Source organism: Atractosteus spatula, chromosome 14 (assembly GCF_055471065.1).
Source record: "Atractosteus spatula isolate fAtrSpa1 chromosome 14, fAtrSpa1.hap1, whole genome shotgun sequence".
In the NCBI taxonomy this organism is placed as follows: domain Eukaryota; kingdom Metazoa; phylum Chordata; class Actinopteri; order Semionotiformes; family Lepisosteidae; genus Atractosteus; species Atractosteus spatula.
The window spans coordinates 42,287,594-42,428,524 of record NC_142719.1 but is presented as its reverse complement, the minus strand read 5'-3'; the positions used below and the strand labels follow the sequence as shown (position 1 = coordinate 42,428,524).

The 140,931-nt window shown below is 44.9% G+C and overlaps 5 protein-coding genes across 8 annotated transcripts; 2 read left to right on the top strand and 3 right to left on the bottom strand.

The window, feature by feature from the left end:
- Positions 1-2,410: 2,410 nt before the first annotated feature.
- On the bottom strand, positions 2,411-18,972 carry rars1 (arginyl-tRNA synthetase 1). 2 transcript variants are annotated; one of them, XM_088931701.1, is made up of 15 exons: positions 18,831-18,972; positions 16,096-16,230; positions 15,246-15,434; positions 13,609-13,717; positions 13,394-13,494; positions 13,174-13,295; positions 12,592-12,712; positions 11,194-11,323; positions 10,386-10,490; positions 9,576-9,754; positions 7,840-7,949; positions 6,887-6,992; positions 5,049-5,221; positions 3,758-4,005; positions 2,411-2,617 (listed from the first exon to the last, which is right to left on the bottom strand). In XM_088931701.1, exons 1-15 carry the CDS (start codon positions 18,873-18,875, stop codon positions 2,508-2,510), a joined length of 1,983 nt encoding a protein of 660 aa, XP_088787827.1. In that variant the 5' UTR covers positions 18,876-18,972; the 3' UTR covers positions 2,411-2,507. The 2 variants fall into 2 exon arrangements, with proteins under 2 accessions (XP_088787827.1, XP_088787828.1); XM_088931702.1 differs by lacking the exon at positions 18,831-18,972 and adding an exon at positions 16,377-16,507.
- A 2,629-nt stretch (positions 18,973-21,601) lies between these two features.
- Positions 21,602-60,730, bottom strand: wwc1 (WW and C2 domain containing 1). 3 transcript variants are annotated; one of them, XM_088932503.1, is made up of 22 exons: positions 59,593-60,730; positions 49,842-49,951; positions 48,284-48,487; positions 47,793-47,869; positions 47,066-47,145; positions 46,296-46,425; positions 44,512-44,658; positions 43,423-43,496; positions 42,419-42,661; positions 40,869-40,958; positions 37,364-37,950; positions 36,399-36,516; positions 35,518-35,685; positions 34,988-35,180; positions 33,893-34,033; positions 33,120-33,199; positions 32,518-32,743; positions 31,683-31,847; positions 30,887-30,979; positions 28,670-28,900; positions 28,330-28,448; positions 21,602-27,512 (listed from the first exon to the last, which is right to left on the bottom strand). In XM_088932503.1, the coding sequence occupies exons 1-22, from the start codon at positions 59,709-59,711 to the stop codon at positions 27,446-27,448; spliced, it is 3,462 nt and encodes a 1,153-aa protein (XP_088788629.1). In that variant the 5' UTR covers positions 59,712-60,730; the 3' UTR covers positions 21,602-27,445. The 3 variants fall into 3 exon arrangements, with proteins under 3 accessions (XP_088788629.1, XP_088788630.1, XP_088788631.1); XM_088932504.1 differs by having other exon boundaries at positions 32,518-32,713; XM_088932505.1 differs by having other exon boundaries at positions 32,518-32,680.
- A 3,103-nt stretch (positions 60,731-63,833) lies between these two features.
- arl10 (ARF like GTPase 10) lies at positions 63,834-71,782 on the top strand. Its single transcript, XM_088931699.1, has 4 exons — positions 63,834-64,132; positions 67,838-68,012; positions 68,463-68,638; positions 69,202-71,782. Exons 1-4 carry the CDS (start codon positions 63,995-63,997, stop codon positions 69,376-69,378), a joined length of 666 nt encoding a protein of 221 aa, XP_088787825.1. The 5' UTR covers positions 63,834-63,994; the 3' UTR covers positions 69,379-71,782.
- nop16 (NOP16 nucleolar protein homolog (yeast)) lies at positions 71,599-74,637 on the bottom strand. Its single transcript, XM_088931700.1, has 5 exons — positions 74,420-74,637; positions 74,104-74,212; positions 73,663-73,732; positions 72,658-72,764; positions 71,599-72,098 (listed from the first exon to the last, which is right to left on the bottom strand). Exons 1-5 carry the CDS (start codon positions 74,524-74,526, stop codon positions 71,967-71,969), a joined length of 525 nt encoding a protein of 174 aa, XP_088787826.1. The 5' UTR covers positions 74,527-74,637; the 3' UTR covers positions 71,599-71,966.
- A 16,753-nt stretch (positions 74,638-91,390) lies between these two features.
- grk6 (G protein-coupled receptor kinase 6) lies at positions 91,391-127,953 on the top strand. The gene is made up of 16 exons (XM_088932244.1): positions 91,391-91,553; positions 96,726-96,821; positions 108,267-108,379; positions 110,562-110,639; positions 111,219-111,319; positions 112,158-112,250; positions 113,263-113,326; positions 114,122-114,262; positions 115,011-115,201; positions 115,291-115,328; positions 116,449-116,538; positions 118,098-118,306; positions 118,477-118,614; positions 120,476-120,613; positions 122,456-122,590; positions 123,800-127,953. The coding sequence occupies exons 1-16, from the start codon at positions 91,502-91,504 to the stop codon at positions 123,848-123,850; spliced, it is 1,728 nt and encodes a 575-aa protein (XP_088788370.1). The 5' UTR covers positions 91,391-91,501; the 3' UTR covers positions 123,851-127,953.
- The last annotated feature ends 12,978 nt before the right edge of the window (positions 127,954-140,931 follow it).

Genomic DNA, 140,931 nt, shown 5'->3' with positions numbered 1-140,931 from the left:
GGGTTTTAACAATATTCAGTAAAGATTAGTAAAAAAAAGGGCCATATTATTTTGCATGTGACATTAAACAGAACAAATTCTAAAATGCTAAAACAGAAGATTGAAATTGAATCTAATTAGTTTCCAAAGACTCATGCATATATTCAACTGGCACATATATTGCGTAAAATGAAATACAAACACTACAGCACATAAAGTCATTACATGTCTCCCGGTATTTACAAACCCAATTTATCAACGTCTCGCTTACCTGTCTGTCAACCAGGTAAGGAATTAAATCCTGCCTCTCAAAGATTAATATCATTAATGGGCACTTTGCAGCCCATGAAGTTTCAGCTTTAATCCCTCAACAGACAATGAAAATTATCTTTCTCTTCAACACAAAATAACTAACAGCATTTTCCAACAGGTGCAATTGTGATACCATCACAAGAATAATTACTCTGTCCATGATGCTGAGGAATTGTTGGGATGGACTAATTATTCCTTCTCTTGTATTGATTAGAAATCCCTCAAGGGTAAAAAAAAAGCCATGAATTACACTATCAGTTTAATTAATAGAACAGCCATCTTATTTCAACAAGAGGAGAAACTCATTTGCAGAACACTCTCGGTCCAGCATGTAGATTAAAGGAATTATGGAAAAGTGGAGACATCTTGGACAAAACCAAAATCTTCAGAGTTTGCAAATGAGCAAGGAAGAGTTCTGTTTATCATTGCAATCTTATTCACTTTTATAGTGCATGCAAGGACTACGCGAGTACAGATTTCAACACTGACTAGTGGAGAGATCTGCAAGTTGGGAGATGTGTTTTGACTGCAAGTGTACAAGCCCAGTGTATCTGTGCTCTTTGTCCACTGAAATTCCTTCCTCCTTACCCTCTACATACACTGAAAGGCTAATAACACTAACAATACAAATCCTCTATCACATATCTATCGTTCAGTTTCTTCCTTACATGACAGGCTCAAGTTTTTTTTATTAAGAAGTGTTTATCTCTACAAAAGCCTCATTAGACATGCAAAAACTGTGCCTTTTTTAGACATATCTCCAAGGCAAACTCGATGTCAAATTAGACGTAGTAAGAGTCAAATTAGGATACATCCGGGAATCGCAAACTATTTTAACAGCTTTAGACTACTGAGAATTTCACCTTTCATATTAATACGCAAGAAAATGATGTCCCTGGAGAAAAGCTCAAGATTTGTTGCATTTGTGTCTCATTTGCTTGTGGCAAAACACTCCATCTTCTCAGGAGTCTTACACTAGAGGAAGTCTGTTGCTTTCTTGTTTCTCCAAAACACAGCAGGTTCGGATCACTAACTTTTCTCAGCAGAACTTTAAATGCAGGAATATTTCCCAAAGTAATTTCAGAAGGCAGGTAAGAGTGGGGAGCAGATTTCATAAGATCAGAGTGCATTAAGGACATACCAAAGAAAAACCCTAAATGCCATATTCTAGGACAATGTCCTGTTGGAATCCCAATCTGTTGGAAAATGCACAACAGGGATACTAATCCAAATTTAAACTACTGTCAACCAATCCTGCGCAAACATAATCAAATCACTCACTTACAAAATGCGGGGTGGGACTACTAATATGTGAATATTTTTTCACTTAAAAAGCAAAGGCTTACCTTCCCCGGACATCTCATTGCTGAGGCTCACTCAGGGTTAGACAAGCGGGCAGCACCAGCTCCCCGGGCTGGCGAGACGATGCCTCTAGTGCCGCAACCAAAGGCTGTTTCTGTCCCTGCATTTCCATGGAGATTAGATTCCCTCGCAGTGTCTCTCGGCGTGCACAAACTTGAAAAAGGAAGCTCTGTGCAGCTCAGAACACGGACCTGCTTGGGCTGTACCCTCACGTCACCTTCATCCCGGTCTCCCCAAAAGCGATCCGCGCCGGCATGAAGGTACAGCAGGGACAGCACTTCAGGGCCACTCTCGCCGGGTCTTTGCCACACGCAGATGCTCCATTCGTGCACTCAGACGCGTCAGTGAAACTGTTTACACATCGATATACCTGTTACCAGCTCTTCACGCCAGTGCAGATTGGGCACATCCAAGCTGATCAGTTTCAGCTTGTGCATCACGGGTTTGACATCTCCTTTGAGCTGCCAGCAGGTCTGTGTCAGGTTTGGGCCCAGAAACGAAGCCAAGCTCTGCACAGCGGCTCCCGCCCGTCCGCGGGAGCTGAGCCAGACACCCAGTTAACCCCGGGTCTCTCTCTGCACAACGGCAGGCGTGCTGTGTGAACGAGGGGTCAGCCACACACGTCAGCTTCTAATCAACCCTGATGCGCACGGCACTGGACAGCTGCCGGCCGAGTCAGCGTTATTGCAGTTTTGGCAGGTTTTCCTGCAGCTCCTCCATCTCTCGTTAGGAATGTGACATTTACACACAGAGCCAGTACAGTGCCAAGCCGTTCCTTTATTTAAGACACAATAAAATAGAAAGTGACAGTGATGGCCGAGGCCTCGATCTGGTGCGCTGGCTCGTCGGCGTCGCTACATCCTCTGGACCGGCTTCAGGCCCAGGATGTCGAACCCCTTGGCCATGACGGCGGCCGTCGCCTCGCACAGCAGCATCCGCCACATGTTCACCTTCACCACCTCACCTGGGGGAGAACAGGAGGCAGCTCAGGGCTCACCCTGCCAAAGGCGCCGCCGCCGCCGCCACAGCCCCTTCCCGAAAGCCTGGACTGCACAGCCAGGGCCCTCAAACGAGCCCTACTGCAGTCACGTCCGGGAGGCACCCGCGTGACTGTCCTACTGTTAGGATTCATCGTACACCGTAATCCCGCGCTACACACAAATTCGCCTCACGTGGTTCTGAGTGTCCACGCCACATTGCGTAAACCACCGTGCCTTACACAACCTCACATTTTCAGTATCCAGGAGTTCAAGAAGAATCTGTGAACTGTGCTGTGGGCTGGCTCATTACATGTCCACAACTTCTCTCGCATTCTTCAAGTGCTCTGTGCATATCGGTGCACAATATTGCATCGAGCTTTGCTGGTTATGAATATTTGACTTTGCAAAGAACTGTGAGTGAGAGTCATTGCCTAAATAAAAGTACCTGTGCAATGTTACTTCCAAAATATATTGTTTTTCTTTACTCTGATGTTCCCATTTTACGTTATTATAGGTGAAAAAACAGATTTTAACAGGTTGAATTGTGACTTGAATTCCCCGAACCCAAACTTTTTATCAAGTGCAAAGGTTCTCCGGGAGGTTAACCCTCAGGGCTGACAAGGGATTACTGTATTTTATTATACATTTCATACTGAACGGTATAGTGTAGGGTAATGTACAGCTCCTATACATTTGTTAAAAGATAATTCTAATTTACTGAACTGCATATTTTTTTAAGTGCATGCTATAGTTGGTATTTAATCTAATCATGTTTTTTTCCCCATTCGTTGATATTTCATGTCTCTCCCGCTCTATGAATGAGAGAAGTCTCCTCTCTAGATCACCGACTGCGAGCTGCTGCGACACTCTCCCTCTCTCGCTCTCCGCCCCCCTCGGTGATCAGCACACACGCACATGCACACGGCGAGGGCAAGCCCAGGGGGGCTCGCTGCATCATCGCGAGCGGCGATTCTCTATCTGAGCTCGTGCGTCTGGAGCCGAACACTCACAGAACCCGGGCAGCGGATGCGCCTGCAGCCTCCATCCAACCAGACTGCGACCCGAGCTGGGCCGGGCCGGGCCTGTGCAGGAGGGGGCGGCAGGCAGGGCTGTGTGGAACGCACCTGTCTTCCTGTCCTTCTCCACGCAGTAGCAGTTGTCGTAGAACTCGGTGAAGGTGGTGGCCAGCTCATACAGGTAGTCGCACAGCGTGTGCAGCAGCAGGTCCTCCAGGATCTTCTGCAGGATCTCGGGGAACCGCAGGATGCACTTGCCCAGCTTCCACTCCTTCTCGTGGTCCAGGACCACCTCCGCGGTCTCCGCGGCCCTGCGCAGCGCGGCCTCGTCGATGTTGGCCAGGCGCGCGATGGATCTTCAGAGGCAACAAAAAGAGGCACGCCGGAGTTACGCGACACACAGCCACAAGCAAAACACAAGTCCGATCCCGTCAAATTCAAGACTGGGCCTGGTCAGCACCCGGGCGGGAGGAAAATCAGACTGCCGCCAGATGGGGTGCTGGTGAACCAGCAGGTGGCGCCACTGCCCCTGGATACCGAATTCCAGGGCATGGGATCCTGCTTTTCAGGGAGTGAAGGTTGAGCTAAAGAGCAAAGAGGGAGAGGTCTGTGGCTTTCAAGCAGCCTGGGTGCAGCACCACCCCACCACCAGAATTAACGGGTACTTTAATGTATTTTTGCATGAGAAAATGAATGGTTAACATTATTTTTGTGTCCACCGGTGAGAGTGGGCGGGTTACCGTTGTCGTCCCTGAGCCATACTGTAGACAACCCGAGGTCTTGGACTGCATTTCATCATTAAAGAAGCTATAAATCGTGAGACATGTATTATTTATCACTCGCAGCTTCTGGAAATGGCTGAATACGAAACAGCCAAATGATACAATCCCTACAGTCAAATCCTGGTTACTGGTACTGATCAGCGTGGACATCTGGGACGAAACAGTGAAGGAGAGAAGAAGTAAAATGTCCCCAGGACTCGAACGTGCAGCCACCCACACAGCCTGGAGCCCCAGTCTGCTTCTGCTTCTGAGAGCCTGATATGGCCACCGGCCAGCATGGCAGCAGGAATGATACCCTTGGGAGGAAGGAGGACAGCAGCAGCCTTCTCGATGAAGGGGATGTCGCCCGATGAGCCGGCTCCGCACCGAGCTTGTCGCAGTCACTCGAAAGGAGCCGCGGATCTTACTCGCAGCAGCCTGTCCGCACCGCACTGCGTGACGAACAGCCGCCCCCCATCCCCCCCCACCACAGTCTTCACACACTGGATCTACTGGGAACGAGATCTGGGGAGGGCCAGAGCAGCCCCACCCTTCACTCGGCCACTGATCTGGGGGCGCAGGGCCAGACGGAGAAGCCCGTGAGCAGCCTGGTCTCCCCCCCCCGGGCCAATGCTCACCTGATCCTGGTGAAGGCGTACAGCAGGTAGGCGGCCGTGTTCCCTCTGTCGTCCAGCATCTTGTCGAAGGAGAAGACGTAGTCGTTGATGCGGTTGTGCGACAGGTCTGCGTACTTAATGCAACCAAAAGCAACGGCCTCCTGGGCTGCTACCAGCTCCTCCGGGGTCAGCACCTGGGTGGAAGACAAAGACCAGGAGATCTGGGTGCCTCGCGTGACGCACAGAACCGCACCTCCCAGCGCTGCAGAACGATCAGGGCATCCCACCGCACTCCCGACACGCAGACGCAGGAAAAGGCCAAGGTGACCTCTGGACATGAATGACTGCATGTTCAGACAGTTCAGGTACACCTCCAAAATCAAACTTGAAAATAAGACCTAATAAGAAAATAAGATGTCTCAGTTTTGAGATCCAGTGGCAGTGATAAGATAGAGCTGTGTTTCCGAGTTGCTTTTTAAGTGTTGTGCAAAAGTGTGACGTGAAGGTCCATGAAGAGCTCAAAAACCTGTTTTTGGTCTCTGGTATACTCTGATAAATCAAAGTTCATCTCCAGTTACACCGGTCTTGCACACTTGACCAAGAAATCCTATTTCCAGATTTCCTAGTGAGCTGAGGGAGGTATCAGGGCACTAGCTCCTATTAAATAGAAAAAAAATGCTAGAAAGTTTGTTTTTTTTTAAATGAGAATTTGAGAACAGGTGGCAGCTTGGGAATCTGGCCAGCCCTTACAGAACCAGCCTCTGAAAAGGTTTAAATAAAGTGTCTAAGGATGCCATAACAAAACAGAAATCCTAGATCAAAACTGGCTTCCTCCCCTCGTGCTGGGTAAAGTGATTACACCCCTGGGAAAGTGGCGATTATACGCCTGCTAACTTTTCTGCATAATTTAAAGCAGCACATGTAACTTTCAATATCCTTGACAATTACAGGCTTGGCTAAATATATTACCAACGTTTCTTCAAAGGACTTTTGCTTGCTTGGAAGGCGCAAATCACTGATGAAGTATAAAAATAACACACGAGTCCCCCTTGCTATTGTTGCCAAGCATGAACTGCCTGCCGGCGCTTTCACAAACTCACCGGGGGTTCGAGAAACAAAAGCAGCGCGGCACTTCACTGCTTCGCTCTTCAGACACAGTCCCTGGGTGTGCTTCACCTTCACGTCACATTCCAGCCAATTACACACTCGCATTCGCTGTTGCCGAATGCTTCCCTTCTAAAACACTTAAAATATTTTTTTTAAATCCCAGACTAGCAGAGACGTCAGAAACGCCCAGCTAAATGGAATGACTCTCTGCGTCAGGCAATGCGTGTGCTGCTTCAGGAACACGGGACAGATTTCCATTGCCTTCCCCGGCTAGAACTATTCCCACATCTCCATCCCAAAGAGTCTGCAGGATAGGCAGATCAATTCCCCTGCAGGATAAGATTTACCCTCAATACCACCTCCAGGAAGAGGACGGGATTAGTATACCAATCATATACTGTATGGATCATGCTCCTGCTGCCCAAACAGGCCCAATGTGCTGCTCAGTGGGTGGTTCCTAACTTTCTGACCAGCCAACGTCTGTTATACTGTATACAGAAACTGAAGTTTTTAAACTTAAAACATGAGTTTTTAAATGCGGATGCAACATTAAAGCAGACCTTCAACGCTGGTGAGAAAATGTGGTCCTTTACAACCGCAGTGCCCTCCTTGAGTATCTAGGATATGCCTTCAACAGAGCTCCCTCAACCGCCATAGCGCAGAAGACATTTAACCTGTTCTCCTCACATTCACCTGACAGGGGAGGTTTCATTCTTCCGCCCTGTCTGCCTCACTCATCTTGCTGTGCTTACCTTGTCCCTCTCCTTTTCCTTCAGCTTATCCATGGATCTCTTCAGCCCTTCTTCCAGAAGATCCATCAGCCTGACTGTGTCCCCTGACCGCGTCTTAAACTTCTTCCTGGTATAATGGGAGAAACGGAAGGGTTATTGCAGACAGGTTAGAATATCCATTTCCACCTGCACGCCAAATGGTTTAACTCTTCTGCTTCGGGTTTGAAAAAGACCTCTAAAATGGTCTTTGGCCAGGCTCGGATGAAAACACTGACCAGTTCCTCAATTCTGGGATACAAACCTAGTAGACAACAGGGGGTATAGCAATGAATAGAGGGAAGATGTGTCTTGCAATCAAAATGCAATCATTATGCGTTAGGTTTGCAGTGTGCAATAAGCAGATATATAAAAGTTATACATTTGGGCCTTAGACTTCAGAAGAGCTGCTATGATTTCAACAAACACCCCCGTGTGTCTTTACTCTAAAGCAGGGGTTTCCAATCCTGGTCCTGCACATCTAGCCCGAACAGTCTGCCGGTTTTTTGTTCTAGTTTAACTCAGAATGACTGAAGCGGATCACTGCTTATTTGCCTTTCAATGCTGCCTGTGAAAGTGAAACTGGCAGGACTAGGGCGCTCCGGGACCAGGGCTGCAGGCCCCTCGCTCTGGAGCAGCGATAGTCCGTCTTGCTCTTGGAGAGGCTGAACCACAACCGTGTAAAGAACCGAAAGCTGAACGGTGGCCAGGAGCTGGGGCAGAATGAACCCCAGACCACAGTGTGGCTCTGCACCATGTGAAGCACCAACAGGAAACTCCAGTTCCTGAGGGGCTTAGAGGTGCTTTTCAATTCGCACTTGAACAAGACCTAAAAAAAACGCAGGTGTCTTGACTTGTGTTCCAGATAGCTCAATTAAGCAATTAAGAGCCGAGGTGGATTGAAAACCATGAGAAACCGGCTCAGGAGCGTGTCTCACTTGTCTTCTCCCAGGACCACTCCGAACCCCGCGTGCTCCACTCGGGTGACTCTGGGGTCGTACCAGCCGATCATCTGAGCGGCTGCGAAGACCACCTGGAAGTGCGTCGCCTGGAGAACAGGGGATGAGACAGATTACAAGGTGCTCTAACGACCGGCGACATCCGGCCACGGTCCTGCCGAGCGATCAGCGGAGCTGGTCGCTGGATCCATCCTTCCACCAGGCTGTGATCAACAGTCATGAAGGAAAGAGCACCTTGATGTCTGCTGCTGCACTCTGGAACACACAGATTTTTCACTCTGTATCACCGGGTGACAAGGGTCGGCCGTGTCCACGTGGCGAACAGGCCCAGAGGAGGGCAGAACTGGGGTACAGAGCAGGTCGAGAGGGGGGTACTGACACAGCTTCCACAAGTTCCACAGGGTCCTCGTGATTTTATTCCACCTCTGCTCTTAATTGCTTAATTGAGCTATTTGGAAAACCCTGTCTTGCCCCACCCTGACCCCTACTCTGAACCCCTACTTGTCCCACTCTGTAGCCCCCGCTCCCCCCCCATACCCCCTTTCTCCCTGTTCTGTACCCCAGTTCAGCACTGCACATGAACACCACTGCCCTCTTTCAGTGAACTGTCCCTCGGCACACTAATTTCAGCCTCATTAAACTAATGCGATTCATAACCTTTTCTCGTGTTTTTTTTTCTAAGAAACAGTATTGGCTCAGAAGCCGTTATCACACGCTTAATTACAGCAAATTATTTTCACACCTGACTCCGTTTCGGATGTAATTAAAAATCCAATACACAGGCTTCTAAAAATAGAAGAACTTCAGATTCCGATAAGAGTCAGGTAGACCTGCTACCACCAGCAGCCAGAGCTGAGAGGACTGCTGCGGTTCTGCATGAGCTCCTCAGCTCCACGCGGACTTACGCCTTACAGAACAAATTTGTTATACCCGACACCCAAGAGACACGTGCCCATGCTCTCCTGGCTGTCAGTAATACACACCAGATAGCAACAATTCTACATTCTATGGGCATGTCAATCATTTATCCATCCATCCGTTTTCTCCCTGCTTCTTCCAATTTGGCTGGCAGGGCAGCTGGAGCCTATCCCAGCAAGCACTGGGTGCGAGGCAGGGTACACCCTGGACAGGACGCCAGTCCAGCGCAGGGCAGGCACACAGACGCACACACTCACACCCGGGCCAGTTTTCCCAGAATATTCCATTAAATAGAATTCTACAAAAAATAATAACACTATAATGCAAACCCCCGTTAGAGGCAGAGGTAACCAAACATCAAATAAACTGATATACGAGATCAAAGTATACAGACCAAGACCACCAGGTTTCATAACAGCTTCATCCCCCAGGCAGTAAGACTGCTCAACAGCCAACCACAGCAGACGCCTGCAGTTACCCAAACGGCCGCTGGCGAATAGGCGACCTCCTTGAACTGACAGATGCACCGGCGCCCTCCTGTCACTTGCACTCTCAGGACACACAAGAAGAGCGCTAAATACCTCCTATCCCTGTAAACTTTATTGTAAATTGCAATTGTGTAATTTATTGTATCATAATGTTAATCTAATCCCTAGAAATTCCTGTCCTTCTACTCTTCTGTCCCTCTTAACAAGCTTGAGGACAAAGCCTTTCATTGCCGACAACACCGGTGTATGCTGTACTGTTCGTGCATTGATCAATACACCTTGATTGATTGATTGATATTAAATTCTCACCTGTCCGCTGTCTGTCACATAAATGATGATATCAGCCTTTTCTTCAGACAGCCTCTGCTTAAGGGCTGCCAGGTCTGAAGTGTCATAGGTGTAGCCTCCGTCAGATTTGACAACAGTCAGGGGGATAGACTGACCGGGAGCAAACACAATCTTTCGGCCGTCATCCAGCTGAACGAAACCTGCGAGAAGGAACCGGGATGAGATTTCTTTGATAATACTGCCCCCTGGTGGCAGTAGGAAAAGAACAACAACGCAAGAAATAAACTGAATAGAACAAGGGAGAAAATACACTCTTCCCACACACCACCACCTGCAACAAACAGTGAGTCCGGAAAACAGAAGCTGATCTTCCCTGTGTGAGTTCACGTCTTCCTAAAACAACTGACTGAATTACCTGCCAGTGTCAACAATGATTAATCAAAGAGTCAAACATGGCAAATTCAAAAACACACCAAAGGGAAAGATGGTCACATCTTTACTTTCATATCTCTAGGGACACCGAACACCACACCTTACAGAACATGACGGTAACGATGAGAAAGTGAAAAACAGGGCACTGTGCCTGTCTATTGCTGATGTTATCCAGATGAGATAAGAGGTTCTTATATTTTTGTTTTTACACAAGTTCGAAGCATCTGAAGCTTTAACGATGCAAGACAAGGGCACTGTATTTAACTTTAGCTAATACTTCTTTCAGGAAGAATCATCCCAATAATGGAGAAAAGGAGTCTATGCTGAGATATTTCTACCTTCAGTCTTACCAACCCATAAGAATGTCTCACCCTAAAAACAATCTTGCACGCATTTTACCTTTTTCTTCAAACTCCTTCACCACATCTGTCATCATATCCTGGTAGTAGGATTCCCCCCTTTCGATCAGCTTGATACCCAAACAGTCATACACCTTCTGAAACTCTTTAATACAGAAGAAGGATTAGCCAGATCCGTTTTCAGACTTCAAAAAACTGTACAGAGAAACCACAATCCAATACAGTGACCACACTCATAGATCATATTATATACGTGTGTGTATATGACTGCAAGAATGTATATGCAGTGTAGGCACATGATGATTGGAAGCATTTTACCTAATCAAAAAGCAGTGCGTATGCAAGCTGTCTTAATGATACTTCTCCTTGTTCCAGAAGCTGGGAAAGGAGGAAGACTCGTTTAGTGTGGGCCGGAAGACTCAATCTGAAGAGTCTCGTTGTGGTCGGGCTTTTAGCCCTCGTTAGGACACAATGCCCTGCCCTTGCCCCAGAGAGCCCCGATCCAGTTCATCGTACAGGTCTCCCCTTTATAACGACTGGCAGAATCTGTGAGTGAAGCAAATAATCTCAATTAATCTCTTGGACCATGAGAGCTGTCTGACTTTGGTTCCTTAATCTGCCTTATTGGCCAAAACAAAATTTTCCCATGTTTTTAGAAACTAAATGGCAACTGACACTCTCCTGTATATGGGCTCCCTAGGACCAGGCATAGAGACCCCTGGCTTAAAAGTGTAATTTTTTGTGCATGAGAACTAAATTGTATTTTTTCAAATTGTCAAACTGCTACAGCACAGTTATGTTTGAAAGAAATTAGGTCACTGTGCAGGGACAGCTGGCCAGTAACACACCTTGTCTGGAGACATTGCAGATCAAATTCCAGGCTTTAATGAAGTCTGGCTCCTTGCTCTGTAGCTTAACTACACACTGGTAGGCCCTCTTCTTAAAGTCCTCCTCACTGTCAAAACGTTTTTTGGATTCCTAAAAAAACATATATATGTAAGAACTTCTCATTTTGCCTCACAGTTTTAAAGTAATCCTCACAATATTACACATTTCCAACAGGTGTTAACCTTGTAGCTCAAATTTTTCACCTACAGTAGATTTCCCTAAATAAAAGTTAAATTAAACAATATTTTCTGCTTCAGAGAACAGAATGCATTGAACACTTCTGATAGCAGTCATTTCATTTTAATTTTTCAATGGTCACTTTACTCATTTTAAATAAAAGTCAAAGAATTCAAACACTCCGGATTCTCAGTAGCATTATGATACCAGCTTTTTTTTATGATTTCAACCTCTTCCTCAGCTGCACAGACTCTGGTTGACAGTAATGCTCTGATTAGACATAGTTCTGCATTTTAGATCTGCAGTTGCCAAGACTGTCTGGATGCATTCCTGGCTCCTAGAGAACCACAAGAGATAAAACTATAAACTGTAGTCTTGCAGCGACATCCCAACGTTTTTTAGTCACTCTATTGTAGAGCGGTGGTAGCCATCTTAGTAAATCCGTTAACGGAGTTTTGCGTATCCCAAAATCATCTTACGCTTGGGTTATATTCATCATTTCCAGCAGAGACGCCTCCACACAAACACTCATCATGAACCGTCTTGCAAGCAATCCACTGGAAATGTTGGAATTACGGGTTCAATTACCAATAAAGCGTCAAGCTAAGACTGCAGTGAAAGACATCCCCACTGAACACAGTCGAGACCAGGGCTTCTCAGTGTCAGCTGGCCCTCACTTCGTTGAACCAGGACCAGGAACCAGTAATTCGGTTAATTAGATGTCTCTGAGTATTCTCAGCTGCTAAACGTTGCAGCTTTAGGTTATGTATTAATCAGAATTGTAATCCTAAAATGTAGGGCTTGCAGAGCATGAAATAACTGATAAATTGATACTCCTTATTGCTAAAATCATTGGCTCAATAATGGGCCAAATTAAGTAATTAAGAGAGCAGCTGCACACACTGCCAAGAGAGCCTGGATGCATACATGGGGACAACACCAAGGACTACAGGCCCTTGCTGGGACACTGCTGTTCAGGAAAGAGCGAGAGACCGAGCTGGTTTGATCCCAGGAGTCTCTCTGAGGAGCCCTGGTGAAGGGAGCATTGTGCTTAGCACATCAGTATAAAGCGTAAAAAAATAAGACAGATCACTGGAGTTCCATCAATCCACCTAAGGCATTTAGCCGTTTCAAAGCAGGCTGAAAGCACTTTTTCATTGCCGAGACGCAGCGTCACACACTTTGTAAAAGGCCTGGAGGTCTCCTATGGGTGGAGACGCGGTGAGGTAGTCGGGGAATTGGTCCTGAAGGTGAGCAATCAGCATCCCAAACTGGGTACCCCAGTCACCCACATGGTTCAGCCTGAAACACAAACAACACGCGCACATTCACGGCTTAGCCACAGGGTTAGGAACTCACGCACAGGACGAGTCAGGCAAGGCAGGGAAGCCGTAAATAAGCACACAGAAGATCTAAATGAGCATAAACCAGCGGGTGTTCTGTTAAAATTGTACACCTCACTAGAAAAACCTCATCTAGAGAACAGTATACAGAATACAGGCCACCATGTTTTAGAAAAGGTACTGCTGCTCTGGAATCAGGTACACTGCTTGCTTTAAAGGAATGTCCTACACTGCAGGCTGAAATAACAAAAGAGAAGGCCTTGAGGGAACCAGATTCAAGTATCCAAAATCTTCAAAGGCCATGAAAAAGTCCATCTAGGCTTTAATTCCTAAGGCATGTGCAGTTCTTCCACTGCCATTACCTCAACGGCCACCAGGAAGCTGCGCAGGACCAAGAGCGAGCTGCAGGAAGCTACTGACCTCAGGACATCGTGCCCCAGGAACTCGAAGAGCCGACACATGCTGTCCCCAATGATGGTGGAGCGAAGGTGGCCCACGTGCATCTCTTTGGCAATGTTAGGAGAGGAGAAGTCCACCACCACCTACGAACGAGACCCAGTGCCGAAGGAGCTGAACTGGAGTGTCCAATGCAGGTTTAAAATAAATCAGCGCACAGCGCTCGTTAAACATGAATTGTTACCTTTTTCCTGGCCTCTATAGAAGGTGGCTGCACACCATTAACCAGCAGGTCTGAGAGCAGCTTGGACACAAAGTTCTTCTTGAGGTGAACGTTGATGAAACCTGCGATGGAACAAAATCATTTTAACAGGTGAGACTCCTCAGACGATCTACACAGACTGCGTTTCAGGACCTCCACGTCTCGAAGCTTGAAACTCCAAACACCTCCTCTCTCACCTGGTCCAGCAATTTCCAGCTTCTGCGTCATGTCATTCTCGGGGATGTTCCTCATGATCTGCTCGGCGATCTCCCGCGGGCTGACCTTCTGACCCTTTGCTTTCATCATCTGGAATATGGATGAGAAGAAACACATTCGAGTGGGCTCTCAAACACAGCAATAACTGTGTTTCCCACTTAATGTATTGAACTCATCACTTAGTTCACTTTGAGAAGTCTCAATGGTGATACATCTGTCATCTGTCAATGTCAAAAGAGCTACAGTTAACACTATAACAATTATTTGGCATAGTATTTCAAAGTTAACACTTAGGTTGCAGATTTTACAAGTATTGCCAATATTTTCTGATGGTTTAGTTTCACCATTAACTGGAATGGGTGACACGTGTATTGCTTTTGAAACACAATCAAGAACAACAGGTTTTGCCAGGGAGGCTTTCATGGAACCCTACAGAGTTCTGATTTACCAACACTCACCTGGCAGTGACTGTTTCAAAGGGATGATAGCTGGTTTGTTGCTGTATAATCGGATTTTTTATGTCAAATCATTAGTGGCAATACTACAAATGTTAAATGTCACTGTAACCATTAATGGCATGACACAGAGTATTGTTTAATTTAACACAACAAATGGCGCTGGGGAAAATATTTTTTTAGCTTCTGTACATTTCACAAATCTCAGAGGCACAAGCATTCAGGTTGCTTAAACATTCTACATTTCTAATGTAATTCTCAACCTAATTTTAATTAGGCTTTGGAAAAAATTACATGTTCCTCTCTCAGGCCAAAGAGACAGCTCACCCAACACAAACCAAGCACAGCTCTTCATATCTGTGAGTCCAATGACAAAAGAACTTCACCTGAAAAAGCTCTTATTCTTTATTTTTAATTATAAAACGGATAGTTCCGGTCCTCAAATCCGATTGGCTGACACGCTAACAACGCCTTTTAACCGTGACTATATTCACGATTCAGCATGGCCTCTCGTGCCTTATTGCTTAAATGAAGAAATTAATTCTAACGTTTGGCTGCTGAATCTTCAGTGTAGATACTGCTGCCCGGTGGGAGCTTTAAATAAGTTTTCTACTTTATAACAGCGTAACGCGTTCGGGATGACAGAGTTCGTGCAGAACCGAGATGTTCAAAAATAAAAAATGACAAAATTAAATCAAATTCCACCACTTCAGAGCCAAAATACAAAGAAGGCTTTTAACACACACAACCTCCATAACAACCCTTCAGCTGTGCGATTACCACACATTAATCCTAATATCCAAACCACAATCAGTTACCAAGTTATTTTCCTGTAAAACGCAGTCGTGAACTTCTTGTATTTCGCTTTATAGGCTACAAATAAGGCAGTAATTGCAGCAAATGTTTACCGCATCACGACAAATGCAAAAAAACGTTAATGTTAACTGATCCGTTTCCAGTAAAACTGCAGAAGAAATATTCCATTTCACCGTCCTTCTGGAAATCACATGTCAAGTGAAAATACTCCCCCGAGCGTCAGCCAGCTAATGAAATCCCTGGGCCCGTCCAGCTCAAGACCGAGGACCCCAGAACCCCAGACCTTCGGACCCCCCAGGACCCCAGAACTGCAGAACCCCGGACTCCCAGAACCCCAGGACCCTCACCTGAGCCATTCCCATTGCGCTGTTGCACTGGTAGTCCCCGAACTTGGGCTGCTGGCTGGGCGTCACTGCCAGGGGGGGGTTCTCCAGGTCGGGGTAGGCTGCGCGAATGGCGCCCCCGAAGAGCTCCTGCAGCTGCTGGTTGATGTTGATCATGTTCCTGCCGCCCGTCCTCTGCTCCTCCTGGAGGCTCTGTGAGCCGTAACGGTCGCAGGTTAACCCCGAGCCCTCGAAGGGGCGGCACCGTGCAGAGGGCGGGGGGGATCTGGCCTTGTGGGTGCAGATGCCCTAGTGTGGACCCTGCTGACCCTGCTGGGCCTCCCTGGAGGACGAGCCGGTCAAGCTGCTCGCCCAAGCACAGACTGAGCCCAACAGTCACGGGCTCAAGCCTGGGTCACTGTTCTAGGTTTACATGGCTAAACATCTTTACATCACTGTACAGACTGAGCCCGGCCACATAGTAACAGCACTACCGAAACCCCAGGTCTCAGCAGAGAGAGCTGACATGGTCCACGCACTCATGATCACACAGTTTAACTCCAGAAACACCGAGGCCATGGCAGTGGAATTCAAGTGTGGATAAGCTATACTTTTTGGAGCTTGCGAAGTGCCATGACATGAGCAAAGAACCTGGGCAGAAAGGCTTAGCCTCTCCATAAACCCCCCGCTCAGACCCCATATTTCAGCAGGTCAGAACATGTGCTCCATCTTTATAGCAAAAAGAGACATAAACGAAAGGCAGCTCGGATTTTATGATCCAGCAGGTGAAACGCGATACACTAGCAAGCGTTTAAAATCTCATGTCATACGTCATTAGAAAAATATTTGCCCAAAACAGCCTGACTTTACTCACCCTCTTAAGGATATTGAGACGGTATTTAAGTTTTGCGTTTTCTTCTCTTAACTCTTCTAGATGAGGTGAGACAGCCAGTGACTCTGGATTCTGTAGCTGTTCAATTTCAGCAGAAAGGGATCTGATATGCTTTTCCTGAAAAAAGAAAAAAAACTGCTATACCATAGTTCAACAGCCAGATCTCCACAGATCATCTTGCTTGATTTACCAGAACACCCGTCGAGGGCAGATGGATCCTCAGGTGAGGTGTCACCTCAGACTGACATTATTGCAATACTTACCAGGACAAAATCAGATGGGACTGATGTGGATGACAAATGGTAATTATTTGGAAGTAGTGACAGTTTCTTTGTTCTCTTTGCAAAGCCTAGGACTGGCACTAAACACCAACGACACTTTCACTTTCTACACTGAGAAAAACACATACTAATAATGAAACTCATGCCTGACACATAATGGGAAGGTCTTACTGGTCATCACGTGTAAATGCCCTGAAAAGAAATATTCTCCTTGCCCTCCTGGCCCAGTATCACTGCAGGTTTAGAAAGACATGCAGTCTCATGACACAAAAACACGAAAACTGCTGGCACCAACAAGTGTCACCAAAACTAAAAGCATTTTCCCACTGAATTCAGGAAAACAGAATAATAATCTTCATGAAACACCATCTCCATGTATGAAGCTGCATTCTAGTAAAACCGCAGAGGCCTGTGACCCTCAGCTCTCAGTCCTGTCCTTCTGTCTCTTACACCTCTTGTGCCACTGATCTTCCCTCTCAGCCCGGCACAGAGCTGCGTAGCTCTCATTCCCTGCCAGCGTGGCCCACGTCCTCGTCTCTCCCCTGCGTCCACCCGCTCTGAAGGCAGGATCAATTCTTTTTATCTGCTTTGCCAGGTCCTGCACTTGGGATCCTCCTGCATCTTACTGCATGTTGCTCTTATTGTCATTTCATTCATTTATCTTGTTGTACTTGTGTGGTTGTTGCTTGTATTTCATATACATAGGTGACAGGTTGTAAATCACCCTGGATAAAGCAAATAAATAATCTTTACTAATAACCATTTCTCCCAATGGCAAACACACTTCCATTTTTTATTGATTTGGTGTGGAACACAAGGAAATATCTCTACTTTGAAGCCTAATATTTTTTTTTGCTTGCAGAAAATTATTCTCATCAAATACGCAGATATGCAATATTCAAAAAGAGAGCACAGAAGTACATATCGTAACCACCAGAGTGGAAACATTGAAAAATAATTGCTCTGCTACAATTTCACCAGTTATTATACAGTTAATAATAATTTACAGTTATTATGTTTCATTTGTACATAAATATGTGACAGTGAGAGACTGCAGAACAATAAGGAAACCGCATCCAAAACGCTGGATTTTAAAGGAATAATTTTTTCTTTGAGAAACATTGAGAAGCGGTAATCACCAGCACCCTAATAAGGAAAGAGAGTGATATTTTCTATGCCTGCACACTCTGTGTTTTTCGATTCCCTTAAAAAACAAGACATTGCCTCCAGTGAAAGAACTGCACTGTAGGGTAGAACTGACTGTCAGGATTGACAGGCTAATTTCTTCTTCAATCCCCTACAATCATTAACAGGTCTGAGCACACTCTGCTCCTGATCACCCTTGCTGTGGATCCCCTATCTCACCTGCTCTGCCCTTGGTCCTCCTGATCCATCTTACTCCCACACCTGAAGGAGGCTCAACAGCCAAAACAAGCTTCTCCTGCTTTTCAGCGTGCAGTTCACATTTACCCATTCCTCGTCACTCACGGCTACATTGACATTTAAAAACGTTCTCTATGCTGGCAGTACCAAAAGCCTTATTATTTGACAAAGCCACACTCAATTTACAAATGGGCAATCTTCCCACTGTTTCAAATTGTGTAATTCCACATCACATAATAACTCCAGTCTATGTTTGCTAGCTCAAGCATTAATGGTATAGTACATACACAGCATAATAGCCATGTTACAGTTTATTTACCATCCAGTGCAAGAATTAATCACACGACCTGTGAAACTTTCCTTCTCACTCGATCAGCTAGAATAGGACATTCTGAGGATGATCAGACATGACTTTTGCTTCCTGACCCATTCATTAGCCAAAGATGGGGAATTCCAGTGGAAGAAGTCACATTTTGCTAAACTATTCGACAAAGAGACAAAGAGGTATTGATTTTGGGCACTGTAAAATAACACAAACAGGAATTTAGCGCATTTACTTTATTTGATTTCTGCCTTTTGATCATATCATACCGAAAGTGAAACTGCTGCAGTAGTTTATCTTGCACTCTGCAAAACTAAGATGGAAAAGGTTTCTATAATAAGGTGCATCCTCTAACAAGACATGATTAGGACAGCATCTTGAAACGGGAAGAAAAACCTCGCACCTTATCCACGTCATATTCTATTACTGGTATAAGAAAGATGTCGATGTGGCAAAAACCGCTAGTGCTCTGAATCGATACTGAAAGTGTCGTTTCATCAACCTTGTACAACTATTTTAAGTAGTGTAAAACAGGACTGTGACAGGAATACAGCAAACATTCACCGTACTCCTCCAGACTCCAAGAACTGATCAACTTCATCACGTTGCCCCGTAATTGCATCAGGAAAGAATTAACCACATGGACGTTAGCATCAGTTATCATATTTTAATAAAATCCCAGCCTCGGCGAAAGCTTTCCGCCTGACGGGTTTCTGTGTCGCGATGCTGACCTGCTGTTGGATACGCAACGTGTATTCCGCGATCGGATCTGCCATTTTCCGTACGGTTTAACAGCTCACACTCTCTCCCTGCCCCAGCACGCCTCCAGCCCTCCGCGCCAGAGCCGTTTCCTGGACCGGCTCCCGACTTCCTGCCGACGAGCGACGACCCCGCTCGGCAAGACAAGCGCGTCACATGAACACGGCCTTAGGGGCGCACAGCGCCGTCGTGTGGAGAAAATGGGAACTTGAACGGGCGAGTGTCGGGCCGTGACCGGAATGTTGTATCCGACCCCGGAGTGTATTTTCAGCTATTAACACGTTTTTGAAAAATATATGTTCCAGGCTAACTTATCCAGTTAAATCAAAGACTGTTATCGCTGGTGCTGTAACACTTACAGGGTACATGTCTAGCAGACCACTGATTTCAACGGCATCAGAATTCTAGGATTTGCACCTCAAATGCTAAGCAATTCAAATTAAATAAACTTGTTTAATATATAAACGGAGCAAGTACTTTGAGCTTTACGTAAGTGGCATTTTTCTATTTTTCATCGACAGAAGTGGCCACCATCACTGCTGTGTTATTAGTTAAAACACACAGTGGTGTGCTGTACTGACAGATTCGACAATTATGGGACTAATTGATAAAATTCCAGGGCTTCTTTTTGGTGAACCATTTTATTAAGTGCTCTTAGGCCAAGGCCAAAGGGAGTTTATCCCAATCAACCTCTTAACTTCCTAATAGATCTAATTATTGTCTTATTTGGAACTTTTTAACCCCTCCCCCCAGATCTGTAGGTGCTGGAGGAGCTGCTGGGATCAGGGCCTTGCAAGTCTCCAGTTTTCATCAGTCTCACTCTAAATGTAGACATTTGTTTTAAAAGGATATAGGATCATTTGTATATTTCCTCTGGAAATCAGATTGCTCCTATTGGGTATGTTTTTATTTATGGAAATGCTACAGTCCAACACAACCCTGGTTTTCTGCGGTCGTTCGTTGCTAATCTGCTCTTAACAAGCTTGATCAGGTCATTAATGGCACAGAGGAACCAATTGAACAGCTGCTCCCAGCCTCCCGGGCCCTGCACAGATAACCTGCAGCATGGGCACCTCCAGCTGTGGAGTAGAGTCTCCCTTTCCCTGTCTACAGCAGGAGACCTCACGGGACGCTCATTAGAGCAGAGAAAGGTTACGAACGAGAGGAGCCATTCAGCACGTGAGCTCGTTGGGTCGTTGGAACTTCATTGACCTCACCCAGCTGCTTTCTGAAGGTTCAACAGCATGGCTGGGCAGCTTGTTCCACACTCCCACAGTCCTTTGGGTAAAGGAGAGACCCCTGCTCTGCATTCAATTCAGGTCCACAGAGATTCCACTAGCTACTCCTGTGCTGAAGGTGTTCCAATTCATGTGCTTTCAAATAAAAGGTTAAAAAAAAACTTAAGGCCGAAAACCATCACTCAGCCTGTGGTTTTAAGTGTCACTCTCCCTCTGCCAACATTTTCTTACCCTGATGCTGAATCTCAGTATTAACCAGTCCAAATGATAAACATCTTCCTCAGTTAAATCTTTGGAGATCTGCCTGTGTTTAACTACATATTCATTAACTTTCTAACCACTTCTTCCAATTCAGGGTCACGGGGAAGCCGGGGCCGAACATGGCCAGCAGCAGGAACAAGACACCCTGGACAAGACGCCAGTTTACTGCAGGGCGGGCGCACACCCTGAACAGGACGCCAGTCCACTGCAGGGCAGACACACACCCTGGACAAGACACCAGTCCACTGCAGGGCAGACACACACCCTGGACAAGACACCAGTCCACTGCAGGGCGGACGCACACCCTGGACAAGATGCCAGTCCACTGCAGGGCGGATGCACACCCTGAACAGGACGCCAGTCCACTGCAGGGTGGACGGACACCCTGGACAAGATGCCAGTCCACTGCAGGGCGGACGCACACCCTGGACAAGACACCAGTCCACTGCAGGGTGGACGGACACCCTGGACTGGACGCCAGTCCACTGCAGGGCAGACACACACAGCAGGGCCAATTTTCCCAGAAGCTGATTAACCTACCACTCAGATTGCGGGAGGAAACTGGAGCACCCAGAGGACACCCGTGCCAACATATTAAGAACACACAAACTCCATGGCATCCCAAGAATTGAACCCAGGACACCAGTTCTGCAACGCAGCGATACTAATCACTGCACCACCGTGCTACCCTGGACTACATAGCTTGACCTCTACCCTTACCTCGGTATCTAACGCATTACAGGAGTTACCCTCAGCCCCGGAGAACTATAACCCCAGGTGAATAATTCATTGAAATAAGTAACTCTGGTCAAATGAACACCAGAAGACACTGACTCTGCAGGTCTAGTAGTGAATATTGCTGCAGCAGTGGAAATGCAGCTCAGGATCCTGCTAATTATGGTTTAAGACTGTCGAAAAGCTACAGAACAATCATGATTTAAAATCACTTCAACTAATATTTTCCTTAACTTTCAAGCACAGGAGACAGAAGTTATGACTTGTAAAGCTGGGATCACGGTGGTTATATTTAAAGGTCTTTACTTAATTTAATAATTAAAAGTTAATTTTTTTTTCATTTTTATGGTTGTATTACTTTTTTCAGTTCATGCACTTTTTAACAGTTGCGAGAAGATCCTTTTCTATCTTTGGCTTCTACTATGCTTTTTGGTACGAGAGGTTGCACAAAGACTTTGCATTGGACCTTTTGTATTAAAGAACGGGAAATGAAGACAGCACACAGTGTACAAGAAAAAACACTTTATATATATATTTGCTTTGAAACTACAAAACAGGTTTAGTGCTGGTGAATATGTACAATGCTGGTTGATGCACAGAATCCAGTTTTTAAATTCACAGCTTTCAGAAGTCTACAAAAAAAGAAAATAACAGACGAGGAGCCCAGATAGCAAAGTGCAATAAATACACACTGTCTCTCACACGACAGCTACAGGAAAGTCCCTGTCTCCTACCACCTTGTGTGCAACAGACTTCCATCATAACAGGTTGCGACAAAAAATAAAACCAAAGGGAAAATGAAGAAGACAAATGTATTATAACCTCAAAAACAGCAAACAAGTATTAAATTACATCCATGCACAAAAGCAAGTTATTGTTTGTGTTAACAAGAGTGACCTCTGACCACTTAGGACTAGCAACACACATTCTCAATATAAATAAATATCTTTACTTTGTCAGCAATGAACAAATGTACCGTGTGCCATTAGCTGATAAAAGGCTGATTCTAATTTTAGTACTTAAAGTACCTATTAATTAAGTAAGACTAAAGATCTGATACCCATATGATCTGTTCTCCTAAAATACAGCAAAGTCCTAATGTAAGACTTCCTCTATATTTTCATCAATGATAAAGAATACAAAACTAGCTGATATTGTTTCATGTTTAACTATGAAAGTCTCTTTTGAAATTTCTTATCAGTGTAAACAGGTATGCGTCATTCATCTTACAAGCAGGTCTCTGTACAAACTCTTTATTTCTGACACATGGTAGCTTTTTATTACAACAATTTTTAGTTTAAATTTCACAAACACACTCCCGAAACAGAGACCAATAAAAAAATATTTCAATGACACGGTAGGTGCTGTCACAAAGTGCCTGACTAGTTTTACCTCAGCTCCTAAAGAGCTTATTTTTCGCAGATGATACATTTTAAAACCACAAACCAGGTTCAGATTACACTGATTAAAAAAATGAATCCTGAGGAACTTGCTAAACAAAAGGAAGATACTCTTGTACCAAACATTCAACATTTGTTATGAGCACTTGCACAATGAAAAACAATTAGCTGCACAGACAGATGCTGTTGCTCAAGTGCAGAGATAAAATAAATGATTTTAACTAAAAACAATGAGCTGCTCAATGTAGTGCAGTGGCAGAGTTTACCGTTTGCACATCAATTTTTTTTAAAAAAATCAGAACAAAGAGATGGTTCACAATTTTGTAAATGAATAGAAATACACAAGAGATTCGTTCCCCCAGAACTGCAGCTATAACAGGTGTGGGGGCACAGTGGAAATAGAGGGGGGCTGAAAATGGACAGCAGGGGCACAGAATCCACTCCAGAAACACCAGGTCAGAGGTACGAGGTCATTGAACACAAAGCCTCTTTTTCCCCAGCACACGAACCTTTCAGCAGGGTGAACAAAAAAGACCCCTGCATTCAGAAACACAGAACATTCCACAGAGAAAGGCTCTGAGATGACACCTACACACAGAGGAAAGCATCCTTGAAAGATCTGGAAATTTAATAAGCTGTAGAGAGAGAGAGAGAAACATGACAGAGCTTACACTGGGAACAGGCTTGAAAGAACAAAACCATCCCGAGCCTCTGAAGACATAGTTGCCTGGCAACTGAAGTAACAGGCATAACTATAGAGAATACTGGATAATTAAGAGAACAATTCAGATACACGACTTACATATTCATTTTTCTACATGATGTGCCAAAAGGGGATTTAAGACATGTTAATTATCCACACCACTGTCCTAGAATATTGACCTAAAGCAACTCTTTACATCTGTGACAGCTTGGCTCTTGTCCAGCAAGCTGTTTTGGGATTTCACACCGTGGCAACAACAGATCCCAGGAGGAGCCTAAGGGCTTGAGTGTGCTCGTACTTAGAAGGGCATCCTGTTTCAACGGTGGAAAAAAAAAAGTGATGAAATAAACATTAGTCCAAACATGCTAGGTAAACTACCTTGCCTGAGCATATAAAGGGAGGAATTGCTTTCAGTGCTTTTCAAGATGGTGACATTTCAAGCACAGACATGACGGAAGAGGTGAATTTCTGCCACTTCATTTACAAATGCTTGGCACAAAGGATGTGTTCCAAATCTGGAGAGTCAAATAAATACATTTAGATTTGTACCAAGGAGGAAAGTAAGCACAAATCAGATAACAATGCCTGACTTAATGAAAACCCTTTCACGCAGGTATTAACTTGCAAACAAAAAAAACCTTTTCCAAATGCCATATACTTAACCTAGATGGTAATTTTTTAAGGATTGTTTTTGCACGACAAAACACGTTATCGACCGCAATGGGATTCAGAGAAAACCGAGCACCGTGCATTTAAATACCCCTTCAAAAAAAAGGTTTAAAACCAAAACAGTTGTACTCAGCTGCTGGTTTTTCGACTTCGGAATCAGAGAGCAAGTCATGCATAATCGAATGTTTCTGAAAGAGAGTTGACTGTTTTTCACTGCTCACTGCCATCTACATGTAGTTTGCCCTAGTTTCGTGTCCTATATTAATTCCCATGCAATTGATCTAGATACATATTTCATTCATATTACCATAGCATTAGATAGATATGGAGAATTAGGGCAGCAAAGTGAAGTGTCATGTAAAGTACCACTAGACAAAGACTGGATTATAAGTGCGACAGCCCAAAGAAGGAGCTTCAGCTGAATTACAAAGATCCAATCATCATGCAGACAGGCCCGAAACCTAAAACACACCAGTAGCCATTTCTCAGTTAGAAGCTCACGGGGATTAAACAATATTTAAGTCAATATTATTAATAATATCCCATCTATCCATTATTTGAAGGCCACTAGCTCATAGCAACCCAGAGCCGAACCCAGAAATATAGAGCACAAGACAGGATTGCACCTGGGACAGAACACACATGCTGTGGACTGTGATGGACTTAATCCGGATAGTCCGATTCACACAGCCACCACGTCTTTGGGAGGTAGGAAGAAAATTAGAGCACCTGGAGAGCCACACTCCAAAACTGAGATTGGGGGTCCCAGGGATGTGAGGCAGCAGTGCTGTTCATCACGTAACCTAGCTGCCAAACACTAATTCAGCAGGTACTTCATCCAAAGGTAACTTACAAACTCTGGGGGCAAAACTAGGCATCAGCAGATACAGCAGCACCAGTTTTACATGTTAAGCAATGAAGAGGTTAGGAAGCTTAGGACTTGTATGGAGAAACTTTTATCTTTTCCTTAGCTACTAGATCAGCCATCCTCTCTAGGCCATGTCAGAGAGAGACTTCATTGACTAGGAGGGTCAACATGACTCGGATAAGTATTTTACCTGAGTAACTATCTGAGAATACATATAAACTGCTTTAAAAACTGCCAATTAAGAACTGCTTATAACTTTACAATCGCACAGTCTCCTTAGCAATCCACACGTTCAGGTAAAGTTTAGTGTAAATGATGTTAATGGTGCCAGGCTGGAGCAGAAACGTTAGTTTCATCTCAAGGGAAATGTGCTTTCTATTAGTTTGACACACAAAGATGCAGCATTGAACTGGTGAAGGGCATCAAATGAAAGTGCAGTTCTCTGTGCTTTTTTTAATTTTTACCAGTGAAAACTTAAAACAAATTGCTTTCTTAAGGGTCCAAAAGTGTGAAGACAATTTTTAAAGGGCTAAGCTGAGCCATTTTTTTAGAAAAGTGCTTGAATGTTACTTTACATTACCTGAGTTTTAATGATGATCTGTGCATTTAAAAAAAAGTGTAAGCCCGACAAAGATATGATTTATTTTCACTACCATGTGCTGGTAATGTTTTTGTGCATCTCGAATCGTCTCTTTAGAGCCACGAGCAGGAGCAGAGTGTGATTCATTCCCACACAGGGCAAGCGTTTCTTAGGAAAATTAAAACATGAACCCACTTACCTCTTACCCCATGGGCAAGGGAAGAGTTGAAATAGTAAGACTGATATTCATTTACAAGTGTTTATTTCTTTAGCTTGTAAATTTAACAGTTTTCCTAACGCAAGCAGGAAAGACCAGCTCCGGGAAGGAAAACACTGAGCTTAAAGATCAGTCCAGTCCTGCACACTGTAGGGGGGCAATGAAACATGCCAACAGATCTTTGGAACTTTTACATAGCTTAAAATGTTGAATTTAATGTTATCTTAAAATGGTCAAATGCACGAGCATGATCATATTCAGAATATTGTGCACCGTTTTCACAGAGAGGAAGACTACCCTGGAGCAGCCCCCTATTCCTTACAGAACTGTCCTCACACAGGTGAAAAGAACCTATTGTTTAACCTTGAACAGACAACGAAGGGAACTCATTTGAGAACCCAAATTCCTCACAGGCATTAGCGAAGTCATTGTAATAGACTCCCTTAGAGTCAGAGGTGAAATACAAACCAGAGGACAAGTAGAAACCAAGGGGAAGTGCATTTCAGATGACCAGCAGGAGGCAGTACTTTAACACAAAGGGCTGTGGGAGGTTGGCTTCTTTCAGGAAACAGCTGGATGAGGTCCTGAGACCAATTAGCAACTAACTACCAAACAGGTCAGAGGTGGCGAATGGATTCCTACTGCTTGCACCTCTTCTTACAGACTCATGTGCCACACCTTACTTGTTTGACATTTGTTTGCTAGTTGCTCATTGATCAAAGGATCTCATCTCATCTCTTCTTGGGAGCGTCAAAAGTATCTGCTTCAACAGCTTGGATAGGTCTGAACACTCGCAACCCTTTCTGTAAAGAAACGGCTCCTTTTTTCAGTCTTAAACAGGCTGGACGAACTTGTTGAAATGTTTCTGCGCTTTCCTTGAAAGCTATGATCGAGAGCGCCTTGCAGCTCAATGCCTGGAGTCACTTCTGTTCGGGACACCAGTGTTCATGCAAGTGCCACTGAAGATTATCGGCCGTGCCTACAGAAAGTCTACACAGCCAAACAGCCAAGCAGCCTGATATCAAAACACATTCAATCAAAATGTATTTTATAAATCCTCAAACATCCTGACAAGTGAATTAAAAAATGAAAGCTGGTCTGAGCATTTGTTATTTTTTTACTTGGGAGGGTGTGTGTTTCAAAATGTAAGTAAAAGTAAAACATATTCTGATTTAATGTGTCCTGATTTCAGGCTGTTAGGCCACAGAATGTGTTACTTTGGAAAGAGAGTGTAGACGTTCCACAGGCGCTGTACCTGTGGTCATTTCCTGACAATACAGGCCAGAGCAGAAGAGACATTAATGACAACCGCCACAATCTTGACTCCTGGTATTCAGCACAGAAGCAGCAGCTAATTTCTAATAAATAATTTAAAAGTGCGTAATAGAACAGAAGCGTTTGGGGGAAGGAAAAGCAACAGGATAAAAAAACATGGAAACTATAATATTATAATTTATAACATAAATTAATATTTAACCTTTATGTTTCATTGGGTAGCCATAAAACTGTCATGTATAAAAGGCTTCGCTACATACTTTAAGTTAAAACGATACCTGTATTGAGTTTTATGTCACGCAAATGGTAACTAAATGAATTAGGTCTTTTTTGCCAAAACCACAAACATTCCTTTCTTTTTTAAGAACTAAAATAAAATCCACTGGTTTGTATCTTAACAATGTTAAAACAAGGTTTCAATCTTTCTTGATTAATAACAGAAAAAAGAAACTGTTTGTTCTTCTGTGTGCATCAAAAAAACTATACAGATGAGCAACTCACATTCCTACAAATCTGTACATTAAAAATGTGAATGTTTCCTTGGGTACATACAGTTTTCTTCATAATACCACCAGATATCAGTCTCATCTCAGTTAAATACAGCAGTTAATTTTCTCAAAATCCAAAATACTTGAAATGCTCTACACATCGTCTGCTGGAAGATCGGGGATAGTTATCTTGGCTCGAGTGAAAAAGGCCATCTTCTCCCTGAAACACAAGTTTATAAACATCATATTTGCAGAGCAATCTCCGGACGCGTTAATGCTAACATTTTTTCTTCAGATTCCATCAAGATTACATGCAGTTATTTTTTCAAAATTAAGTATTAGAGTTTTGAACAGAAAAATGACAGTTAAATCATTTCAGTGCAAGGAAGTCTGTGTGTGGTCTTCATGGTCGAAAAAAACAACGCGATTAAGAGCCGTTTCTGGATTAAGAGCATGAAATAGTTAAATTTCTGTTTCTTTCAGTCCAGGTTCTAGCTACTGCCGTTAATTCTCAAAAAACAAACACAGGACATTGACTCACATTTAATCACAACTCTTCTCTGAATGGTTCAAACCCAGACACTTACACACTCTCTTGCTGCTATTTAAACCCATAGCACCACAGAGACAGAGACTACCGCCAGTCATACACACCGATTGGGATGAGAGGGAAGAAGACAGAATACTGCAATGTCCACAAGGTGCTTGTTAACGTTGCACGTCCGCCCCTTTTAGTTTTGGTTGTCAAGTTCGTCCGCTGCCGATGGTGTCCCTGCTCCTTTACCCTCTCCCCCTGTCTGCCGGCAACGACCCGTGGGATTCGGGATTCATGTGAGCACGCTTTATGCATCCGTCTGGATTATAAAGTTCTTCACAATTCTGTCCGTCCAGCAGCCCTGACAGATGAATGCCCATGAACGCTGACGCACCCTGACAAAACCCGACGAACCCCAGTAATTCTGATAACCCTGATAACTCGGAAAACCCTGATGAACCCCCACAAGCTCAAACAACCGCTGGCTGGGAAGCAGGCCTACCTGAACGAGTGCACTTCCCGGACCTCCTTCCAGCTCTGCCCTCGGATCCTGTGCACGTCTTTCGCCGCCGTCCGCATCATCTTCTCGACGCGGAGCTCCTGCTGCTGCTCCTCCTCGGTCTGGACCACGACACGGGTAGGAGGGAGTTTCACTTTAATGAATCAGTACAGCCTGGAGCTCTCAAGACAGACATCTGCAGTATTCTGATAGATGAGGTCTGACTTTGTAATCGGCGTTTTTAAGAGACCATGCAGTGGACCTCAAAAGGCTTGAGTTAAAACCTCTGCTGGAGTATTTCTCAGCCCCCTTCCTGCCTGCTCCTCAAGGCTCGTCTCCTCACCTGCTTCTCGGCCTGTTTCAGCAGCAGCCTGAACCTCTCGTCCTGCTGGACCCAGGCGGGGAGCTCACTCTGGCCCTGGGCTCGGGCCTCTTCCAGCTGCTCTTTGAGCTGCCGCAGTACCTCCAGCTCCTGGCTCAGGCGGCTGTGCTTGGTCTTGGACACCTGCAGATCCAGCTCCATGTCCAGGGAGGTCCGGAGCAGACCGTCAAGCCCCTTAGCTTGAAGAACCGGCTGTGAACCCAACAACAGAGGTGGGAAAAGTAAAATGAAAGCGTAAGCTGACCAGAAGTAACCAAGCCTCAATGAGGTCTTTTCTCTTTAAGTAGAATATCACAGGTTTTTCCTATGTCTACCCGGCAGGAATGGACTGGCCTATCAGCTGCCATTCCTGTACACCACACAGGGAAACTCACTCCTCCGGCACCAGTATGACCTAGCAGAGCCGTTTCTCGTGCATTACCCTGTCCTCTAGCACGCCCTAGAGGAGCACTGCTATGGCCCACATAGGTCCAGAGATCAGGATGTCCCCTTTGCTACCTGAAACCCACCTAATAATAACACTAATTTGTATAGCGCCTTTAAATGAAGATGCAATGAGCCTGCAGGTGTCCAAGACAGAATAGGTGACTCCAATACCCTTGAGGACAGAATTCCAGAGCTCTGGGGCGCAGCACACTGTCCCCCCTGGAATTATAAGGGTGTTTATTCACTTTCCGAAGGTTATGTTGGTTCAGTTAAGTAGCTCAGAGCGGTCCAGAAGACCAAGTGGTCTTGCAAGAGCAGGGTTAAAGGCAGGGTTAGAGTTGGTGACCCGTGGGACAGAATTGTACTTTCATGTTATTACACTCTTATGGTTTTGTTTCATAAAAGGAAGGAAACTTCTAAGAAATGCAAATAATTGGTAAAATTGTCTGTCTCTTTCAGTTTATAAAAGTGGTACTTGTAGTAGGTTATTTCTGTCCACCAAACGGCCCTGCCAAGGTGCTGGTGGGCCTAAAACTGACGCACATATGCATAGAAGGATCAAATCCCCACAGCCTCCAGCTGTAGACACGGCACACGTTTTCAACGTGTTCTCTGTGCAGAGAAGGATCACGGGGACGAAAGCTCAAGTCAGCTCGTTAGCCGGGGTTAATGGCTAACAAGCCATTAACTCGTTAGCCAGTTAGCCAGTTATCTAACGAGGCTAATCTCGTTATATCTGTCGATATGAGAATTGGAACTTTAAAGAGAAAGAGAGTGTCATTTCCAGCATTACAAAGTCTTGCACTGACATTTCGCCTTTAAACCCACCTGAATCTGAATTGCTAATTAAAGCACAAACAAACAGAAGCTTTGGAAACGTAATCGTCACAGTGAACCAAAAGATCAAAAACTGAAATGAAACGAACCGCAAGTTTTTCAGGCATGTTTAAAATGTGATCGGGGAAACAGCTGTAATTAACTTGTGAGTTCTGTCTGAGTCATCCACTCTAGCGCAGAACAAAGGCTCTTTCAAGTCAGAGAGAAAAAGAACCGAGCATATCCCCATGCTAATGACCTAGTTTAAAGAGTTGCTCATAAAAGACAGCACAAACACAAAGACCATTTCTTGAAACATGACAACTCGGAACACATAGTTTCAGTAATGGCAGAGCTTATGAACATAAGAAAAAGTTACAAACTCTGGGAAACAGTTAAGACCGTCAGGATCATTTGCTTGCTAGTATCTTACTACTCAGAGGAGCTGACTCGGTATCCTTGCAGGATCATGGCTGAGTAGCTTGATCCCAGCTCTCGCCACCCTTTGTGTAAAGATGTGCTTCCTGTTCTCCTAGTTGCCAGTTACATCTCTAGGTCAAGATTTAGTTTTCATCCTGAGAAATCCATTGAACTGGCTCCGTCAAAACTTTTATAACTGGCCTTAAGTTCCCTTAATATCTTAATTTTTTTCTTTTTAGCTCAGCTCCTAACAACCTCAATCAATGCTTAATGGGACCAGCTTAGCAACTTCTTATCCAGTACTGCTGTGTTGAAGATAAAAGGTTGGAGACTCTGACTCAGGGCGACCTATAAGACGAGAGGGACCGGACCTCCCAGGACCAAGGCTGGCGATATCTACACTACAAGCTTTTGGACGTTTGGGTGAGCTTCAGGACCTGGGCTCCAATACACCAGTTGCTTGTAGGACAGTGTCCGTCTGCGGAGGTGATCGCAGTATTTAAATTCACATCTCACCTTTTTCACTCGAACACTACGTCTCTCCGAAGCGTTTCGGACAAAGGGAGACCTCTTTGATAAGGTGGAGCTGTCACTATCACTCCGGTTTATCTGAAAAATACATTTAAGCTCTTAAGACAAGAATATTTTTTGCAAACTTTGTAAAGCCTTCACAACACTGCACATCAGAGGAGGATGTTTGGAAAAGTCTCACGCCTATTACTTAATTTCACCAAATTTGGAAATCTCTTTAATAAAATAATAAATTTGATCCGGCTAATGACAATTTCCAATTTCACAAGAGAAGGGAAAATATTAATTAAGTACAGTTTAAGCGCCATTGTTATAAATTTCTTCAGATCACATTCATATCTTCACTTCACAAAAATCACATTGAACAAAAATCTGGTGTCTGTACTGTTTATGGGCTAATTTCTAAACTGTGTTTATCCTGAAAAAATTACAGAACTTTAAAATAAATCCAGGAAAATATCCGTGGTAAAATTATTTGAATGTCTTCTAGGAACATACATCATAGAAACACAAAAAATACATATTTTTCCAAGCACACTGGTCCTCGTGTGTACGTGCGCTGTGACAATTCTCGGCGTGTGCGGACAAAAGCATTTATGGAGAAAACACCGAGCAGAATTGAGACTCACACTGGTGTGATTCCTCTGATCAGGAAGGCCGGTGTTCACAGAACACAAGGCACTGTAGCATTGTGGGAAAGCTTAAGCTTTTCTACGCGTATGTACAGCTGAAAACCTCTGTATTGACTTTTGACTGTACTGACTGTTAAAAAACGCCGTACCCTGCAGACGTATTGGCTCTGTGCTCCCGGAGAGAAGGTCTTGGAACGGATGATGGTGTTGCCCCTCATGAGGGGGGTCTGCTGGGGAGCAGCAGCTCGTCTCTCCTTGGGCCGGACCACCGAAGCCGCCTGCGCAAGGCTGTCCGTGCTGGTCTCCTTATTCGCCTGGCGACAAAAACAGACCGCACGACCTTTAATTCCTCCAGGGCCTTGTTTTCAAAGTAAAACAAAAATCTCTCTGAAAGACGGAAGCTAGTTTAAGTCTGTTCCAACGCGCCTCAATTAATAAATGATTGCTTAGCAATATGGCTTGCTGCCAGATTCGGATATAATTACTCTGACACTGAACGTCACCCACTGTAATTGAAGACGGGGGCAATGCAAATTTATAAATCAATATCTAATTTGGTTGGAGGACTTGTCATCCATCATTTTTAAAAGCACGTATCTAATAGCCTGTTATTAATTAATTTACTGCCAACACCATAGGCCTAAGGCTATGCACCTAATCTTTACAATACTTCTTCAGCGCATTTGTCTTCTATTTGTAGCGTTATTACGGAGAGTCTACATCCCCGTTAATTTGTTTTTCCCTCATTCCCAACATCCTGACAAGTGACAGAAATCCTATGAAAAACACAGGAAGCTGAGGACAGGGGGGGGAGTGCGTTTAAAACTGAGACCCCGAGGTGCTTCTTTACATGAAGGGCTGCGGGAGCGGGGAACAAGCTTCTTTGCAGCTTCCAGACCTTAGGGTGTTAACAGGGTTGGGCAGACGTCCGTCAGACCCGGAACGGGGGTAGGGCCTGAACTCAGAAAGAAAGGTCACACCAACCCTCTCCGTTATTCTGCCCGTGTAGGCTTGGCCAGCTGTGCCCTCTTCTCCCGCGCAGCGGCTCGTCTCTGGATACGACTCCTCATCCTCCTGCACCTCAGCAGCCTCTGCATCACTGCCTTCCCCCTCCTCCCAGAACTCCCCTTCTAGGTGCTCACTGGTCCTAGGAAGGAGAGGTCCGTGAGCCGAATCACACCTGCTCTTGGCAGGAGAAGAGGGTTGAGCCCTTGGAGATCCGAAAAATACAATGTAACATGCCTCCTCCCCCATTACTGTGCTCACGTAAGGGCTATAACTGTTTCCCACCATTAAAGTTCATCTCACTCTGACTGCAAGAAGATGAGCCCCTCTGGTTTTGTTGATTACATGATTACAGCTGTCAAACTGGACAACAGATCTCACTCAGATTGGGTCAGATTCTATCTATATTTGAAAGGAAAATGACCGTGTTCACATAAACTAAGGCAACAGGAGGAGAAGTAGGGACATTCCAAAAAAATACCCGATACTTTCACAGGATACTAACAACATTACTATACCGTCAGCCCTTTTAAAAAGATGAAGAACCAAGGCACGATTTTAAAAAAATACATGTTTCTCACCATTCTTCCTCAGAAATAAATGCATTTTTATCATCATCTGGTCTCTCAGTGGTTTCAGCCACGGGTTCTGACACAGGACCCTAGAACACAACCGGACAGTTTTATTATCCAGGCAGCCTGAGATAAGTGGATTGGTACACCCTGTTCTTCAGTCAAGACGTCTGGTATTCCAATAACTGAAAACACGGCACCTGCCAACTCACCCTACGGGCTATACTCTACATCAGCCATTCAAATGTATGACTCATATCTGCATGATCAGGTATAAAAAGGTAATGGCCACTGCCTGTAACATTTGCAATGACCCCAGAATTTGTACACAGAGGGTTTTGTCAGCTTAGAAACAAAACATCAAACATCACACCTCCTTGTACTTCTGCAAAGACACATTACCCCTACATGCCGACACAAACTAAACAGATTTAGCAGACGATAGCTGAACTGTCAGTGGGAGGTATTTACCACTGCCCCTGCAAAGCAAACAGTTTTGACATTAACCGACCGCAGCAGTTTGCATATTTAGACAAAAAAAAACTTTGCTGAAGTAACACAGGGTATGCAGACACACAGGGAAACAATAAGGCCAGTAATGACATTTATCTGTTTGCGGTGGGAGGTGGGGAGACAGGGGCCAGTGTCTTTCCTCACAGGCAAGCTGCCTACTCCTTAGTAAAACAGCTCGCAGGAAAGTGTGCCAGCAGTCTGCCCGCAGGCAAGATGGAGAACACGATCTTTAAACAGAGAAACCACTGCAGGAAAGTCAGCTGTCGTACCTCAGCACGTCTCGGGGACTCCTCTGCTCCTCTGTGCTCTGTGCCAGCCTCTGCCAGGCACTTGTTGTTGAGCAGGTTGTACCACTGGGTCGATCCTTCCCCAGTGCTGCTCACTTCTGCAAGGCTAATCTGAGCGCCAGCCTTTCCAGAGAGACAGCAACAAAACAATACACATTAACTTGGAATAAAGGTGTGTGAAAGCCTTTTCTGTGAGCTTTGCTTTTATAAAACAGGAGTTTATTCCACCCCAGAAAGCTGTCGACACTGTCCCATACATTACAGAGAAGTGACTTGACTGCATTAACAATATGTACCAATGAAGGAAGACAAGCAATAGATCTGCTAATTACATTGTGCTACCAGCTCCGTGCCAAGCAGAGCGTTTTAGTGCACTTGCATACAGCATGTCCTGCTCGGTGACACTGGTTGAACACATGAAGTCAATCAATGATAATTCCCAATTTTTCAGTCCTGAAACATAAATAACAAGCATTCCATCTGGCCCCTTTCTTATAAATACTTTCACCAGCTGCCTTTTAATAACCTAGCCCTCTCTTGCACAAACTGGAAAACCTCCGACTGGTGGGTTAAATCAACACAAATCTCCACCCTTTTTTTCTTATAAGAAAACAACAAACTCAGAAAGTGATGAACCTTTCAGGAGGCTAACCCTCTCTATTTCTAAAAACAGGTGCTAAAACGAACAATATGGAAAATCTTATATATAGTGCTGGTGGAAAGTTATTTACTAAAAACGAGTTATTATTACAAGTTACTACAAGTAAGAGATTACTTTTTAAAATTAACAGGAGGTCTTAAAAGAGTCATCACCTACAGTGATCTGCATAGTGGGTACGGTTTATCATGTAAAGTAATACACTACCAATTTCTCCAAACGTCTTTTTTTAAAAACAATCTCTCGTTCAAGTAACTTGTAACTGTAACAGATTACTTTGGAAAAGAAACGTTCCCAGACACTGTGAATGAGCAAGCTGACACGAGCTGAAGCTGATCAATCTGCGTTGTCATAATTCCCACGATAGCGGCTGCTTGCTCGTCTGCCCGTCAGACAGCCTCCAGCTGTGAGGCACTGACCAAGCATTCCTCCCGGCCGGACGTCTTGATGCGACACACGTCCACCCGCAGCGTCTTCTGCCGGAGAGCCCCGAGCGACGCAGAAACCCCGAACACCTCGCTGAAGTCCAGCTTGTCCTGCGGGAACGAGGCCCTCGTTCGGAAGAGGCAGCTCGTCGTCTGGGGGCAGGGGAGCACAGCCACACGCACGTATCTGAAAAGAACAGAGGTGCTGACGGGTCGGACTGGAACGTACAGGGGGCTCTCGAACACGGCTGCAATTAGTCCTGGGGTCAGCCTTCTCCCCAGGAGGTGTAGGCACCGGTACAATTAGAGTAAGAAACTCAAAATGATTACAATCTTTATGACTTGTAACATCGCGAAACATTTTCACCTGGCACAAAACGGAAAGGGATACCCCTGCCATTGCCGGGGAGAAAAACGGTGACTTTATTAGTATTAGTGATTTCGGTGCAGATTTCCCGACTAGGAAAGTGAACATTGTAGAAAAACAAATATCTGAGCAAAAGGTTCACAGTTCCAGCACTCACATTTTGTCATCAAGGGGTAAAGGCAGGACAGATGCGTTGCAAAGCTGCACAACGAATACCGCAAATCGTCTCTCTCTCGCGTCGTACTTCATCCCCAGTTGGATCTGAGCTGTTCCTATGGATCCTCCTTCATCGGAATTTAAAACCACATCTGCTGTCCTTGTAGGTCTGGAGAAAAGCAAACTTGGTTTCACTTTTTTCTTTACAGGCAAGGGAAACAGCACCCAGAATATACGAAGAATAGCTCTGTGTTTTCTCCTTAAAAAAGGACTCTGTTTGCATGTATGCCAGGATGAGACGTAATAGCAACTGACTGTGATAATAATATTGTGGTAATATAATATAATAATAACAGTGCCCTAGAACAGTTTGGTAGATCTTTGCAATAATTCATGTTTTCTTCGAGCACAAAGCAGCGTCTCACAGTTCCAAACTCTTCTGTAGAGCAGACTTTTTTAAATGCTGAGCCTGGTTCCCCATAATGTGGAGCAGGGGTCTCTAACCCTGGTCCAGGAGGACCTCAGTCCAGTCTTATAGGTCACCTGCGTCTAAAGATCGGGAAGACGTGCGAGTCACTGATCCAATAAGAAAGTGACCTGTTCAGTTAGGTGAACCCAGATCTTTTTGTGGGCTTATGCACCTACCATTGTGAACCTACATGATTCACAAATGATCTATTTTAACAACTCACACATTTAATAAATAACAATGAAATTATTCCAAGCCTTTAGAAATGGGCAATTTCATGGTGAATTGGGGCTGTCAAGGTCCAGGGGTCGAGACCGCTGGCGAAGAGGGGAGAGCTTTCCTCCAGGATCAGGGCCTTGAAACACACGATAAGTAAAACAACAGTCACCCTCCCATATATCGGCACCAGCTACCTTCGCTCGGACGGCTCGTAGACTCCGCTGTCTCCTGCTACCGACTCGTCCGACACTGCTGAGGAGACGCCTGGCCTTTTCAGCACAGGGCCTGTGCCCCTGCCTGGTGCACTGCCATCTGGGAGAAACACACAGCGTTCCTGTAGTCAACCGGCTGCCTCCAGCGATAAACACCAGTTTCTATGTTACTGTTACCTTGTCTGTGCAACAGAGACGAAAGCAAAAACATTAAGTCCCCAACTTCCTGATTGTTTCTATACCCTAGGAGGTGACTTAAACAAAATATAGTGTTCTGGGGACTTATATCAAAAGACCTATACAGATGAAAAGACAGAGGCTTCACTTCTGATGTGCTGTGTGAGTGAATACCAATGAGCATTAACAGTCACTCATGGAAAAATGCTGTTCCTTGTGTAGTGTCCAAGAAAAAAGGAACTTAACTCAGAATTCTGCCTCAGCTTTGCAAAGGACACAGATTGAAAATAACTGAACTGTATTAATGGACTGTTGTAATTAACTGTTTTTGGTTAGGGTAGCAAGTATACCTCTAAAACACGTGTGCAGAAGGATGTGGGGTTACAAGCAGGGTATGACGCTTTTACGATCACCGTCTAAGATGGAGTACATTTTGGTTCTCAATCCAATCAGATTGATCTTGGACCTATCAAATCGCTAACGTTTTATTGTTGCAAAATACCAAATCTTTTGCACTGCAGAACATCGAATGCTGAATTCTGAAGCAAAGTATTCGCACTGATTAAAAACAGAAATCCAGAAAAGGTATTCTGCATCGATTAACACCAGAATTGCCAGAAATTAACAGCTGCATCAGTACGGAAGTCTGCAATCTTTTTTTGCATTGTTCAAAATCCAATTTAGTGCAAAGGTGTGAGATACAATTGCTATGTATCACACACGAGCGAAGAAATATCGATTAATAAACACCAGAGTGTATGGATCAATACCTCTTCCTGCCTCTGCGCCTGCAGCCGCGCTCCCCTGCGTAGCGTGAAGCTCCTGGGCCGCGCTGCGAGGCGGGGCAGCGTGCTGGCCTTCGGCGCTGGGCTGCCCGCTGCTGTCCAGCTGGAGCTCGGCCAGCCGGCCCTGCAGCTCCAGGTCTAAGCCAGCGCTGCCGTGACCCAGGAACACCTCCCCGCCCAGGAACGTGGGGTCCTTGAGGAGTGGGGAGCAGGGAGGAGACAAGGAGGAGAAGGAAGACCTGGGCGACAGGGAGCTCATGGAGCGGGGGGTCTCGGACAGCCTGGGGACCTGCCCCCGCGGGCCGGGGGCGGCGCCGGGGGTCCGGATGACCTCATTCTCGTGGATGGTGGTGATGGTGCTGGACGGGCGGAAGCCGGCGGCCCCATCCTGCAGCGCGCAGTCCAGCCTGCCCTGGAAGTCGAGGTCCCCCAGCTCCGGCGGGTCGCAGTAGAGGTCAGTGAAGCTGAGCGAGGAGGAGGAGCCCAGGCTGGAGGTGGCCAGCGAGCCGCGGCTGGAGGCCAGGGAGCCGCGGCTGCTGCCGGACGAGCAGGAGAGCGTGCTGGCTGACAGGCTGCAAGACAAGGGCAGCGGGACAGTGTGGGTCACGACCCGGCCCTGGGCCCGAGGAGGCTAGCCCCCAGGTGTGGCAGGCCTGAAGCGAACCCTAAACACCCAACGGTCTCGGGTCAATTAAGCAGGTGGTCTGTTACATAGAGCCATTTCAGGACCACCGAGACTGAAAAAATGAAATCTTCAAAACCTCTTAGGACTTAACTGAACAACTTCCTTGCTGAAATGATCAAAAACCTTTAAAGGGGAGCAACACTATTTTTATGTATGTGGGGTGAGAAAGAATCGCCGCTGTTGAGTGCATTTCAAACCGCAATGATCGTACAATGTACACAGTAAGTGACGTAAACCTCCAGTTTACATCACAAAACAGACAAAACGCCCAGCACCATGTTCTGAGACTCTAAACGAGGCAAAGTGAAGATGCCCTATGACATTGTAAACAAGCAGGCTTGTGAAATTTAATCCAAAAAATAGCTGCTCTCTGCTGCGAGATGGTTTTGCTAACAACTACTACTTGTTAGCGCGCTGCATGCAGAATCACGCTGGAACATTTCTGTGGCGAAATGCCTGCTGCACAACCTGTACTTATTCGCTCGCACATCTCATTACATCAGCCATCTCAGAGACTAGTGAGCAGGAAGGGCCAATTTTGCCTCACAATTCTCTCAAACTATCGCTCTCGCCCGTGGCATGATCAAGGTTTTGCGGCAGCTACACAGTAATTTCACAGCGAAAAGCTGGTCTAAATGGCCGGCTCAGTGGCTAAGTTAAGAAAACAATCGCCGTGTAGTTGGTTATTGCTACCATTCCAGTTCGGCAAGGTTTTGTGGTGGAACAACGTCACATTTTTTCTAAACGTCAGCAGGAACTCCTAATCCTAACACACAACAGGAATTTACACAAACGTCCCTCAGCCACAGTAAACTTACAGACATCTACACTGCTCACTGGACTTTACTTTCAAGCTTTAGTTCTGGCAACATCATACCTAAACAGTCCAGAGTTTTATCTAAGCAACACTTAATCATTCAGTTTAAAGCTTAAAACAACTGGAAATGCACCTAAATTGGCTTTCAACCCCTAACATAGTTCTTTTCTCTTCATTCTATGATTTGTACATTTTTAATTATTCTTTTCCCACTTCTGTACTTTTTTCCATAATTTATGTAAAGTGCCTTGGGAATGCTCCGACTGATATCCATATAAAACCGATTGATTGATAGATCGATAAAACACTCCTGTGTGAAATGCTGTTAATGAATTTCATCATCTTCATCATCTTCTTTAGCAGAAGATCAGATCACTTAATTGGCCCTATACAATTTCTTGCGTTAGGAATTTGTCTTTTCGCAGACCCCAGCTTGCTCTCCATGAGTCACACAGACAGGGAGAGAAGCTGGGGGTCAGAGCGCAGGGTCAGCCATTGTACAGCGCCCCAGGAGCAGTTGGGGTTAAGGGCCTTGCTCAGGGGCCCAACGGAGTCGGATTCCTCTGCCGGCCGCAGGATACACACCGGCAACCTTCCAGCCACAGGCGCAGATCCTGAGCCACAGAGCCACCGCACCGCCCCAGAAGATGTGTCTGTGGGGCTGCTTAATAGCAGTGGCACTCTTGATGGGGCAGATTAATGGGGTGGGATATTCAGTAATCCACGTAAACATGCAAACTCCACACAGAAAGTTAATCTTCCCCAGAATAAAACTGGTTACCCTAGAACTGAGGCAGGGACACTAAATACCTCAAATCTCAAGACCCCAGTTCTAATTCAGTCTGTGGTAAGTCACACTCTTATTTTAACAATATAGTGAAAAAATGCAAACACTCCATTTCAAGTTCATCCTTTTTCCTCATCTCTTTCAAAAGATGTCAGGCAAACGTGTAAAAACTAACTCAAGTTTCCCCTTCCTCACCTTCTGAGAAGCAAATCAGATAATTAAAGTTGGTCCTGAATGAATGAGCACATTAGGGAGTTAGTTCAACATTTCATTTGAATGCTCTGACATTAATCACAGCATGAGGTTGAACTGGCAAAAACAGAATAATTATAACATGAAGAAAACCCTTGCCTTATTTTTACATAATACCAAACTACAAAAAAAGTTTGTACAAAAATATTTAAATATTTAAATCAGACCATAATAAAAATTCCTCATTTACAACAATACCAAAGTGCTATTTATTCCTTTATAACTAATAACTTAAATTACATTCTCTAAGATAATGTATCTTGTTAAACTATGAATAGAAATGTACTGTATATGTATAGATCAACACAAAATGACTGCAAACTCCACTCCAGAAATGAAGGTTTTCATTTCTAATAAATTACAATCCTACAACTCTTGAAATATTGAAGTACACTTCAATATTTCCAGCATCAATGAGCAAGTCTGTGCTGTAATCAAAAATTATCAAAATTCCGTTAGGAAATGTGCAAAAAATATATTCTGTTTTTGGTTTGAAGTTGCTCTGTCCCAGCACAGTATTGCTGGGATCCAAAACTCTGAACCAAGAGATCAAAAACTGATCGAGCTGCTGGGCAATGAATTAGAAATTGTTGAGGCAGCTTTGAAGAAAAAAAGCTGTGTTAAAAAATACTACTGACAGCTTCTATTAGGGGACTCAAACCTTTTGGCAGAGGATAATAGAAAAACCTTCCAGGGACTTTGCTTTCATCTTCTGGAATAAATGGAAGCCCACAAAGAGCCTTCTCCAGCTCTCTCAGCAGGCCCTAGACTGCTCAGAGGTACTGCTCTCAAGACAAAGATCAAAACAAACGTACATAACAAAGACAGACACCTTGACACATCTGCAGGGACACTCTATGCACATGATAACAATCAGGAGTTAAGGAATGTCAGCTATAAAACGCCAGACTTTAATGAATCATTTATCAATGCAGTCAGTTGGCTTTACCTCTTTAGCTGTGAATGGAGTGAAGATGCTAGTCGTGCAGTTTCTTCAAGTTCCTTCACCAGTTTATTCCTTCTGCTGTGCAGCTTCAGCCTGAAATCAACAAGATGCCATGTCATGCATTTTAAAATGAGCTCCCTGACTCCTTTCTAAAAGAAGAAACTTTTAAACAGTCGAATTCCCTGCATCAGGGCCTGTATAGTGTTAGGCTGCAGTTTTGTTAAATATCTTTGTCCGTTTCTCTGTATGTCACGGCTGCCCTTCCGAATATGAGAGGGTGCTGTATTTAAAACCGGCAACACTTTCTGAGCACCATCACTATCCCCGTGTTCCCGAAAATCCAGTTATTACGCATGAAGCTAAGAACCGGAACAAACAATTAAAACAACCTGAGCAACAGCACATGGCAATGTTACAGGTTACAAATTTAAAAAATTATATTTAAAATAACAAACCTGATCCTCTTTTTGGTGATCAACATGAAACAATGCATACTGCTCCTCTTGAGCAACCTCACAATATATTTGTAGTTAAACCGTTTGGAAACTGTAGTGTTTTAAAAGCAAAAAAGGCATCCATCCCTCTTCCCAGCTTCTCCCGGTCAGATTTCAGGAAGCACAGTATCGAGCACACCCCAGCAAGGCTTCTGTCTGCTTTCAGAGAGGAGAAGGCGCACTACACAGACTGGGCCCGATTGCTATTCTTGCTCCAGTAACCTGAGCTGTCTGAGCAGGTGTCCACGCTAAGGATGTTTGTAAAGAGAGTGCACCTGAAATTGCTCTGTCTGGAAAAGGTAAAGTAATTATACATTTGCACAATCACATATACAACAATGACCATTCTTCCATGACCATCGCGAGAGAACGTTTCTGTCTCACAACTTTTCTTTCGGATGACAAGTGTGTCGTATTTCATAGCACATGTATCTTTTACAGGACGAAGCAACTGAGGTTTTCTGCATTAAACAAATGCGTTCAGGAAAATTTAACCAACAGGCTTTAAATCCATGGCTTATTAACCATGCAGGCTATGTCACTGAGTTATCCGAGATTAATGGAATCAGATGACTTCTATAATAAAGGCATAGTTCGAGGAGGGGAGTCAGAGACAAACAGGCGTTTGTCTTTGTGCCTTAAGTTTATAGATCCTGAGATCTTCCACCCTAACAATAAAATGATCTGCCATGTTCCAAATAAAAACCAGGACATAACGGTTGTTGCAGCAGATATGTGCCCACCTATTAAATTTACACAACTGGAAGAAGTCAATAGAGCTCAGATAGACAATAATGCTCAGTGTCCTCAGTGTTTTCCTAAGGACACGGGTGGGAACGAAGGGAAAGAGCATTTCAAATTGGGAAAAGGAAGCACTTCATTGCACAAAGAGTTGCGGCATGCTGGTGAAGCCTTGACTTCTCTCAAGCAGCGGCTGGATGAGATTCATGGATCAACTACCTACTAACAATGAAACTTGCTAGACAGGCCAAATGGCCACCGTCACCTAACTACCCTGCAAGCCACAGCAGCACGGACGTCTCCCGGGAAAGTACCCACCTCTCGGTGAGAGCTTTGCTCTGGTTGTCGCGGGCAGCCTGGAGGTCCCTCTCCAGCCGCTTCTTTTCCGTTTCGATCTTTGCCGCATCGTCGGGCTCGCGCCTCCGAGGGCAGACGTACTGCAGCTCCTTCAGGAGCTCCTCTTTCTCACTGATCAGGATGAGGCGGTCCCTCTCTGGGTCCAGCAGCCCGGGCCACGCCTCGCTGTCCAGCTTGGCGATCTGAACCTCAATGTTGGCGATCCTAAAACCCCCACAAAAAAGGCTCAAAAGGTGGGATGCATTCTGCATTCCCCTGCCAATATATTACATCCCGATGCACTTTTCACAGAACTGAGGAATCACGCCTCTAAACACTGTTATCTCGTCAGTGAATTATACAGGTAAGTAACATTAAAAGAAAGGTTCCCCACGAGTGAGAAGTACTGTAAGTACATGCTTGAGAAAACTGTTTCTGTAACAGCTTGTCTGCAGAGGTCCGTTTTCCTCAAGCTGATTGAGCGTCACTGCTCAGCGCAGATTCTAACTTGGGACTGCTCCCCAGCAAGGGAAATACAATTCATCAGCACCTGATATTCGCTGTGATCAGCAATCAAGGCCCGGTAATGGATGACTGAACTGCACAATGACACAGGCTTTTCCAAGTGTCTTCTTGTGTGAGAAACGCGAGGTGCAGTGAATTAAACAAAAAATAAAGCCATTCTAGAGAAGCATTTTATCACTGAGAAATAAGGCTCTGCAGGGCAGACCGCAGTCTCTTACAGTTTTTAATGCACCTTAAAATGATCAGCAGCGCAACACTAAACAAACATTGATTTCAGTCATTAAGGGTCCAGTTGGAATGGAATCCTGCTGACCAATTGAAAAAGCCAAAGAACTAATCTGTGCATTTAAAATGTAGGTGTCTGTGTTTTATTCAACTATATGTTAGCCAGAAGAGCCTGTACTCCAACTTTAAAAACTGAAGATGCAGTAGGGAACAGGTCTGTCGTGGCAATCCTTTACCTTCTCTTGGCCTCCTCATACTTCAGGCTCAACCGGACCTTTTCAGCTAGTTTGTTGCTGCTGCTCAATGCCAGCTGCAAAAGAAGACACAAACAAAATCGCCCATTTCTAAAACAAGTGTGATCAATCTCTTGTGAGATGTGGAACTGGGATGTAAGCTGTCAGATGTGTGGAACTCGAACGCTGAGTTCTGTCTGGATGCTACACGGGGCATTAGTGGACCTAAAGACAGACACTCGGGACACCAGAATCGCCACACCAGACCAGAGTATGTCACACCACAGGGATGTTCCCAGGAGAAAAAGGACTGTTCTTATTAATTATTATCTTAGATAATTATTATAATCTTACTGATCTTACTTGTGTACGTATTTATGTGCTTACTTAGGTAGTTAGTTATGTAATTACATATAGTGTGACTTACTTATGTATGCAGGTACTAACATAAGTAGTTACATTCTTATGTACTTGCCTACGTACATGCTTAAAGCCTTAGATGACCCCTCCCATTCACTCTTTTTAGAGAATAGACTCCTACTCTCTGGGAAGAGGTATCTGATCCCCTGTATGAAGACTAAAAGAGCATCGGCTTCTTTTATACCTAAAAGCATTCAATTGCTGAATAATGAAAAACATTGTTTGCAAGTAGGGATCTTATTATTGTTGTTGTTGTTGTTGTTGTTTTTAATAATATAATAATATCACATTATTTATAAAGCATCATTCCAATCCCAAGGATGGTGTCAAAAGTAAAAGAAAACAAGAACTTACATGTGTATACAGATATAATGTATGGCAATTAAACACAGGCAAAAGGGGAGCTTTAAGTTTGAATTTGAAGAGTGTCAAAGAATTGGTCTGTCTGAGTAAAGGCATATGACTTTTAACCCATACGGCACTGGTAAAGTTATGATTGAGCAACGTTGTAGAATGTTGTTTGTGTTACGGGATTGTATTGTCGTATTGTATTATTGTCGTATATGTTATATGTTCATGGGTTTTTTGATGTGCAAGACACATTCCCATGGGGACGATATTGGTTAACGCAGTTCTTTTTCATGTGATCATTATCACTTAAGAAGCACTCACATCTCCCGGGAGGTCAGTCTGAGACTCTGCGTCTGAGTAGAGGCGGGGGATGGACAGGCTGGAGTCCGCTAGTGAGGAAGTGCTGTCCCAGAGGTCACTCTGCGACCCGGAAGTCAATCGAAATCCATCTTTCAGGATGGCAAGTTTCTGGAACAATAACCAAACCAGCTAGTACCACAAAAAGTGACATCCTGAAACTGAGAAACAAGCTATATCTACCTCAGCCACCACCGCCTCTTTGCACTAGGAAAGACAAACTTTAGAAAACTACAAGTAGCTACATCAGCATGCGTAGGCTGCAAAGGAACAAGTAAAGGTTTATTCCATGCTGAAAAGAGAAGAAAAATACTGTACCTTGGACCTGCGGCATTTTTTCTGAAAGATACACAGGTTCACCCAGAGTTCAATGAATACTACAGCATGCAAAAGTCATTACATTTGAAGAAACTGCTAATAATATAATGTATTGAGACTTTATTCAGTATGAGTGCCAGATATGTTTAGCCTATCAGCAAACTATGTGCTAAATAATGCTTTAGCAAATATTTTAAAAAAATCTCTAAGAGGCAACTGATCCCATTCCATTTAGCAATTTGTAATGAGCTTTAACATTTGCAAACACTTCCTATAAAACAACCAATTTGTATCTCCTTAGGCAGCTAAAAATAGCTCTGCAAAGCCAGTTTCTTATCTTTCCACCTCTTCTTCACAATGAAGCATTAAACTGCTAAGAATTTAATGGTCTGTCACACCATTCCACACCTCAGGTAGGAACAGCACTGATCAAATCTCAGCTGAAACCAGAAGAGAACAGCAGCATGTGCTACAGATGCAAGAAACAACCCCATTAACCATATTTCCTGCAAAGGGGCAATTGTTTGCACAAGGTAAATTAAAACACTAAAAAAAAATAGTTTTAAACTTTTGGCTTCCTAAGATTTGCAGCGCAAGGCTTTGTTGATTGTGAATCATAACTATCCTGCCCAATTTCCATCCGCAGCAGTGCCTTTAGAAACCTAACCCCTGCTGAATCCCGTTGTCATCCTATATTCTCACCATAACTTGAAAATTCATTTCTTCCACAAGAAAGCCCACTTCTTAGTCCATCTCTAGTTAACCATAATAGCCACACAGCCAATCAAGGGCAGCTTCACTCTTCCTTTCTTAAGCCACAAGGCCTTGTTGAATTAACTTGAGCAGCCTCAGTAACAATATAACCTGCAAGGCAAACACCGGTCACACAACGGAGCAGACACAAACAGCAGTATCTGAAAGACCCCGAATCAAACTAAAACCATTCTAAACTAATACCACAGTCAAATACACTACAAGCCGAACTAAAGGTCGACGGATTACCGTTGTATTTATAACGTGCAATCCATTTGGAAATGATATCCTAATGCTCTTAAAAAAATAATAACCGGCTAAAACACTTCACTGGCAAAAATGTAATAAAAGACCTAACACAGAAATCCATTATGAAAATCCTCTCAAGGCACAGCTTTATTTTAAAAGAGCCTCTAACGGCTGTAACAGACCCGGCCTGCCTCGTGTCCTACCGGAGAGAGCCCCAGGCTCGCGGGGAGCAATGGCAGAAATATGAAACCCTGCCCAGGTGACCCAACAGGACGAGAGGGCGCACCAGGAACCAGCAACTGGGACAAGAAGGGCGAGAGTGTGAAGGCACTGGCAGGCCAGGGTGGGTCTGGCGGGGGCAGAGAAGGACCCAGGGCCAGGGGCAGAGGAGCACAGTAAATACCCATCTTCCCCCTCTCCTGCATTACCTGCATGAGCTCCTTCTTCTCCTTCTCCCCCAGGCTGATGGCATCTTTGATTGACTTCACCTCGTTCAGGATGGCCTGCGCTTCGTGGAGCTTGTACCCGCACGGCGCCTGGGACACCTTCTGGTCGATTCTGAGGGGAAACGGGAGGGGAAAAGAGCAGGTTGGTGGCTGGGATTGCTGCAGGAGCCCAGGCTGCGCTACAGCTCTGAGAAAAGGAGAAACACTGAGAGATGGCTCTTTACATAATGGCCTGGCCATTTCCAGAAGCAAATATGTAAAGTGAGTCATAACCGGCAAGTCGCGCATACAGCGGAGCAACAGGTTTGTCCACATTCTCAACCGAGGACAAAGGAGACAGATCCCGCTAAGAACCAGGGGGAATTCGGCTGATCCTCTGAAAGGCCGATTGTTGTCCTGCAGCATGAGAACAGCTGCGTTCATTTCGAACAGAATCTTCCGTACTTTCAGGGACAGGTCGCCAGGAAAGGTCGACTTCCCCTTGTATGGCTCATTGGAACACGACTCTCGAGGATTACAGACAAGGCTGGGATACTCTGAGGGGCGGAGGAGAAGCTGTTTATGATGAAGTTCAATATTTAACTTGGTCATGACATTTGCTCGGAAATGCACTCAGGAGTTCACGCCTACTCTCCACTTTAGATTCATTTCATCTGCTGAAAGCAAGAGCGAGCTGAAAATCTGAGGTCCCCCCCAATCTCATTCAAGTCAAAAGCCAAGCAGCAGATAATAAGGCAATGGGCATGACTCACTCCTTCAGTGTTTCGTAGCCCTGCTCTTTATACTGCAGCTCCTGCCTCATGTACGCCAGGTCTCTCTTGAGCTTGTTCACCTGGTGAAAAGGGGAGAATTGAATGATGCAGAGAAAACAGCAAAAGTGAAAAGCACAGACGTCTGCGTGGCCATTGTCTAGATTTAAAAAACAAATTAAAATAAGGAAACGAAAGCAGATGGAAGACTATCAATCAATGCTGTGTCAACAGCTCGACTAATTCAAAACTATAAACTGTACTTAGCCACTCATACATTAAGAGCATCTAAATCTTCAAAAGTGAAAAAGTGACGCTGAAGAATTAACAACTGTCAGTAGCCTGTTTATTCACACTTTCGCCCAAACCAAACATATTCATATGGATTATTCTTACAGACATCTCTAATACTTCTTTACAAGGCTGGAGTAAACAGTTACATAGAAACCTCTTAGTCTGAAAAGGTCTTATTAATATTTAACATCATAATATATTTAATATACTAAATATTTAACTAAACATCACAAACAAGGCCCAAATAATCCAACCAAATCCAACTATTTTAATAAGTGCTCGGTTGACTTACAGACCAAAGACCTTTGAGTTTACAGCTTTGAAGATTTAAAAGTAACATTTTATATTTATTTGATTTTAAAGTGCCTAAGAAAAAAAGGAAATCATTCTTATAACAGAGTCACTGCTCAAGGGAAGACAAGCCTGTGGTCCTTACCCTGCTTTTGGCAGTCACAATTTCTGCTTTGAGAATCTCTGGGTCGTATTTACTGCTGGAGGAGGATCCTGAATTCACTGAAAGAAAGAGCAAATCCTTTTCACTTCACATCCTGCAGAATGTCTACAACAGCCTTCTACAGAAATAAAGTAATGTATTAAAAAAGAGTTATATAACTCTACTCTTTTTTTCTAGAAAAATCTCTTTCAATCGTATAATAAATGCCTCTGAATAGCCTGTTCAGTACTGAAGGTCAAATTGAAGAGAAAGACCAGAAACAGACCTTCACAGCTCTGGCTTTTTCCCAGAATGATATTCTGACAGATTCGCCTTCTGTTTTTTAAAAAACCCACAGAAAATATCATCAGTTTTAAGGCCTATAAAGAATAAGATGATCACACTCTTTTTAAAAGAGCTGTGGGAGCACGCAGCACGCAGCTCTCTTGACCCTGCTGTGGCTCACTGGCCTTCCCTGGCGTCTCCTCACTCACAGCTCGTCCGAGACGTAGACTTGTCCTTCCAGACTTCGTTGAGCTGCCGGAACTCTTGCTGGGCCAGTTTCAGCCGCTGCTCCTTGACCTGGTAGATCTCCCTCTGCGCGTTCAGAGCGTCCTGGGCCACTTCCAGGTACTCGCGCAGCATGTTCTCCTGCTCCCACTGCCACTGAGCCCGGGGGTCCTCCAGCTGGGTGGTCTCTGAGGGGACACAGGCACACCGGGTCTCACAAGCGGGGCCAGAGAGACACCAGGTCTCACACACAGGACCGGAGAGAGAGACACCGGGTCTCACACATGGGGCCAGAGAGACACCGGGTCTCACACGCGGGGCCAGAGAGACACCGGGTTTCACACGCGGGACCGGAGAGAGAGACACCGGGTCTCACACACAGGACCAGAGAGAGACACCGGGTCTCACACACGGGACCGGAGAGAGAGACACCGGGTCTCACACTTGGGACCAGAGAGAAAAAGACACCGGGTCTCACACACGGGACCAGAGAGAGACACCGACTCTCACACACGGGACCAGAGAGAGAGACACCGGGTCTCACACACGGGACCAGAGACAGAGACACAGAGTCATGTACAATCGTGCATGTAAGCTTATAGTCTTACACAGTTACAGACTCTCACATGGTACAGACTTTTCTATTTTCAGTTGGTCATCTTCATACAAGAGTAATGGTTCAGAAGTATTACAGTGTTGGCTCACCATCTTATTTCACCTGTGAAGATGACGACTGGGTACAATTTTGTATTCCAAGAGGAGAGCTGCCTTGAGCATACTGTGTCATCTGTTTAATTTTACATTACTCTCAAGTTAAATGAGTTTACAAAAATGTAATTCTAATTATTTTTTGGTAAAACAATGGAAGTCTAAATATGTACACCAGAGAATGTATGTCCTTCTTAAAACCAGACTCTCCAGTCCAGTTCTCAATAATGTATTTTTTAGTTTTACTGACCAGCTCTATTACATTCATTACATTTATACACATGGCCCTCTACAGATAACATATTCACAAGTACAGATTTACTGGGCTCAAATTAAAAAGCAAGCCTGAAAATTAAACAGCCTCATCACCTTGTAGGGTGAGTGAGTTTCATGATCCTTCATTTGCACAAGGATCTATAGTGTACACTGGAGACATCTCTAACAGACATGCTGTACCCTTAGCAGAGTAACACACAGGACGTGTTTCACCAAGAAAAGCATGTCAGCAGCTTTAAGACGAGGACAATCTTTCGAATGAGGGGGAAAGCCTTCTTATCTGTATCAAGGGAAAGAGAACTAGAAGGCATGAATTTACAAAAAATATGGGATTCCTTATTGATTTAGGAAGAAAAATAGAGAACTCTTGAAATATTTTATTTCATATTGTCATTTTTGCCAATTAAAGTCCACGTGTCCACCTTCTTCTTCCTTATATTAAATTGGGTTTCTTTTTTCAGAAATTGGGAAAGCTTCTTTCAGATGCACGTGTTTTTAAGCATGTGCAGTGGTGTTACATTCAACTCAAATGTTATCACAATAATTCTGGACACTTACTAGTGTTGTGGTCAACATAATAGGCTCCAACCTTTGGGTCATAGGCCTCCTCCCAGCCCACAGGCAACTCATCTCCGATGCAGTCAGCAAAAGTTAAAGGTTTCGTCTGCCTGGAAGACAAAGAAAAAACACTTTAATGATTTATATCTTTAAATAATTTACTAAACTGGTGAGCTTAGAACACCGCCTTTCTGAATTACAGCAGGTACTGTGTAAAGTGCACAACAATACATAAATACCTAACAAAAAACTACAATTATAGTCTCACTGAAATAAACTAAATTATTGCATTCTTTTAGTCTACATTTTCTACCGATCATAAAATAAATGTTACTGAAACCACACTTTTCACTTCCAATCCAAACCATTGCTGCTGTTCGTGTCAGAATTCTAATTCAGCCTCCAGGTCTCTGAGGAGGTGCTTCACAGATTTCTGATCATGGATGGAATGTGAAATGTGTTTTGTGTTTTATTAATGGTATGGAACACAGTAGTACCTGTATTAATTATAATAGCTAAGTAATTATTAAGCTAATTCAGCAACCTTATTGTTATTATTACTGCTACTTCTACTACTACTAATAATAATAATAATAATAGAGAAATGCCCTGGGATTTTTAATAACCAAAGAGAGTCAGACCTCAGTTTTACGTCTCATCTGAAGGACAGAGCCTTTTTACACTGGGTGTAAAAGTATAGTGTCCCCATCACTATACTGGGGCATTAGACTCCACACAGACCGCAGGGTGAGCACCCCCTACTGGTCCCACTAACACCTCTTCCAGCAACAGCCTTAGCTTCCCCAGTAGGTCTCTCATCCAGGTACTGGCCCGGCTCACACCTGCTGAGCTTCAGCGGGCTGCCAGTGGTGAGTTGCAGGCTGATATGGCTGCTGGAATATGACCTTTTCCTACAATCAGGACTGCAGACCAGACCTCAATCTGCTACAGCTTACTTTGCTATACAGTATGTGTTCACCTTAAGATCAATTAGGACCTAAGAAGCAAGAAGCAGGCAGTTGAGCACTTACAAACAGAAAACAGGAAACATCTCTTTATGTGAAGGGTTTTGTGCCAACTGCACAATCAAGCAGGTTCCCTAAGGATTCTTCAATAAACAAGTGGGCGCTACCAGCATGAGGGACTTCACTGTCTCCTCTCTTTCCTTATTCTGTCTAGGACATCATTTACTACAGTGCTGCTTATAAAGAGGTACAGGTATGGCATGTCTCAGCCAGTAAAAGGACCGGCCCACGAGCAGGTTGGGCTCATTGATTCAGTTGACGGACCAGGGTCAGGTCATCCTCCGATTATGACCGGAATTCTTCAGGTGACACAGCTGGCTCAGGACTGTTAAAGGGCAGGGCTGAGTTCAGTGAGCCAGGGCTCTCTCGAAGACACAGCGACCCCTGCAGGCTGAGGGACGCACCGCCCCTGTGATCAGTGATCTGCCTCCTGCGCATCGCTGTCCAGAGGAGCCCTTCGGCTCTTGTGCATTTCCCTGGGGTGTCCCCTAACCCGAAGCATGAAAAGCAGAACTGGATTTCGAAACAGAGAGTCTGTATAACAGAAAACAGGGAGCAATTCCAACTTAAAAAAAACATATAGTGTGGTAGAGCACCAGGTGGCAGAAATATTTTGGACAGAAAAAGGACGTTTTAAAATGAGACATAACAGATACCATAACATGTTTTTGTAACATTTAGCGAAAACAGTGAGAGCCATCGTCGGTTTAGTGAAAAGCATCAGCTCTGCCACAAGCCTGATCAGCCCCTCGAGCGGCCGTGACGCCAGGCCTGCCGGAGCCCTGACTGCGGCGTGCCAGTCGGCCTCTCCTCCTGGCCCGGGCCACCCTGCCACCTCGCGCGGGACTGGCAGCCTTCCCCTCGCTTCAGCTCCGAACTCCCGTCCTGCGTCCTGCAGGGCCTCGTGAGCAGAGCACAGCAGAGCTTCACAGTACCCCAGAAAGTAAACATGAAGCCATCCTCGCACCCTAACCCCCTTAAAAAAACCTCGAAGCTGCGGCAGGGCCAGGAACAGCCAGGGTGAGGACAATTAAGAATTCAGCGCCACGCTCCGTGCCCAAGGTGATTCACACACATTTTTCTCATGCCTCGCACTGCCACGAGGGCACAAGAACAGGCTCTTTCCGCCTCGGGGGCGCCCAGCGACAATGCAGGGCCCTACCCAGCAGGCACACCGAGACAAAAGCCTGGCATTCCAGACGTCATACTAACACGTCCCCGAGATGTTTCTGGGGCAACACTGCAAGATCTCTGCAAACCGACAGACTGGGCACAGGAAGCGGAGCGCGGCGGCTAACGACCGCAGCCCCACAACGCCAAAAAGAGTCGGTAAATTTCCAATTTACTCCCCACGGGTCTTTCTAGCAGGGAGAGCAGCTGAAGTGAACGCACACGAGCAAAAGAACAAGGCCGACGGCCTTCAGATACACTGAGCTGCCGGAGTGTACACTGGTCACCCCTTCATGAGCACCTGAACTTGATTTCTCATATTTTAATAAGTGATTCTCTAATCATTTTGGATTTAGTGAACGAGCGCCTTGTGCCGTTGACTGTAATATTAGTCGCCATGAGATTAACTTGCTCCATTACAGTATTTGTATGTGCACCGCAACTCGCTAACCTGCTGACCACATTCCAGCACGCAGAGAAGGCATTCATTGTTCCTAGCTCATGTTTTTTCAAACAGTGAAATTGAACTGGTTCGTTTTTCAGGTTATGAATAATGCAAAGAGAGAGACAGAGAGACCCTAGCAGAGCTGCCGTGACGAAGGTTTTGAACTGAGTGCTGCACCACCGCCAGCAGAATTAAGTGACTTTTTGTTTCTTATTTGGATGAAAATGAAGAAGAAGTACTTGTGTGAAAACTTTGCACCACTTGCAACCTGTCAAGCACACACACCATTGGTCACAATTCTGAAATAAACAGCTCTTCGGCCTACTCCATTCAAATCCACAATCAGAAGGATTTCTAAAGGAATCAAGAAAGAAACAGGGCCTCCAATATGTCTCCAAGACACTGGACCAGAGTTTCAGGCTAGATATTCTGACTCTAGTGGCACGTGACCTAGATGCTGTCCTAAACACCCTTTTACATTATTTACACAATGTAAAATACTTGCACAATATCCCAATTAAAATATAATTTAAAAGTAATTTTACTTGGTCACACGCCATAAGAAGAAAAAAATATCCCCAGACCATGTCAACAAATTGGGCATTTATCCTTACTTAAGAATAATCTTATACCTTTCATAATTCAAAGATCCTAATTTCTAAACACTCTCCTCATTTCAATCTCAAGACAGTTCATTTCTGCACCAGGTATATGATAGTAACGGAAAACAATAAAAAGCAAATAAAGAAGCAGTATTTCAACAACATTGATGCCTTACTGCATACAAAAAGATGAAAATTGCCAACTGTAATGATTTAATTGTTTTTGCGAAAGCAAACAAACCTACAGTGGGTGAGCTCAAATGTTGCTGAACAATGAGGAAGCTGTGTGTTTACAGTAACACATTCCTCTGAACACTTCTGTGGTTCCTACCACACTTGTCATTGGTGTGTTGATGTGATCAAGGTCCAACTGTGCCAGTCTGGTTCACCCCTAACAACTGCACGGTCATATTTTAAAGATAACATTCCATTGCCCTGACTGGAGACTGTGGCGTGTCACATGGCCCGCTAAGTCAACACCGCCGTTGGAATACCTGAGAACACAGAAAGGGCCACACACCTTGCTAAAAGGTATTTCACACCCACATCAAGCTAGAGCCAAAAAGAGGCTGTTGAATCCTTCAGATAATTTCATCATTTAAAATAATCTTTCCTTAGCAAAACAATGCCGACGTGCAGAGGCCTTTTCAACAAAACCGCAGTTTCTTTTGTACATATCTTAACCAATTTGAAAACTGAGAACAAGAATGATCCACAAAACAAAATGACCTATGTGCATCTATTTGATACCACTTGCATTTTTAATTCAATTTAAGTTTTTGTTTTAATCCCCTATGAGAAATTTGCTTTGTGGAAGAGCCCAGCACAGCAATACAACTGAAACATCACCAGCAAAGAGTCCGGGACAAACAATATTTCAGGAGAGAAAATATTTTTTTTCCATTATGCAAGAGTGAAATTGCAAAGGACATAAACAAATACTAAGTCTATTTCTGTTACTCCTTTAGGCACACAGTGTACAGTGTATTCCCACTGGAGAGGAAAGCTACACACAATCTGCAATCCTGTTTTGCAAGCCTGTGTCAGTAGATGTCACTTAGGCTGATCTGATTTACCTTATCTTTTTGCTGCTTAAGTTCATTATTTGTTCCAGCCTAATAATTTGCAGGAGTGATGTTACAACAGCAGTTGATAAGATCGTTAAGACACTTTTCACACATGATCTGTAGAAAATCGCTAAAATATTTCCGTCCACCTTATAGACGTTAAGCTATTAAATAAAATATCTGGTAGTCCAGCAACGGTTTTCCACTGCTCAGAAATATAAGTCAAAAGCTTAAATCTAAATAAGTACAGCCACAAATCAATACATCATGCTTGTTAAATTAGTATCAATCACCTGCAGAAGGTTGTTTTTTAGAAGACAGCTGGCTATAGCAACTCATTGAACAGACACAGGTGTATAACCTGGCTATCAAAAATATTCCTCCCCTTTAGGTGACAATAAGATGTGACAAAATGTTGTCACATTTTACTGTCACCTAATGATATGACGTCTAAAGACAATTGGTTGCACCAGAGCCTATTTAGGTGTGTCAAAGTAGAGTTAATACTTGTGCAATCTGTTGTATCTGTTAACTTTGGAGCATGTGTAGAATTGTGTTTTCAGTTTGACATTATAGAGTGTAAAAACTTCAATTTAAATACATTATGATTCCATACTGCAACACAATAAAATGTGAAAAGGTCCAAGGGGGGTGAATACTTTTAATAGACAGGCAGACTGGCTTGACAGGTCAGTAAATGATCACTTGGTACCTTCACATGATAAAAACATATATAGCCTTCACAAAGATGAGTGTCTTCACAAAAATTTCATTAGAATGTCAGTTCTTTTTATTATATATTGCTATATTGCTACACAAAAATGATGTTCAGGATCAAGAGTTACAGAAGAACACGAACTTCAGCAGACTGCAACAAAGGTCTCGTGGTACTCCGATCAAAAACAGAGAGCACAAGAAAAAAGTCAGAGTGACTGTACTTTAAGCCAAGGGAAAACCCAGATCAGCACATGGTTGGGGAATTATGCAAATTATGAGAGGTCAGCTCATGCTTGTATTCCTGTCCATGAATTTACTGCACCTTCTCAAAGTTCCAGCAGTTGGAGAGAGACATTCCAGCCAGGGATATCCCAAAGGTCAGGAATAACTCCGTTCTGAGTGCTCATGGCTTTCACACAGGCAACACCGGGCTCTGACATCACCAGTATCGTCACTCAGGCAGTTTCATTCAAACGAGATACAAATCTGAAATTCAGTCGTCAGCCCTATGCAAACCAATACATGTTTGCATCACCTATGGCCAAGAATGAAACTTTACGGAGACGTGTGCACAAGATGGAGACCGTCCAAAAAATTCTAGCAAAACTGTGAACGTGTACAGTGGAGAATTGCTTATAGGTGCTCAGAAATATTATTTTCGGCCACTACAGGCGTCTTGAACTCTGACCCTCTGAAAGCCCTCTTCTTCTAGAAAGAGGCTTGAATGAACAGGAGAAGGACTGGTCTGAGGTCGTTTGCATTAAGACTTCCTTCTGCCTGGACTTCTGCTTTCCAGTTGCATTTCTGCAATCGCCAAGATTACAGGTGAATCACCATGACCAACTGCTGCTGAGACCCAAGCCTGCAGTGCCCCTGGGCATCCACTGCCACCACCAAGCAAAGCTGCTAAGATCTTTCCACTACACAGTCCGCTGGTGCTGGGTACACTTCTGGATGTGAACAGATTTCTGTCAGCATTGCACATGATTACATTGGGCAAAGCAGCGATTCCAGGATTTCCATTTCTTTGAACAGCTATGTAAAATGTGATGTGACATTTTGCTAGCTTTTGTTTCCTTGATGTTCAAATATTTGATTTTCGTGAGCATGACCCTTTTCTCATTTCTGATTTATTTGGCTGGTGCTTTCATACAAAGCATCTTACATTTGCACCCATTCATTCAGCTAGGTATCTTACTGGAACACTTCAGGTGAAGCACCTTGCTTACGGGTACAACAGCTGTGTCTCACCTGGGATTCGAACACACGACCTTCCATTCACAAGCCCAGAGCCCTGTCCACTGCTCCCCTTTTTAACAGCATAGGGCTCTAAACTGGAAACGTGTGTAATGCTCTTAGTGATGTTGCTATAAAAGTTACAGTTTTATAAGACACCACGTAAGAAAAGCTATATTCCACTGAAATGGTATAAAAAACCAAGGGCAGGCATTTTCATCCACTGTCCTGTTTATCTTGGCTTCTTATTGTGTCAATGACAGCTCCAATCCAAGGCAGTTGATTCAGAGAGACTATAAAGCTGAGATACCCCATGGATTTACAATCTAGTGTCTCTAGTTAAACTTCCGATTAAACCTTTAGTTAAAAACATGTACAGTACTAAAAACAGAGAGCAAGCTGGGTCCATGAATTTACAATGACAAGAAATGAGAAAATTTGAGTGGCCAACCACAGGGGAAAGTTAACTGCAAGACAACTAATCACTGCAAATTCACGGTGTCGGAGAGGTTATCGATTGGGTATCGATTGGGTGGGTTATGCAACGCACTTGGGAGTCATACAAGGGAGTGCACTACACAGCTACACTGAGACTTAGACGCCTTGCTGGGCACTTCAGACTGGAGAAAGTCTCCGAACATCACGATGGCAAGGCGAGGTCTCAGCGAGGCACAGATCAGGGAGCCATTCTGCAAACATTACAGACCAACACTGTTCTCATGAAAAGCTTCTCCTGCCACATGGCCCACAAGCTTTCCTGGCCAAACCGTCCAGCTTCCACCCAGCCAGCTGCTGACCTCTTCATCCAATCCAGGGTCGCGGGGCAGGCGGAGCACATCCCAGCGATCCTGCCCAGCTACTTTCAAAACCCAACATCCAAGGACACTTGATGGAGAAACTGGCCACACAGTTTCCCAATGAGTAAACGGTGCACATATTCACGGCTGGATGTGCCCTGCCTGACCATCACGCCGTCTGTCCCAGACCTGCGTTTTCCCTTGTCAGCCAGGAACTGGTACCGTCCAATACAGACCCGCGTCTCTTACATCTCAAGCCAGGCAAGCAGGTAAACCCCACTTCTCCCTTCTCACAAGCCCACAACTCAAACACCAAAAGAGCAGCCTGGGATAGTGCTACACCCAGACGTCGGCTCCATCGCTAACGATTCGGATCCTCCTTGGGTACCAGGTCACCTGTCCCTTTGTCTTGACCGCACAATTCCTGCACAGGCGCCTGAAGGCGAAGTGCACAGAGCCTCTCTCTGAACTGCGTTACAGGGGGGGCAAACCCAATATTATTTGCTCTGGTCACACAGTGCACCCATCACCAACTGAACCGTGCGGTTGAAGCGTGTCCACTGGCTTCCTTCAAGAAGCAGCTGGATGAGGTCCTGGGAGCAGGACAGGAGACAGTCTTTTACACGGAGGGTCCTGGGCGTGAGAAACAATCTACCCAGCCCCGTGGCTGAAGTCGATGCTCGGAGTTCTTTTGAGAAAACCCTGGGGTCGATCAGGAGCTGAAGACCAAATGACTTGTGATGTGGTGGATGGCCTCCTCAGTCCCTAACCTTTGTTATGTTTGATCTCTGTATTAGTGTACACATCGCAATCCATCTCCTCAGCAGGGCCTGGCCCACTAGTACGTCCTGCGCTTCAGCTCTGCTCGTGGGGAGTGTCTGATAATGGCGGTTAATGGCTGTGTACCTAAGCACTTAATTTCAGCTCAGCGCAACCGTGTCTTCCGTCCGCCCCCCCCTCCTCTTTGAAATGCATTCTAGGAATGCGGCTCCGGGTGCGTGTTTACGCTTCTGCCCTTCCCGTATCCTAGAGACCAGGCTGACCTCTTGCATTCCACCGGGCAATAAAACCCAGTCTCGGATCGGCGTCCGGCACTCTCAGAATTTCAAAAACGTGGCTTGAGTAGCAATAAAAGCACAAGCGCACCTCTTTTGATTTAGGTGTAAGTTCAGACCAGGGCGGCATTTCTGTGGGGGATCTTGTACTACGCCAGTGAAACCTGGAATGTGTTAGTCATCTTAGAAGAATTACGGATTTAAAATATTGTTTTGTGTTGTTGTTGTTGTTGTTGTTGTTGTTAAAGACAAAGGGAGACAATGTTTCATACTGAATACATCCCCTGTGCTTTTAGTTGTCCCTTTGTATGTTTACAACTTATCTTACGTTTACTTGCTAACAAAACACAGCACTACAGTATGTTTTTATTTTCAGACCTGACAGGTAATACCGTGACGTGTAGCTCTCGCTGTGCCGGGGCCCGAGGACCCGGATGCGCGACCCCTCGTGCAGGGCAACAATCATAAAACGGACAACAACTCGTTGTGGACGAGACTAAAATAAACCACCAACTAGAGCTAAAATAATTTTCTTACAGTGTGTTTCATGAGATAAAGTTCTAATTTTAAGCACGTCTCTTGCCAGGCTTTATGGAGCGCAACACATTCTAGAAAATGTCAAGTCGAGACACAAGTTCATTAACTTTGAATTATTGGGCTTTTTAAATAAAAAAACAATATAAAGTTGATTATATCGTCCGCTTCATCAATTGATTTCATTAGTTCAGCTCATTAAGGCCCCTACAAAATTCTCCAAATGACCAAATTTCTGTTATTCGTGCCTTCTTTACAAATTAATGGCATTTATTTTTATTTTGGAACATATCTGCCACAGAGCTAATGGAAAACCTTTGGATTAAACGATAACAAAGTCACCTTAAATCATTTCCACTCGAAAGCATTTGCTCATTCAAAGCTTCTATAATTCCCTTAATTGCTTGTCCTGATACTGGAGCAAACGTTAGGATTTTAATCATTTTAAAACATGACTTTAAATTTAAAACTCCCCTCCTTCCCTCCACTAATGCAATAGCGCCGTGCCATCCTCATTTTCACTTTAGGATGGAAAGCAAGGACTTGTTCTTCCGCCCCGACTTCACCTGCTTTCCAATGCTCACGTTTGTACAAACGAGAAAGACGATGCTGCACGTCCGACTCATCCTCACTGTGACTCTCGAAACTCTGCCTCGTTCGTCAGGGAGAAACGACTCGACAATTCAGTACCAAGCGCTCTGTGCAACCTTTTTTGTATACGAGTGTTATCTGCGTTTCATTGAAACACTTGATCTGCTCTTGAGAACATTAAAAAATAATAATAACTGGCGTGCTGCGGGTCAGGTATAAAATCACCAGAGAGAGGAGAAAGCAGAAAGGGGTGGGTATAGACAAAGAGAGACCCACAGACGGATTTTAACGTCGGAAACCCTAGCTAGCCCTCTAAAATCCCAAGTCCTTTTCCCTCGCTGTGAGGCGGCAATTGCAGGATCCGCAGCGCCAAAGCCACTGAACTTCCTAAGCGGAGCGGTGGCTTATGAGTAGCAGGTAATGTAGCCGCGCACAAGCGGAAGAAAGGAAACTTTGTCTCCCGGGTTTCCTCACACGCAGGTGCTGTGGATCCCCCCCCGCCCGATCTCTACCTGTCTCTGGGGTCGATCCAGCTCGTCGTTTTATTGATGTGGTCGATGTAATAGACCCTCCCGTCAAAATCCCGGGCTTCTTCCCAACCCTGCGGCAATGGTAACTCCTTCCTCGGCATGTCAGGCGAGTCTCCATGTAATTTTGTTCTGGATGCCTTTTTTTGTGGGGGGGTTTTTTGTGTGTGTGTGTGTGTCAAAAACAAAATGCCGTTAAAAGGTACACCTGAGAGGAATCGACACAGCACACGGGTCCAGACAGCAATGTGAACGGCCCCCCCCTCCTCCTCCCGATGTAACAGGTGAAGCAAGCGACCTGTCAACACTTTTTTTTAAAAAAAGTTAGGGTTCCAACAAGTAATAATCCGTATTGATGCGCCTTTTCCTTTCTTTCTGTTAATTTCACGAACGATCTCTCTCCCCCCTTCCCTCCTTCCTTCCACCCCCGATACGAGTTCTCCAAACGCAGGTAGAAACTAACGAAAATAAGCGACGGCTAACCCAACAGCAGGGGAGAAAAGAGAAAAATCAAGATGTTTATCTTGTGCCCCCCAACACGGCGGGGGTCCGGGTGGGTGGGTTGAGGCGGGGGACGAGGGGGGTCTTCCTCCGCTCCCGATTCCCGTCAACAATTCAAAACCTGTCGGGCGAATTATCCAGCATCGCCTCGGCCGGGAGTACTTCGTCCGACGGCACTCTCCCCTCGGTGCGGGACCCACGTTTCACTCCATGCGCCTCGGCTACCCCGGCGCGGACAGCCTCCCCCGCCGGAGAGCTCACTCGTCCCGGCACAGGCGCCCGGCGCAGCCCCCAGCCCCCCGGCGCAGCCCCGGCGCTCGCCGCCACTCCATCGCTGCCCGGTGCGACCTCCGCGGCTTGGCTTCGATGTTGTCCAAAACCTGCCTCTAGTTTGCCGTGGCCACCATATTCCCCCCCCCCCCTCCACGCCGCAAATTCAGAGCGCTTTCCAGATGGGCATCGCCCGGCTTTCCTGCCCGTCTGTGCCCGGTCCAACAGCTCCACTCTTTCGCCGACAACGCGCTTTCGTCAGTTAGCTTTATTGTCGACTTCTGTTTTTAAAAAATACACACGCACACGAGAGAAAAAAAAAATGTTTTTCTTAAAGGGCCAGTGTCCCTGCCTCCCTGTGTACTGGTTCTTACTGTCGTGATGCTGCGGGTAGGGTTACGTCATCCAGGTGATTACCGTAATAACACTAAAAGATGTAGCTAGTTAATGTGCGCCGTAATCATGGAAAGATAAGGGTACGCGTATAACAGCTGCTGGGGATGCCTTGTCATTGGGACCTTTTTTTTTTTGGTGAGGTAATAATGAATGAATGAAAAATGTCTCATTATTGTAAAATGTTTGTGAGTCCACTGGGATCTTATTGTTTATAACGCCTTTATAATCTCTGTTCTGCAGAAGCGGCGATTAAACCTGGAATATAATCAGGGTGCAAACGGGTATACCGACGACAAGTTTAAGGTGTTAGTCAAACCGTCCGAATAACTCTGCTGAAAAATAAATAATGCCACGAAATCGACGGTCATCGCTTAATCATAACTTTCCGTGGTCACTTTAAGGGCGTGTAATCGTGCAATTTCAAACAGTCCAAGGAAGGAAGGGAATTTGAGAAATAATGTGTAGTTGGCATAAATGGGTTTTTTTCCCATTTAATCTGATTACACATTTATGCAAAGCGATGTACTTCTGGACGTATATGTTGTACGTGCAAAATGGGGATAACTGGGCGAAATGTCTAGCTAGAGGATACAGCAACAACAACTCCAGCGCCCTGTCCGGCACCTGATCCCATAACATCCCGGAGACCCGATCACTGGGCCTCACGTCCGAATATGAAAGTGATGTTTGAGCTGAAATTCGCATCAACGAATAAGCCGCGGAGTGTATGCACAGATCTGTGACCGTGAGGGAGATGCAAAAGAGGAAGTAGAGAGGTTAGTTTCAGACTGAACAGCAGAAAGCAGAAACGCAATGTCGCTGCGCCTTCTTCAGCTGCGTGACTACAATTTGCGACCCATTGCGAAATTCATGCGCTGACACCAATACGCCTGAAGTTACAATATTGCTTGGTGAATAAATATGTACACACCTGCGGATCACAAAATACAAAGTCACTTTGTTGCCACAAACACTTATCAACCTTTAAAAAGCTCAATTCCACAACACTTCGTGTTCAAACGTCGATGTTGGTTACATTTTAATTTCATCTGAACAGTACAGTGATAACCTATTATAAAAACAACGACTTCTTAACGATACCTTGTTAACAAAAACACGGGTTTCTTGAAATCAGCACACACATCGTATTGATTTTGTCGGAAGAGAAATTGATTAGTTTTTTTTCCATCTGTGGATTTTCTCAGACATCTGTTGCTGTCGTGGAACTATCCGTATCTGTCAATGGATATGCGGTAGCTGTGCTGTAACTGTGAAACTGCTCGTTTACAATATAGGACCTGACGCCCACGGTCCAGTTGTATTTGCTAAGAAGAGTTCAGTAAACAGCCGAATAATAACTGACACATAAGAGTTGTTTAATATAGAACATTTACCACTCTTTATAAATGAGTAACCACAGCCCTGTGCTGGACAGCATTTACTAGATCTAACGAATGAGTGACCTATTGGAGTAAGCGGTTATTGAAAATGGATTGACAGAATGGGTACTTTTTTTCGGACACATAGTAACGCAGCACTCGTTTAGAAAACAATTTAAGATTCCCACAATAACAGAGCACGAATACGTGACAATTATTTGCACTGTTAGGCTTTACCATGTCACCATAGCTGTATTGCGCTCAGCTGTTAATGCGAGCTCTCAGGTGGCTGTATTGCGCAGAGGCTCCTCAAAGAAAGATGTTCGGCCTGCAAGGTCGTGGGTTCAAATCCTTTGAAGTAAGGAGCTGTGAGCGGCTTGTTCAAGTCCGCCCCAGCCGTTTAACTGGTGTCGGTGTAAACCTCTCGCAGCGAAAGCGTTAATCAGGTTAATTAATAATAATTAAACAGCACCATCTATCGGCTGTACCTACTTCCTGAAAGCAATCTTTGTCTTGGGGGGGGGGAAACCTCAAAATATTTCATTCGTTATAGTAATGATAATAATGAAGAATAATTCCAATTGTTGTACTTATGAACATCCGTCCTTTAAATAGAAATTCGCCTTATTACCGAAATTGGTCCCGAAGTCATATAGACTCGTTGCATGGATGCGGTGAGCGGTTTTTATATGGTCTTATAAAAGTATATAGAACGGTAGAACGGACTGAGTTCGTAGAAAACGGTGTTGTTGTCTCCTGGTGTGGTCGGCTGCTCGATTCCCTTTAGCTTCGCCCTAGTTAGTAAAATTCAATAACAGGTTATATAAATCGATTGCGCTGACCACTGTGTGTCTTCTCTGCTGCCCCCCAGTTCGCTAATGGGCGTCTTTCTGCCCCTGTCAGTGCAGGGGAAATAAGTGACATCGATAAATTGTTGAGCAGTATTGATCTGTGCCTGGTGCTGGCGCGCTGGTGAACTGGCGCTTGGAAAGCAGCCTGGTGTGTAGTGTTGGAATGATTTGCAACCAAAGAGTCTGTAGAGTCTTGGTCAGGGTGTAGAGGTGGTCGACTCCCAACGCGTTTTTCCACACCAACGTCGCCTGGAGAAAATGTCACGCCAGCGTCGAAGGCCCTCGGCTGAGATCTCAGACCGGACTGGCCGGCCGGCCGATGGGAGAGGACTTGTTTCAGCTTTAACCTTCGGGCAGCCGTCCTCAATTAAATAAAAAAAAAGAAAACAAATCGTTTCAGAAATAGTTCTTTACCATTAAGCTAAAAACTAAAAATAGCGCACGATTTTGCCTTGCTAGTTACCGCAACGCAAAACGTCGTATGTTTGCGAGTATTTCCCGAAGCACTGCCTTTGCACAGTGAAACGCTGGAGGGGGAGAACTCAAAATTAGGAAGAGACTCGCATTCTAGTGTCTAACATTCATTCATGCGGCAAACCTGAAACCCTAATATACCCGAACCCAGGAGATCTGAAACCGCCGGTTAATAAGAGGGTAGGTCCTTAATGGGCTACACTCGCTCTGGATTCAGGAGGACCACGCTGGACTAACAAGATTTTTTTATTATTATTATTATTCCTGTGCGAAACTTCAGCCAGTTGGCAGGCAGGTCACTCCCTTTCAAGTGTCGTCAGCGTGTGTCGCTCGCCTATGAGGCGGCGATAGGACGGGCGTGTGCTGGGCGAGCAGTTTTTTATCTCGGTCACGTGTCTCGGCTGATGTGCTGATTTTTCTTCTTTCTCTCTCCTTTTTTTTTTAAAAACACCGGTCACCCAGCCTGCTGGCCTGTCGGCTCATGCCGCGCGTGTTGCAGCGTCGCGCCGCGGAGACATGGTGCTGCTCAGGCGCATCTCCATCGCCCTGACGGCCGCGGTGGCGGCTCTGGGCTCCGCGCTGTTCATCGCCTGGAACTATTTCTACCGCAGGCGCGTCTGGTCCCCGGAGATGGACTACTACAGGATCCGAGAGGTGAGCCCTCGCGAAAAAGGAAAAGGCGTCGCATCCCGTCCCCCTCCTCCTCTTCCTCCCCCACCGTGGCTCTGCTGGGGTCTGGGGTCTGTGGGTCCCGCCCGCCCGGCTACGTGGGCGAACTCGTAGCCCTAAGCGTTTGTCGCGTTTTTTAAAGGATCTAGATAACGTCGTGACGTGTCGTTTCAGTTTTGATCTCCCGTCTGTTCTGCCGTGACATCCAGCTGCTGCATGTGCTGTCACCAGAGAGAGGCAGGTGCATGCACAGACGTGGGGTAGCAAAACACATTGGGGTACTGTCCTACTGTCCTGGAGCTATAGTCACTCTTTGGCCATAATGCTAGCAGTCACATCCCGGTAAGACACGGCTGTCGTTTTAAGGCGTGTTGTCCAAACCAGATCCCTAAATGTCTCGCTTGAGTGAAAGCCCGGTGCTACCCTGCTGTCCCGAAAGCCTTGTTTTGTCCTCGACCCAGGACGCTCCGTTTATTGCTCTTCTGCACGCTTGCGTGCGTGTGTGTGCATTGCTCTCGCGTGTTACAAAGGTTTTACTTCTGAAAACGCCGCTAAGGGAATTCACTTCCTGATTTCGGCGCCGGTCACAAGCAGGCTGCCTGGAAAAGACCGGAGAAGGGGAAAGGAAACGACGTGCCCTGGTCAGGCGATGGGCAGGACACGGGTCTGCTCTCTGCCCTCTGCACAGACAGCACGGCTGGAAAGGGGTTTGCGTAGACATACCGGCCACAGAGGTGTAGCTTCAAATACGAACGCAGTGGAGAAGAACTCGGAAAGGCTTCGTTTAAAAAAATGTATTTTGATTGAATTCTAGGTGACTGGGTACTGTGGTCAGGAACACCAACCTGTCGGAGCTGCTTCGAGGAGAGATTCATAAAACGTCCATAAAAATGCTTCACCCTACCGTATATATATATATTTCATTATCTTACAGCGTGAAGTCACAAGAGCGCCTTTCCACGCACTTCGCCAACACAATTGCCTTTTCAGTTGTGATTTTGTGGTTCTGCTCTCTTCCTAAATCGCTTGTGAACTAGTTGTCGGACACGATGATACTGCTCCACAGATACAATAACAAGAAGACGTCTTTATTAACACTAAAGTAGACGTATGGTCATTGATTGGTGTCGAACAGCCAGAGATGAATGAATTTTGTTGAATAACGACTACAGTTTGCCTTAGGTCTGTTTGAGAAAAATGAAGTATTGATTCTTGAAGAGTACCAGATCACTTTTTTACGTCGAGCTATTGGACCCTAGCAGAGCCAGAATTGTTCCCATTAAATCTGTAGGAACTGCAATTGAAAAACACTTTACTTTTTTGTTTAAAATATATCTAAAATTGATTAAATGCCATATTCCTTTAATCACGCTTTCTGTCCAGCCAAATGAGAAGTGCCAGTTACTGTTATTTGAAGTAAAACAAACCAGGCCAGACACATGACATATTAACACAACTTCACCTTGAAAACAGAACTGGCAGGGAAATGCTTTCAAGACCGTTATAAACAATGGCAATTTAAATGCACAATACTAACTTGACTAAAATACACACCGTCTCAAATGCTTTGGTCATTTTAGTGCAGGCAACTCAACTCGGAAATCTCGAGCCGTGATTTAGAAGAGCAGTGCTTCACAGCCCTGTGTCTGCTTGTGTTCATTCCAGCTGAGCTCTACACCTGTAGCGCCAGTTGATGGCTTCATTGATCTGCTTGCTGCTTTGCACTTCTGTGTAACATTTCTGCTCTCAGTTCTGAGTTTCAGAAATATTCCGCAAGTGCTTTGTGTCAGAAATCTCAGCATGCTTCACTGTAAGCAGTCTCTCCTCAGCTTGCTCACCCTTATTCTTGACCAGACAGCTCATAATGATAGCTGAGGATGAACAGACACAGGTGAGAATGACAACGTATCAGATGTTCCTTCAGTGAATACAGCCATTGTTTTATAAAGGGTGTTCGGGAACTCAGAGAGTACAGGATTGACACCGATCGCAAATCCCTCTCAAAGCTTTTAATTATTTACTAAATCTGCCCCGTGTAGAAAAACAGAATCAATTACCCCGAGATTCAGAGCTCAGCTGGAACAAATACCAGGAGACAAGGGTTCCCCCAGAATCAGGGTTGAGAACCCCTGCTTTACTGTGGTTGTAGCGGTGCAAAACACGAATCCCAAACCAAATACACCAAGGAATAATAAAGAACCCCCTTCCAGCACTCCAGCACGGAGTCTGAGCCCCCAGGAGGAATTCAGCACTGGATAAGTGGCATTAAAATGTCTGCGTGAGACAGAGCTGAAGAGAGGACGGATTGTCTGAACACTCGCCCACTTGTCGGGCTGTAACTGAAGATTTATTATGCCATGGGATACATGTGGTTGCCAACTCAAATGTTTAATTGGCCGTTTTAAATTACTCCATAGACTATAGAGAAAAACAAATCCGTCTGCTTGGGAGGCTGATGTGGTCTGGGCATGCGTGCTTCATAGGTCAACAATCTATAACAAACAACAATTAAAAAATAAAAAAAAAAATTTATAAACTGCAGGGGATCTTGAACCTCCAGAAGACACTCAGTCCTTCGAGTGCAAGTAAAGACTCTTCTCGTCAGTGGCTAAAAAACCTGTAATAATCAATAAAGACAGTAATTGGTTCAATTAAGTAATTGCGGGCCCAGCTTGAGTAAAAGCCAGAGAAGCATATCGATGGTCAGTCGTGGAGACCACTACCAGTAGATATTGCTCTTTACTATTATCTCTTCCTGACTGTCAAAATGTCTGGAAAATGCATTTTAGAAGAAAATAAACCTTTTTGAAAAAACTGAAATGACCTTCTTGGAACAACATCGTGTGTATTTTCAGGTGCTATGAGCTGCAGGGTCTTATTCAAGCCAATCTGAATGTTTGAAGCTTGTTAACTTATTTTGATTACATTTGCATTGACTGATATGTGTAGTCAAAGTGTTACCAAGTGTGTTTCTTTTCTTGTAACCGGATTACATGAATATTCAGTGGGGTCGTCATAAAACTTCTATGTTCTGCTGCAAAACATGTTAGACTACATCTAGTTTTAATATCGCTGAACTTAAAGATGTTTACTGGTTTCAACACGAGCCTGCTATCTCCTGGTTGAGATAACAAAGCAGCTATAGGACAACATTAGTTTGAAGAAATGAAAAACATCTCATCAGCTGACAGAGCAGGGGGAGGTTTGGGGTTGGGAAGAGTGAAGAAGTTTTGAGTTTTGGCAGAGAATCAAGGTTAGCGCCCCTGCTTTTTCAGCCCGTCCCGTGGGGTCTTCACTGATCATCCAAACCACAGTTACCCTCACCTGTCAGATGTGTGCTGCTGCCTTACTAGTTTGGAATGTCTGGTTCAGAAGGAAGAGTATCATTCTGTCAAACGAGCAGCTTAAATCTGGCTCACCATGTGGATCAGTGGTCAGGACCACGACCCCTGACTTGTAACTGGAAGGTTGTGTCTTCGACTCGCAGGTGAGATACTGCTGTTGCACCCTTGAGTGAGGTACAGTATTTTACCCGCACTGTTCCAGTAGATATCAAGCTGTATCAGTGAGTGCAAATGGGAGTGGTTTTGGATAAAGGATCAGCCAGATGCAGGTGAAATAGTCGTAAAAGCCCTGGAGTGGCGTGCAGTGTTGACCATCTCTTTCGGTCTGTTCTTGGCGGCTCTGCAGGAGGAGCAGGAGCACCAGGAGAGGCAGGTGCTTGTCCTGGGCCTGGACGGAGCTGGGAAAAGCAGCGTGCTGCAGGGCCTGTCGGGAGAAGGGATGAAAAGAGGCTGTGGCCCAACAAGGGGTTTCAACTTCATGAGCCTGAACACGCCAGCCTGCCAGCTGGACTTCCTGGAGAGTGAGTAGGCTCCCGGCCTGGTGCCGGGCAAGGAGGGAGGAGAGAACTCCTGGAGGTCTCACAGCTACTTACACCACTGTCCTGCTTTAAGCACACGCTGGAGGAGTCTGAAATTGTGGCTTTATACATCACGGCACAACTGCTTGCAAATCAGCCTGATGCTTTTCTTCTCTGTTGACCGCATGCTGGCGTGTGGTTTTTTTTGAGTCAGTGACTGAGCTCTGCTGTGTTCAGTGTCCCGGGAGCGAGTCAGTGACTGAGCTCTGCTGTGTTCAGTGTCCCAGGAGCGAGTCAGTGACTGAGCTCTGCTGTGTTCAGTGTCCCGGGAGCGAGTCAGTGACTGAGCTCTGCTGTGTTCAGTGTCCCGGGAGCGAGTCAGTGACTGAGCTCTGCTGTGTTCAGTGTCCTGGGAGTGATTCGGGGTCTGAGCTCTGCTTTGTGCCCCTGTAGTCGGAGGCTGTGAGAACCTGCGGTCCTACTGGGTTGAGTACCTGCGGAGAGTGCACGTCCTGGTCTACGTGGTGGACTCTGCGGACCGAGACAGGCTGCCTCTTGCCAAAGAGGAGCTCCATCGCCTCTTGAGGGCCGACTCCCAGCTGCCACTAGTGGTCCTGGGAAACAAGCAGGTGAGCCACTGTTAGAGGCACGCTGTGATGAGCGCTGTCTGGTGGATAAGTCGATCAGGGAAGTTTCAGAATATCCTTCAGCACTGTACCCACTGTGGGATAGAAGCTACCACTCACACATCCCCACGTAGGCTAGGAATACGAGATTCTGCACCAGGCTCTGGATGATGTGAGGGCTCAAGCTACGAGGCACAGATGTGTCTATACATGTTTTTACATGATATTCAGTCATAGTTGTAGTCTCTCTTAATGCCAGAGCTCCTCATTTTAAATTTCCATACCTTTTAATGTACAGTATCTATTTCTATTGGATTTAAAAGAGATGGATTCACCAGCCTGCTTGCCTACAATGTTGTGTTGCCTCGTTCTGAATCGCAGAACATGGCTCTGTGCATCCCTGGAACTTGGGAACTGTTTTGCAATGTAAATTGGAGGTTTTACAAGTAACTGTACATTTACCTGTCACTGCGGTTTGCAAAGTATCGTCAGTGCTGACGGTTTCTATGAACGAGCCGCTGGGCTCCCGGAGTGACGTGGCCCTGGCCTGTCCCTGCTCTCCCCAGGACCAGCCCAAGGCGCTCAGCGTGTCGCAGCTGCACGACGCCCTCGCCCTGGACACCGTGGGAGACGAGAGGCGCTCCTTCCTCCTGGCCGTCCAGCTGGCCGCGGACGGGCCGGACACCCCCAGCAGCCTGCAGGCCCTGCGGGAGCTGCTCCTGCAGCTGGTCTCCCCCCTCTGAGGGCTCGGCGCCGCGAGAGAGGCTCGATGGCACGACTCGTCTCCAAGTTCCTATTTTTTTCTTCTTCAGAGGACAATTAAGAACTCTTGCTTCTTTAAATTATGGGTAGCATCTTGGACTGGTCCTGGCAATAGTGGAGGCTCGTCTTAAAGGCATTATGGTTTGGCAAGAGTGAAACTACAGACACCATTTTCACATGGGGCCATTTAATGCAGATATTTTTCATAAAGAATGCTTTAAAAACATCACATTTCACATAAGATGGATTTAAAGCATCACATCAATCAATAGTCTTTGAGGGACTAGAAACAAACTCCTGTAGCTAGGAACACTAACACATGAACTGGCTTCTCTAAGAATAGAAGTTACCAGTTCTACTAACTTTTGCTACTTGGACACTGTAATTGGAATGACAGAGTTTCTGTCATTCACAAGTGAGGCACAGTGGAGATAACCAAGAAACACAACTGGCTCGATTTTCTCTCTGTGTATACCTGTGGAATGGGTTATCATCCAGTGTCTCCCAGTTTACTCCAGGTGGGGCTGCACACTGGTGGTGGTGGAGGGGATCCCCATTACCTGTAAAGCGCTTTGAGTGGAGTGTCCAGAAAAGCGCTATATAAGTGTAAGCAGTTATTATTATTTTATTATTATTATTATTATTATTATTATTATTATTATTATTTACTCAGGTGGTGCCTTGCAGATGGAGCTCGGATGCTGGTTACCAATTCTCCCAGTCTAATAACACTCTTCTTGAGTTGTTAAACACTGTAGCTTTTGATAAGAGCAATCACTTGTTGGTGCATAGACGTTTTTTTTACTTAAAGCTTTTATTACATTTGTCATGTTTTTTTTACTTCCATTATTTAAAAGGTTATATTTTACTATATATCATGCAATATTAGGGACTTCAGGGTCCAATATGCAATGGGAAAAGAATATATACTATTTAACATGAAAGCTGTTGTGCTTTCATGTTCCAATTTGCACATGCAAACTCTGTGCAAGTTGCACCTTTTAGGAATTCCAAATTGTGTACAAGCACTAATTGTGTTTCCAGAACTACAGTCTGCTTCTCATCCAAGCTGCTACTGAAAGAAGTCACTGGAATATCAACACGCCAGTTCCTCTCCAGTTTGCATTCTTCTTATTTTTTCTCCAGTGTGTTGATCCAGGGAGAGGTCTCGCAGCACGCTAGTGCCCCCCAGTTACTGGATAAGTAAGGACCAACATTGGTGGAGGCGGTCCCTGTGATGGACTGGGGGGGGTTACATGATCTCTAACGCTACAGAGAGCACTGGCCTCATGATCTGGGGTGGACGTTACCTTTATCCAGGGTTTCTAAAAGATTGAAATAAAGGGGGTGGCGGAGTGTCTAGCATAGCTGCCTCACAGAACTGAGGCCTGGTGTTCAATTCCAGACCTGGAATTGTGACTAACTTTGTATCTGAGTTTGCATGTTCTCCCCACGTTCATGTGGGTTTCCTCCCACAGGCCGAAGACATGCGGGTGGGTTAATTGGCTTCTGGGGAAGATTGCCCTGCTGTGAGTGTGTGTCTGCCCTGCGATGCTGCCGGCCAGGATAGGCCCTGGCTCCCCTGCAACCCTGAATTGGAAGAAGCAGACAGGAAATGGGTGGATTGTTGTATTCAAGCATGGAAACCGCCATGCAGTGTTGTAGGATGTCCTGCAAATGAATCATTTATATTGAAAAATTCACTTCATGTGTTGCTGCACGGAAAGCAGATCGTATAACTACATAGTATAACACCGTGGCACGGCTGTTTATTACAGCAAACACATTGCTGTCCTGCTTCAACTAGTCAATATTAATGTCTAATGGAAGACTGCATTTGCTGTATTCCTCTTCTCTTTTCAATAAGCAGGAGAGCTCGCAATGGAAGATAGTTTACAATGTCAATGTTTGTAAATTTAATGTTCAAGCTGTAAAAGTTCTTTTCATTTGTGTGAGTGGATAAATCTTAACATTTCTGGCAATATTTTGTGCTTATATTATTTCACTAGAAAGGGCGTGACAATTATACATTACAAATCATGACATTCAGAGGTGTTATTTTAGTTTTGTAATCACGTGTTTTGCACATATTTAAGCAAAAATATAAACATTGGTTTATCTTTCTGTATGCAACTGTTAACAGCAGTGAATGTACTATATTTTTGACCTCACAGGAAAAAACACAAGACTGGCTTAACATGCACAATGTACATAATGTTTTTTAATTTTTCCATTTTATTTTATAAATGCAATAATATATGTTCTCTTTTACAAATAGTGTGTACTGGCTAATATTTCAGAGATTTGTGGTATTTTATTTTGGGCTATGCACTAAAAATGTGCACCAAGAAAACTGAAAAACAAATTAAAAATGCTGAAAGCAAACAGGAGGTGTATGTGTCCTGACTGGAGGAAACCACAACCTCAAAGAAACAGCTTCCCATCATCTACACTTACAATATCTTGGCTTTAAAAGAGCAGAGGTGTAGTTCAGCGCGGCGCGTCTCTGTCCATCTGCAATATCGCTCTGTGGCAGAGCTCTGCCCTTCCAGGTGCCAGAAGCAGGAGGTCACTTCCGGTCGCTCAGGGAGTCCATGAAGGCAGCGTACTCCTCCGGGTGGTACCGTCTGTACAGCTCCACCTTCCTCTTGATCTGCTTGGGGGTGTCCTGGTAGTAGTTCTTTTCATCCTTTGCCATTTCCTGTAAGATGGAAACCAAAACGAAGTCAGATCGGAATAGAACAGCCCCTCGGGACCTGTGCTTTTCAGCCCAGCCAGTGCCAGGCCAGAGCCTGTGAGCCGGACTGGCGCTATGGAGCCTGCACAGCTGGGCCCCCTGTGTATTACCTACGCTACTCCAATGATGCACTCAAGTGGAAACAAGTCCTCTTCGTGTGACCTGCTGTTTTGGCATGATCAAATGAAACCAAACGAAACCTAAAATATACCTGTACATCTGACAGAATTCTTTCCTGTCGTGCCAAATCAGATTAGCCCACAGTTTCAATCGGATAAGCTCCCTACAAAGAGCTGAAGAACTGATCATCTTCTCAGCTTTATTCGCTTCCCAGAAAGGCCCATTCCAATAAGTAAATCTTTGTTTCCTGCATCTAAGCATGACTTAAAACACAAATTGAAGATCAATTAAGTCTTTAAGCTGGTTTCCATGCTGCAAGAAGACAGCCCTATTGCTGACGGGTGTAATCAAACCCAGTGCTTGGAAGAACGGGCACTGAAATCTACTTCGGGAGGAGTCTTACCTTATAGTTGTCATTGTGCTGCTGTATCATGTACTGTACATACTCGATCATGTCGCTGGACAGCGTTCTTGTGTTCTTCGAAGGCAGGCTGGCCTCTGCTGCCAATTCTGGAGCAAGAACAAAGTCATTAATGCTAATTAATCATTAATGTTAATTAATCAGCATTAACCTCAAAACAAAGGGAAACTTCAAATGCTAAAACCATGCAACATGAAATGCATTTTCTTCCATCAAATTCCCAAATCAGTTCTCAACATCACAAGGCTCTCTAGCTACGCATCTACCACTGACAGTTTACGTCTCCTCACAGCTGAGGGTTCCCAGACTCCCGAGGCAGAACTACTGCACGCTGGGTGAACCGCAGACACCCCTCGTTTATAAATATTTAAACATACAGGGCGTGAAAAGATGCTGCTGTAATCTTGTTCCGCCCCCTGAATGGCTTTAAGCAGGCTCTGTGGTAAGAACGTTGCGTGCAATTCTTTGCTTAAAAGAAGTCCATCTATTTTTGAATGGCGTCTGATCCCAAATCCACCCTCCTCCCACCACAACCCGTGGGGCTTGAATTTAATGGTAAGTGGCTCTCTATCAGAGAAGACGTCACACTGCCTCTCCTCAGTGCGGCCGGCTGTCACAAGGTTTTATCAGAAATACAACTGGAAAAGAAAGCACACTTGACCAGCTGCTTTGAAACCCAACCTGGATCTGACAGGCCACTCAGAAAAATAAACTGCATCCGTAAGGGCAAAGAAAGACTTCCCAGCGAGCTCTTTCAAAAGAGCAATGCGATCTTCAAAACAATTTTCTGTTTTAAAAAAGCAATGAATCAATTCTACCAGACTTCAAGGCTAACCTTGAAGTCCACGTGACGGAGAACAAACGTAATATTTGAGTTTATTTTCCAAAACATCGCTTGTATATCTTGATCAGGAAAAAAATCCTTTATCCAAAAGATCGCGTGAAAAGTACTCAGTTAAAAACCAGACAGCACAGGTTCTTTCTTACCATTTAGCACATAAGGTTTCTTCACCGTTGCACTGTGTGCTTCCGAAACGCCTGCCTCCACTGCAGTCACCTACAACAGAAATAACGTCTATAGCAGAAGACCATCACTGTGTCAGAACAGGTAAACACACAGAGCCCCCCCCCCCCCCCCCTCGATAAACAACGAAACTCCAGTCTCCGTTTCCTGAAGCTCTTATCCCTGGTATACAGGCTAGGTCTTCTAACTGTATTTACAAAGATGGACAAGGCGGAGTCGGCTCACAGTTTTTATGCGTGCCCTTGTGTTGTGGCTGCGTTATCTCCACATCACAGCTACCGGTTAACATGGCATGCTTGTGTGGTTGTGTGAGCTGCGTGCTGCGGAGGGACAGAGATCCGTTGCCTACGTGTGGGGAAAAAATGGGCTCTACCGACTTTTACCACCATAACCGTTTCACACACCTTCGCTTTCTGGATCGGGAGGGACCGGTTCGGGTCAAAAGCCAGACCCATTTCTTTCAGGTTCTGTGTCACCGACTTCTTGTCATCCCAGGCATTCCGGATCTGCGCGCTGGATAAAGACACACAATTACTCGGTGAACCAAGGCGACAAATCTGAGCAAACACCAGCAAACAAATCAGCACCCCCCCAAAAAAAACTATAAAAATACAAATATTCGGCCGTCTTCTTTCGCAGCTACTGGGGTAACACTCGGCGATCAGACCGGTCTGCCCATCTCACTCATCTCCGCACATTCGCGTCCCCTGAGCCGCTTACCACTCGATCCTGGGAGCCGCAGCTTTCTTGAATTTGAGCTTCAGTTTTTTCCGGTTCTGCGTGTAATCGAACTTTTTTCTCCTACTAGACTTCTTAGCCTTCGGCATTTCGTTTTCCTTACTGAACACAACCACCACAGAATTCCCTACTACTCGCTGCCCCCAACTCCGCGCAGAGACAGACACACACGTGTTTCACCTCGTCACGTGACTCTGCCCGCCCTTTCACCCTCAGCCTTTCACCCTGTTTATTATTCATGAGGGGGGCGTGGTCCCGGCTGATTTGTCCGGCCTCCCTCGCTCGGGGGAGTTGTGGGATAGGTGGAGCTCCGGAGCGCTCGGCTCCATTCAGACGCAACGCCCCTTGGTCTGCGGGTGGGGCGTGGTTTCGGGCGAGGCTCCGCCGTGATTGGAGGAAACCCGAGAAGGCGGAGAGGCTGGAGCGCCGGGACCCTCCCCTGCCCAGGGAGCGGCCGGCATGAAACGAGAGGAGAGAGACGGATTGTACAGCGTGTTGTACTATCCCATCGTCGCAACAGGCTGTTGTAAATATTCAGTTATGTATTACTTGTGTGGTGAGCGTACTGTGCTCACTATGGCTGCCGTCGTATCAGTCAGGTGGTGCTGCACACAGGTGGTGGTGGAGGGGATTCCCATTACCTGTAAAGTGCTTTGAGTGGAGTGTCCAGAAAAACACTATATGTGTGTGAGCAATTATTATTAATTTTTACTTATTGGTTGCGCGCGTTCACATATCAAATGATTTTAGGAAAACCAGTTTTGTGAACCGAGGTCTTCTGAACCGGAGCATCTGTTTGTCCTCGCCGCGCTCTTGAGGCTGAAAGCAAGGCCGGTGCACCTGGATCCGAACCGGGGCACCCTCCGGGGCAGACAGGACGTTGTGCCAGGTTCAATACAGCTTCTCGTCTTTATTGTCACCTTTTGGATCCTGAACTCGAACTACCGTTTGGTAACTGATCGTCATCGGACGTTTGCATTAGTACAGACGTTTGTGTGCAGGTGGTGTGTTTGTATTTTAAACTTTTTTTATTGATAAGTACAGTCTGCATGCTTATTCTGTTACCATGACCAAGGCTCCCTGGGGTCATTGTTGGCAGATGTCATGGCATTTTTATATAATAATTAATATTATGTAATAATACACCGATGCTCATTTGAACTTTATTCTGAAAAAAACTATCTTGCATACTGAAACCGTCTTTCTAATGGGCTTTTTCTTTAAAAACAATTCTTTACCGGGATACAATATATGTGGAAAAAGCTCTTTTTGAGGAAGCGCTGTGCCTTCGTCTGCTGCCATACAGTACAAACTACTACTAACATGCCACTAAGACAGTGTTTAACAGAAACCTCAGGCTCCGTCCATAAACACGCTCTACAGCAGCTTTATCACAACTCCTCTCTCCGGCGTTGTTGTAAACACCCTTACCCCAAAGAAGAGTTCTGAAATCTAAACAAAGCCCTTTTCGTTCTGTGAGAGTACATTAAATGTGTTTTGAAAGAGATTTTTTTCCCTTAAGGATTTTCTCAACCACCTGAATGCTTGATCATTTCCCTGTGTGAAAACAACACTTTTGCAGAGTGAACAACACATGATGGTCAAGAAGAACCTTTTACTGGAGCCGAATATTAACAACACACAAAAGGTTTTCATCTCAAAACAGGTCATGCATTAACAAAAGCACGAGGTACTGTATACAGCACCAGACCTCACAGACAGAAGGGTTTCATGATTCCCTAAAATACTTACAGCACAGTCAGAGAGCCACAAGATTCAGACATTGAAGAGTTCAGCAGCTTGATATGGTTTTGGTCAAAATCTCTGAGAGAAAGAGATTGTGGTTAAAAATGGCCATGCTGAAGACTGCAGTACAGCGTTTGATATTTATACCACAGATTAAGAAACAAACTTCATAACTATGCTCTTTTAGACAGGAACTCATTTTAATAAGGTTGGGCTGCCATAACGTGCAAGTCAGCTAGTAAGCATCGCAGCTGTGGCTACCCAATATAGTTTAGGATTTAGGGATTAACATACAACTAAAAATTATTGCAACACAATTCTGAGTTTCACCACAGAGTCTGCTCTCAGGAAGCTGTCGTAATGAATTATTCACCATGGACCTGATGAGAGATCACCGAATAACAAGTGATACGTTCATAATCCACACACCCCTATCCCTGCAGGAGGCCTAGTACATGCAGTCTCAGTACTTCACTGTTAAACAGCAGATTTGTTCAATGACTTCCCATTGCTCCTACAGACATCTCATTGTCGTTAACTGCCTTATGAATGCAAAGGGCAAATCCCTCGCTTTCACTTCCTTATCATGACAAGATCTCTTGTTATCTCTCGTATTCACTTAAGAAGAGTGCCTTTGTCAAGCCCTGCAGGAACTGCTTCTGATTAACTTTCAACAACACAATCAACCTCATGGTAGCACAGTGATCCTTTAATTTTAGGAAACAAAATGGTTAGGCAAATAGAGCAAAGAATTCTATTGATACTGTAGGTGTCTGCTGTAAGGAGCTCCTGGTGAGTTAGGAGCACTGTGAGAGATTACAGAAGAATTCCAGAAGAATTGGCCATCCAAAATGGAACAATCTGGCAAACATACTTTGAAAATCTGTATGAAAAGCTCCCAAATACAAATCAATCAGACCAAAACACCATTTATGAAAAACTCAAAATTTTGGAATTGGCTATCAAAGACAACCAAAACCCCTTAGACTCCCCAATCACTGAGCAGGAGCTACTGGACAAACTCCAGGCCCTCAGACCACGCAAAGCCTGTGGCCATGATGGTGTCATAAATGAGATGCTGAGACACAGCAGCCCAAAGTTGCAACAAGCCCTGCTCAAACTCCTCAATCTCATCATGACAGCTGGATGTTTCCCCGAGGCCTGGAACCAAGGACTGATCACGCCCATCTATAAGAGTGGAGATAAACTCGATCCCAGCAACTACCGGGGCATCTGTGTGAACAGTAACCTGGGGAAGGTATTCTGCAGTATCCTGAATACACGAATACTGGCCTTCCTTACCGAACACAATGTCCTGAGTAAAAGTCAGATTGGCTTCTTGCCAGATCACCGCACATCTGATCACATTTACACCCTGCACACACTGATAGACAAACACGTCCACCAAAAACACAAAGGAAAAATTTTTGCCTGCTTTGTCGATTTCAAAAAAGCATTTGACTCGATTTGGCATGAGAGATTGTTTTATAAACTACTCCAAAGCGGCATAGGGGGCAAAGTGTACGACATAATTAAATCAATGTATTCAGAGAGCAAATGTGCAGTGAAAATTGGAAACAAAAGGACTAAATTCTTCACCCAAGGCCGCGGGGTGAGACAGGGCTGCAGCCTGAGCCCAACACTGTTCAATATCTATATCAACGAATTAGCAGGAATGTTGGAGCAGTCTGCAGCTCCTGGTCTCACACTACACGACACAGAAATCAAGTTCCTGCTCTACGCAGATGACCTGGTCCTGCTGTCGCCCACAGAACAGGGGCTGCAGCAGAACCTGGCACTGCTGGAGCAGTACTGTCAGACCTGGGCACTGACAGTCAATCTGGACAAGACCAGAGTTATGGTTTTCCAGAAGAAAGCCAGACCTCAGGGAAACAGGTACAAATTCACACTGAACAACAACACATTGGAGCACACATCCAGCTACACATATCTCGGTCTCACCATCAGCTCTTCCGGGAGTTTTGACCTGGCAGTGAAGGCACTGAGGGAGAAGGCACTCAGGGCTTTCTACGCAATAAGAAAGAGGCTCTTCAACATCAACCCACCAACAAGAATCTGGCTCCAAATACTTGAAAGTGTAATCCAACCCATTGCCCTATACGGCAGTGAAGTGTGGGGTCCCCTCACAGACCAGGATTACACCCAATGGGACAAACACCCCACAGAAACTCTGCACATGGAGATCTGTAGAAACATCCTCCGTGTGCAGAGAAGAACTCCTAACAACGGGTGCAGGGCCGAATTAGGCCAGTACCCACTATTGATAAACATACAGAAAAGAATATTCAAGTATTGGCTACACCTAAAAAACAGTGACCAAAATTCCTACCACCACAAAGCCCTGCTGAGCCAAGAGCTGAGCCCAAAACAGAGCCCCCTGAGCCAGCTGGTCCTGAGGCTCACTGACCTGAGCCACACCGACACTAACCAGCCTCAGGACAGCACTGCTAGAGCACCACAACCCAGACTCAACCACATCACAGCACAGATCAAACAGCAATATCTCACACACTGGGACACACACACACAGACACAACATAAACTGGAATGTTACAGAACCTTAAACAGACAATACACACTAGCTGAATATTTGACCAAAATAAAAAATAACAAACAGAAACAGACCCTGACGAAGTACAGGCTCAGTGACCACAACCTGGCCATAGAAACTGGGCGACACAGGCAGACCTGGCTGTCCAGAGAGGACAGGCTGTGCTCCCACTGCCAGCGGGGAGAAATAGAGACAGAGGTGCACTTCCTACTGCACTGTGACAGATACTCTGGGATTAGAGAAACATTCTTCCCTAAATTCAGAAATCTAATCCCAGAGTTCCCACACCTGCCAGAATCACAACGGGTCCCAATCCTACTGGGAGAGGGAGGAGGGAACTCAGTTGAACTGGCAGCCCAGTATGTGATCTCCTGTCACAGCCTGAGGAACAGTGAGTCTGTCTCCCAATAATGCTCCAGCCGCCTACAGAATATGTCAATATTGTATAATATGTCTTTGTTGTAAATGTCTGTAATATGTCTGTAGATTTTATTTTACTTCTATTTTTGTTTTGTTTCATGTAAATATCATTACTTTCATTTGCTTTGGCAACACTGATTGTACCCATCGGTCATGCTAATAAAGCACCTTGAATTGAATTGAATTGATTACAGAATAGAGACGTGCTCTGCTTTCTTCCTGGAGGGTGGGGTGCTGACCTTTCGTGCCTTTGGTTATATCATAGCATTCATTTCCATTTTTTTAGAAGATGCTACATGTTGGACTATAAATGTATAAAAAAAATGGATAAAAGTCCACCACAAGTAGCAGTACATACAAATGCCCGTTAACATTAAATCGTCTACCAACAACATACTGTATGTAAATACTGTATGAGAACAACATTGGTTTTGTTATGAAACATGTTCTTGGTCATTAGTAGAGGTTAGTGACTACTAGGTTATGAACATGCTCTGCCATGCCAGGTGTAAGCTAGCAGGGGACAGATAATTTATACATAGAATCTGCAGCTCCTAGTATGTGTTTGTAACTTCTAGTTGCCTATATTTTATATACAGTACCATCCTCTATTCATGCAAGAGTTTGGTTGTAGAAACTGTTCTATTTTTTTTTAATTTTACACAAGTTGAATTTTGCGCTTGAGCCTTGTTCACATTTATTTTATACTTCAAAAGTATTAGCTTCTTATCCCATCCTATGGTACTGTACACACCGTTTACCTCACATAATATAAATGACATTACTTATTTTGTAATAAAATGAATAAAATCAAACAGCTCAATGGATTAAATAGACTGTCGAAATGAAAATGAAAACTCGTGAGTTAAACAGCCAGAGTTATTTAAGGAAGTGCTAAGCAGCCATCAGCAGTTCCTACTTATTTATATGAATCCATAAAAATTCACACAAATCTGATTTTTTTTCATTACTGTGCTTGACAAATTGACAGTGGTTTACGTGAGGTCGATTCTGCGTAAATCAGGCAGTACATAATGCCGGCAGCGCCTGGAATTACTTCCCTGTCTGGAAGAGACACCTCCACTCCTCAACACCTGATTTCGCCTGAAGGACTGGCTGGAATCCAGGCTGTGCCTCTACTTGATAATTACAGGTCGTTTTAGTTGTGCAAAAATGAAAACAAAAGGCTGGGAGAAGGGACCGGAAAATGAATGGATAGATGGATTTTCTCAGACACACAGCCATGTATTAAATCAGCCATATGCTTTAAATCTAAGTAAATATTTTTTTACCATTTTTCTTAACCTGCTTTCAGGATATTTCCTTGGATCTTGTTTCATTAGGGATGATTCCACTAAACAACTACAGCACCAGCTTGTGACCTCCGAGTCAGAAAAAGGAAAAAGGATCTAGACAATCCATCTCCTTAGTTCTGATGGGAAGGAGAGGGGAGTGTGTGCTCGGTCATGACTCACAGAAAGAAAAGAGACTGCAGCCCTTTGAAGAGCTGACTCGGGATCTGGGAGATGCGATTGTCATCAAGAATCCTAGAACAGAGACACAGAAGAAAAACAGATTTCGATTAACATTTTCTTGACCAGGGAAAACAAAACAGCAATACTGTCTCCAGTGATTCTCACATTGCCTCCAGCATGACCTCTCGACCCCAGCGTGCCATGGAAGCTCTTGAGCCCGTTGTACCAGTTTTCTTTAAAGGGCATGGTGAGTTTACCAAAATCGTGTAGTCACGGTATCAGTTTTAGGGTTGCAAATGACACTTTAGAAATACATACACAACACACAAGCTATTAAAACTAACTTGCCGATCAATACAACGTTTAAATTTGAGAACAATGCGTTTTTTTACTGAACATCTTTTTTTTATCACTGGGTAGAATTGGGTACTACTATACTATTAATATTCTCTTAATGATCTGTTAACCTATTACATGTTATAAAAATTTAGGAGAGTAATTCACAGCCCCTAATCTACACTGTTATCCGATATTCTAGAGGTTTGCTCTGCAGCTCCTTCAGGAAGGGAGCATGATGCCGTGATGAGATGTTGGGTATCGTCCGAGTTCTTGAATATCTGGCTCAAAGGGGGAAAAGAGGACACTGTGATTGCTCGCTCGTAATTTAAGCAACACTTTGTCAGCCTGTTAGATTCAATGAGCAACGGTGATGACAAAGCATTTTCCATTGTCTGAAATAAATGGTCTGTTCTCACATTCCCCTTCTTTAAGACCATTTACAGTATATTACAAAGCCCAGATGAACGGCTCCAGTAAAAAAGGCCAGCACCTGAGGGGAAAGAGAGCTCAAGGTCTGAAAACTCACAGCCACTTTAAGTTCTGGAGATCTTTACACGTGCCAGGGGTCAGGACTTGGATGCAGTTTTGGCTGAGATACCTGTGAAAAAGCAAGAATCATTAATAGTCCCTTTTTCCAACATATCACCATTTTACTTATTGGTTTTGGAGAAATACTAAGAGGCAATTTCAAGGTCCTGGCCACTAAGTATGCTAGAGTAAATAAATAATCCTTACACTTATACTCCATTCAAAACGTTTTACTGGCAATTGGGACTTCTGTCCACCGCCAGTGTGCACCACCCACCTTGATGATGCAACGGCAGCCAAAATGCACCAGTCTGCTGACCACACACCAGCTATCAGTAGGGAAGAGTAATGAAGCCAGTTCAGAGATGGGGATTATTAGGAGGCCATGATTGGTAAAGGCCAGGGGGAAATTTGTTCAGGACACTGGGGTAACACCCCTGCTCTTTTCAAGAACTGCCCTGGGATTTTAAATGACCATGGAGATTAAGGACCTTGGTTTTATGTCTCATCCGAAGAACACCGCCTCTTTTACAGTATAGTGTCCCTGTCACTATACTGGGGCATTAGGACCCACACAGACTGCAGGGTGAGCGATCCCTATTGGCCCCACTAACACCTCTTCCAGCAGCAACCTTAGCTTTTCCCAGGAGATGTCCTGTTCTCCCATTCAGGCTCACAGTGGCTGAACTTTAGAGGGTTGTCAGTTGTGAGTTGCAGGGCGATATAGTGTAGCTGGCAGTAGATCTATGCTTCAATTACCCATCACTTGTCATTACAGAATTCATCACCACCAGCAACAAAATGAATAAAACATGGACTCACAGCCTCTCAAGCTTGAACAAACCCAAAAAGGCTCGACTGGAGACACTTAACACAATTTGCTTCATGTTTTAATATACATTAACAGGAAACAAAGTTTTATGTTTTATTTATTTCTAGTCTCAAAAACCATGTAGCATTTAGATTTACTTTTGTCCTGAGGCAAGTGTAATAGGTCTTGGATGTGAAAAGAACCTATTGCAGTGACTTTACTTCTCAGGACCCCCAGAGCACTCAAATCTCCTGTCCTCTGAAAGCTGACCTTCTAGCATAGTGGGATTCATGTGGGATCAGTCATCTTACACATTACCTAGGCCCTCACCATACGTAATTGTATAGTACTGTGTATGTATTAAGATTTTACTTAATACATTAATTAATAATTAATAGGGCAGCGGAACATGCTGAGAAACGTTCTTGTCTGAAAACATTAGGAGCTGGAAGCCTCGAGGGCAGGCTGGCTCCGCGAGCCGGGCAGTTTTGTATTTTCATACACACGCACACACAAACACACGCACCATCTGTTAACACAGCCCGTACAGCCGAAACTCCCAGACAGACCAAGCCCAAACTGCAGAAGCCAGCAACAATCCTGATTGCGGCTATCCAGTAAAATAATTCTGCTCTGCTTAATCCTTTGATTTGTTATCCTCAAGAGCCACGTTTAAGACAAAAGGCATCAGCACCATCTGCCCCTCTGTACTGACAGAAGGAAATCGATTGCCGAAGGATCCACGTGTGAGAGCAGATTTGACATCGTGTTCGCTTTTCTCTTCAAGACAAGAAAAAACGAGACATTCGTTAATCCAGAGACACTTTTCAGACATAGGGCTGTTTTATTACTGTGAGGGCTTGCAGCTCTCTGCCTTGTATACTCAGGTGGAAAACAGGAAATACCTATGGTATTGACACATTTATACAATATCCTTATTATTATCACTAATTAATTGACTTTCTTTGTCAAAGGAGCATCGATAGAAAAAGATTTTACAGAAAGTAAAGAGATCATGCTTAGTGCTGCAGGTGAAATATCCCTGATTGCAATATTATTGAACACATCTTGATAAAGAGCTGTTGAAATGAAAGAACCAAGTGAATGTCTGCAAAACTACAAATCAGGGTTGAGTAAAAATCTGAAGTGTTATTGATACACTGTGTACATAACCTATTGGGCTGAAACTTGTATCCAAAGTGACTTACATCTGGACCCATTTATACAGCTGGTAGTGTTCCAGGGATAATCTGAGCACAGCTGGGACCTTCCTGTTAGGAGTCGAGAGCCCTGAATAACAATCCACTAAACAAAGTTTGTCTCCTGCATAAGGGGGTTAAGAAAGCTGTTGGACAGAACTGAAAAGAATATAGAGCCCAATTTAAAAAAGGCTTGTAAATCAGGTTGTGAACTTTATAAAGCCGCTGTATGTAGGTTGCCAAATCCTTGCAAATATTTCCTAAGAGGAAGCTATACTAGTAAGGTCTGACTACAGAGGAACAGTTAGTAACCTTTCTTACTTATTATATTAGGAGGTGATTATTCTGTTTTTGTAATATCTGCAACTCTGGAAAAACTGATAATCATTTTTGTAAGAACCTAATAGAAAATAAGAGACTTTGCCAATTCAGTGTGGTTAAATCACAAAAACTGATTGCACATTATAGGTTTTGAGGCTGCAATTTATAATATACTGCAGTAATAACAGTCATTTTGGAGATGTTTTCATCTGGAGGGACTTAAAAGACAAATTAGAGGAAATGATACATCTGCAGCACTATGGTTTTCCATCGTATTGACAGTACGGAGGACAAGGAGTTCAAGAAACAGGCCCTTTCTAAAATAAAATGCTTGTTAACTAGCTGGAAGAATCCAAATATGAGACAGATTTAGAAGAGTGTGTAGATATTAGTTTTTTTCTTATCATGACCGTGTTTGATACAGTAATAAGGCCAACAAAATGTTTGAAAATGTACTGTATTACTCAAAAATGTAGAATCTAGAAAAATAAAGGTTAAATTATACTATAAATATTAACCTTTATTTGTAATACTATGTTCTGTTTTGAGCTGCATGCTATAAAAATTCTGGTTCTTCGATCACCTTACTGACGTTGGATTGGAGAGAAGTGGACAGCAATCTCACGTTTACAGACCCCCACCTGCTGTTTGTCAATGTCTGTGATTATTTCAGATTTATTGTAATTCAGCGTGGATAGGAAAATAAACAACAGCAAAACTACTAATAACAATGATGGTCAATTTTACCAGCAAGTTTTACATGCTGATCTCTCATTTGCTGGTGTAGAATCTAAGCAAATAATTAAATAAGTAAAATTAGTCTATGCATGTTGGCGTTTATCTGGAACACTGTGCTCTGTTTCATCTCCAAGCCAGGAGACAGATAGCACTGCTCTAAAGAAGATACGAAACAGGGTGATGGGACCATACCCCCCGTCTGAAGGGAAAGTCATTCTTCAGCTAATAACTTTAGCCTGGATCACGAAAACTGCATTCAGGTACAAAAAGTCCTGAAGGACGTACAGGGGTAAGCCACGTCCAGGAGATATCTTGAAGGTCAGCAAAGATAAAGAAAATTACGTTTAGAAGCATTCAGGACAGAAGCCAGGAAGAGTCAAGTGGAATCAGGAACAAAGTCCTGTTTTGTCTTTTTCTTTATCACTATTTACAGAGTCCTTGGGTTTGGAAACGCACTTTATGAGTAACAGTCTAAATTATTATTATTAGATATTTTTTATTATTATTATTACTATCATTATTAGCCATATACTGTATTTGGAAGCTCTCTGAGTCCCTTAAGACATGACCTGGTGTAAGTCTGGGATCACTGTGGCTAAAGTGACAAGGCTCAGTGCACTGGGTGAGTTAGAGAAGTGACGTCCCCTCTGTACAATACAAAACTCACCTGCCATCCGCTGTGCAAGCTAGGGGATTGTTCTCTCCTCTTATCGATAGTCTTTCTTGGGCTGTTTTGTTCTGACATGTGCAGAGCATCAGACTTGGGTACATTTAGAGGGTCAGTAAGAGAGCTGCATGTGGCCAGGGCAGGGTACTGCGTGGGCGCTCTGGGTTACAGTATATCATGCCTCTGGGGATATCTATCTGGAGAGGATGATCCTCTGAACCAGTGTATCTATTTTTTTTTACTCAGAACAGAGGAAAAACGGGTGGAATCCTAAATTCAAAGCCCCCCCCCCCCCCCAACGATCTTGGATTTGATGGCAGTTTTGTTGGGCTGCCGTGAGACGTGTCTGGGCAACAGTGCACATTCCCTGGGGATGGATGAGCTGAAAACTCTTCTTGTGATCCTGCAATGTGCTTCTTTTCAGGTTTTGTACACATTGTACGTCTGGCTAAACAAATTCCTACCACTGCGTAAAAATGTAAATGCTGCAGAGAGACTTTATTGCCCTTGAAAAATGATTGACTGTCTTGTAAATTCATTCCATCCCCATTCAAATGGGAGAACTTACTGTGACTGAAGGCAGAATCTTCTGTATGAAGTCCCATAACTGCCCACCGGGTCATTAATTTAACTTCCCATTGATACACTCATGATCGTACCTAAAGATTGAACATCCACTTGAAATGAGCTATTTAAAAAACAGACCCAGATATTTACGACAACCGTGAGGAGAGATTTTATCGCTTCAGACCTCAGCTGTTCCTGAAATGCATTGCTACTGTACTCCCCTGAAAGGGAACCTGACAAAACTGCAAAATGACCAGCACTTTATCGTTCTGGAACAACCCCAGTATCCAACGGTGCACCTTCGCCACACACTGTTTTCTTTTTTGACAGACCATTAACCTGATGTTAACAGTCTAGAGTGGCTGCATTCTCAGGAATGTGCCATTACAGCCACCATCTGTTGCCACCCCTGTTCACTGCCTGACATTATCATTCGCAGTTGCTGGAGAAATATAGTCAACAGGCCCTTTTGCCACATTGGGTTTAGGAGGCAGGCGTTTCTCCAGCAGCACTGGGTGGTGGCAGTCAGCAGTCCCGAAGACGCACTACTGCATGAATTCAGGCTGCCATCTTGAATGTGCTGTTCATTCATCAGACGTCTAGTTTATAAACCCAAAAGGTGGGAAGGTGCTTTGTAAAGACCATGTAGGTCAGGATAAGCTCCTATAATCCCATGGCCACTGACTGAAATGAATACAATTCTCCCACACTCCTGTAGAATATCCCTGCTCTCTCACTCTCCCACACTCCTGTAGAATATTCCTGCTCTCTCTCATTCTCCCACACTCCTGTAGAATATTCCTGCTCTCCCTCATGCTCCCACACTCCTGTACAACGCTGCTTTAAAACACCTGAAGAAGGCTCCATGGCCAAAACGTTGTGTTCTCTTTCTTCTTTTTTTCAGCATGGAATAAACCTATTACTTGTTCCTTTGCTGCTTTAAAACGTCTGTGTAACTACTAACTTAGGTGCACATTCTGCACTGCCAGTGTGAGCTGGTGGCAAAACAGTGAATTCGAAAGCATGGGAAAAGGAAATAACTCGCCATTCTTTTTATTTAGCAGGAAAGAAAAGGAAGAAGAGGACTGTGAAGTGGAGCTGAAAGTGACAGGGTACTGCTATCACTGGCACTCTTTATAGGGGGAGGAGATTCACTTTTGCCCTCACTGAAGCTCAGCCCAACTTGAGCAAGAACCTGGGCAACACACAGCAGCCATTCTGCACCACCTGGATGACCAACAGCAGCCATTCTGCACCACCTGGGCAACACACAGCAGCCATTCTGCACCACCTGGGCGACGCACAGGAGTGAGAAAAAGTAGGAGAAAAGGAGTGAGAAATTCACCAGGTGAATCAAGGGGAACTTTAGGGAGGCCATATTATGTCAAACCAGATTGGACGCTGAGGTTATGAGCATAAGAACATACAGTTTAAAAGATCACAAAAGAGAGGAAGCCATTCTGCTCATCTATGCAACTTTCTAGAAGCTCAATCTTTTTCTTCATTCTTTTAAAATTATGTCATCAAGCATAATAATACATTTCAATATTAAATGGCAAATGCATTTTTTACCAAATATATTGTTTTTATAATTACTTTAAAAGGGTCAGTACACAGTGTAATACAGATTTATGGAAATAAACTGAAAATGCTGTATTAATCTCGGAAGGGATTTCAGGTGAGAAAATAATTAATAAAGTTGTAAACCTAAACCTGACCCATCAGATACTGTATGTTATTTTAATATGTAACATGTTAGATATAACTTGCAAATCATACATTTTCACTGAGTGAATTAATCTGAGATGTTTTTGTCTCTCCCTCCCCCTAGACATATTACTCTTGGCTGCAATATATACACTGTTGAAACTGGGCTTTTCTCCTTGGATCTTTAATTAGAGCCTTAGATTCAGGGTGCTCAGAGCAGGCAGGACAGGCTCATGGAAGGTGTTCATAACTAGTTCCTTGGTGCAAGGTGTCCAGAGTGCCCAGTGCTGGAGAGTTGTGGGTTCAGATTCCTGCTGGCTCTGCACCTGTACCTCCAAGCATAGACATTTCCCTCCAACTGCTCCAGTTAAGCCAAGTGGAAGGAAAGGTTCCCAGCATTGCTGGGGGGGGGGGGGACACTGTGATGGACGACTGTCCTGTCCAGGAGGGAGTCAAGTACAAGATACAGAATCTCTATCACTATCTCACTGTCTCCTTCACATTCTGTTCCCATACCTGAGTGTCAAAAAGGCAGAATGTTTCTCTCTTTGTCTGTTTTGTTCAATGGGACCACAGCCTGCATTGTTACTGTGAGACACGTTTGCAGATATTCAGGTTGCAGTGACCTGTAATGGTATTATCAGAGATACACTCCAGAGGAGGGAGAGAGATAGAGGTACATGGGTGTCAGGACAAGTCATTCATCAACTGCTGGTTTATTTCTTCTTTTTTTAAAACAACAAAGGCAGGCAACAGTCTCCAAAAAAAGTTGCAGATAATGTGCAAATTATCACTCATCCTAAAGTTTCGCTGGGACTGATTATCCAGCACTGAGCGTACAGCACTTCTAGGTAGTGTGGGAATGCTAGCCCAAACAGAGCAACCCTGCAACCTGTCTCTGGAGGCCTCTGGGCATCAGATTCGAAAATGTTACTCAAAGCCAAAAATATGAGAGTAAAACAATCAAAACCATTTAAAAAAGCTCTTGGAAACTGATCATCTTCAATAATGGTTCTTTAGGCACATTTTTAATGAGCTGAAGATTCAAAAATCAATAACCATTTTACAGTTTCTTATAGCTGGTTGAATTCTTGCCTAAAGAAGATGCGCTGTTGAAGAATATGCATTTCCAAGAGGGTTTATCGGTGCTTTGGATAATTTTAGACTCATATTTTTGGATTTGAAGAACATTTTCTAAACCTTTGTTTCCTGGCCTTCAGAGACAGATTGGAGATTTGCTCATTTGAAACCCTAGGCATACAGAAAAGGAACAAATTAGCATGTAATATTAACAATATATACTGCATATATATTACAAATGGTAAAGGCACATTAAATAGAGAAAGAATCACATAAACAAAAATATCCATGTCAAAAATGACATTTAACAAATCACAAGGTTCACATTAGAAGACATCACTTTTGGAGATCTGCAGAGCAACACACTTATCTAAATGGCATCATTTCAATTAAACATGGAAACATCATGAGATTAACTGCAGGATTTCAAAATGGGATGACCACAGTTTTTTTTTTAAATAATTTGACTTTTTAATAATAAAAATTCAGAAAATTGATAAAGACAATTAAGATTATAAATAAAAAGTGAATGATCAATGACAATGGTGTTTGTCTCAAACCACAAGGTTTGTTTTCAACTGTTACAATGCTTATAGGAAGTTTCGGAAATAAATAAAAAATGTGTAGAAATGTGTAAAAATACGCATTTCATTGTCGCCGCGACTGGAAACAAATCGCCCATTACAAAATAAATCTTTCCGATAATAAACACACACTGATGTGCCAAGATACAAACGAACTGAAAAACAGTCCACATCTAAAGGAAATACAGAATTATATTACACAATCAACACTTTGCAGAGCGATAACAAAATAATCTTTAACGTTAATGCAGGTTTACCTCGATAACAAAACACACGCCTCTCAAGAACTAGATATCTCGCTCTTGATCTCAGATCGGTGAAACCAGTGGAGGATGTCCCAGGGAAAGAAACAAAAATATTCTCGCTCTCGGGACTGCGTAGGACGTGCAGAAAATCTCTTCCGTCTCTTCTTTCAGTCTCGACTCTGACTGAATCACACGGTTGCACAGGGTCTCGCTAATGAACCACAGTCAGGTGTGAAGAGGACCAGAAATAGAGACAGAGGGAGAAAGCAGTACATCACGATACTGGCCACTTAACAGTCAGAGTCACGCTAATGAAACTGTCATTTCCCTCTAAATCACAGCCCTGTGCTCATTCCCATTGCACGTACTCAACCTATCCAGAACTACTGATAGATATTGACATTCAAATTCCGGCTTTGCGTTTTAAGTGAACCGTCCCCTGGACTCTGTGCCTAGCGTCTATGCTATTTATGGCCGCTAGATGGCAGGATATGCAAAGCGACAACAACCAGTGACGGTAATTATTGGTATTAGGCACAAGCTATTATTAATGCTTAAAAAAAGGGTAGGTTTTAGTTAAAGCATGGAATCTGTATAATCTAGTGAGTTTTACAGAAACTACAAGGCACACATTAGAGTGGTCTGTAAGATAAAAAGCAGTCACAGTTTATTTATTGCCATAGTAGCCAAACTCAAACGAAAAGCATTACAAGCCTCAAGCTTAAACCGATCGGATCTCAGAAGCGATGCAAGTCCGGGCCTGGCGAGCACGCCAGCACCTGAATTCCTCTCTGGTATTGAGGAATCCAGTCCACGCTTTTAACTGGTGAAGCAATTTCTCACTTTTCCACCTGAGCAGCAGCGTTAATAGGGCAGCTGCACCCAGATGGTGTCTCTGAGAATACAATTTACGCAAGGAGGAGTTTTGTAATCTTTTGGGATTAAACCCCATGCATTCTTACAAGAAACTGTGATGATAAATAGGTGCAAAATTAATCCAGATTGGAAACAGCTCCAAACCAGATTTTTTTAAGAGCAAAACTGGAAGCAATCACATTTTTTCCCGGCTTTTTTTTGCTACATAGAGCACATTCACAAGACGCGTCGCGCGATTTATTGATCAGCTACCACAGAGCCTAAGAAAGCTGAAGTTTGGTTCAGGGGTAATCAGCATTTTAATTGAGGTGGAACCTAGTGAAGGACTTTGATGATGTTTTTCCTTGTTTGGTTTGGAGACGGGTACGGTTATTTTCATTTCCGCGTGAACTGTGCTAGTGACAGTTTGAGTTACAGTTACCTGGTTAGAGGGACAGTGACACAGGGGAAAAAATGTGGTTTATTTCAGTTTCGGTTGCACTGTATTTTTTTTTAAATAAGTGACTGTGTATTTCTTCGACGGAGAAAAGCAATCTGACGCTTTGCTGAAAGCCAGCGTCGTCTAACAACGAAGAATTTCACCCTGGTTTGTCACCCGCTGTGAGCTTTGACAGCATCGCAGCGCCTGCAGGTCCGCAGCACTTGGGGGACCGCGCCTCGCATCAGGACCCGTCCTGGACTGGACTCTCCGTCCTCTCATGAAGCAAAACGCGGCACCTCAGACAATTCACCTTCCCGGCTGCGGCGGGGACTTCAGGGAGACAAGCCGAGGGAGGCGTCCTCTTTAACACATCTGCAAAGAAATTGCACGTTACGTTAAAAAAAAAAGAGGGCCGCTTATTACACCGAGTGCTTTTAGGCAGGAAGTTGTGCAGCAGATTCGACATGCATCACACATGTACATCAGGGGCAGCTGCCTCTTCAGTCCATATAAGGGCAGGGAGGGGCGTGGTCGCGGGAGGGGGCTGACCAATGGGCGCCGCGGCCGGGCGCGAGGGGTCGCCGGGCGCGCCAATGGCGTCGGCGGGGGCGGGGCCGGCCGGTAAACACCGGGCAGCCGGCTCGGAGCTCCGGGGCGGAGAGCTTGGCGCGGAGTGAGCGGACAGTCGGACGGGGGTGGGGGAGGACACACTCACTGCCAACCCGGCGACGAGGCTGGGCCTGTGGTACCCGCAAGCCCAGGAGGATCATGGAGCTCGAGAATATCGTGGCCAACACCGTTCTGCTGAAAGCGAGGGAAGGTGAGCCGCGGGAGAGACGGGGGGGGGGTATCTTGTAGGTTGACAGCTCTCGCATCCCCGCCTTGATGTGCTAGGAAAGCCCGGGGATTCCCCGAGGAAGCGTAGGCCACACGGAGATCAGGGCGCTGCTGCGAGCGGACTGCTAGTGCCTTCTTTTTTTTGTGTGCCTTTCACACATCTTTTCCGAGCGCTAAGCGCGTCCATCCAGCATCATTTACTTCTGCAATGGGTTGTGTCTTCTGGCTCCGGGTGTAATTCATGTTGTTGTAACTTCGCGCACGGGCTGCCGTGCGCGATAGGGTCGGAGCCAGGATGCATCATCTGGAGGTATTTTGCCTTCTCCCTTCAGCGCACCTCCTAGCGTGTGTGTGCATGGGCAGATGTTGACCTGCGGTGTCCGGCAAGGTAGTAAACGCTCAGGCGTGCGACCTCCCCGGGGCTGATGCCGTTTAGGCAGCCTGGCAAGTGTGAATCGAGAAATCTCTCCGCTCCTCAGTTCTGTGTGGGACGGGGCTTTGATTTCAGGGCTCCTTCTGGCACACTTGACGTGCATGTCCTCGCAACTTCACTGGGAGGGAAGGAAAGGAGAGCGCAGAGCGCTGAACTCCCGGGTCGCCGGGGCGGAGAGAGAGGGCTCCGTCTGGGCCAGCGAGCTTTCTCATCCCTGCTTGCTTTCTGCTGTGAACGAGGACGTCGACACCGCTTCCTGATTTAAGAAAAACAATTAAAAAAAATCACGAAACCGACCGTCAGTGCTCTCGGTTTCGCGTCTGAGCGCTTCTTCCCGTGTCGCGCTCGCCTGACGCACGGGTGTGCGGGCGAGATCTGTGCACACCTGCCTTGGAGAGGCAGCTGGACTCGGGTCCCATTTACTGGCGCCGGCCGGCTTGTCGCCCGAAGGGGGTTTGCTCGATGCCCGGAGGCGACTCTACCTCCCCGTGTCGCAGACCCGGGCAGTGGGCTGGCCCGAGAGAGGTCGTGTGACTGTGGTCGCCTGCCTTATGAGCAGCAGCGCCGTCAGTGATGCGCAGGCTGCGCGTTTCCAGCGATAACAGCCCCTTTCTCTCGCAACCGGAGGAGAAGAAGGTGACGGGGGAAATTGCTCTATGTTCCTCGCACGTTTTGCAACGGGCTCATTCTTGCCCTTCACACACACAACAGCGCATTACAACTGCGTTTGTTGAAATTGAGGATGTGGGGACATGTGGTCATGGAAAATTACACCAAGGCTGCAGTTCATGCTCGTTTCAAAGGCGTGTGTGTAGCCTGTTCTCCCTAAATCAAGATTGTCCCGGGTAATTTTCTCATAGTAAGTGTTTGACATGAAAGGACATAAGGCCATAGTCTGTTTTTTTTTTTATCTCCGTCACCTTTGCAGATATGGATAAAAAGTCAAGGTGTTGGCAAGAATGTTTTTTTCAGAATAAAAACAATGTGTGCGCTGTAACACACTTAACCTCCAAAGAATCAGGCCCCAGTAGACTAAGTCGAGCATTCCTTGGTCTCTGTTTTTATTTTTCCTTTTTCCACAATAAAGAACACCTGGGCACCTGTTACCTTGCAGAAGTCCCTGGAGCCAGAGGTTGACTTGTTGCTTTTACCTTGATATTCACCTTCGCCCTGACATCACCTTTTGGCTGAACAATCCATTACATACAATTGAAAAAGACTTCATCTAGATCCAACCTCTAAGAGCTCCTTGCACAACTACAGCACTTCCAGCAAATATCAAGTATTCTGAGAAAAGGTCCTTGAAGTTACTCCAAAGGAGCTAAATTCAGCTGGTAATCTTTTTTGCAATCTCCACCCCCTGAAGACATACGTATGCTATTAAATGTTTAGTTATTTAATCTGTTTGTTCATTGTTTTGTCAGCTGAATGGTAGAGCATCATCCGAGCTCAATCTCTTTAGAAGCAAATGATTTCAGTGCAGTTCTGATGAAGAGATAAGCTCTCATATGTCAATGTTTGCTTTCAAGACTTCCACTCTGTGATATTGGTGGCATCCCTCGTGAATACTTATGGCTTCAAGAAAGTCAATCTTGTTATTTTAAAAGGTGAACTGCAAAAGTGAAGCAAGCACCAGTTTCTGGAATTAATTCTCAACTAGCAGTAGATTATCCCCAATCGTTTTCTGCAGAATTCAAAGCTTTGTTGATGTTTCCTGGCTTATTCCCTTGTGCTGTTCCAGGGCAGAACACTTCTAGCTCTTCTGTCAGCCACAAGAACCTTTTATGGTCGCTGACTCTGTTTTGTATGATTGCAATCGCTTTTATCAATTCAGGGATCTCTGCACGCCTGCAAGTGATGAACTCAATCAAATTGTGACATTTCTGTTATCTTTTGCATGCACAGCACAAAATGTTTTCCTGCTGAACCTTGTCTCGGATGTCACTTTTTGACTTTCTCTTCCCCACTCTGTCTGTCCTGCTGCTGCTATGGTTTGGTCATGTGCACATTGATCACACCGTGTACAGTTCAGAGTCGTAAATTTTAAAAATAATTTATTCCTAAAGATTACAAAGAAGAAAAGACAGTCCAATCCATCTGTTTTTGAAGAATCCCCGTCAGTCAGCTGTATCTCCTTAACCCTAACACACTAACTGTGGCTTCTTTGGAAATGCAGGGAACTCTAAACTGCTGTGACAGGCCAAAATATCAGCAATGCCCCCATCAAATATTCTGCTGGGGTGAACGTTTGAACAGGATGTGGTCTGCAGTCTGCAGTGTTTTGAAAAAGGCTCACTGGAGTCCAGTCCCATCCCAGTATGGCCCGGCATCTGTGTTGTGCTGGTTTGTTCAGTTTCCAGTAGGGTTGAGATCTGGGGATTGCTCTGGCCCTGAGATGCGATGGAAGTCTGTCTCTTCCTCTGCAGAAAAAGCCATGCATTGTTTACCACCGAGCGAGAGAGATTATTGACGGGGGGTTCCGGTTATTTTGGCCACTGGCTGTATGTTGCGATTTCCATAATGAATCAGTCAGGCAGTTGCCTGGGTGTTTGTGAAGGGCCTGGGTGTTGCATCGAGGCAGACTGTAGTCTCCTGGCCCGAGCTCAGTTGCTGTGATGCGTTGCAGTTCATGTCTTGCACAGAGTTTCCTGTTTGCTCTGTTACTGGGCTGCTTCTACGCGTCTCGACTCTGCCATTGTGATGGCACAGCCGTGAAGCTGACGGCGGAAGTCTGTGGTGAAACGGGCTGAGGGGAGGGCGGGTGAGCTGTACTGAGGAGCAGGGAAGAGGGGCCAAGTGGTGAGTTTCCACCTTGTGGGGGAAATGAGCTTTCCAGAGCCCGTCTGCGAGATGCCCGGGCAGACAGAGCCCAGCTGTCTGCTCTGTTTTTTTCCACTTGTGCACTTGTTTACAGGTAGTAGCATGGCTTCTTTGCCTGTGTGTAAAACCTGGACTTTTTATGGGAAATGGAAAGAAACTACTTTCACACACCTCCTTGTTGTCTGTGCTCCGTGCACAAATCTGTGTGTTTTTTTAACTCATGGCTGTTTTACCTCAACCTTCAACACATTTCAACATTTCATTTTTAAGAGTACATATAGACAATTAAGGACAAGCTGTAGAACTGGACTAAATATAGGGAAACAAATAACAGGCCTAGTGCAAAGCAAGGGTGATCCATGCAATCATTGGTGTCAATTGTAGCGATTGAATCAAAGGGCTTTCCTCAAGTACACATCTGTTTAAGAAGATACACTTTTGGGAAGCCAGCAGCAAATATTGGGCTTGCAATATCAGAGCTGAATCAAAAGATTGCTCATTGTTTTTTGTTTTCTTTTTTAAAAGGGTGTTTAATTGTTATTGTCTTTTTGCCAGTCTTTCCACTGCCTCCCCTTTCATATAAGTTATATATTTGTTAGCTCTACGTGAAACTCTTGTGCCGGTCTGGCCGTTATTAGAATTATAATGTGAAACTTGTCAGATTTGTCTTTATACCTGTTCAACAGCTGATTCCAGTTTGCTGCACACTGTCCAGTGGGTTAAATCGGAGTATTCAAGGTTAACGTTGCATGTGTTTGGCTGCACGTGGAGTGATTTGCATTTCTCGCTCATTTTCCATCTTGATAGAAGCGGGTACACAAGCATGGTCATCGGACGGACTGCTGTCACTAACCCTTATTTGAGTTGCAAATGTTCTGTGGTGCCCTGTGTAGCATATTTTCCTAGTGGCTGGTTTCAGTGATGGAGCGTCCCTTTTCTTTTTATTATTTTTCTTTCCACATCATCTCATTGCATTCCTGGTAAGCCCTCCCCCAGCCCACTGTTCGTGACGTTGGCAGTGATCTCCGAAGTACAGAGGACCATTATTGACTGGCTGAATGGACGCTCTTCAGTATTCAGCCGAGAGTCGTGGGGAAGCGCTCACTCCAAGGGCTCCAGCACCACACTTGAATTTCTGTTACTCATTTTTGCAGGTCCTCAATAGGCTAGTCCTCGTCAGTTCTTCATTAAAATGTGGCGGCGTGTTTTAATGAACTCTTTTTATTAAAAAAGATCACTCTACCTTTCTTTTAAGCCTTTTTCTTTTGAGCAGTCTCCTAGACAACTTTCCGTAGGTCCGAAGAACATTGTGGGTACAAGACAGAGGTTCTCCGTTAAACAGGTGTTATTGTTTGGTGATTGCATTGATAGTGCTTTCTCCTTAGACCCGCAAATGCTGCACAGTGTTCTTTGGCTCTCGCACTGATTTTTCCCGACCTCGACCTTTGCCAGTTCTGCTGTACAGGCAGATGTTCAAGTGGCTTCCCAGCTGGGCAAGCTGTCACAGCTGTGTGTCTGGTGTTCAGCTAGTAGGAGTCTGACACCGACATTGACATGGTGGCATTGAAATAATTCACCGTGTGCACCCCCCAGCTACAGCTCTGCTCGACTGCGTCAGTGCGACTGGAGGCACTGTCCTGCGATCCAGTGTTAAATGTAGCTGTGCATGTGCGCAGAAGACAGATGGACCACTAAGGAGGGATGATTGGAGGGTAGCCTCATGCTTTTGCTTTGCCCAAACCTCTGATTAATCTTATTTCCACTGCAGGCACAGCCACTGTGTCAAGAGCACAGGTTTTTGTAAAAGTAGCTGAGGTGCACTGTGGGGTCACGTTTCTCGCGGCGACCCTGGACACGGCCCTTCAGCTCGTCTCACGGTCTTCTTCTCGTGTTTGTTCACAGGAGGCGGAGGAAACAGAAAAGGAAAAAGCAAGAAGTGGAAGCAGATGCTCCAGTTCCCCCACATCAGTCTGTGCGAGGAGCTGCGGCAAACCTTGGGTATGATGGCTTAATTCTCCAGAGTTGTGCGTCGGTGTCTATCATGCACAACCTGGTGCAATCTTTCACAGGTCATGCGTTGGAACTGCAGTCCCAGTTTCTCAGACCGGTTCTGAAATCTAGATAACAGCTACATTCATTGATGCTATATAAAAAGATTGACAAATTTTGAATCAAGCACAAGTTTGTGAACTTTGTGAAAATACTGAACCAGGTTGTAGCAAACTGCTGGTCTCGCCATGGGCGAGAGCGAGAGTTCACAAGAATTGCGACAAGATGTAGCCCTTCCTGCTCATTAGTCTCCGTCATGACTAATGTGATTTACAAGGGAATAAATACAGGTTGTGAAGCAGATGTTTCAATGCAGCACGTTTCCAGCTTGATCTGCAGGCGGAGTTAATAAGACAGCTGTCTGTCGGCAAAACTGTCTCGAAATCGAAAGCAATAGATCTATTAGATTAAAAGACTAGTATTCACAAGCCTTCTTGTTTACAATGTAATAAGGCCAACACACGTCACCAGAAGTTCTGATGCCTCGTTTTGAACTGAGAACATTGCGCTGCTCATACCCGGAAACTTTGTCTATTTTGCTACAGTATGTAAATTGAGTGTTTGATAAGTAACTGTATATTTTAGTTTTGTCGTGGTTTGAAATACAGTCATCAGTGCTGATTCTTTCTAAGCCCAGAATATAAAAATAGTGTTGCAGTTCCCCTTTAAAAAAAACTTTGCCCACCTTGGTTTTGCAAACTCCCAAAGTGGAACTGCAGACAGCCGTCTCTTGGTGCATGCGTGCAGCTTTCTCCTACACACGGCACTGGGTGTTGTCGGGTCTGAGATTTAGAGTTCGATGGGCAGGTGACTCTTTTCATTCCACCTGGGCCTCGGCCTCCGCTGCTGAGGTGTTAGGGAGCTTGTTGTGACAGTGTGGTGGCCTGACTAATGTAGGGGAGCTGCTCAGACAGTAGCTAGTTGAAATAAAAACAAGTGGGCCGGCAGTGTTTCCCTGTAGGAAACCATTTGAAACTGTTTCGTAATCATCTTAATCGAGCGCTGGGCTGTGTCCTGTGGCAACTTCTTGATAAAACGCTGTTGTTCTTCCAACTTCTCCTTTTTGCGTTTATCTGCAACCCCAAGCAGTGGGTCTGAGTGTCTTTCTCTTTTTTTAAAAGAGCACCGTAAAAATTGTTGTTGGAGCTTATGGTCCGTGCGTTCGCTCAAGACGTTTGTCCGTTTTTGGCTTGCCAGCCGGACCCGTTGTGAAATGTGTGGTTCTGTGCGGCCCAGCCGAGGCGCAGTCTCCGACACCAGCTGCTCTCCTCACCTGCACTGGTGCCGTGGGGTGCTGCTGTTGGCTGCGGGCCTCTCTCCGAGAGGAGGAAGCTGTGGGTGAAGGGGGGGAGAGGATGCATCTGTCTCTCTGGTTTGAACACGCTGCAGCTTTGTTGACGGCGCTTTTGGAAGCGTCTTTAAGTTTACAAGCTTGCAAGCTGGTGTTTTAGTAGATGACTGTATTTACAAATATGAAGCACACTGGAACTCGGACATCCTGTCAGCTCGTGTGTCTGAAGATGAGGGGGGAAACCCATGCACCATAATTCTTGCTTTAAAAAGACAATGTGACACATGCTTCATATTGCTTCGTTTTCTTGTGCTGTAGAACATATTCTGGCCTCCTGAGTAATAAGCAATGATTGCAGAGTATAGTTACTTTTGGAAATGCAACTCCTGAAAAGCATTTTACTTTCAAACCTCAAGCACATCTTAAAGAGTTCTTGTTGCGTTCAGTTTAGGAACTGGTTAATTGTCACTTGCGTCTTTGATTGCACCAGACTTCTCAGTGTGTCAGGGCATGTCTGGGCTGGATTCAGTCTTAGAAGCCTGTGGTGTTTAGGTCTTCTGTGATCTTGCAAAGTGAAAGAGTGAAAGACGTGTTTGTCAGGAAGTGGATGGGGTTCCTTTAAAAAAAAAAAAAAAGCTCCTTGGTTACCAAATCTCACCGCTTCCTCTCTTATGATGGGTCTGTCTGAGTGTAACCTTAAATGAGGCGGCCTACATTATCTTCCAGTACAGTATGTGACACGAGAGGCCTCAATTTGCAGTAATTGCTGTGTTTTTTGGCTTGTGTTGATCAGTCACATTGCTTGCTAGTCTGTGTTTTGAGCAAAACAATGTCCTCTGGATCACTGAAAATTAATTATTTTCAGTTTATTCCAAACCTAGCTTACATACTGTAATTGAGTTTGGCTTGTGGTGAAACTGTTCTAGTTCAGTGAGAGGAAAATACTTCATGAAGATCATTTCTTTTAGCTTCTGAATAATGTAAATCTAATTGTATAAATTTCTCGTTTACTGTCTTTTCTTAAAATATCTTCCCCTCAAATAAGGGAACAGGCATTGACGATGTGTATCATAGGGCCTGACTAATCTCTCAATGACAGCTGCTGTTTACAGTGGAAAGATCTATTATCTGTCATTATTTTCGATGTCATGGTCTGTTTTGGGTTTATTTTTTCTAGTTTTCAGCATGTGTTTGGTCTTCATGTGAAAGAGATTTTCTTCCAGTAAAGCTTTTGTGTAGAAAGAGGATAGTTGACAATACTATATTGTAATATACCATCAGTATGGTATAGTAAACCTTCTTAAATGTCTTGTACCATATTGATATATTTTGATAATGGATGTGAGTATAGAGTTAGAGTATTGCAACATGGTCAAAATGTAAATCCATCACTACATACATGCCTATTTTACGAGTATCATCCATGACAAGTCCTGTACTGTTCGGATCATTTCAAGATCTGCTCCTGACCTGCTTCAGCTGTGAAGGTGGCAGGATGGAAGAGCCTGAGAAAATCAGGCTCAGGTGAGCTCGATGGACAGGAATTGAAGGTAGCAGAGGGGAGATGAGATGGGCCTCAACTCTGGGTAGCGGGTGGGAATACAATCTCCAGACTGTTCGAACGGCATTTTCAAGTATTGATGACCTTATAAATAAAATAATTGTGTGTCTCCTGTTCGTTTCCCTGGTCTCCCCTTACCTATTGATCTGTGTGTTCTACATTATGCTTCTGTTTTCCTATCCTAAGTTTTTTTTCTTAAGTACTTTGACCATATTGGGAAATGCGATTCATAAAAAAAGCAAAAACAAATCATTGGGAGCTTGAATTAGGCTGACCAACACAAATAGTTTGTGTTATTAATGCCTTGTCAATTTGCAATAGAAATATAAAATGGGCTACAGGCCTATCATACATTATTTGGGCACAGGTTTACCACACGCACAAAATGCCCAAAGGAAGGATTATGGGGTACCACGTATTTCTTTCAGGGGCTGTTCGTAGCATTTCGGTTATCTATCCATCTGTTTTCTAACTGCTTTATCCAACATAGGATTGGTCGTAGGGGAGCCAGAGCCTATCCCGGCATGCAATGGGTGCAAGGCAGGGTACAACCTGGACAGAACTCCACGCATCTTCATCACAGCTCATTTCATGGGCAAAAACAAATACGTAGCAGAGCTTTTTAAGCGAAGAGCAGGAGGCACTTCTTTGCACAGACCTTTGTGGGAGTACAGCACATGCTACCCAGCCATGTTGTTGAAGCTGAAACAACTAGTTACTTTCAGGCTTTCAACTTGGCCTCGCCAGCAGCTATATCGCCCTGCAACTCACAAGTGGCCCTGTCCACTGGAGCCCAGCAGGGTGAGCCTGGCCAGTACCTGGAGGGGAGACCTTCTGGGGGAGCTGAGGCTGCTGCTGGGAGAGGTGTTAGTGGGGCCAGTAGGAGGCGCTCACCCTGTGATCTGTGTGGGTCCTAATGCCCCAGTATAGTGACGGGGACACTATACTGCAAAAATGGTGCCATCCTTAGGACCTTGGTTTTATGTCTTATCCAGACTCTCTGTGGTCAGTAAATATCCCAGGGGTTAAAAATTCCCGGGGTCCTGCTCAAATTTCCCCCGGCCTATAACAAACATGCCCTGCTAATGACCCCCTCTCTGAACTGCCTTCCTCACTCTGCTCTCCTCCCCACTGAGAGCTGGTGTGTAGGGAGCGGACTGGTGCATCATCCAGGGGGGGGCTGGTGGTGGTGGAGGGGATCCTCATTACCTGTAAAGCGCTCTGAGTGGAGTGTCCAGAAAAGCGCTATGTTAGTGTAAGGAATGATTATATTAGTATTACTTTCAGGAAACTGTTGGATGAAAACGGGCTAGATGGGCCATGTGTTTGTAACCGTTCTTGCGTTCACACACGTTTCAAGGGCTCAGGCCAGACAAGTAGGGCATCCATGGCACTCACTCCCACCCTCCTCTCTGGAGAAGGCTGTTGTACTGCAGTCAGCATGAGGGGGTGTGTTGCCCAGCTGGGATGTCGTTGCAGCGGGATGAACCCACAGCAAGGGCAGCCAGTGAGGTCCCCGGAACTGACCAGCGCAGGGCCGTGCCATCCGGCTGCCATTGCTCACGGCAAGAGACGATTTGCAGAGGCAGGAAACTCCTGCCCAGAACGTCACACCTGGGCTGACCCTTAGACTTACCTGTCGTACACAACTGTTAGCTTGTGATTCTGCACATCTGCGCCACACACACCGACATCCATCACGGTCATCACAAAACCCTGATTCATTGCCAAAGACTGCTCGTCTCTACTGCTGGCAAGTCCAGCTGACGCATTGCACCAGTGTACAGTGGGCTCAGAGGTGTTGTTCTCTTGGTAAACGGGCTGGTTCCTTACTGTATTTTTTTCTTGGTTTTCACTAGGATTGACTTTTAACTGAGTAAATAACTGTAGCACCTGGGGTCAATCAAACCTTTCTACTCAATAATGAGGTGATTTAGAGGTTATGCAAAGCAATTCAAGTGCATCACGGTCAGTTGTAAATGATTGATTAATCAAAATGATGTCATAAACGTGAAATCTAGACCAAAAAATTGCTGTACTTTATTTTTCTGAAAGCATGCATGAGTTTATTGACAGATTTCTTTTGGTTCAGGAACTGGTACTTACAGTGAAACTAGATGACATCAAAACGTACAAGAATTTCGACCTGAAAATCACTGACCGCCCTTTAAAGAGAAATAAGAAATTACACACAGACACAGTGGTTTGTTCCTGAAACTGACCCGTTTCAGAAACTGAGGCTGTGGCTGAGTAAATGTCTGGTAGGTGTTCACCAGGCTTTGTGAACACTATAGTTGTGCTTGCAGGCAATCATAAAGACTCACAGACGCAGGTGATATAGGGTTAGGGTTTTGCCTAAAGCATATGATTAATGCATACAAATACTCCCAGAGGCTGTTTCTGCTCAGATACTTTTTTTATATATAATACCCTCTTCTCTTTCATTTTTTTAAACTTGTCATATGAATTATTCACATAATAGCCTCACTGTTCCTACAGTTGCTTGAGTACAGGGTGGAGAACAGTGACGCGTCGGCCGTGACGATTTGGTTCAAGTGAGTTTCACCACTGCGGTTTGCCCTGTGTTCGTAAAAGGAAGCGATGTTTGCCCTCCGCTCTGTTAGACTTGACTCTTTCAGCCCGTCTGCGACCGACTGTTAAACATACTACTGTTTGTCGGTGTAACAAGGTGCCCCTCACAGCCAGGTTAGGGGAAAGATCAGAATGCCGGTTTTTAACGGAATTATTTTGGTAGCTGAAAATTCTGATCTGAAAGGGAGGAGGACGGGTGGCGAGGTGGAGCAGTGATTGGTAGTGCTGCGTTGCAGAGTTGGGGTTCAGTTCCTGGGGCACCCTCCGCGTGGAGCCTGCGTGTTCCACCCGTGTTCTCATGGTTTTCCTCCAGGTGCTCCGGTCCTCCCCCCAGTCCACAGATGTACTGCTAGGTGACGTGCCTTCTGGGAAAAAGCGGGGTCTGGTGTGCTTGTGTGGCGCCTGATGGACTGGCATCCCATTTGGGGTTGTACCCAGCCTGGTCCCCGTTGTGCCCAGTTAGGCTCTGTCTCCCCCCAGTTACCTTGTGCTGGATAAAGTGGTTTAGGGGGTGGCCAGATAAATGATTTCTTCAAAGAGAGAAAAATCCAGTTCAGGGTGATTAAAGTGAGGGTGGAGAGCAGCTGAGATGAGAATTCAAAAACAATACAAGTTCTTTGTATTTTTCTGTTGGAATTCAGTTATGCATTTTTCTTTTAAAAATCTGTTTAATAGTCCAGTGCTGTCTGTTAGCATGCCACAATGTAGGCCACACGTCATGTATACATTTCCCATTTATTCTGGGCCATTTAGGACTACATTTGAAACTGGCTGAACTGTTTAAAAAATTCAGATAGGATACAGTAAATGCAGTTCGGTTCACTAAAGTTTGGTTCAATGAAGTGAAATAAAGTTTGCAACTATGTATTGGGATTTCAGCCTTACTGCAACCATCAGAGGCTGTTACATGTCTATTCTGTTCTGTAATGAGATTTACCAGGTTGTAGTTTGAATTTTGATTTATTTTAAAAGCTTCCTTGTTGGCTGGGAGTTGCTTTGAAAGCAGAAGTAGGAAACGAAGAGCTTGTGCTCTTTCTGTTCTTGCCTTGAGAGTGCTGCAGCGGAGGGCATTAACTCAGGGCACTGTCTGCTTTCACGTCTCCCAGCGTCTGCACTGGCTACTTACAGTGCATTCAGAAATTATAGCAGCTACATGCACTTAAGCACTCTCCCAGCTTGTAGCAGGCTGTCTTACATCACACACAAAACAGAATCTTGAGTGTGCAAGACAAACAAATGTAATCTCTTATGTTTCAGTCTGCACATAATGAAAACGTACTGTACGTTAATGGTCAAATAGCGTTCTTATGGAGAACACAGTAGTATTCATTATGCAACAGCATTTACAGAACAGTTTCTTGGCCTCTTGTCTTGACTCAGTGCTCAGTGATAATTTGAGTCTGTTCTACCAAAAAAGCTACTCCTAGCATGAGAAACATGTTAAAGGTGGATTGGATAACTGGTGAGTTGAGAATTGATGGGTATCATACTCTGATCATTTTAAATAGAATCTCAAGAGACTGCAATCTACTGTGGTCCTTAATTTTCTTTGTGTTTCTGTATTTCTGCTGTAGCCTGTACAGTATTAGCTGATCCTATTTTAGGATTACCTGTCATCTTCCCAACTACATTAGAATCTAAGTCAGTTATATGAATTAAAAAAAGTAGTGGTCCCGATTCAAATCTTTGATTGCATCAAAATTTCCTTGAATCCTACCACCTGTATTTTGAGAATAAATAATTCGAAATTAAATAATTGAAAGGTTTAGTAAGTTATTTATCGAAAAGTGGGTTTATAAAAAAATTGAAAATCTAAATATACCATATTGTATGCTGTTTTTTCCTCTCCATTACCATTGTTGGTACAGAGGTTTTCTAAAAACATGTTGACTGTCCTTTAGGTTCCTGTTGGAATACCCATGATCCTCTAATTTGGTTCAGTTTTAATATCCATGGTCTCCATATAGCTGTGTTTTCAGGTTTCCATAGTATTTCGTTACTGTTTCAGTAAGACATTAGATTGATTTTCTTGGCTGTCAGTTCTTAATTGGAAGGATTGTGAAAAACCAACAGGCATATATGTTGACAAGATTCAAGATTTATTTATTTGCCATATACGACAAGTGTGTTGGAATGCTTACTCGTTCAGCTGTGCCCAGTAACATTAGAGAAAGAAAAAATGCACAAATGACAAACAGACATGGACAATAAATTTAGACAACAGACGTTATAATACAGCCAAGACAGGACATAATGCAACCGGTGCAGTACCTTAAAGTGCAGGTGCTAATTTGAGCTGTTTAAGATGCGGGCTGCTTGGGGAAAGAAACTGTTTTTGAATCTATTTGTCAGTGTTCTGATACTGTGATACCTCCTACCAGAACCCAGGGGTGGAAACGGATTGTGGCCAGGGTGAATTGGGTCCCGAAGTATAGCTCGAGCCCGGTTGTGGCAGCGGTCGAGGTATATCCAGTCGGTGTGGTATGGTGGAGCCACTGTACAGGACAGAAAATCCATACAGAGGGTAGCTCGGTCCCAGTGATTTTCTGCGCGGTCCTCACAACCCTCTGTATGGCTTTTCTGTCCTGTCCTGTGGCTCCACCATGCCAGACCGTAATACCAGCGGTCAGGACACTCTCAATGGTATTACGGTAAAAACTGGTGAGTGTTGTCTTGCTCATCCCCCCCTTAACTGTCTCGGGAAGTGAAGGTGCTGGTGGGCTTTAGTAAGGATGGCAGCAGTGTTCTCTGACTAGCACAGCCTCTCAGTGATCTGGAGGCCGAGGAACCTGAAGGTGGTGACAGTTTTGACTGGAGCCCCGTGAATGATGATGGGTGTGTGATGTCCTCTGTGCCTCCTGAAGTCCACTATAATCTCTTTTGTTTTGCCGATGTGAAGTGTGAGGTTGTTGCTGTGGCACCACTCCACCAGCTCTGCTACCTCGCTCCTGTAGGCGGTTTCATCAGTGTTGCTGATAAGACCGATTACTGTGGTGTCATCAGCAAACTTGATGATGCGGTTGCTGTTAAATCTAGCCACACAGTCATGTGTAAATAGAGAATACAGCCGTGGGCTCAGGCTGCAGCCCTGGGGGGGGCCCTGTGTTGAGGATCAGAGGGGATGAGGTTTTGTTTCCAATAAAAGTTTATTGTGCAGTTATACAGTATGCATGTTCCCACTTTTTGTGAGAAATACTTTTGTAGAAGTGCACGACGACTCTTAAGTGCAGGCCAGCAGTATCCCATCCCTGGCTTTTGTGTGTGAATGCAAGCATCAGTAAATCTGGGGCTGCCTGCACCTGTGACTGTATTTTGTTTCGTCTTCCAAGAGACACTACTGTAACTGTAGTTCACGTACTGCTTCAAGACGCGCTGCGTGACCCTTGAGGGAAACTAAAACCATGATAGCAGCCCAGCTGCTCGGCAGCGAAACGGAAGCAAACTGGCGAAGAAATTCACCGTCAGTGAGTCACAGATTTCAAAGGGCAAAGAAACAAAAAGACGGTATTGTTAGGGCATTTGAACACAGAAAGAGAAACTCAAAAGTTGGCTTGAGGGGATTCTTCACTTCCTATCTTCAGCGGTTCACATTCCTGACAGCCGTTATATACCATATACGCCCTTATATATGTGTTTTCCGGCAACAGAATGATTGGTTTTGAAAGACAAGCGTTTCTTTAGTTCTTAATGTCAGGATTTTTTTTCTCACAGTAGTAATGGCATGAGTTTTAAAGTATATAGCGCTTCACTGTAGTGTACAAGAGCAGAAAAGTGTATTGCTAACATACTGTTGCCAACTTCTGCCACACCTGATCAGACATAAACCAAACTATGTCCTGAGTAAGAATAAGAATGACTCCTTCCTTTAGATAGTTCCAGTTCAAAACAATGCACAAACTTAGCTTGACATTTTTATGTGTTTGCATATAGTGTGTGTGTTGCGTAGCGCAACCTGCAGTTAAGTGGACTTCACTCTCCTTTATTTGAGGTCTTGGTCTTCGCATAGACAGGATAGTCTACCTTTCTGATGAATCCCTTACGGATTGAGACAGTACTCTCATCCATTATTCAGGTATTGGTCTCCAACAGAGCATTCAGGAATTCGCCCTCTTTTTGTTGTCGGAAAGACCCTCCTGCCCTCCCTTGGTTAGCAGGGTGTAGCGGGCAGAGGCCTGTGAGGAACAGTTGTGAGGCTGCAAGTCAGGAAACCAACAGCTTCCGCGTTTACTGAAGAAGAGAGACGAAGGACAGCCTATCGAGGACCAAGGCAGCAAAGACAACATTATACACACAAGCTTCCTTTTGTGTGGTCCGTCTGATCTCTTGGTCCCGTCAGACTCTCGGCCCTGCCTGAATTCATCCACACCAGCTGTCTTGCTGCAGCCCTCAGCTCCTACCTGTTAAGTGTGTAGCAAAATATTTTTGTTCCGCATAAACGCGGAATATATTGGACATCTGTCAGCAATGCTTTGCGTTTATTGGTGTCCATTAATGAGAGCTAATCAACATCAAAAAGCAGCTGGTTTGCTTGTTAGTACATCTGAATGCATTGTAATTAACTGATTCTTCACATACGGTATGATGTGGCATTTTAGTGCATTGATGTTGCATTTCGCTGCTGTCTGTCTGAATTCTGTGTGAAAGGCTTGCAGTTTTCCAAAACAGAGTTTTGCAGCCACAGAGTTACCCGTAATCTGATAAACCCATGTGAACTTCAGCGTTCTGTCATGCAAGTTTAATATTGAGTTTATTTTTAAATTGAGTTGATTTCGCTAATATGCTATTCAAGTCCGGTAATAATCTGCTGGTGTTTCCTTTGCTTGTTTGCTGGCTGATACTTCAGTCAGGTGGTATCAAACTGGAGCCAAGAAATATTAGAAAAAACAACAGCAACAACAAATGACTTGTTGAAATATCTAATATAGTCTTATTTGCAAGACTGGACATCTTCGCATGTCACCTTAATGAAGACAATTTTACAGTTTCGTGACATATTAACCCCCCATGTTACTACCGTATTTCATTCCCTGTGATAATGTTTTCCCTTTTTCATAACCGTAGGAGTGTGAGGCCAAGCTACCAGTCACAAGTATGCTATTGTCCACTTTGTGCTTGAGGTGTTGCCGTTTGCAAAGTCTTTGTCGAGACTTGCAAATGTGTACGAGAGCAGGGCTCTTGCCTTGCGCGATCTTCGTTCATGGCGAAAACCAAACACTGGTTTGCTCTTTCCAACGGCTATTCATCACTTGAGTATTACTGACTGTGCTTCTGTTTCAGGGCTTCTTATTGCTGATGGAAAGCAAGTGGTTTATCGCTTTCTAAACATCGCAACGTAGCAAAGCAGAGAGGACAGTAACTGAAATAACAGTCCGGCGAGTCAGCTACAGGTGTCAGTTTGCATAAAACCTCCTGCATGTTTGCATTAGCCTTCACGCTACATGCAAATGTATTGTTCTAGTACGCCTTGATTCACACTGGAGGCAATACAGGGAGAATTTCTGTTCCGTACCCTTGACATCGGCAGTGAACATGCCTTGTTTATGCTTAACAAACCGTAGTGACATTGGCAGCCGTCCTTCTGTGTGTCTGTGAGGACTAGGTTTTTACCTGTTAAGTGCATTCTTTATTATGTCGTGTGTGAAGGGTTCATTTGCTTTAATGGGTTTTTAGCCATGTCAACAGTTGCGGTTTACTTTATGTATGCTAAGCGTGCTGCAGCATCGGATCAGAAACGGATCGTTGTTGTTCAAGAATTTCGTAAGATTTTTAATAGGTTTTGGAAGCCATTGACACATTCTTATCTGTAGTTTAACAAACGTGTGCAAGTCAGAGTGGCTCTGTGGGGCTGCTGTCTGATTGCCAATGTAGTGAGATTGTTCCCTTATTCAGGAGCTGACGGCTCTGTGATGTCCTTCAACTTATTCCACTTTGTGCTGTGTCAATTCCACAGAGAAAGACTACCACAGCCTTTGTGAGAAGCAGCCAATCGGACGTCTGCTTTTCCGGCAGTTCTGTGACACGAGGCCGGAGCTTGGGCGGTGTGTCAGATTCCTGGACGCTGTGGTAAGGAGCACGATGACGTCCGAGCCTGCCATGCTATTATTTTTTATTCACACAGAGCTCAACAGAAAGTAGTTCTGGGGTGGGATGTATTGGTAAAAGTTTTTTTTTTTCGAGATTAAATAATAGACAGGAAATCCTGGGCAGGAAATCTGACTTTTGGGACTGAGGGGTTCACTAACTGCGTCATTGTACCGCCCTTGTCTGCCTCCCCCCCCCCCCCCCCTCCTCCTCGGTCCAGCTGGTCCTCCGTGAACAGTACCTTGAGTGGTTAGTTCTGTTTAGGTCACATCTGTAAGTTTCCCTCCCACCCACTCTCAAGGGACTCTGCTTTCTGCTGTGCACTTGTTTATTTAAGTTCTGCCGATAATAAAATCAGGCCATCTTTTCAATGCTGCTTGGCAGATATGGTCATCTGTGGTTTGCTGTGCCGATATCGGCTTGGCAGCCAGTCTCCTCTGGCTTGGCGCTATCCCCTCGCTCGTCTACCCCCGTGACAATATGGGAGGTGGGCTGAGTTTTGCATACATCTGGGTTTCAGCAGTACTCCTGTCCGGCTTCACATGCAGTGAAGCAAAGCTCCCAGTCTCCAATCTAGGTCTGCTTGTTTACTGTGTATTTATTATAGAAAACAAGCCTAGGCTTTAACCAGCCTTTGGCAATTATTTAGGTAATTTCCAGCAGTGTGACATAGATGGTCATACAGCCTGCATAAGGAGGTGGGTACAGTAGGGTCTCTCCCGTAGAGCTGTTCATAGAGTGTTTCATTGTATTGCTCCTGATTTGTGCAGTGCTTTTGACTTCCAGTGCTCAAGAGTGTCAGAGTCCTGGAAGGTGCAAACAGGCTTGTTTTCCCTTAATGGTGGTGCATGTCGACAAGAGGTGGTCTTGCCATTTTAGTGTCAACAGGTGAAGAGAAATTTGCGAGCAGTGGTGTAGGACACATGCGGGTTTAAACAAGTCGGCTTTTGATTCATTTTATATATTTTGTAGCTTAGCAGACGTTTTAAAAAGGGACAAGACTTCCCATCGGTTTTAGAGCGTTTCACAAAATCCCATGTCATTGCAAATGGTTGTCGTGTTTTTCTTTTAAATGGATTTCCAGCTGCAAACCTTGTCGGATCTGCTCCTGAGCCCTGCATAAAGATCTATTTGCTGTTGGGGGACATGCTTCTGGAAGGGGCTCACCGTGCTCTCAGCTCGCAGAGGGAAGAAAGCCCCAGGGCTCAGTGTGTGTGCTTGATTGGAATGGCTCAGGCAGAACGGTGACAGGGATCCCCCTACCGCTGGCACAGAGCTGGCCAAGAGCCACAGGGGCAGCATAGGCGTGACTCAGGCAGTCCTTGGCTTGGCCGTGCCTGTGCCCTTGAGGCCGCAGTACTGCCAGTGAGAGACGCACAGCAACAACAACAACAACAACACTAATTTGTTGTTTATTTGTGAGCACTTTCTAAGACACTCAAAAAGTCCAGTTCAGAGCTCTATGAATCATCCAGGTGAGGCCAGACCTCCTGTTGCGGAAAAACCGCAAATGAGCCCAGCACGTGGGTGTTGGAGGAAAGCCGGCTTGTTGCTTATTCCAAATTGGGCGAACTTAAAGATCAATTGACAATTCTGAGCTTTAAGAAAAGAAATTGCCAGTGGTTGTGCTGATCAGAGTCCCAGTCTTTAATCTGCTGAGAGGCACAGAAGGCCTTGTTTCTGCTGAACTGAGTTTCAGAGCAAGTTGATACCAATAAACCATTTTGAAAGCCCCAATGTTCCACCTGCAAATTGTAAATCACACATCCGATTCTTGATGACTGGTTTCAATTAGGTAGATGTAGAAAGCCTCTAATAAACAAAACTTCCATCGTGAGCTTTTAATTTGTTGTTGGCAGGATAATAAACGTCTGAAACCGAACATCTCCAACTAGGGTAACAAAGAAAACTAAAAAGGCACAGGGCAGTCAAAAAAGCAAATTGCATTTCATCCAGTACATTTTCTAAATTGTATCTTAATTACAATTTACAGGAGACCTACCTGAATTGAGGAAAATGTGAATATTGTGCTGTAATTTAAATGAAAAAGAAAAGGAAGCCATAAAAACAATTTCTTAGTTCTACAGAGCTGTAAAGTTTTGTGAGGCTCAGAAGGTCACTTAGTAGCAAATAGCATCTTTTATTCAATTTTCTCTTCAAACAGGCAGAGTATGAAGTCACACCAGACGAGAAAAGAGAAGAGTGTGGACAACAGTTAATAGAAAAGTACTTAAACCCAAAGGTACAGCCTGCAACTCCACGAGCAATGCTTACCTCGTATTTCTGTGCTTTTTTCTCAGGTTGTTATACCTGCTGTACTGTAGCACATAGTCATGCAGTTTGTTACTGAAGTTGCTTTTTAAGTGCTGCACCATATGGGGTGACCTTATTAGAAAATACCCTCTTCAACAGTACTATCCTTTTATCTCAGTATTAATGATATTGTCAGAAACCAAAGGATCAAATCCATTGGATTTTCTTCTAAGTGTGCAAAGTACTTTTTACATACATACAAAGTATGTAAAATCGCTGCAGAATTGATAGACTGCTTTTTTCAGTCGGCGGCGCATAAGAGCTATGAATTTTTGATGAGTACGAGCAAACTTGCATTTTTCGTCGGGGAATAGGGTAGAAAGAAGTAGAGCAGTGGGCTTTATAGTCTCTAACTGCTATTGTAAACTGCAGCCTAATTGATAAGGCTTGGAAGTGCTATGGCAGTTTTAAAACCTCATGTGTTTCCTTGGCGCCACTCGCTGGAGTGCCCCGAGGGCATCGGGAAGCACGTGGGCGCTGGCAGTGAGTGTGCTGTGTTGCCCCACAGTCGGAGGAGTGCGTCCCGGAGGTGCCCGAGGAGCTGGTGGCCAGCTGCACGGAGAGACTGCAGCAGGAGCCCTGCAAGGAGCTCTTCAAGAGCTGCACCAAGTGAGTGGTTAAGCAGGCACCTTCTCTTTCGAGAGAGGAGACACCCCTTTGCCTCCTTCCCTCCGTCTCTGCCTCTGCCTTTGTTACGTTGTTGTCCTGGAAGGTATGAGCCATGCTTTTCATCTTCAGGTTTTCAGGGTGTAACCCCCCCTCGTAATATATTGTGACTTGTAGGTGGGGTGTAGGTGATGGATGCGAAGAAAGGCATTAATTCTGGCAGAGAACACTGCTAAAATATAAGGGGAAAGTCAAAGAAATGTATTGTTTATTGTGGGAAAATCAAATGTAGGCTCAGCTGCTGATTAAAGGGACATTGCTGTACTGAGCTATCCATTGAGGCAGCAGACGTTGTGCAGAGCACAATACCAATGTCTTCGTAAGTCACGCATTAGACACACACACAGGTTTCAGGCAGTAAGCGTTCAGGCTTAGTTAAGTCCTTCTCGGGGCTTAGCAGCTTTTCCAACTCGCCACCTCAGAATGAACCTGCCTGTTTCTCTCCCATCGGCGAGTACTGGGGTAGGACTGGATTGTTAAGAACACTGGAGAAGAAAAAGGAAAGAGAGAGAGAACTAAGACAGTGAAATAAGTCACGGTGCGGGGCCGTTGAGTGATTGTGCGGTCGAGAGCAAACGTTAAACGCGGAAAAGCATCTGTATACCTGCTTTTCCGCGTTTAACTGTATACATAGCTGTGCTGAACTGCTGAAGTCGTGCAGAAGGCTGGTGTGCGGTGCTCCAGTGTCAGGGCCATACTGTTGAAATTAAAAGTCACAAGGTATGAATCCCAGCTCCCCGCTGACTGTAATGGACGCTCTATCTTTCGTTCCTCATTACAGGCTGATCCATGACTATCTCAGCGTGGCTCCTTTTGCAGACTACATCGACAGCATGTATTTCAACAGATTCCTGCAATGGAAGTGGCTGGAGAGGTATGTATTCTCCAGCACCCGGCTCCAGAACAAGTAGCAGGCCGTTGTTTTCGAACAGGCCGTTTCTGCTGGGTGTGTTTACATCCAGTGGTTAGTGCAGCTGTTGATGGCCAGGAACTAATGGCGTTGATATTTTATTCCCGAAGCGGTTGTTTGGTATCTAAGTAGTGGGTTTTAAAACGATGTCTTGCCCAGGACTAAAGCTGCTGATTTTCCACATTGATGAAATGTTCCCACTGGTAATCCTGGGGGACCCACTTCTCTTCTGGAGATTCTCGTCTAATTGATTTCCATTTTTCTACAGGGGCCATGTGTTTCAATTTGCTTCCACCGCTTCAAAATGTTAAGTGGGGTTTTCTAGCTGGTATCAGCCCCATACCAATTTCATTGTTCCCTCATGCCTGCCACATGACCAACAGAACCTATGCAGGAGGAACAAAATGTTCATTGTAGGCTTATCTGAACAGCTCTGTTCACCATCCACTAACAAGGGTTGTTCATTCAGAAGTATCAGCAAATAAGCTGGGGAGAGGTGGTATGAAGTTCTGTCTGTTGGAGGTATTGGAAATGATCTGCTAAGATCAGTGAAGTCATCAGTTAGTACTGGAGATTTAGAGCTCAGCAGGAATGACAATCAGCAGACTAGTGGTCCTCCAGGACCCAGGACTGGGAACCACTGCTCGGTGCAACGTGCTGTCACTCTCATTTGTCTGTTCTTCCATTAATTGATTGCTTATTAATCACTGTGCAGTCATAAATATGGGTAAGCGAGAATGGTCTGTATGCTGAATGCTTTGGAAACGGTGCCACTGAAATCGGGTATCCTTCAGGACTGAGTGCCAAAACAGGAAACCTGAAAGTCCAATCAAGCAAGTGGATGAGTTGAATTCGTCAGATAACACTAATGGGTTTAGAGCTCTGCTCCCCCGGGATTGGGGTGTGGGATCGCTGCCTTAGCCCATTGGACATGTTCTTGGTCCGCTCCAGCTCCGATTTCCTCTCCGTTTTCTAGGCAGCCGGTGACGAAGAACACGTTCCGCCAGTACAGGGTGCTGGGAAAGGGAGGCTTCGGAGAAGTAAGCGATTCAGCTTCCACACCTTCGTTTCTCTTACTTTTAACAGAAGTCATGCTCCCTCTTCTGCATAGTTCAGTTTTGAGCAGGGTCGGATTTTACAGGTATTTTTCCATCAGTAAGTGATGAACACCTAACAGAACAGGTGATTTGACTTCCTAACAATTAGGTCGATTGAGTCAGAGAAGGACCTTGTAGCTCTCAAGGGCTGGAAATCCCTGTTCCTGCACTTGTGTTTCAGAGTGAAAGTAATCTGAACCGCAAAATGCAGTCCCCCGCCCACTGAATTGCTCTCCTCCAGAGTATGAGGATTTATCCCATCTTCCAACAAAACATCCATGCCTGTAATGTAATTACACCAAGAACCCACTGATATCAATTAAAAATTTATGCTCAGCTCCTCAAATGAAAATGAAACGGAAGATATGTTTTGATGCCTTTTTACAGTACATTATTGAAATGACCACTCTTGTTTGGAAATGTGGCCATCTGGATGGACAGGGAAGTGAGCATTCCCTAGGCCATGCGTGATAAAATTCCCAGGGAGAATCTGACATCAGACACCATTTTAACACAACATAAGGCTGGGGTCTCCAGGATCTCCTGGTGGCGTCATGATTATGACTGCCGCTGTATGCTTAGACATTTAAAAATGTGAACTTTACTAATCCCCGTGTGAATCTTTCCCTGCATTAAATTGCTGAATTAATACTATTATTACTTTTTTAATAGTTATATTAATACTTATTTTATTGCTGTACAGCGTAAGGATTAAATCCATAAACGTCCGAATTGCAGGTGTGTGCGTGCCAGGTACGAGCCACGGGGAAGATGTACGCCTGCAAAAAGCTGGAGAAGAAGAGGATTAAAAAGAGGAAAGGGGAGTCCATGGCACTGAACGAGAAACAGATCCTGGAAAAAGTGAACAGTAGGTTTGTAGTAAGTACATGGGAACTGTTCTAACTTTGCTTGAGGTTTTCTGTCGTCTTGCTCTCGGTGTTGTTCAGGAGAGACCCGGCCTTTGAGGGGGAGCGGTGTGTTTGAGTGTGGAAGGGAAGGAGGCTGTGACGCGGCTGTCGTGGTCTCACACAAGAGGGAGATCCTTCCCCAGACAGCTGCTTTCTGTGCGCTCCAGTTCCTCCTCCTCTCCTCGACAAGTAGTCGCTCCATCCCTGGGAGAGGCCCCGTGCTCCCTCCTTCTCGGACACGGTTCTTCCGAGCTTCTCCCAGCTCCTCCGGGCGTAACGCTGCAGAGCGAGAGCGCGGAGCGGCTCTGAACCCGCCGCCCCACGAGGCTGTTGTGATGGTGAGCTGTCACTCTTGCCACCAGTGCGGCATTAAGCCATGCAGGGGCAGGATGACTGCGCACTTTAAGGAAAAAAGACAACGGATTAGGTTTTGTTTAGTGGGTTTGTTGTGGGGTCAGGCAAGCCTTGAACAGTTTTATTTATGTCACTTGGTGGTGTTGGCAGTTTTTTTTAATCAAGAGGATTAAAGCGTCAAGCATCTCCAAATGTCATCAAATTCACAGGGTTTACAGATTACATGAGAGCACTTGTGGAAGTTTTGTGTCACTGGCTATACACAAAAGTCCTGAGTGATTATATCAACATGAGATACACAGAAAGGTTTGTGCTTCACTTCAGTGAATTTCTTTTCCGTTTTCTCTTTATTTCTTGCCCTGGAGGTGAGTTTGGCATATGCATATGAGACTAAAGATGCCTTGTGCCTTGTGCTGACTCTGATGAATGGGGGCGATCTGAAATTCCATATCTACCACATGGGGGATGCTGGCTTTGATGAGAACAGAGCCGTCTTCTACGCTGCTGAGATCTGCTGTGGTCTGCAGGATCTTCACAGGGAGAGAATAGTGTACCGGTATGTTTTCGAGCACACCTGAATGAGTTCGTTTTTACTTTAGCAGACAACATTAAGACTTCTTTTAACTGCTGGTTTATTTATTCTAGGGACCTCAAGCCAGAAAATATCCTGCTGGATGACCACGGTGAGTGAGAGTAAAATTTAAGCTGATTAGTGACATTTGCTGGACACAAATATAATCTGATTTACCTGCTCTGCCAAACCTAGGCTAAAACCAGGGTAATTCTCCCTCTCCATCTTACATCTTAGATTCTGTCACTTTTGCTGTAGTAAATATAACACCAAATGTATCTTGTAAAAATATTTTATACCATTAAGTATGAAAAAGTATATACATATATACAATATACAATTTAATTATGAATGAAAAATTAATTAACTAAAAAAATCACCTTGGCTCCTTTATTACAGTGCTTCATATTTGTCTATAACTTAAAATATTCATCTTTTAAAGTCTTTGTCTGACACAAAAATGTCATATTCCACCTGGTCGTAGAGAACCCAGATACAACAGAAGGATAATAGTGTCCTACTTGGAACATAGTTTGTTGTAAAAGCTTCAAATATTTTAATCTACAAAAACAGGACTCATGTTAGGGTGTTCCCCTATTCTTTTTGCAATAATAGATGCGTGAAAAATTATAAAGTATTTCTATTGCAACAAAGTTCACCAGAATGATTCACATAATCCAAATTGCATGAGTTGCACCAGTCTGTCATCTTTTGCGTGTGCAAACTTGGCAAGAAAGAATCGTGTGGGTTAGTGCTGTTGCCTTTTTGGATTTGCCATTCCCCACATCTCCTGTAGATGGTGCTGCTGTACACAGAATCCCTGTTTTTGCACCTCTGGGGAGGGCCTAGTTACCTCTGCAACGTCCAAGACAGTTTTTCTTCACGGGAAGCTTCCTGCTGAGCCATTCTAGATAACCTGACATTTGAAAGTGTTTCCACTTCACGTTTCGGGGGTCAGTTTCCTTTCAGCAGGGCTTGCACTGTGTTTTTTATTACTGTCTTCACTGAACTGGTAGGCAGGCTCTGGAGAGAAAGACGCGTGTCTGCTTAGTTGAGCAGTTTCATACTCCGATATTTAGACGAGTAAGGGTTCCTGGTTTCTGGTGAAGTCCGTAACGTTCTTGGCATTTGAACACACGTTCCTGTTTGGAAGGAGATGACTAAGTTGAGTTAAAGAATATGAAAGTAGCGTATGAGAAGACCCTTATGCTTGAGGGCTCTTTCCCTTTCAGGACACATCCGTATCTCGGACCTGGGGCTGGCAGTACATGTGCCCGAAGATCAGACAATCAAAGGCAGGGTTGGCACAGTGGGCTACATGGGTGAGTTTATTGTTTCTCCCTTTATACCTCATTCCACTGCGTTGCCCACTGCTCATTGTCTTCATCATGTTTTTGGAGTGTTAGTAATAGCCACATTTATAAATGAATCTTCAGTGTCGGAAATTCGTGCCCTCTTTTGAAATGTATTAAGCAGGCCCTGTGCATTCACCGGCATCCTGCCTGCTCATCATCAAATTACGCCATACTAATTCTGAAGTGTGCCTGGTGAAACTGGAAAAAACAAATCCCTCCTGCATATGCCTGCCTTAAATCCTCAGTGCACAAAGTAGCCTGTCAGCTCTCAGACATCCACGCTGGTGAAAATCGCCTGGGTTCGACCTGGTGACGTGAGGCTCTAAGACCGTGTTGAAAGGACTTCAGGTCCATGCAGAAAGCAGGACCAGCCCTCTGCCAGGGCCAGCAGAGTGCCCGCCTGCCTGGTGTCCTGGTCCCGTCCGATCTCTGCAGCTAGGCAAGGATGGGCCTGGTCAGCACCTTGCAGATTAACCTCTGGAGGGCTCCAGGTGATGCTGGGCCAGTTTCTTTCACACTGTACAAACCCATTGGGAGGGCAGGTGCCGACTTCGCAGGCTGTCGTGTCCCATCACCCTTTTTAGCTTCAGGATACAAACTGTGCTCCTTATTTCACATGTGACAGTCCTGTGAGTGTTTTAGAATGGGTAAAATGCTTTCATTTTTTTAATTTCATATCGAGAAATGAATAAAGCTTTAAACTACATGTGTGTGCTAAAAAACAAATGAGTGGGAGCAAATTTCTCCCGTGTAGTTTATTCCTCATACATATTCAACAAAGTTTAAATCTCAAACATAAGTAGAGCTGTAAGTCCTTAAAGTTCCTTGTGCTATTTATTAAATCCAAGAATAACAGCTTGAAGTCCATTTTCACCCACACCCACCATTCAAAGAAAACATTTTTAATGTAAACAGTATGAAATCCCGGGAACAAGGTTACGTTCCGCTTGACCGGCTTGGAGGATCATCGTGTGCCTTACCATAAAAGGGGCCGAGTAACTGAATTCAGAGACAGACTGTTCCCTTAGTGCTCTGTATCGGTACAGCCAGTGCTGCAACCAGAGATTAGTGCCTGGGCCACCGAGCCCTGTTATTAGCGTTCGCACCCACCAGTGGCTTATGACACATTAATTCTCTGAGATAAACATTTACGCATGAAGGTCAACCAGTGAAGACCTTTTAAGCATCTGTTAAGATGGTGCATAGTCCAGGAGCAGTGCTACCTGTCCTGATGACTCTGTGGAACCGCTGCCTATGAATTTAAAGCCACTACATTACAGTATGATTGAATATTTCTGTAGATGTTTTCATGCAGGTCCACAGAGTACTTTGCATATTCATTTCATTAGCTAGTGTCCGTTTCCTCATATCTGGTTGCAGTCATGGGCACAGACGGGTTTGCAGTCTGTGTTTAGGAACACGGGTTCCTGTCTTTTTAAAATGCGTAGTAAAAGGGGCAGGCGTAAGATGGCGGGGCCCTGCACATCCCTCACGTGTGTGTCTGGTTCTCTTCGGCCCGTGTGCAGCCCCCGAGGTGGTGAAGAACGAGAGGTACACCTTCAGCCCGGACTGGTGGGCCCTGGGCTGCTTGCTGTACGAGATGATCGAGGGCCAGTCCCCCTTCCAGCAGCGCAAGAAGAAGATCAAGAGGGAGGAGGTGGAGCGGCTGGTGAAGGAGGTGGAGGAGGAGTACTCCAGCAAGTTCTCCGAGGAGGCCAAGTCTCTGTGCAGGGTGGTGGGTGTCTCGCAGCTTCTCCCCGTACCTGCGCACACACACGAGATCTTGCTCCTCTGTATACTTGTATATGGCTGGAATGACAAATAAACTTGAACTTGATATTGTCTGCTGCCATAAAAGAAGTTGCCCCTTGGGGATAATAAAGACACTCTCTCCTGTCCACCCAGCTGCTGGTCAAGGACCCCAGCGAGAGGCTTGGCTGCAGGGGTGGCGGGGCCTCGGAGGTCAAGGCGCACCCTCTCTTCCGGTCCATCAACTTCAAGCGGCTGGAGGCAGGCATGCTGGAGGCTCCCTTCATTCCTGACGTGAGTGGGCCGCAGGGCGAGCCGGGCAGCCCCGGCGCCCCCGCTCTCTGTGAATACACGAGCCGGACTCGTTTCATTTGCTAGGGGGAGAGCGGTCCGCACGTGATGAACAAGAGTGCTGCGCAAGTCTTGCTTTTGGCGTCTGCCACTTTGCCTGTGTGGCAGAATTACTGTGACACGTCATGTACATTCACTGGCCAAAATATTAGGAACCTGGTTTTGGTTGTTTTTTAGAAATGATGCTGCTGCTCTGGAGTCAGTCCAGAGAATAGCAACCAGGTGCCAGGGCTTAAGGGAAGGTCCTACACTGACAGGCTGGACGAGCTGATCCTTTTCAGTTCTCACAAGCAGAGAAGGTTGTCAGGGGACTTGATGCACGTACGAATGGTCCTGAGGCCCATAGACGAGGTCAACTCATTGTGGTGAAGCAATGCTCAATGCAACAAATGACTTATTCTCCTTTGTGGCTGTTCTTAAATGCTCCCGACACAGCAATTCCGCCCAACACACTACTATTCCAGCTTCAGTCCTGCTCAGTGAGATAAATATTTGAGAAATACATATCAATTCCTGTTGAAGCTGTAGGCCCAACATGTTGTGTGGTGGAGGTCTCATCTGTTTTGGCCAGTGAGTGGATTGAGAAGAACAACTGATCTCAAACCTTGAACTAATTTCATGGATTTGTCGACTTGCATGCATACTGCACAACCACTTAGACCTTAGCCTGTTACAGTACAAGGAAGTCCTGAGGCAGACTTTAGTAAGCAGCCTAATAGAATAGAAACTCCAGTGCAAAATAATAACAGTCTGTTAAAGGTCTAAGTTACTTTATTTCTCCCAGGCACATCCTGTCTGAGTCTCTATATCCAAATTGTCTGCTGCCACTTTCTTACTTTGTCAGTTTCAATATTGTTTATTAACTATTTTCCTGTAGTTGCCTAACAGTCATTGTTACCTTTACAGCTTCCTATTTTTTTATGTTGCAAGAGAATTGCACCAGTGTTGCTCAGACCGAGTGACAGGGTGATTCATAAATAATGCAACATTTTCAGAGCATTACAGAATCTCGCAGAAACTTGAACTCTGAAAACCGTGAATAAAAAAACTACTAGTCAGACATTTAAAGAACATGAGTTCATGATAAACTCCATCTTGCTGAGATGGCAGTAGTCCTGTTCTCTCTAGAGCCACCATTTTGTTTGTATTCCAGTGATGTGGCCTAATGCTGTGAATTTACTGGGTGCTGAGTGGGGTCACAAACTATATAAGTATATGTGAGCTGATATAACTTGCATTATACTGCTGGATATTAATATGCTAAAACTAAAAACTAATTTCAGTCCAGGGGCCAGTCCTTTACCTGGTTTGCGGAGGCAGATCCTGTTGGGCTGTGTGCAGTAATTTTAAACAAGGTGTAGACATCTGCTTTTGCTGACAGTGGATGTGTGCTAGTACCTGCTGCTGTGAATTTCTCAGCATGCTGTTAGGTGCTAATAGGGTTGCAACTTTCCATCATCACCTGGAGTCATACCCCCAGCTCAGTAACGTACTGTATGTTCTGGGGGTCTGGTTCAGATGAGGCCACACCTCTACATGCTCGATAGTCGCGCAGCTGAACAGCAGAGGTCAGCTGGTGCATCACAGGTGTGAACACAGCTTTTCCTTATCTCCCCAGTAACTCCCTCTCGGTTTTGTCCAGTGCTCTGACAGTGGCACGATGTGTTAGGAAAAACCTTTCCAACCTCGGATGTGTGCACAAGCCCGGGCCATTCCTGTGTTTGATCTCGGCCTGCTGTCACCGTACCCTCTGCCTAAACCCTCAGCACTCAGCTGCTGTTCGCTCTGTGTGCGCCCCCTACAGCCCCAGGCCATTTACTGCAAGGACGTGCTGGACATCGAGCAGTTCTCCACGGTGAAGGGAGTGGAGCTGGAGCCCAAGGACAGCAGCTTCTACAGCAAAGTCTCCACGGGCAGCGTGCCCATCCCGTGGCAGAACGAGGTGAGACCTGGTTACATGGTTACTGCTTTGTTTCTGTTTTTTATTGTCTTTTCTGTTCGAGTAATACGGATGACGAACGGTGCCATGTTCAGGCAGCTATAAAAAAAAATCTAGATCTAAAATAGCCCCATAAAACCGTGACCTTTACACTGAACAATCGGTGCTCTTGAAATAATTATTTTCTTCTTTCTTTTTTGGACTCCAAATCTGTGAAAGCACAGCATGTATTCAGAATTGTTTTTTTTTGTTTTCTTTCATGCTGGGGAAACAACTATGCTTGGTGTGCTCCTGGTCACACATTAACCCCTTACCGATTAACGTAATGCTTTGTGTGCCCAGCCAGCTTAACATTCTCTACTGTGCCAGGGGTATTCTCTACTGTTTCTAAGACCTCTCCTGACAGAATAGAAATTATTATACTGTAGTAAATCGCATCTATTTATTTTAGTGATACAGTCCCCAAGTGGTTCAGTTATAATTACTCGTAATGTCTCCTTCACCGAAGGACAGGTTTTGTACTGAACAGGAGTACACATTTTGGAATTCAAACAGATAGGGATGTGGACGGATGTGGCAGCTGGAGCTGTGCGTGAAAACCTGACGAAGGTCAAAGACGGGAGGGGGCCGTTCAGCCCGTACGGCTCATTTGGTTAAAAGCAGGTTAATGATCCAAGACATTTATCCGTGCTCTGCCTCAAAGCATTCCAGAATCACCAGCAGGCAAGGGGAGAGGATAGGTACAGAATGATGTGTTGTCAATCTTGGGGAAAAGATCCCCTGGTTTAGCCTGGTGCCCCTTGAGGTTTTAAATGTTGTTCTGAGCAAACAAGTTTCATTTCCCTTAACCCGAGTCTAACATTCCTTTCGAGCTGGGCTTTTGCCTGGCTGTTCTGCTTCGTAATCGCCTCTAGAGGGACCACATCGCTGTGCTTTGCCTTTTACATGATTCATTCGTTCATTCATTTATGAATTCATTATTCACGATTCATCGTTCAGTTCCTGATGCCGTCGCTGCACTGTGCGTGGAAGGTACACAGTCAGAGGTGCTTCCCATCTAACAATCCCCGCTGACCAGCACACCTCCGGTGGGGTCTCGACTTTCAGAGAACGGTTGTCCGTTTGAAATGAGAAAGGTCACAAATAAGTGGAGTTAGTTCGGCTCATCTAGCTCATTTGTTTTTTTGTAGCTAATTAATCCAAGGTCTCATCCAGCCGTTTCTTGAATGAAACCGGGGTGCTGGCTTCGGTAACGTTCCAGACTCCCACAAGCCTTTGAATAAAGAAGTGCGTCCTGCTCTCCGTTTTAAATGCATGTCCACATACTTAAAATGTAGCTAAAAAGAGGGCAGTCCCATGAACCCGAAAGTAAGAGAAAATTGCACAGAACAAGCGAGGTGGGAGTATATTCCCGAGAATATTGGGCGGAGTGGTGGCTCTGTGGCTAAGGATCTGTGCCTGTGGCTGGAAGGTTGCCGGTTCAAATCCTGTGGCTGGCAGAGGAATCCCACTCCGTTGGGCCCCTGAGCAAGGCCCTTAACCCCAACTGCTCCAGGGGTGCTGTATAAATGGCTGACCCTGCACTCTGACCCCCAGCTTCTCTCCCTGCCTGTGTGTCTCATGGAGAGCAAGCTGGGGTATGCGAAAAGACAAATTTGTAACGCAAGAAATTATATATGACCAATAAAGTGATCTTATCTTATATTCTAAGTTTTATTTTTCGTGACGTTGAAACTCGATTCAGACAACAGTATGAGCAGCTGTAAGCGCTTCCAGCGCCCGGTGATGTCGGTTCTAATGGAGAACCCGAGACCTGACACAGGCCTGCTGCTGCTTCCCTCCCAGATGATCGAGACGGAGTGCTTCACAGAGCTGAACGTGTTCTACTCAGACGGGCCGGTGCCGCCGGACCTGGACTGGAGAGGCCAGCCGTCGCCGCAGCCCAAGCAAGGCCTGCTGCAGAGGCTCTTCGGGAGGCAGGTAGGAGTCGGGGCTTCCCCTGTACTGCAAGAAGGAGAGGCCTCGCGGTCTGGCTCAATCACGCGAGCAGCTCCGACAGAGAATGCGAGCACAGCACAGCGAGGAGTGCGAGCAGGTCACGCAGGATTCAGCTCGAGCACTCGAGAAAAAAAAGGCTTGATGTTGATACCACGGAGTGTAGAAGGGTATCAGCTCAGCTGGACGGCTGTGCTGTATTTGAGCTAGGAGTTCACATGACAGGACCGGCAGGGTCCTGTCTGCGAGGAGAGTCCCGTGCACTTTCTTTTTATCACGGTGAAGAGGACATGAAATCCAGGGTGTGAGCTACGCTGTGTCCATTTGTAGAGCGGTGGAGTAAAACTGTTTGTCCTGGCCGTAAATCTTCAGCTTTGACAAGCAGAGCTGCCCTTCGGGGTAGTGGTACAACTCCGTTCTTGTCAGTTCCTGCTTGTCAAGCACATTCACATTAGACCACTTCAAACCGCGCCCCTGCCTTCCCAGTTGATTGCAGTACTTCTCAGGGCAGCAGGCATCACTTCAGACACGTCCAGGCTCTGCAGCATGCAGAGAGTTGGGTCTGGAGAGAGCTGGGAGTGCGAGAATGGGAAACACAGGGTAAAAGACTGTACCACTGAAGCATGTTGCTCAGGTGCCTGGCTGGAAGGAAGTGGTCCATACAGGAGTTGAATCCTGATAGGAAACCTATCTCCTCGGTGTCCCATTTCCATAAGCCCCAGGACAATCGAGCCTCTTGGTCACACACTCACTGGCGGCAAAAGATGTACAGTTTACTGAGCAGGAGGGGGATAACACTAACATCTCGTAAATCTTATCGGCCTTTCTTATGTGGCTTGTGAGTAAAACATGCTGTTAATGTTAGGTGTTCTTCGCAGACAACCATAATGAGAAGACTGAACTTTCAGACACAGGAATGTGGCTCAGTCTGGCCACTATTGGTGCACAGGACGGCTTGCCTGCATTCTCCCATGGGCATCCAGTGGAGCTGGTACCCTCTGATGTATGTCTCTCTTCAACATCCGGGGCATTTCATTGTTCCAGTTGTGCAGGACATTGTTCAGATTTCATTTCTTCCAGCTCGGTGTGGTTGCCTAATCCGGCTGACTGCATTTATAGCGTTTATAGCCACTGTGTGCTTGACCGTTAGTTGCATGCTTATTCACCTACACCTGTCTTGGCTGCCCCCTACAGGACTGTTGTGGGAACTGCAGTGACAGTGAGGAGGAGCCTACGCGGCTGTGAGTGAGTCTGTCCAGCACAGCCCACTGGAGGACTGTCCACACACCACACAGGATTCAATTTGTTTACAATTTTTGCACATTTGTATTTTTAAGATAATTCTATATAAATATGGGAATGTATATTTTCATTATGTAGCCATACGGTAAATGTTATTTAAAAAAAGTCATGTTATCGTATGTCAGGTAAGGTATAGCTGCACCAGAAAGGCCAACCCTGCTAAGTCTCTAAACTCAACCTTCCTACTTGCTATTCTTCTTACTTGCACATATTAGCAGAGCTTCTGATTCCTGGTGCTTCCTCCCAGAGTTCTGCTTGCTTTTAAGAATTCAGACACTGTGATGCCTGTTTAACATATTTGTGTTTCTTATGTTGACGGTGAAATCACTTGATCTTAAGGCCACTGGCTGCGTCTCAGCTCCTATCCTCTTGTCAAAAGATTCATTTTATTTCTCCGTGGTTGTGTACCCAGTCATCCAGTCCTCATCACAGTCAATTCAGTCACACAAGCACAGTAGTCATAATTAAGCGTGTCCAACATGATTTTTTTTACCTTAATTTTAAAGCTTTTCGAACTGTAGTTGTCCCTGGACTTAAAAAGGTGCTGCCTGTATGCTTGGAGATGGATGGACAGAGGAGGTGAAACGCCATAACTCAGAAGCTCTGTATGTGCAGTAACTTGTTTGCAGTGTAGTGGCTAAAGTGCAGTTGTTGCTAGGATACTTGAGACGTTTCCTGAAAACAAAATACTAAAAAAAAAATCTTAAATCTTGTATTTTTCTATCCAGCTTTTTAAGCGTTTTAACTTGTGCATTTCTTTGTGCGGTATCGCAGTCTCATAGAGAGTACTTTCCTTAAGAGCATTTGAAGAAATACAGACTGTTCTTTAATGTGGTATGTGGCATTTATGAGATGATAGTGATTAGATATGCTCTTTAAACTGTCAGTTTTAATCTGAATTTGCAGAATGAACAGTATTCAACATTAATTCCACTGTATCTGACCTCCAGGTACATACGAAATACTTAGCAGGGTTGGGCAGGATATTCTGTTGGACAGGATATTCAGTCAAGTAACCCATAAAGTGAAAGAAAAGTCTTGTAAAGACCGTTTTTATTTTGGAGGTATGTTGATTTTGTTGTTTTTACGGTCAGTGCGGTGACAGTGTATCTCCCACTGCATTGCAGAAACATGCTGTACTCTTTCTCTGTATTTTTATTTTTTTATTTAACCTAGACTGTGTAAAAAAATGTGGACACAAACTAAGGTCTGGCTTTGAAAAAAGATGTGAGTGTAAAGGAGAGAAGCAACTGAACCTGCAGTTCCTGCAGCCTGTGTAGGTGTTCTCTCCTGGGAGTCCTGACTTTCCAGAGGTGTCCTGAGGCAGGCTGTGGAAGACCTGCCTATAAAGCATGCTCTCCGCAGCGTTCCTGCCGGGACAGACTGTGTTTCCGAAGGCCCCTGTAGTGCATTCGGGCATGGGAGCACGGGAGTGCAGCCGCGCACAGACGGCGCGCTCTCCCGCTAGGAGACCAACTCGAGTACGTGTCGCAGAACCCTTCACGGCAGCAGCGTGCAATTCTGATCGTCGTCAATTTCTGTCTTCCAGATGTAGTTGGGTTTTGTTTGTTTTTTTTCTGGATGCTAGTTGTAGGTTCTTTTTGTTTAATTGACCCTCGTGGGATTGAAAAAAAAAAGCCTGCCTCGTAATTCAAAGTCAGTCAGCTCCTGGAAAGAATTAGAGCATTTCAACTTTGAGTAAGAAGCAGGTGGTAAATGTCTACTTCAAAAACAAACATGTGGCTAAGACATATACACCTTTGAAGACGTATGCTTTGGCACCCTGTATTCTGCATCTAGATAAGTTTATTCAGCAAACAATATGTGTCTGTGATACCTCATCCTACTTCATTAAACACTCATTCTAGTACTTAATAAAGATATTTTGTTGAATTAATAGAAGCTGCAGGGTGCCATTTCATACTGTTTATCTCCAGTATGTTGCCAGGGTGCCATTTCATGTATTACAGCCTGTGTATTTTTTTAGGCTTTTCCACGCAACTGTTTTTTTTTCACACAATGAAATATTGATTCCTTTTTAACAAGAACAGACTTGTGTTGTTTTAAAGCGACGTTTATTTTAAATGGGTTATGTGGTAAATATGTTACAGTTCAAGGTGCCTTGAAAGTGTTGTTGTTGTTGTTGTTGTTGTTTTTTTTGGCTCAGCCTGAAAAGAATTCAAAGCAGAAAAGGGGCCCAGGGGTGTGAGTGACCCGATATATTCAAGACAAAGGGGTCTCTCACTGCTTTGTTTCACATGTTTCCTTTGTTGTGCGTGTCTCTCTGCACTGTGAAGAGACAGATTTGGAAACTGGGTTTTTCCTCCTTGACATCAGTTGGGACAGCATTGTCACTGAAGAATGTGCTGTCCTGAGACGTTCAAGAAAAAACCCTGTAACTTTTTTTTTATTGCATCAGGTATTCAGTCATTCACGTTGAAGAGGAAATAACCTCTTTTACCTGGGCAAGATTCATATTCAGAATTGTCCAGGACATCTAGGTGTACATTTCTCCAGAACAGAAGGAGTAAAATCCTGATGTCCTGTCTTAGTGTTTTACAGTTTTTTTCCCTCTAACTTAAATACATTCCAGTCTGTAATGTACTGTACAGTGTAAAATTATTCTACTTTGTGTTTATTTAGCAATAACCTGGATAGCAATGTATAAACTAGTGCAAGTCTGAATTTAATTTTCACTTTGTAAATGTATTTCTGAGCCAGGCTTCAACACTGTGAAATGGAGGGAGAAGTTATCATTTCTGTTGCAGTTGTCACATTGCTTTGCAATGCACTGATGTTCATCTGTATATATGTACATGTGTGTGTGTGTGAGAGTGTGTGTTTGCGCACTGTATACATATCCAGTACTGCTTGGAATTATTGGGATGCTTGGTGATGTCATGCCTACATTACTCCTCTCAGTTCTGAAACCTGCTGTGCATGGATATACTGTATGTCTATGAAACCTAGATAGCATTGAAAGCGAGTTTCTCGAGCTGAAGATGAGGGATCTTAAGCACAAAGAGATGTGATGAGTTCAGATAGAGGTGAAGTCTGTTACATTATCAAATGGTTTTTAGTAAATCCCGGCCAAGAGGCCAGTGGAGATACGGTGGAACCTCATCTGTCACAATTAAAAAGGGCAATAGTTTGCTGTTCATTTTGCCTAGTTCGTGTCCTTTGGCAGTTGTCTTAATTCAAATTGCCAGCAGTAATTCAATTTAACAATCTAGCAGCAGGTATTTGCTGCTTGTATTCTACTCATTGTTTGTATGGGGAGATCAGAAACGGGGTTAACCCTGTGTTTAGCTGCGTGTCCTAGCCCTTCTGGTTTGGAGGATGATCCCCGAGGCAGGGGATCATCCGGGGCTGTGACCCCCCCAGACGCAGGAGTGAATCGTGGCTCCACCTGCCTCCTTTTGGGCTTGTGTCTCGTGTGGCAGACGGCCAGTCCTATGAGTCCTGAGAGCCCTGCAGCAGCAGACTAGGGGAAATGAGTATCTGCTGCACTTGTGACTTTCCCTTGGCTGGGATTTCCTTAAAGCAGAAATGATGAGCACATGTGGACTTTGATTATTATATTACATTGCATTTTAGGTGAGCAGCCACTACTACAATAATTTAGCTATTGCCTGTTCCAAAACCACAATTACTGGTCTACTACTCTGAGGACAGGATATTTTTCTATTCCATTAAAAAATAAAACTACAAAGTGTGCTTGAGCTGTAAGCTCCCCCCTGTTCCAGAGAAATAGTATGGCTGTAATGCCCACAAGCAGCTTCCTGCTTTATTCAACGTTTCCTTGACATTTGGGGATTTTTGTTTACAAGAAATCTCACACTGGACGTCCCGGAACCTTCAGTTCCTTATGAAAGATCAGGGACTGACACTCATTACTCAGAAATAAGTTTTCTACCAAAGATTTTGCCTCGAGAAGTACGATAAGCTTATTTCTGAGCAGCTCAGCCTTGAATAGGAATACGGGACAGTTTCTGAAGATTTACTCTCCTGGGTCTCTTCAGATTGTGATCAAGTTGAAAATGAAAAGTGACCTTGCACAAAGCTCTTGTGTAGGAAGGTAGCATTCACTGTAACTCATGACACTGTACATCGAAACTGAAGAGCTGAGCGTTTAATTTCATTAGATATGAATACGAGAATAATTTAGATCCAGTCCTTTAACTGTTATCCATTGCAGAGCCTTTCTTTCTAAACATATCCGTGCCAAGCTGGGGGGGGGGAGCTCTGCTAAGGCTGAGGCTGTTGAAAACACTTTTCGTTTCCTGCGTACTGTTTAAAAAAAGGTTATTCATTCCTACGACTGCCTTGATTTTGTTTAACGTTCCTCAGGGTGTCTTGCTTACATGCCTAAAGCAGGGGTTGTCTATTTTTTCCCCAGTTGTTTTTCTGTAGATGCATGTGATTGTGCATCGTGAGGTGAGACTTCACGCCATCATGCTTATTTGGCGTGCCTGTATGTAACAGTATGTCCCAGGCTGTCACTGCAATGTAAACCTGCTTCCAGGCAAGGCAGTGTCACCTGCGGTAGATTAACCTGGCCCTTTGGGGTGAGGAAGAGCAGGCAAAGGAGCAAGGCAATAGGTGCTTCTCTCGGCAATGACATTCATAGCAAAAGAGGTCTGGGACGATGACCACATCAAAGTCCTCTCGGAATTGCACTGGGGAAGCAAATCCTAGACCCCCCTTGTTCAGGTTTTAAAGTCTCTGAAATAAATGCAGTGGACGTATGATTTTGAGTGCTGTAAGTTTCTGTTTTGTTTTGGAAGTACGCTCTCTTCTTTTTGTCACGCTCTGCTGGGCTCATGTCCTGTTTGTACCAGAGGGGTGAGAGAGCTGTGTATCCTTTCAAAACAACAAGGGACGTTCTGCCCGGTGGAGTGAACATTGCTTTGGTCCTGGAAGCGAGCAGGTTTCACGTGCGGACAAGTGTAGAAGGGCTTCATGTGCCGCAGGTACAGGAGAGGTCACGACTGGAAAGTTTCTCGCTGAGCTTCCTGTCCCTTCTTTCTGGACGTGATGCACATTTGCCCTGCTGCACTTCTTGTACCTCGACGCAATGATGATATTTCTGCAGGACGTTTGTATAAGAGAGACTGCTGTCCCCGTGTCTGTTGAACCACCGAAGCAAATTTCACTTTAGTCTGCAATCGGCGGATTTTGTTTTGTGGTTTTGCCCACTGGTTTTCAGAGCCTGTAATTAAACCTGCTCAGTATGGTATCAGTGCCCTGAGGAATGACTAGAGTCCGTGGTACTGACAGAAGAGTGCTCTGTGGAATCTGCCACTTAGGCTCTCTTTTCCAGCCCATTGTTCAAATACATGTAGAGACTGACAGAAACGTTCAGTATTTTGTTCCATCTTTTTTTTATCAAGTCTATGAGCTGAGAATGTTGTTTTTTCTTCCTGGACAGCTTGTGCTCCAGTTTTGTACAACCCTGTTACACCATTGGTTATCAAGGATGCTTCTTTGCTAACTTTGCGTCAGTGTTTACTTTAGTCTTTGCCCCCTAACAAACATGTTTTCAGAGCCCCAGGACTGTGCCAGCCCTCCGTTAGAGGGAATGAGAGAACAGTTTAAACGCAAAGCTAGAATAGCTTTCGCAAAGGAAGGCTCGCGTGGTCAGTGTGGTGGAATTGCACCCCTCCTCGTGTCTCTCTGGTGTGATCCGAGTGTGTGCCTGCTGTCCCCCGAGCTGCTGTCCCACAGCCTCGGGTCGGAGCAGAATTCCATATGTGCCTGTGACGTTGTGTGTTGGCCATGGCCACTCACGCTGGCCTTCTGTGATACACTTTTGAGTTTGGAAATATCTATTTTTTTCTGGCATAAGCACTGTACTTAAAAATAAAAAGGTTTTTGTTTTTTTCAGTCGTCTTTTCCCGTTTGTTTTGCCTGGAGAGTTTTTGATTGCGGTGACGTGGTGCAGTGTCGCTTAGATGTGAGCCCTGTGTCCTGGTGCCTCATCTGAGACGTACTGTACGTGTGCAAGACGTGAGGCTCGGGGTTCTGTGATCTCGGGAAGCCAACACTCTGCACAATCTGGCTTAAATTTGCAATCAGACTATAATGTCTATAAATACTACTAAACCCAATGTCCTGTTTAATTGGATGATAGCAGTTGAAATAGGCACAATATTATCCAGATATGACAGCGCAGGACAATGTGAGGAATGGGTAATGGTTTTATTTTTATTCAGCACCGCAGCTTTTCATTACCAGAAGGACAGTTCTTCATTTTTGTGGACAGCAGTGGGGGAACAGTGTTTATGGCTCGGGGTTCATAACTGGAAGGTTGTAGGTTCGAATCGGTGGTGGAAAGGAGTTATACTCTCTCTTGGTCAGTCTCTTGATGAGCAATTGAACTGAATCCCTTTCCTATTCTCCTCACAGGAGGGTCAAAGTCATTTCGTTCATTTCACTGGACTATTCCATTAAAAGCAGGAATTATCCTTGTTGTTCTTTGATGAACTCTTTACCAGGTAGCACTTCACTGACATTTTTGCTTTCAGTTCAAAGCTTTTTTAGTGAAAGTCTTTCACATCTCTTTACATTCCAACAAGCAAAACGGAAGCACCTCACCCATTTTATTGTAGGTTGCCCCTTCACGTTCACTACGGCTCTTGCAATGTATCCAGCAGCTTTTCCATCTTCTGTCCTGAACTCACCTGATCTCGGAACCGAGCAAGGATGGGCCTGGCTGGGAGCCCTCCAGGGACATCCACGCTGCTGCTGCCAAGAAGGCTGATGGTGGACCAGCAGGGGGTGCTATTTCCTCTGCTCCACAATGTCCAAACCAGTGCCTCAGTACTGTGGCAAGCGAGACTGCGCCGCAGGGAGCTGACAGCCTCCTGAGGACTGAAGGACTGAATGAAGAACCCGTGGAACTTTTTGTAAGAGTGGCCAGTGTTAACCCTGGTTTCCTGGTTAAATTCCACCAGTCTCACCCAGTCTGGCCTCCCTAGACTTCCTACTTAGCTCAGTGCATGAAGCTATTTCTCTCTTCGCCTGCGGGGTGTTTTGTGGTTTCCACACATCATCCAGGTGGGTGCCTGCACTTCGTTTGTGGGTGAAAAGGGTCCCCTCCCCTAGGGGCTACACTTTGTCCTGCTGTATGAATGTAACAGTTTTATTAAACTGCGTTCCCTCCGTCTGCAGCTGTCACTAGCACATCCACTTCCAGAGCATGCACTTGAGAGTTCGTCGGGTGTCCCTGCGCTCGATTGCCGACTGCTTTTCTTGAACACTTCCTTTATGTGGTAGTCCTCCCCGTTGCCTGGCAACATATCCAAAAAGGATTTAAAATAAATAATAAAACCGAAAACGGAATCTTCTGCTTAGAAGCTGAAATGGGATTAATTGCCTCTTTGTAACTGTAGTTGTCTTCGCTCAGACCATATGAGGGAATGCCTTTTTGCTGGGTTACAAGCACGCATACATCATCAAACACAAGCGTTCGTGCACAAGCCTTCAGTGATTCGCCGGGAGTGTAAATGCTACCTTGGTAACAGGCGTTTCTAACAAAGCCAAGGACGATGAATTCATTGTGCTTCGGTTGACATTAGACAATAGCAGACATGACTGACACCCCCCCCTTCCATCATAACCCCCGTTCTCTCCATTAACCAAAGCAGAATTTAAACTACAAATTAGCTTACGTAGTGAGCATAGCGGGTAGCTGCACTGACAAGGTCTCGGTTCACCTGTCATTACTGTGCTGTCTGAATTACTGTAATTCGGTTACGTAAGCAAAGGCTGCTTTAGTAAGACCTTTTCAGTGTCTTAACTGTGCCGATGCTTTGAAGACAGAGCAGCCTCACTCCTGGGCCAGATAATAACATTGGCTCTGGAACTGCAAGTCGTGCTTCTTAAGTTGCTCCTCAATTTAATAAGACTTGCAGAGTTTTAGTCTGCCTGTCAGTCACTTCTGTCCCCGAGACAGAGCTGACGGCAGGGCTTGAACCTTGTCGATCACTCGTTTCTGCACTCTGGCCTCCAGTGGTGCTCACTGGGCCCTTGCTTCCTGTGCTTGCACATCTGGGTAGTGCAAAGTCAGATTGATTTTTTTTTTAATTCTTGCAGTTACATCAGGTGTGGTGCTTGCATGAACTGCACTCTCTATAAGGTGTCCAAAATTTAAAAATGCTTTAAAAATTATTGCCCCTTCGATTTTACCTATGGCCTTACTGGCACTTGCAATGTACTAAACAGTGCACGCTCGTGATTTCTCTAACAAAAATGACTTGAGGCACCAGCTTCCTCCCTCACCACCCTGTGGATGTTGCACATCAAACGGGGAGACTGCACTGTGGTTTTATGAGATCGTGAAAGCGAACAATACTCCCCCAGCATATTAATGTGGGCAGGTTCGTGCATTTATATTAGAGTGGCTGTCTGGTGTCTGCTGCAGCTTCTACAGCACGAAGCTTGACTGCAGTGCCTTCGCGCCTGCAATGAGGGCGAACAGTGTGAATTGCCAACCAGGAAGACAAGGGGTTTCGTGGAGGGATCCCCACAATACACATTTATTCACCTGGCTGACCGCTGGCCGCTCACAGTAGCAACCAGTCGAGATTCGATGGGTGCCTGTAACTGTAGGATAAACCAAAAATACCTCCCTCCCAAAAAAAAAACAGCAAGTGCACCGTGCAGGAATGTGACAGTGCCAAGGAGCTTCAGTGATGCTTGACAGACGGGAAGTAGGTGATCACAGGCCTCTGGGGGACAGGGAAGGATTTCGGTCCTGTTAGTGACAGGTGGGTCATTCCCCCATCAGGAGGCCACAGTAGAAGAGCCTGGGCCTGGCGACCTGTCAGCCTGGGCACCGCTCTTGGCCTGATGAAGAGGAATTGCCCGTCCCTCCGGGGCCTGAGAGTAGTCTGGAGGCGCGCTGGTGCTGTTCTCCTGCAGGCTAGCACCAAGGTTTTGAACATGATGCAGGCCGTGGCCCAGGAGGAGCCACTGTAGAGACACAAGGGGCGGAAATACAAAAGTCTCAGGCGGCTGGAAACCAGGCAGGTGCATCTGCTTGGACTGGAAGAAGTAGAATGTTTTCACACCATCTAGTATGCCAGCATGTGCAATCACCAGTCTCCGACAGCACACTTCTGCTGTGGATATTTTGGATTTAATGATAGCATTGTTCATAACATTTACTTGGTATCAAATGCGACATTATTTCTGAACCAGCGTACTTACTGAAAGGGATTTCTTACAGAGAGTTTCCCTAGTCAGAAAAATCGTCTGAAAGTGCTGTCAAACTGCACAAAGCACAAAGAGGGTTGTTGACGCAGCCTGGAGGACTCAGTGTCAAACTATGAACAGACCATTGAAAGCAAATTAACACCTTAGCTTAACCAATGAACAGCATTCCACTGTTCCAGTACAAATCCCTGATCCTCGTCAAGCAAGCCTGGAAGACGAAGTTTGGGACTGGGATAGGGATATACTAAAGAGGATACAGAGTTATTAAGAAAACAATTCCATCATGCTTGATCTTCACCTGGTATTACCAAGGAAGAAAACATGTGTGAAGGACCACATAGAATGTTAATTGGTTTTGAAAGCTTAATTCTTGACTCATCTTCATTTCTGTGGTTGAAATAGTTAATGACTCGTTTTTAAGAAAAAGCCAAACACTCTGATAAACGTTTAGTCCAACCTCACCACCCCATATTTTAGGATGGGTTTTTTTTCCCCATTTTTCTAAAAGAATGGGGGAGATTTACTGCTGCCCGAAAGGCCTATTGTTCAGGGCCTCTTTGTCTTCCTGTGACTCAGTCTCGCCCGCCGCCCGCTGCACACCAGCTCCTTTCGCTGTCCAAGCCCACAGATCAGGCGGTGACAGGGTCTTCGATTTCTCATCGGCGCCGCTGGGAGGTGATTCTGCCATCAATCTCACTCGGCGTTGAGCCGCGCCGTCTGTGCCATCCGCTCACTTCAAGATTTGGAGTCGGCATAAATCACCGCAGCCTCCTCTGCCTTGTTCTGGAAATGTTACGACGCGGACAGTCCTTGGAACTCAGCCAGCCACTTGGGCTGCCTCCCTCCGAGACAGTGAGCTAACAGCCCAGTCACAATCCCCTGAGTCATGTGGAGGGGCCCGTCCAGCCACCCCTGCTGCAGATCTGCCACGGGAGGAAAAAGGACACGGATTCAACGCCTGTACAGTCCCTGCTGCACTGTGGGAATCTGATACCTCGGTGAGGTTTGCAAATATCTATGTTCTCCAAGCAGAAATCAGACACTCGGCCTTCAGAGCATCAGAACCAGAGCCCAGTTCTCATGCAAAGATCATGCCTGAGGCAGAGGGAAAAAGTCCGAGCAGCCGAGTAGCAGCACACTGTGTTCTCACCTTGACCACGCAGACGTGATCGGGAAGTATTATGAAGCCGTGCTGACAATTATTTTCAAGGAGCTCACCAAGGCCGACAAAGAACCATACTGAGAATGAACTGCAGTTTTAAAACTTTCAATTTCATAACTGTACACAGACCATTCATCGGTGCCCAACAGTGAAGTCTGTGTTCCCTTCCCTGCCTGTAAGAGACTAGCGTCCTCTCCCTGGGAACATGAAGCACAGATTGTTTTTTACTTCGGGAACTTCAAGCAAATGGTGGTAGAATAATTATTATTCTACTATGATCAAATTTAATTAGTAGATTGGTAGATTTCTATATTATTCTATATTCTATATTTAATATAGAATAATGTCAAAGTAAAGGATACAGTTTCAAAACCTAGTCCACTGTCTTAAATTTTTGAGTACACGGCAGGGTTAGGCCAATCAGCCTGGAACAAAGAAGGATCAATGGATTTAATCCAGAATGAGAATGACTCAATCACTGCGAAACCAAAGACGAAACAGAAAACAGAACTTGTGGGGAGGTGCTGTACCTTCAGAATCCCCAGGGATCTTTGGTGATCAAACTGTCAAGATATATTGTTGGGTTTCTCACTTCCTGTACCACATGGTCATAAATAGCCTAGTGTTTTGACTTTATCCTCACTAAAGAGGAAACAAAAATACATCTGCTAACGTTCTAACCTGAAAGCATGTCCTGTTCAGACAGACTACTCCAGTTTGAACTGCAACATAGACTGTTATGCGAGGACTTGATTCCAGTGTTCAAAATGCTGAAGCATATTCAACAAGCCAATCCTGGAGACCAACTCAAGGTCACAAGAGAAAGCCAGGATATACTCCTTTACAAAGGCATTCGTGGGTTGTCTGGAATACAACATGCTTGACATTGTTGAGGCTTGGTTTGAGTCTGGGATCATTAACAAATGAACAAGAAGGTGAAAATGGCTAACTCTTGTTTGCAACCTCTCTTGAATCCTTCCTGTGCTACTGCTGTGACTAAGACACAGGTGACATCAAAACGTAATTTCACCCTTTCAGCTGCAGCATATGATGACGGGCTTTTTCCTTGCCAAATGCTACTTCCTTCTACCTGGTGAACACCTGAGTTCAAGTGCAGTGTCTGTACTTTGGCTATGTTGTATTTTACCAGGTTGGCCAGGTGGGGACAAGTTCTTATTTAGGATGAGAACCTGGAGACCCGTTTACACAGCAGGGGGCTTACTGGAGCTGTGTGGGTGAGGCTCCCAGCTCGAGGCTACAGTAGCAGTTCCCCTCCTATTTCTTTTTGGCTGCTGAAGTAGGTGATTCTTGACCAGACCAAGTCTGGTCACCCAGTCAAAGAGTCTATGATTCAGAGGGATTCAGAGATTAAACAAATTGATTTATAAAAATTGTATCCTGTCTATTTGCAATGAACTCGTAAAATAATTGGAATTCTTATTATTCAGGTTGTCATGACGATACAATTGCACTTTGAAGTTTTGTCCCAAGACAAAAGATGTAGCAGAATTTCCATCTCAGTCTAAGATCTAGTTTGGAAATGTTTTTTTTTCCACTTTTCCATGTATGTATTTTCCTCTATACATATTTACCCCATGACATAAAATTCCAGGGAAAACCTTAATTCGGTCTTCTGTAAACCTTTTGAATGATACTGTAAGTGCCAGTTCTGAGAGCATTTCCAGCAGAATGGTGTAGTTATCACTCTTCCGCAGTCCCCAGCCATTCTGCCTTGGCTTTGCCAGCATATCTGTGCTCTATGATCACAAAATGAGACATAGAAGAGTGATTCATCACAAAACACAGCTCTTTGCAAACAGTCAGGGCTCGTTGTCCGTTTTGGTGTGCAAGCTGCCTTTGTGATTCCTAGTCACATTGCGTGATGACAGCGGCTGCGTTGGATACCAGCAGCTCTGAGTTATCTGATGACAATACCCAGGTTTATGTTGCAGTGGCCAAATCTGTCACTGTCCAGCAGCAGCTCCTCATGTGGTCACTCATAATGATTACAATGTTCATGTTGCAGAGGCAGGATCCGGGTGTGGGTCCCGCTAAGTCTGTTTTCCTGTCACATTTTAGCACACCTGGAACCTGGTGAATCCCATACCGATTGCCAGCACCATTCCCAGGGAGAATTCCTTCTCCCTTCCCGCTGGCCTCACAGCGGTGGGATTAAAACCAGGAAAGCTGTGTACTATACAGGCTGTCATCGCCTTTACAGCAAACATCATCGACTTCTTTCCCTAAGTAGCAGATTCAAAGAGCACGCTGGCAGCCACACGCAATCACAAGAGCACAGAAGTCAGTATACATCCTGCAGGAGGATGGAAGAGTTGGCGATCCTGACAGACAAAAGTCAGTATTACAGTAAGTGACTCTGCCAAGACAAGTGCATCTTTATGGCAGGGAAGCTGAAGAGAAACAAGAAGCCTAGTGTTAATCTCTGGGGGCCCTGGAAAGGTTAGTGACTAATAAGTGCTGAAATTCTGAAGCTCTGAGAAAGAGAGAGAATAAAGGCTGAGATTCAGGCTCTGTTCTCGCCACAGCTGAACAGCAATCAGCAAAAATCACACACATCAACTCTCCCCCCTCCAAGCCTTCACCCAGCACTCAAGGACAATTTCTCACTGGAAATAAAGGCTCTTTACACACCATTTAAGAGGGAAAAGCAGGAGAGGAAAATACACACAGCTTTGTCAGAAATGAGCAGCATATTTTTAGGCCATACTTGGTCTGAAGTTAAAGTGTGAGTTGCTTTGAAATACAGTATATGAGTGACAGGTAAGCGCCCCTTCATGACAAATCTGTAATAATCTTGTGCTGTTATTGACACTAATAATAAGATGAGCTGGATGCAAACTCTCTCTACTCCAAAAATGTTTTTCTTTTTTATTAGAACTTCATGTCCCAGTGAAGGCTTGTTCCAAATTGTTGACGAGCTTTTTTTCTTTTTTTTATATATATTATAGGGTGTGCATCCATCTCACCTTTATTATTTTGATTGGCTGTCACTGGACAGCACATCAATTAATCCTTTCTTAAGGTTTCCTGTTGTGCTCCAAAATGCAGTATGTTGAACCTCTTGGAATGATTTTTTTACTTGTGTGAGGAATAAAGTTTAGGTTGAGCTCATCAACCACACTAGCAGTAATTCTTCAGTCCATTGTAGGGCACACCCAGACACGTACACAATCACACCAGGGCACACCCAGACACGTACACAATCACACCAGGGCACACCCAGACACGTACACGATCACACCAGGGCACAGCCAGACACGTACACGATCACACCCGGCACACCCAGACACGTACACGATCACGCCAGGGCACACCCAGACACGTACACGATCACACCAGGGCACACCCAGACACGTACACGATCACACCCGGCACACTCAGACACGTACACGATCACGCCAGGGCACACCCAGACACGTACACAATCACACCAGGGCACACCCAGACACGTACACGATCACACCCGGCACACTCAGACACGTACACGATCACGCCAGGGCACACCCAGACACGTACACGATCACGCCAGGGCCAGTTTCCCCAGAAGCCACCAGTAGGTCTTTGGACTGCGGGAGGAAACAGAGCACCTGGAGAACACCCACACTAACACAGGAAGAACATGGGAACTCCATGCAGATAGAGCCCCAGGTCCAGACTTGAGCTGAGAGTCCCAGGACTGTGAGGCAGCATTGCTAACCACTGTGCAGCCGTGCCACCACTGTCAGTAAACCTCCCCTCTTATTTAGTCAGAGCAGAAACAGACATGTTCTTGAGTAACTGCTGTTCACTGCTGAGGCAAACAATCTGAGAATTTCCACTGCCTTAGATGTCTCTCCTGTAGGTGCGTATGTTAACGTTTTTTTAATTTACATTATAGCTCTGAATTCTTTCAGAGAATGAAGAAGATTGACATTGAAGAATGTCCAAAATTCCAGTTTTCTCCAGCTGTTGACTTTTTTCCCCCTCCGTTTGTAATACAGGAGGATGCTCTCATCAACTAATTCCTGCATGAGTCTTGACACACACCCCACAGAAAAAAGCAGAGGAGGGACACACATACCCAGGAACAAAACTGAATCTCTACGATTATCCAAACCACAGGGAGAACACGTACTGCATCTACAAAACCCAACGACAGATGCCTCAGTTAAGGCGAAGCTCTTATTTTCTATTATTTTACCATTTCTGCTTTCGAAAAGGAAAACATGCACATTCATCTATTAGGAATGCTATATAACACTTACATAATATACACTACCGCGTTGTTGGAAAGTGCTGGCGTACAGACGTTACCTTTCAAAATCGGTACTACCCGCACCAGTGCGATAACGACGATATTCTCAGGCAGTTCGACGTTATCGGTGTGTCACAGGAAATGGTTAAACAGAGGAGGAGCCGAGATTAGTTTTTCTAGAGAGAGAATTGATTAGAGCCCCCCCCCCCCCGTTTAACGGAGGCACAACTGGAGCTAGCCCCGCTCTTGAACAGCGCGCCTGCGGTAGCGAGCGACAGAGCGGCGGAGCGCAGACCCGGCTAGAGGCATCTGGCAGACGGTCAGCTGATTTGTCACGGTCCCAGCATCAACCTGCTAAAACACCGAGAGGAAATAATGAGGATCTGCTGTCTATCTTACTGTAAATATAAACCCAACCGATCGCGTTTCTCTGCTTGATGTGATCGACTGCTCCGAGCCAAGAGGCACTGCTGTGTCCTGGAGCTGACAATTTTTAGCAGCGTGCATGCACAGACGTTGCAATTAATGCAAACAGAACTAAATGGAAGGACAGCTGTTAAGAGCAATCGGTCTTTATCATCGGTGTTTGTTGCTTGCTTTAAACAATAGACGATACTATCTGGTTTGTTGTTTTTATCTCTGACGCCCATCGGCGGTCCTGGGAGAGGCAGGTGAGGTGCGGTTGCTGGGAAAGCTTGGGGTGCAGACACGGGGTACATTTGTGGACTGTATTATGGAAACAGAATACAGTGAGGAGTCGCCTTCTAGTTCTTGGAAGCGCCGACGCGCGAAATGTGAGCACACACAGAAGCATTTTCACAGAAGGAAAAAGCACATCCACCCTGTTCGTAGCGCCCGGCTAGTCTGCTCTCGTCTTGTGCATTCGAACTTGTTTGTTATATGTGAGAAATCTTGTATGTGGACACGTTTTTTTTTATTTAATCATTTCCGTACAAATTCGCGACTTTCTGCTGTAGCACGCTAAAGCAGTAAAACAAAATAACGTTCTTCACAGCTCTCAGCCTAGAGTTCGCAGAAATGAACGGAAGGGTTGCTTTATAGACATTCCTTAAGAACTGCAGGGTGAAGGAAATCCCCAGCTCAGCGAGCAATTCATGGCATCCGTTTAGAGCTCGACTAAAAGGGTCCTATTGATTCTTGGCTTAAAATAATGGTAACCACGCGAAAGCCAGGGAGCACCCTCAATTACAACGACGCGTCACAGCCTGCGGGGTTATAAAATTGGCTTGTTAGCCAAACGCCGGCCAGGAGCGCAAATGCGCAGCAAGAGAGAGGTTCTCCGGTAGGCGCGCTGGTTGGCTGCAGGCGAAGTGGCGACCCACCGGCGGCTAAAAAGGTACCGTTTGAGGCGTTTTACCTCTTGGCGTGTCACCGGTATGTTATTTTTAAAAGCAGAGCCAGGGCTGTACCTGTGTGTGTGTCACAGAGAGAGAGAGAGCGGAGAAAGCAGTCGGTGCGTGAAGGCTACACCGATTCTGTGCAAGGCAGCCCCAGCTTGCCCTCTTGATGGTAAATACGTGTGCGTGAAACGCATACAACCGGCGGAAAATGAAAATAATATCGCGGAGTATCATAGCAGAACTGGAAATCAGTGTGTCTTTTTTCGAGTGGAGCTGTGACACCTTATGTTTTAGAACTGTGAGGAATTCCTTCAGCAGTTAGTTTTCAGTTACATGTCCTTGTACTAATTAACACTGATCAAACACGGTGTTCGTGGTGAATGGTTATTTTTCTCCGGAGCACATTACGCTACAGGCGGGGATAATCACTTCGGCTTTCTTATAGTTCATTGTAGTACGCCGCTGTGATTTGTTTGTGCACTTATTCATCTGAGGAAACCAGACCAGTGAAACGGACAACTAGGCTCGCAAGAATACCGTTTTACCCCGGAACTATACATACTGTACCTCTGTTGAGGGCGTGGACTTCGATGGTGTTTATTTGTGATAAACCCCCATTTTGCCTTTGGAGAGGCAGCAGCCAGTTTACAGTTTTGGGGGGACCTCTGTCCAGGACTGGAGGGCCTGTTGATTTGTACTGTAGCTCCACACAGCTAGTTCGCTTCTCCCCGTAAGAGATACTTGTAAGCCTGAACGACATAAATGTGCCTTTATGTCTCTTCTAAACTGGCAATGCTGGCTTTGAGTCTGGGTAGAATAAACACGTCTGCAAAGGGTTGTTCATGTGTTTCTGGCCCAGATGGAAAACATCTGGAATTTGATGTGGCCTTGAGGTAGGACCTCATTCTGTGGTTTCAGTTTTTGCCTAGCCTTCCAGTACAGACAGCCTCTTTCTGGCTGCTGGAGAGCAAGCCTGTGTTTAGATTCTTCGTCACATTCCCAGGAAGGGTTGGGCTCCAGCGTCTTC

What these genes read in the sequence shown, in the direction of transcription:
- wwc1 (XM_088932503.1), bottom strand. Translation starts at nt 59,711, where the DNA reads ATGCCGAGGAAGGAGTTACCATTGCCGCAGGGTTGGGAAGAAGCCCGG. An exon ending in CTCCATTCACAGCTAAAGAG is followed by an intron (nt 37,951 to 40,868) that starts GTAAAGCCAACT and finishes CTTGTCTTGCAG; the next exon opens with CCTGTCAGCCAGCACGCTCT. An exon ending in AGTCCCCGAGACGTGCTGAG is followed by an intron (nt 33,200 to 33,892) that starts GTACGACAGCTG and finishes GTTGTGTTCTAG; the next exon opens with GGTCCTGTGTCAGAACCCGT.
- rars1 (XM_088931701.1), bottom strand. Translation starts at nt 18,875, where the DNA reads ATGGCAGATCCGATCGCGGAATACACGTTGCGTATCCAACAGCAG. An exon ending in CTATAGAGGCCAGGAAAAAG is followed by an intron (nt 13,296 to 13,393) that starts GTAACAATTCAT and finishes TCTCGTTCGTAG; the next exon opens with GTGGTGGTGGACTTCTCCTC. An exon ending in GTGGTCCTGGGAGAAGACAA is followed by an intron (nt 6,993 to 7,839) that starts GTGAGACACGCT and finishes CCATTATACCAG; the next exon opens with GAAGAAGTTTAAGACGCGGT.
- nop16 (XM_088931700.1), bottom strand. Translation starts at nt 74,526, where the DNA reads ATGCCGAAGGCTAAGAAGTCTAGTAGGAGAAAAAAGTTCGATTACACG. An exon ending in GCGGCTCCCAGGATCGAGTG is followed by an intron (nt 74,213 to 74,419) that starts GTAAGCGGCTCA and finishes GTCTTTATCCAG; the next exon opens with CGCGCAGATCCGGAATGCCT. An exon ending in TCCCGATCCAGAAAGCGAAG is followed by an intron (nt 73,733 to 74,103) that starts GTGTGTGAAACG and finishes TTTCTGTTGTAG; the next exon opens with GTGACTGCAGTGGAGGCAGG.
- arl10 (XM_088931699.1), top strand. Translation starts at nt 63,995, where the DNA reads ATGGTGCTGCTCAGGCGCATCTCCATCGCCCTGACGGCCGCGGTGGCG. An exon ending in ACTACTACAGGATCCGAGAG is followed by an intron (nt 64,133 to 67,837) that starts GTGAGCCCTCGC and finishes GCGGCTCTGCAG; the next exon opens with GAGGAGCAGGAGCACCAGGA. An exon ending in TGGTCCTGGGAAACAAGCAG is followed by an intron (nt 68,639 to 69,201) that starts GTGAGCCACTGT and finishes TGCTCTCCCCAG; the next exon opens with GACCAGCCCAAGGCGCTCAG.
- grk6 (XM_088932244.1), top strand. Translation starts at nt 91,502, where the DNA reads ATGGAGCTCGAGAATATCGTGGCCAACACCGTTCTGCTGAAAGCGAGG. An exon ending in AAAAGTACTTAAACCCAAAG is followed by an intron (nt 110,640 to 111,218) that starts GTACAGCCTGCA and finishes GTTGCCCCACAG; the next exon opens with TCGGAGGAGTGCGTCCCGGA. An exon ending in CCAAGTCTCTGTGCAGGGTG is followed by an intron (nt 118,307 to 118,476) that starts GTGGGTGTCTCG and finishes CTGTCCACCCAG; the next exon opens with CTGCTGGTCAAGGACCCCAG.